This window comes from Schistocerca piceifrons, chromosome 4 (genome assembly GCF_021461385.2).
Source record: "Schistocerca piceifrons isolate TAMUIC-IGC-003096 chromosome 4, iqSchPice1.1, whole genome shotgun sequence".
Classification (NCBI taxonomy): Eukaryota; Metazoa; Arthropoda; class Insecta; order Orthoptera; family Acrididae; genus Schistocerca; species Schistocerca piceifrons.
The window spans coordinates 852,721,955-852,866,133 of NC_060141.1; positions in this window are offsets into that span (position 1 = coordinate 852,721,955).

Here is a 144,179-nt window from a genome sequence, read left to right on the forward strand (position 1 = left end):
AGTGGTTCAAAGAATAGACAGTAAGAAGAGGCATTCGTCTTGTACTTAAGTCGCCATTGTGCCTTTTGTATTTAAATAAGATTTAATTTCTGTGTTTCTTCGTCAATAAGAAGCTCAGAGGGATACAGTAAACCTGAGGTGAAGCATCGGAATCAATAACTAGTGTCACAGGTATGGTTCAAAACATAGACAGTAAGAGGAGTTAGTTTTCTTGTACTTAAGTCGGCATTGTGCCTTTTGTGTTTAATTCCGATGCAATTTTCTGTGTTTCATCGTCAATAAGAAGGTCAGAGGGATGCAGTAAAACTGAAGTGAAGCATGGGAACCTATAACTGGTGTCACAGGAATGGTTCAAATCATAGACAGTAAGAAGAGTCAGTCTTCTTGTACTTGAGTCGGCATTGTGCCTTTTGTATTTAATTTTCATGCAATTTCTGTGCTTCATCGTCAATAGGAAGGTCAGCTGGATACAGCGAACCTGAAGTGAAGCATCGAAATCTATAACTAGTGTCACAGGAATGGTTGAGAACATAGACAGTAAGAAGAGCCAGTCTTCTTGTACTTGAGTCGGAATTGAGCCCTTTTTGTATTTCATTCCGATGAATTTTCTGTGTTTGATCGTCAATACGAAGGTCAGAGGGATACAGTAAACCTGAAGTGAAGCAACGGAATCTATAACTAGTGTCACAGGAATGGCTCAAACATTGACAGTAAGAAGAGTCAGTCTCCTTCTACTTAAGTCGGCATTGTGCCTTTTGTATATAATTCCGATGCAATTTCTGTGTTTGATCGTCAATAAGAAGGTCCGAGGGATACGGCAAACCCGAAGTGAAGCAATGGAATCTATAACTAGTATCACAGGAATGGTTCAAACCATAGACAGTAAGAAGAGTCAGTGTTCTTGTACTGAAGTCGGCATTATGCCTTTTGTATTTAATTAAGGTGCAATTTATGTGTTTCATGGTCAATAATAAGGTCAGAGGGATACAGTAAACCTGAACTGATGCATCGGAATCTATATGTAGTGTCACAGGAATGGTTCAAAACATAGAGAGTAAGAAGAGTCAGTCTTCTTGTACTTAAGTCGGCATTGTGCCTTTCGTTTTTAATTCCGATGCAATTTCTGTGTTTCATCGTCAATAAGAAGGTCAGCTGGATACAGTTACCTGAAGTAAATCATCGGAATCTATAACTACTGTGACGGGAATGGTAGAAAACATTGAAAGTAAGAAGAGTCAGTCTTTTTGTACTTAAGTCGGCATTGTTCCTTTTGTATTTAATTCCGATGCAATATCTGTGTTTCTACGTCATTAAGAAGGTTAGAGGGATACAGTAAACCTGAAATGAAGCATCGGAATCTATAACTAGTGTCACAGGAATGGTTCAAAGCATAGACAGTTAGAAGACCCATTCTTCTTGTACTTAAGTCGACATTGTGCCTTTTGTATTTAATTCCGATGCAATTTACGTGTTTCATCGTGAATAAGAAGGTCAGAGGGATACAGTAAACCTGAAGTGAAGCATCGGAATCTATAACTAGTGTCACAGGAATGGTTCAAAACATAGACAGTAAGAAGAGTCAGTTTTCTTGTACATAAGTCGGCATTGTGCCTTTTGTATTCAAGTCCGATGCAATTTCTGTGTTTCATCGTCAATAAGGAGGTCACAGGTATACAGTAAACCTGAAGTGAAGCATCGGAATCTATAACTAGTGTCGCAGAAATGGTTCAAAACATAGACAGTAAGAAGGGTCAGTCTTCTTGTACTTAAGTCGACATTGTGCCTTTTGTATTTAATTACGATGCAATATCTGTGTTTCTTCGTCATTACGAATGTCAGAGGGATACAGTAAAACTGAAGTGAAGCATCGGAATCTATAACTAGTGTCACAGAAATGGTTCAAAACATAGACAGTAAGAAGAGCCAGTCTTCTTGTACTTGAGTCAGCATTGTGCCTTTTGTATTTAATTAGGATGCAATTTCTGTGTTTCATCGTTAATAGGAAGGTCAGAGGGATACAGTAAACCTGAAGTGAAACATCGGAATCAATAGGTAGTGTCACAGGTATGGTTCAAATCATAGCCAGTTCGAAGAGTTAGTTTTCTTGTACTTAAGTCGGCATTGTGCCTTATGTATTTAATTCCGATGCAATTCCTATGTTTCATCGTCAATACGAAGGTCAGAGGGATACAGTAAACCTGAAGTGAAGCATCGGAATCCATAACTAGTGTCACAGGAATGGTTCAAAACATAGACAGTAAGAAGAGTCAGTCTTTTTGTACTTAAGTCGGCATTGTGCCTTTTGTATTTAATTAAGATTTAATTTCTGTGTTTCATCGTCAATAATAAGGTCAGAAGGATACAGTAAACCTGAAGTGAAGCATCGGAATCTATAACTAGTGTCACAGGAATTGTTCAAAAATATAGACAGTAAGAAGAGTCTACCTTCTTGTACTTAAGTCGCCATTGTGCATTTTGTATTTAATTAAGATGCAATTTCTGTGTTTCAACGTCAATAAGAAGTTCAAAGGCATACAGTAAACCTGAAGTGAAGCATCGAAATCAATAACTAGTGTCACAGGTATGGTTCAAAACATAGACAGTAAAAAGAGTCAGTCTTTTTGTACTTAAGTCGGCATTGTGACATTTGTATTTAATTCCGATGCAATTTCTGTGTTTCATCGTCAATACGAAGGTCAGAGGGATACACTAAACCTGAAGTGAAGCATCGGAATCTATAACTAGTGTCACAGAAATGGTTCAAAACATAGACAGTAAGAAGGGTCAGTCTTCTTGTACTTAAGTCGACATTGTGCCTTTTGTATTTAATTACGATGCAATATCTGTGTTTCTTCGTCATTACGAATGTCAGAGGGATACAGTAAAACTGAAGTGAAGCATCGGAATCTATAACTAGTGTCACAGAAATGGTTCAAAATATAAACAGTAAGAAGAGCCAGTCTTCTTGTACTTGAGTCAGCATTGTGCGTTTTGTATTTAATTAGGATGCAATTTCTGTGTTTCATCGTTAATAGATAGGTCAGAGGGATACAGTAAACCTGAAGTGAAACATCGGAATCAATAGGTAGTGTCACAGGTATGGTTCAAATCATAGCCAGTTCGAAGAGTTAGTTTTCTTGTACTTAAGTCGGCATTGTGATTTTATGTATTTAATTCCGATGCAATTCCTATGTCTCATCGTCAATACGAAGGTCAGAGGGATACAGTAAACCTGAAGTGAAGCATCGGAATCCATAAGTAGTGTCACAGGAATGGTTCAAAACTTAGACAGTAAGAAGAGTCAGTCTTTTTGTACTTAAGTCGGCATTGTGCCTTTTGTATTTAATTAAGATGCAATTTCTGTGTTTCAACGTCAATAAGAAGCTCAAAGGCATACAGTAAACCTGAAGTGAAGCATCGAAATCAATAACTAGTGTCACAGGTATGGTTCAAAACATAGACAGTAAGAAGAGTTAGTTTTCTTGTACTTAAGCCGGCATTGTGCCTTTTGTATTTAATTCCGATGCAATTTCTGTGTTTCATCGTCAATAAGAAGGTCAGAGGGATACAGTAATCCTGAAGTGAAGCATCGGAATCTATAACTAGTGTCACAGGAATGGTTCAAGGCATTGACAGTAAGAAGAGTCAGTCTTCTCTACTTAAGTCGGCATTGTGCCTTTTGTATTTAATTCCGATGCAATTTCTGTGTTTCATCGTCAATAAGACGCTCACAGGGATACAGTAAAACTGAAGTGAAGCATCGGAATCTATAACTAGTGTCACAGGAATGGTTCAAAACATAGACAGTAAGAAGAGACACTCTTTTTGTACTTAAGTCGGCATTGTGCCTTTTGTATTTAATTCCGATGCAATTTCTGTTTTTCATCGTCAATACGAAGGTCAGAGGGATACAGTAAACCTGAAGTGAAGCATCGGAATCTATAACTAGTGTCACAGGAATGGTTCAAAACATAGACAGTAAGAAGAGTCAGTGTTTTTGTACTGACGTCGGCATTGCGCCTTTTGTATTTAATTCCGATGAATTTTCTGTTTTTGATCGTCAATAAGAAGGTCCGAGGGATACAGTAAACCTGAAGTGAAGAATTGGAATCTATAACTAGTGTCACAGGAATGGTTCAAACCATAGACTGTAAGAAGAGTTAGTGTTCTTGTACTGAAGTCGGCATTGTGCCTTTTGTATTTAATTAAGATGCAATTTATGAGTTTCATCGTCAATAATAAGGTCAGGGGGATACAGTAAACCTGAAGTGAAGCATCGGAATCTATAAATAGTATCACAGGAATGTTTCAAAACATAGACAGTAAGAAGAGTCAGTCTTCTTCTACTTAAGTCGGCATTGTGCCTTTCATATATGATTCCGAAGCAATTTCTGTGTTTCATCGTCAATAAGAAGGTCAGCTGGATACAGTTACCTGAGGTAAATCATCGGAATCTATAACTAATGTCACCGGAATGGTAGAAAACATTGACAGTAAGAAGAGTCAGTCTCCTTGTACTTAAGTCGGCATTGTGCCTTTTGTATTTGATTCCGATGCAATATCTGTGTTTCTTCGTCATTAAGAAGGTCAGAGGGATACCGTAAACCTGAAGTGAAGCATCGGAATCTATAACTCGTGTCACAGAAATGGTTCAAAACATAGACAGTAAGAGGAGCCAGTCGTCTTGTACTTGAGTCGGCATTGTGGCTTTTGTATTTAATTCCGATGCAATTTCTGTGTTTCATCGTCAATAAGAAGGTCAGAGGGATACAGTAAACCTGAAGTGAAGCTTCGGAATCTATAACAAATCTCACAGGAGTGGTTCAAAGCATAGACAGTAAGAAGAGGCATTTGTCTTGTACTTAAGTCGCCATTGTGCCTTTTGTATTTAAATAAGATTTAATTTCTGTGTTTCTTCGTCAATAAGAAGCTCAGAGGGATACAGTAAACCTGAGGTGAAGCATCGGAATCAATAACTAGTGTCACAGGTATGGTTCAAAACATAGACAGTAAGAGGAGTTAGTTTTCTTGTACTTAAGTCGGCATTGTGCCTTTTGTGTTTAATTCCGATGCAATTTTCTGTGTTTCATCGTCAATAAGAAGGTCAGAGGGATGCAGTAAAACTGAAGTGAAGCATGGGAACCTATAACTGGTGTCACAGGAATGGTTCAAATCATAGACAGTAAGAAGAGTCAGTCTTCTTGTACTTGAGTCGGCATTGTGCCTTTTGCATTTAATTTTCATGCAATTTCTGTGCTTCATCGTCAATAGGAAGGTCAGCTGGATACAGCGAACCTGAAGTGAAGCATCGGAATCTATAACTAGTGTCACAGGAATGGTTGAGAACATAGACAGTAAGAAGAGCCAGTCTTCTTGTACTTGAGTCGGAATTGAGCCTTTTGTATTTCATTCCGATGAATTTTCTGTGTTTGATCGTCAATACGAAGGTCAGAGGGATACAGTAAACCTGAAGTGAAGCAACGGAATCTATAACTAGTGTCACAGGAATGGCTCAAAACATTGACAGTAAGAAGAGTCAGTCTCCTTCTACTTAAGTCGGCATTGTGCCTTTTGTATATAATTCCGATGCAATTTCTGTGTTTGATCGTCAATAAGAAGGTCCGAGGGATACAGCAAACCCGAAGTGAAGCAATGGAATCTATAACTAGTATCACAGGAATGGTTCAAACCATAGACAGTAAGAAGAGTCAGTGTTCTTGTACTGAAGTCGGCATTATGCCTTTTGTATTTAATTAAGGTGCAATTTATGTGTTTCATGGTCAATAATAAGGTCAGAGGGATACAGTAAACCTGAACTGATGCATCGGAATCTATATGTAGTGTCACAGGAATGGTTCAAAACATAGAGAGTAAGAAGAGTCAGTCTTCTTGTACTTAAGTCGGCATTGTGCCTTTCGTTTTTAATTCCGATGCAATTTCTGTGTTTCATCGTCAATAAGAAGGTCAGCTGGATACAGTTACCTGAAGTGAATCATCAGAATCTATAACTACTGTGACGGGAATGGTAGAAAACATTGAAAGTAAGAAGAGTCAGTCTTTTTGTACTTAAGTCGGCATTGTTCCTTTTGTATTTAATTCCGATGCAATATCTGTGTTTCTACGTCATTAAGAAGGTTAGAGGGATACAGTAAACCTGAAGTGAAGCATCGGAATCTATAACTCGGGTCACAGGAATGGTTCAAACATAGACAGTAAGAAGAGTCAGTTTTCTTGTACTTAAGTCGGCATTGGGCCATTTGTATTTAATTCCGATGCAATTTCTGTGATTCATCGTCAATAAGAAGGTCACAGGGATACAGTAAACCTGAAGTGAAGCATCGGAATCTATAGCTAGTGTCACAGGAATGGTTCAAAGCATAAACAATAGGAAGAGTCAGTTATCTTGTACTTAGATCGGCATTGTGCCATTTGTATTTAATTCCGATGCAATTTCTGTGTTGCATCGTCAATACGAAGGTCAGAGGGATACAGTAAACCTGAAGTGAAGCATCGGTATCTATAACTAGTGTCACAGGAAAGGTTCAAATCTTAGACAGTAAGAAGGGTCAGTCTTCTTGAACTTAAGTCGGCATTGTGCCTTTTGTATTTAATTCCGATGCAATATCTGTGTTTCTTCGTCAATAAGAAGGTCAGAGGGATACAGTAAACCAGAAGTGAAGCATCGGAATCTATAACTAGTGTCACAGAAATGGTTCCCAACATAGACAGTAAGAAGAGCCAGTCTTCTTGTACTTGAGTCGGGATTGTGCCTTTTGTATTTAATTCCGATGCAATTTCTGTGTTTCATCGTCAATTAGAATGTCAGTTGGATACAGTAAACCTGAAGTGAAGCGTCGGAATCTATAACTAGTGTCACAGGAATGGTTCAAAACATAGACAGTAAGAAGGGTCTGTCTTCTTGTACTTAAGTCGGCATTGTGCCTCTTGTATTTAATTCCGTTGCAATATCTGTGTTTCATCGTCATTACGAAGGTCAGAGGGATACAGTAGAACGGTTCAAAACATAGACAGTAAGAAGAGCCAGTCTTCTTGTACTTGAGTCGGCATTGTGCCTTTTGTATTTAATTAGGCTGCAATTTCTGTGTTTCATCGTCAATAAGAAGGTCAGAGGGATACAGTAAACCTGAAGTGAAGCATCGGAATCTGTAACTAGTGTCACAGGAATGGTTCAAAACATAGACAGTAAGAAGACCCATTCTTCTAGTACTTTAGTCGGCATTGTGCCTTTTGTATTTAATTCCGATGCAATTTACGTGTTTCATCGTCAATAAGAAGGTCAGAGGGATACAGTAAACCTGAAGTGAAGCATCGGAATCTATAACTAGTGTCACAGGAATGGTTCAAAATATAGACAGTAAGAAGGGTCAGTCTTCTTGTACTTAAGTCGACATTGTGCCTTTTGTATTTAATTACGATGCAATATCTGTGTTTCTTCGTCATTACGAATGTCAGAGGGATACAGTAAAACTGAAGTGAAGCATCGGAATCTATAACTAGTGTCACAGAAATGGTTCAAAATATAAACAGTAAGAAGAGCCAGTCTTCTTGTACTTGAGTCAGCATTGTGCGTTTTGTATTTAATTAGGATGCAATTTCTGTGTTTCATCGTTAATAGATAGGTCAGAGGGATACAGTAAACCTGAAGTGAAACATCGGAATCAATAGGTAGTGTCACAGGTATGGTTCAAATCATAGCCAGTTCGAAGAGTTAGTTTTCTTGTACTTAAGTCGGCATTGTGATTTTATGTATTTAATTCCGATGCAATTCCTATGTCTCATCGTCAATACGAAGGTCAGAGGGATACAGTAAACCTGAAGTGAAGCATCGGAATCCATAAGTAGTGTCACAGGAATGGTTCAAAACTTAGACAGTAAGAAGAGTCAGTCTTTTTGTACTTAAGTCGGCATTGTGCCTTTTGTATTTAATTAAGATGCAATTTCTGTGTTTCAACGTCAATAAGAAGCTCAAAGGCATACAGTAAACCTGAAGTGAAGCATCGAAATCAATAACTAGTGTCACAGGTATGGTTCAAAACATAGACAGTAAGAAGAGTTAGTTTTCTTGTACTTAAGCCGGCATTGTGCCTTTTGTATTTAATTCCGATGCAATTTCTGTGTTTCATCGTCAATAAGAAGGTCAGAGGGATACAGTAATCCTGAAGTGAAGCATCGGAATCTATAACTAGTGTCACAGGAATGGTTCAAGGCATTGACAGTAAGAAGAGTCAGTCTTCTCTACTTAAGTCGGCATTGTGCCTTTTGTATTTAATTCCGATGCAATTTCTGTGTTTCATCGTCAATAAGACGCTCACAGGGATACAGTAAAACTGAAGTGAAGCATCGGAATCTATAACTAGTGTCACAGGAATGGTTCAAAACATAGACAGTAAGAAGAGACACTCTTTTTGTACTTAAGTCGGCATTGTGCCTTTTGTATTTAATTCCGATGCAATTTCTGTTTTTCATCGTCAATACGAAGGTCAGAGGGATACAGTAAACCTGAAGTGAAGCATCGGAATCTATAACTAGTGTCACAGGAATGGTTCAAAACATAGACAGTAAGAAGAGTCAGTGTTTTTGTACTGACGTCGGCATTGCGCCTTTTGTATTTAATTCCGATGAATTTTCTGTTTTTGATCGTCAATAAGAAGGTCCGAGGGATACAGTAAACCTGAAGTGAAGCATTGGAATCTATAACTAGTGTCACAGGAATGGTTCAAACCATAGACTGTAAGAAGAGTTAGTGTTCTTGTACTGAAGTCGGCATTGTGCCTTTTGTATTTAATTAAGATGCAATTTATGAGTTTCATCGTCAATAATAAGGTCAGGGGGATACAGTAAACCTGAAGTGAAGCATCGGAATCTATAAATAGTATCACAGGAATGTTTCAAAACATAGACAGTAAGAAGAGTCAGTCTTCTTGTACTTAAGTCGGCATTGTGCCTTTCATATATGATTCCGAAGCAATTTCTGTGTTTCATCGTCAATAAGAAGGTCAGCTGGATACAGTTACCTGAGGTAAATCATCGGAATCTATAACTAATGTCACCGGAATGGTAGAAAACATTGACAGTAAGAAGAGTCAGTCTCCTTGTACTTAAGTCGGCATTGTGCCTTTTGTATTTGATTCCGATGCAATATCTGTGTTTCTTCGTCATTAAGAAGGTCAGAGGGATACCGTAAACCTGAAGTGAAGCATCGGAATCTATAACTCGTGTCACAGAAACGGTTCAAAACATAGACAGTAAGAGGAGCCAGTCGTCTTGTACTTGAGTCGGCATTGTGGCTTTTGTATTTAATTCCGATGCAATTTCTGTGTTTCATCGTCAATAAGAAGGTCAGAGGGATACAGTAAACCTGAAGTGAAGCTTCGGAATCTATAACAAATCTCACAGGAGTGGTTCAAAGCATAGACAGTAAGAAGAGGCATTTGTCTTGTACTTAAGTCGCCATTGTGCCTTTTGTATTTAAATAAGATTTAATTTCTGTGTTTCTTCGTCAATAAGAAGCTCAGAGGGATACAGTAAACCTGAGGTGAAGCATCGGAATCAATAACTAGTGTCACAGGTATGGTTCAAAACATAGACAGTAAGAGGAGTTAGTTTTCTTGTACTTAAGTCGGCATTGTGCCTTTTGTGTTTAATTCCGATGCAATTTTCTGTGTTTCATCGTCAATAAGAAGGTCAGAGGGATGCAGTAAAACTGAAGTGAAGCATGGGAACCTATAACTGGTGTCACAGGAATGGTTCAAATCATAGACAGTAAGAAGAGTCAGTCTTCTTGTACTTGAGTCGGCATTGTGCCTTTTGCATTTAATTTTCATGCAATTTCTGTGCTTCATCGTCAATAGGAAGGTCAGCTGGATACAGCGAACCTGAAGTGAAGCATCGGAATCTATAACTAGTGTCACAGGAATGGTTGAGAACATAGACAGTAAGAAGAGCCAGTCTTCTTGTACTTGAGTCGGAATTGAGCCTTTTGTATTTCATTCCGATGAATTTTCTGTGTTTGATCGTCAATACGAAGGTCAGAGGGATACAGTAAACCTGAAGTGAAGCAACGGAATCTATAACTAGTGTCACAGGAATGGCTCAAAACATTGACAGTAAGAAGAGTCAGTCTCCTTCTACTTAAGTCGGCATTGTGCCTTTTGTATATAATTCCGATGCAATTTCTGTGTTTGATCGTCAATAAGAAGGTCCGAGGGATACAGCAAACCCGAAGTGAAGCAATGGAATCTATAACTAGTATCACAGGAATGGTTCAAACCATAGACAGTAAGAAGAGTCAGTGTTCTTGTACTGAAGTCGGCATTATGCCTTTTGTATTTAATTAAGGTGCAATTTATGTGTTTCATGGTCAATAATAAGGTCAGAGGGATACAGTAAACCTGAACTGATGCATCGGAATCTATATGTAGTGTCACAGGAATGGTTCAAAACATAGAGAGTAAGAAGAGTCAGTCTTCTTGTACTTAAGTCGGCATTGTGCCTTTCGTTTTTAATTCCGATGCAATTTCTGTGTTTCATCGTCAATAAGAAGGTCAGCTGGATACAGTTACCTGAAGTGAATCATCAGAATCTATAACTACTGTGACGGGAATGGTAGAAAACATTGAAAGTAAGAAGAGTCAGTCTTTTTGTACTTAAGTCGGCATTGTTCCTTTTGTATTTAATTCCGATGCAATATCTGTGTTTCTACGTCATTAAGAAGGTTAGAGGGATACAGTAAACCTGAAGTGAAGCATCGGAATCTATAACTCGGGTCACAGGAATGGTTCAAACATAGACAGTAAGAAGAGTCAGTTTTCTTGTACTTAAGTCGGCATTGGGCCATTTGTATTTAATTCCGATGCAATTTCTGTGATTCATCGTCAATAAGAAGGTCACAGGGATACAGTAAACCTGAAGTGAAGCATCGGAATCTATAGCTAGTGTCACAGGAATGGTTCAAAGCATAAACAATAGGAAGAGTCAGTTATCTTGTACTTAGATCGGCATTGTGCCATTTGTATTTAATTCCGATGCAATTTCTGTGTTGCATCGTCAATACGAAGGTCAGAGGGATACAGTAAACCTGAAGTGAAGCATCGGTATCTATAACTAGTGTCACAGGAAAGGTTCAAATCTTAGACAGTAAGAAGGGTCAGTCTTCTTGAACTTAAGTCGGCATTGTGCCTTTTGTATTTAATTCCGATGCAATATCTGTGTTTCTTCGTCAATAAGAAGGTCAGAGGGATACAGTAAACCAGAAGTGAAGCATCGGAATCTATAACTAGTGTCACAGAAATGGTTCCCAACATAGACAGTAAGAAGAGCCAGTCTTCTTGTACTTGAGTCGGGATTGTGCCTTTTGTATTTAATTCCGATGCAATTTCTGTGTTTCATCGTCAATTAGAATGTCAGTTGGATACAGTAAACCTGAAGTGAAGCGTCGGAATCTATAACTAGTGTCACAGGAATGGTTCAAAACATAGACAGTAAGAAGGGTCTGTCTTCTTGTACTTAAGTCGGCATTGTGCCTCTTGTATTTAATTCCGTTGCAATATCTGTGTTTCATCGTCATTACGAAGGTCAGAGGGATACAGTAGAACGGTTCAAAACATAGACAGTAAGAAGAGCCAGTCTTCTTGTACTTGAGTCGGCATTGTGCCTTTTGTATTTAATTAGGCTGCAATTTCTGTGTTTCATCGTCAATAAGAAGGTCAGAGGGATACAGTAAACCTGAAGTGAAGCATCGGAATCTGTAACTAGTGTCACAGGAATGGTTCAAAACATAGACAGTAAGAAGACCCATTCTTCTAGTACTTAAGTCGGCATTGTGGCTTTTGTATTTAATTCCGATGCAATTTCTGTGTTTCATCGTCAATAAGAAGGTCAGAGGGATACAGTAAACCTGAAGTGAAGCTTCGGAATCTATAACAAATCTCACAGGAGTGGTTCAAAGCATAGACAGTAAGAAGAGGCATTTGTCTTGTACTTAAGTCGCCATTGTGCCTTTTGTATTTAAATAAGATTTAATTTCTGTGTTTCTTCGTCAATAAGAAGCTCAGAGGGATACAGTAAACCTGAGGTGAAGCATCGGAATCAATAACTAGTGTCACAGGTATGGTTCAAAACATAGACAGTAAGAGGAGTTAGTTTTCTTGTACTTAAGTCGGCATTGTGCCTTTTGTGTTTAATTCCGATGCAATTTTCTGTGTTTCATCGTCAATAAGAAGGTCAGAGGGATGCAGTAAAACTGAAGTGAAGCATGGGAACCTATAACTGGTGTCACAGGAATGGTTCAAATCATAGACAGTAAGAAGAGTCAGTCTTCTTGTACTTGAGTCGGCATTGTGCCTTTTGCATTTAATTTTCATGCAATTTCTGTGCTTCATCGTCAATAGGAAGGTCAGCTGGATACAGCGAACCTGAAGTGAAGCATCGGAATCTATAACTAGTGTCACAGGAATGGTTGAGAACATAGACAGTAAGAAGAGCCAGTCTTCTTGTACTTGAGTCGGAATTGAGCCTTTTGTATTTCATTCCGATGAATTTTCTGTGTTTGATCGTCAATACGAAGGTCAGAGGGATACAGTAAACCTGAAGTGAAGCAACGGAATCTATAACTAGTGTCACAGGAATGGCTCAAAACATTGACAGTAAGAAGAGTCAGTCTCCTTCTACTTAAGTCGGCATTGTGCCTTTTGTATATAATTCCGATGCAATTTCTGTGTTTGATCGTCAATAAGAAGGTCCGAGGGATACAGCAAACCCGAAGTGAAGCAATGGAATCTATAACTAGTATCACAGGAATGGTTCAAACCATAGACAGTAAGAAGAGTCAGTGTTCTTGTACTGAAGTCGGCATTATGCCTTTTGTATTTAATTAAGGTGCAATTTATGTGTTTCATGGTCAATAATAAGGTCAGAGGGATACAGTAAACCTGAACTGATGCATCGGAATCTATATGTAGTGTCACAGGAATGGTTCAAAACATAGAGAGTAAGAAGAGTCAGTCTTCTTGTACTTAAGTCGGCATTGTGCCTTTCGTTTTTAATTCCGATGCAATTTCTGTGTTTCATCGTCAATAAGAAGGTCAGCTGGATACAGTTACCTGAAGTGAATCATCAGAATCTATAACTACTGTGACGGGAATGGTAGAAAACATTGAAAGTAAGAAGAGTCAGTCTTTTTGTACTTAAGTCGGCATTGTTCCTTTTGTATTTAATTCCGATGCAATATCTGTGTTTCTACGTCATTAAGAAGGTTAGAGGGATACAGTAAACCTGAAGTGAAGCATCGGAATCTATAACTCGGGTCACAGGAATGGTTCAAACATAGACAGTAAGAAGAGTCAGTTTTCTTGTACTTAAGTCGGCACTGGGCCATTTGTATTTAATTCCGATGCAATTTCTGTGATTCATCGTCAATAAGAAGGTCACAGGGATACAGTAAACCTGAAGTGAAGCATCGGAATCTATAGCTAGTGTCACAGGAATGGTTCAAAGCATAAACAATAGGAAGAGTCAGTTATCTTGTACTTAGATCGGCATTGTGCCATTTGTATTTAATTCCGATGCAATTTCTGTGTTGCATCGTCAATACGAAGGTCAGAGGGATACAGTAAACCTGAAGTGAAGCATCGGTATCTATAACTAGTGTCACAGGAAAGGTTCAAATCTTAGACAGTAAGAAGGGTCAGTCTTCTTGAACTTAAGTCGGCATTGTGCCTTTTGTATTTAATTCCGATGCAATATCTGTGTTTCTTCGTCAATAAGAAGGTCAGAGGGATACAGTAAACCAGAAGTGAAGCATCGGAATCTATAACTAGTGTCACAGAAATGGTTCCCAACATAGACAGTAAGAAGAGCCAGTCTTCTTGTACTTGAGTCGGGATTGTGCCTTTTGTATTTAATTCCGATGCAATTTCTGTGTTTCATCGTCAATTAGAATGTCAGTTGGATACAGTAAACCTGAAGTGAAGCGTCGGAATCTATAACTAGTGTCACAGGAATGGTTCAAAACATAGACAGTAAGAAGGGTCTGTCTTCTTGTACTTAAGTCGGCATTGTGCCTCTTGTATTTAATTCCGTTGCAATATCTGTGTTTCATCGTCATTACGAAGGTCAGAGGGATACAGTAGAACGGTTCAAAACATAGACAGTAAGAAGAGCCAGTCTTCTTGTACTTGAGTCGGCATTGTGCCTTTTGTATTTAATTAGGCTGCAATTTCTGTGTTTCATCGTCAATAAGAAGGTCAGAGGGATACAGTAAACCTGAAGTGAAGCATCGGAATCTGTAACTAGTGTCACAGGAATGGTTCAAAACATAGACAGTAAGAAGACCCATTCTTCTAGTACTTAAGTCGGCATTGTGCCTTTTGTATTTAATTCCGATGCAATTTACGTGTTTCATCGTCAATAAGAAGGTCAGAGGGATACAGTAAACCTGAAGTGAAGCATCGGAATCTATAACTAGTGTCACAGGAATGGTTCAAAATATAGACAGTAAGAAGAGTCAGTTTTCTTGTACTTGAGTCGGCATTGTGCATTTTGTATTTAATTCCGAGCAATTTTTGTGTTTCATCGTCAATAAGAAGGTCACAGGGATACAGTAAACCCGAAGTGAAGCATCGGAATCTATAACTAGTGTCACAGGAATGGTTCAAAACATAGACAGTAAGAAGAGTCAGTTTTCTTGTACTTAAGTCGGCATTGGGCCTTTTGGATATTATTACGATGCAATTTCTGTGTTTCCTCGTCCATAAGAAGGTCTGAGGGATACAGTAAACCTGAAGGGAAGCATCGGAATCTATAACTAGTGTCACAGAAATGGTTTAAATCATAGACAGTAAGAAGAGCCAGTCTTCTTGTACTTGAGTCCTCATTGTGCCTTTTGTATTTAATTCCGATGCAATTTATGTGTTTCTTTGTCAATAAGAAGGTCAGAGGGATTCAGTAAACCTAAAGTCAAGCATCGGAATCTATAACTAGTGTCACAGGAATGGTTCAAAACATAGACAGTGAGGAGAGTCAGTCTTTTTGTACTTAAGTCGGCATTGTGACTTTTGTATTTAATTCCGATGAAATTTCTGTGTTTCATCGTCAATACGAAGGTCAGAGGGATACAGTAAACCTGAAGTGAAGCATCGGTATCTATAACTAGTGTCACAGGAATGGTTCAAATCTTAGACAGTAAGAAGGGTCAGTCTTCTTGTTCTTAAGTCGGCATTGTGCCTTTTGTATTTAATTCCGATGCAATTTCTGTGTTTCATCGTCAATAAGATGGGCAGAGGTATACAGTAAACCTGAAGGGAAGCATCGGAATCTATAACTAGTGTCACAGAAATGGTTCAAAACATAGACAGCAAGAAGAGCCAGTCTTCTTGTACTTGAGTCGGCATATTGCCTTTTGTATTTAATTCCAAGGCAATTTCTGTGATTCATAGTCAATAAGAAGGTCAGAGGGATACAGTAAACCTGAAGTGAAGCATCGTAATCTATAAGTAGTGTCACAGGAATGGTTCAAAACATAGACACTAAGAAGGGTCAGTCTCCTTGTACTTAGGTCGGCATTGTGCCTTTTGTATTTATTTCCTATGCAATATCTGTGTTTCCTCGTCATTACGAAGGTCAGAGGGATACAGTAAAACTGAAGTGAAGCATCGGAATCTATAACTAGTGTCACAGAAATGGTTCAAAACGTAGACAGTAAGAAGAGCGAGTCTTCTTGTACTTGATTCGGCAATGTGCCTTTTGTATTTAATTAGGCTGCAATTTCTGTGTTTCATTGTCAACAAGGAGGTCAGAGGGATACAGTAAACCTGAAGTGAAGCATCATTATCTATAACTAGTGTCACAGGAATGGTTCAAATCTTAGGGAGTAAGAAGGGTCAGTCTTCTTGTACTTAAGTCGGCATTGTGCCTTTTGCATTTAATTCCGATGCAATTTCTGTGTTTCATCGTCAATAAGATGGGCAGAGGTATACAGTAAACCTGAAGTGAAGCATCGGAATCTATAACTAGTGTCACAGGAATGGTTCAAAACATAGACAGTAGGAAGAGTCAGTCTACATGTACTTAAGTCGGCATTGTACCGTTTGTATTTTATTCCGATGCAATTTCTGTGTGTCATCGTCAATATAAGGGTCACAGGGATACAGTAAACCTGAAGTGAAGCATCGGAATCTATAACTAGTGTCACAGGAATGGTTCAAAACATAGACAGTAGGAAGAGTTAGTCTCCTTGTACTTAAGTCGGCATTGTGCCTTTTCTATTTAATTCCGATGCAATTTCTGTGTTTCATCGTCAATAAGAAATACGAGGGATACAGCAAACCTGAAGTGAGGCATCGGAATCTATAACTAGTGTCACAGGAATGGTTCAAAACATAGACAGTAGGAGGAGTCAGTCTTCTTGTACTTAACTCGGCATTGTGCCTTTTCTATTTAATTCCGTTGCAGTTTCTGTGCTTCATCGTCAATAAGAAGGTCCAAGGGGTACAGTAATCCTGAAATGAAGCATCGGATTCCATAACTAGTGTCACAGGAATGGTTCAAAGCATACACAGTAGGAAGAATCAGTTTACATGTACTTAAGTCGGCATTGTGCCTTTTGTATTTAATTCCGATGCAATTTCTGTGTTTCATCGTCAATAAGAAGGTCAGAGGGATACAGTAAACCTGAAGTGAAGCTTCGGAATCTATAACAAATGTCACAGGAGTGGTTCAAAGCATAGACAGTAAGAAGAGGCATTCTTCTTGTACTTAAGTCGCCATTGTGCCTTTTGTATTTAAATAAGATTTAATTTCTGTGTTTCTTCGTCAATACGAAGCTCAGAGGGATACAGTAAACCTGAGGTGAAGCATCGGAATCAATAACTAGTGTCACAGGTATGGTTCAAAACATAGACAGTAAGAGGAGTTAGTTTTCTTGTACTTAAGTCGGCATTGTGCCTTTTGTGTTTAATTCCGATGTAAGTTTCTGTGTTTCATCGTCAATAAGAAGGTCAGAGGGATGCAGTAAAACTGAATTGAAGCATGGGAACCTATAACTGGCGTCACAGGAATGGTTCAAATCATAGACAGTAAGAAGAGTCAGTCTTCTTGTACTTGAGTCGGCATTGTGCCTTTTGTATTTAATTTTCATGCAATTTCTGTGCTTCATCGTCAATAGGAAGGTCAGCTGGATACAGCGAACCTGAAGTGAAGCATCGGAATCTATAACTAGTGTCACAGGAATGGTTGAGAACATAGACAGTAAGAAGAGCCAGTCTTCTTGTACTTGAGTCGGAATTGAGCCTTTTGTATTTAATTCCGATGAATTTTCTGTGTATGATCGTCAATACGAAGGTCAGAGGGATACAGTAAACCTGAAGTGAAGCAACTGAATCTATAACTAGTGTCACAGGAATGGCTCTAAACATTGACAGTAAGAAGAGTCAGTCTCCTTCTACTTAAGTCGGCATTGTGCCTTTTGTATATAATTCCGATGCTATTTCTGTGTTTCATCGTCAAAAAGAAGCTAACAGGGATACAGTAAACCGGAAGTGAAGCATCGGAATCTATAACTAGTGTCACAGGAATGGTTCAAAACATAGACAGTAAGAAGAGTCAGTGTTCTAGTACTGAAGTCGGCATTGTGCCTTTTTATTTAATTCCGATGAATTTTCTGTGTTTGATCGTCAATAAGAAGGTCCCAGGGATACAGCAAACCCGAAGTGAAGCAATGGAATCTATAACTAGTATCACAGGAATGGTTCAAACCATAGACAGTAAGAAGAGTCAGTGTTCTTGTGCTGAAGTCGGCATTATGCCTTTTGTATTTAATTAAGGTGCAATTTATGTGTTTCATGGTCAATAATAAGGTCAGAGGGATACAGTAAACCTGAACTGATGCATCGGAATCTATATGTAGTGTCACAGGAATGGTGAAAAACATAGAGAGTAAGAAGAGTCAGTCTTCTTGTACTTAAGTCGGCATTGTGCCTTTCGTTTTTAATTCCGATGCAATTTCTGTGTTTCATCGTCAATAAGAAGGTCAGCTGGATACAGTTACCTGAAGTGAATCATCGGAATCTATAACTACTGTGACCGGAATGGTAGAAAACATTGAAAGTAAGAAGAGTCAGTCTTTTTGTACTTAAGTCGGCATTGTTCCTTTTGTATTTAATTCCGATGCAATATCTGTGTTTCTACGTCATTAAGAAGGTTAGAGGGATACAGTAAACCTGAAGTGAAGCATCGGAATCTATAACTCGGGTCACAGGAATGGTTCAAACATAGACAGTAAGAAGAGTCAGTTTTCTTGTACTTAAGTCGGCATTGGGCCATTTGTATTTAATTCCGATGCAATTTCTCTGATTCATCGTCAATAAGAAGGTCACAGGGATACAGTAAACCTGAAGTGAAGCATCGGAATCTATAGCTAGTGTCACAGGAATGGTTCAAAGCATAAACAATAGGAAGAGTCAGTTATCTTGTACTTAGATCGGCATTGTGCCATTTGTATTTAATTCCGATGCAATTTCTGTGTTGCATCGTCAATACGAAGGTCAGAGGGATACAGTAAACCTGAAGTGAAGCTTCGGAATCTATAACTAGTGTCACAAGAATGGTTCAAAACATAGAGAGTAAGAAGAGTCAGTCTTCTTGTACTTGAGTCGGCATTGTGCCTTTTGTATTTAATTCCGATGCAATTTTTGTGTTTCATCGTCAATACGAAGGTCAGAGGGATACAGTAAACCTGAAGTGAAGCATCGGTATCTATAACTAGTGTCACAGGAAAGGTTCAAATCTTAGACAGTAAGAAGGGTCAGTCTTCTTGAACTTAAGTCGGCATTGTGCCTTTTGTATTTAATTCCGATGCAATATCTGTGTTTCTTCGTCAATAAGAAGGTCAGAGGGATACAGTAAACCAGAAGTGAAGCATCGGAATCTATAACTAGTGTCACAGAAATGGTTCCCAACATAGACAGTAAGAGGAGCCAGTCTTCTTGTACTTGAGTCGGGATTGTGCCTTTTGTATTTAATTCCGATGCAATTTCTGTGTTTCATCGTCAATTAGAATGTCAGTTGGATACAGTAAACCTGAAGTGAAGCGTCGGAATCTATAACTAGTGTCACAGGAATGGTTCAAAACATAGACAGTAAGAAGGGTCTGTCTTCTTGTACTTAAGTCGGCATTGTGCCTCTTGTATTTAATTCCGTTGCAATATCTGTGTTTCATCGTCATTACGAAGGTCAGAGGGATACAGTAAAACTGAAGTGAAGCATCGGAATCTATAACTAGTGTCACAGAAACGGTTCAAAACATAGACAGTAAGAAGAGCCAGTCTTCTTGTACTTGAGTCGGCATTGTGCCTTTTGTATTTAATTAGGCTGCAATTTCTGTGTTTCATCGTCAATAAGAAGGTCAGAGGGATACAGTAAACCTGAAGTGAAGCATCGGAATCTGTAACTAGTGTCACAGGAATGGTTCAAAACATAGACAGTAAGAAGACCCATTCTTCTAGTACTTAAGTCGGCATTGTGCCTTTTGTATTTAATTCCGATGCAATTTACGTGTTTCATCGTCAATAAGAAGGTCAGAGGGATACAGTAAACCTGAAGTGAAGCATCGGAATCTATAACTAGTGTCACAGGAATGGTTCAAAACATAGACAGTAAGAAGAGTCAGTTTTCTTGTACTTGAGTCGGCATTGTGCATTTTGTATTTAATTCCGAGCAATTTTTGTGTTTCATCGACAATAAGAAGGTCACAGGGATACAGTAAACCCGAAGTGAAGCATCGGAATCTATAACTAGTGTCACAGGAATGGTTCAAAACATAGACAGTAAGAAGAGTCAGTTATCTTGTACTTAAGTCGGCATTGGGCCTTTTGGATATTATTACGATGCAATTTCTGTGTTTCCTCGTCCATAAGAAGGTCTGAGGGATACAGTAAACCTGAAGGGAAGCATCGGAATCTATAACTAGTGTCACAGAAATGGTTTAAATCATAGACAGTAAGAAGAGCCAGTCTTCTTGTACTTGAGTCCTCATTGTGCCTTTTGTATTTAATTCCGATGCAATTTATGTGTTTCTTTGTCAATAAGAAGGTCAGAGGGATTCAGTAAACCTAAAGTCAAGCATCGGAATCTATAACTAGTGTCACAGGAATGGTTCAAAACATAGACAGTGAGGAGAGTCAGTCTTTTTGTACTTAAGTCGGCATTGTGACTTTTGTATTTAATTCCGATGAAATTTCTGTGTTTCATCGTCAATACGTAGGTCAGAGGGATACAGTAAACCTGAAGTGAAGCATCGGAATCTATAAGTAGTGTCACAGGAATGGTTCAAAACATAGACACTAAGAAGGGTCAGTCTCCTTGTACTTAGGTCGGCATTGTGCCTTTTGTATTTATTTCCTATGCAATATCTGTGTTTCCTCGTCATTACGAAGGTCAGAGGGATACAGTAAAACTGAAGTGAAGCATCGGAATCTATAACTAGTGTCACAGAAATGGTTCAAAACGTAGACAGTAAGAAGAGCGAGTCTTCTTGTACTTAAGTCGGCATTGTGCCTTTTCTATTTAATTCCGATGCAATTTCTGTGTTTCATCGTCAATAAGAAATACGAGGGATACAGCAAACCTGAAGTAAGGCATCGGAATCTATAACTAGTGTTACAGGAATGGTTCAAAACATAGAAAGTAGGAAGAGTCAGTCTTCTTGTACTTAACTCGGCATTGTGCCTTTTCTATTTAATTCCGTTGCACTTTCTGTCTTTCATCGACAACAATAAGGTCAGATCGATACAGTAAACCTGAAGTGAAGCATCGGAATCTATAACTAGTGTCACAGGAAGGGTTCAAAACATAGTCAGTAATAAGAGTCAGTCTTCTTGTACTTAAGTCGATATTGTGCCTTTTCTATTTAATTCCGATGCAATTTCTGTGTTTCATCGTCAATAAGAAGGTCAGAGGGATGCAGTAAACCTGAAGTGAAGCATCGGAATCTGTAACTAGCGTCACAGGAATGGTTCAAAGCACAGTCAATAAGAAGAGTCAGTCTTCTTGTACTTAAGTCGACATTGTGCCTTTTGTATTTAATTCCGATGCAATTTCTGTCTTTCATCGACAACAATAAGGTCAGATCGATACAGTAAACCTGAAGTGAAGCATCGGAATCTATAACTTTTGTCACAGGAATGGTTCAAAGCATAGACAGTAGTAAGAGTCAATCTTCTTGTACTTAAGTCGGTATTGTGCCTTTTCTATTTAATTCCGATGCAATTTCTGTGTTTCAACGTCATTAAGATGGTCAGAGGGATACAGTAAACCTGAAGTTAAGCAGCGGAATCTATAACTAATGTCACAGGAATGGTTCAAAACATAGACAGTAGGAAGAGTCAGTCCTCTTGTACTTGAGTCGGCATTGTGCCTATTATATTTAATTTCCATGTAATTTCTGTGTTTCATCGTCAATAAGAAGATCAGAGGTATACAGCAAACCTGAAGTGAAGCATCGTAATCTATAACTAGTGTCATAGGAATTGTTCAAAACACAGACAGGAGGAGGAGTCAGGCTTCTTGTACTTAAGTGGGCATTGTGCCTTTTCTGTGCAATTTCTGTGTTTAATCGTCAATAAGAAGGTCAGAGGGATACAGTAAACCTGAAGTGAGGCATCGGAATCTATAACTAGTGTCACAGGAACGGTTCAAAACATAGACAGTAAGTAGAGTCAGTCTTCTTGTACTTGAGTCAGCATTGTGCATTTTGTATTTAATTCCGATGCAATTTCTGTGTTTCATCGTCAATAAGATGGTCAGAGGGATACAGTAAACCTGAAGTGAAGAATTGGATTCTATAACTAGGGTCACAGGAATGGTTTAAAAGCATAGAACGTAGGAAGAGGCAGTCTTCTTGTACTTAACTCGGCATTGTGCCTTTTTTATTTTATTTCGATGCAATTTCTGTGTTTCATCGCCAATAAGAAAGTCAGAGGGATACAGTAAACCTGATGTAAGGCATCGGAATCTATAACTAGTGTCACAGGAATGGTTCAAAACATAGACAGTAGGAAGAGTCAGTCTTCTTGTACTTAACTCGGCATTGTGCCTTTTCTATTTAATTCCGTTGCACTTTCTGTTTTTCATCGTCAATAAGAAGGTCCAAGGGATAGAGTAATCCTGAAATTAAGCATCGGATTCTATAACTAGTGTCACAGGAATGGTTCAAAGCATAGACAGTAGGAAGAGTCAGTCTACATGTACTTAGGTCGGCTCTGTGCCTTTTGTATTTAATTCAGATGCAATTTCTGTGTTTGATCGTCAATATGAAGGTTTAAGGGATACAGTAAACCTGAAGTGAATCATCGGAATCTATAACTAGTGTCACAGGAATTGTTCAAAACATAGTCAGTAATAAGAGTCAGTCTTCTTGTACTTAAGTCGATATTGTGCCTTTTGTATTTAATTCCGATGCAATTTCTGTTTTTCATCGTCAATAAGAACGTCCAAGGGATACAGTAAACCTGAAGTGAAGCATCCGAATCTATAACTAGTGTCACAGGAATGGTTCAAAACATTGACAGGAGGAAGAGTCAGCCTTCTTTTACTTAAGTCCTCATCGTGCCATTTCTATATAATTCCGATGTAATTTCTGTGTTTCATCGTCAATAAGAAGGTCAGAGGGATACAGAAAACCTGAAGTGAAGCATGGGAATCTGTAACTAGCGTCACAGGAACGGTTCAAAACATAGACAGTAAGAAGAGTCAGTTTTCTTGTACTTAAGTCGGCATTGTGCTTCTTCTATTTAATTCCGATGCAATATCTGTGTTTCATCGTCTATAAGAACGTCAGAGGGATACAGTAAACCTGAAGTGAAGCATCGGAATCCATAACCAGCGTCACCGGAATGGTTTAAACATAGACAGTAAGAAGGGTCAGTCTTCTTGTACTTAACACGGCATTGTGCCTTTTCTATTTAATTCCGATGCAATATCTGTGTTTCATCGTCATTATGATGGTCAGAGGGATACAGTAAACCTGAAGTGAAGCATCTGAATCTGTAAATAGCGTCACAGGAATGGTTCAAAATATAGACAGTAAGAAGGGTCAGTCTTCTTGTACTTGAGTCAGCATTGTGCCTTTTGTATTTAATTCCGATGCAATTTCTGTGTTTCATCGTCAATAAGAAGGTCAGAGGGATACAGTAAACCTGAAGTGAAGAATTGGATTCTATAACTAGTGTCACAGGAATGGTTCAAAAGCATAGAAAGTAGGAAGAGTGACTCTTCTTGTACTTAAGTCGGCATTGTGCCTTTTGTATTTAATTCCGATGCAATTTCTGTGTTTCGTCGTCAATAAGAAGGTTTAAGGGATACAGTAAACCTGAAGTGAATCATCGGAATCTATAACTAGTGTCACAGGAAGGGTTCAAAACATAGTCAGTAATAAGAGTCAGTCTTCTTGTACTTAAGTCGATATTGTGCCTTTTCTATTTAATTCCGATGCAATTTCTGTGTTTCATCGTCAATAAGAAGGTCAGAGGGATGCAGTAAACCTGAAGTGAAGCATCGGAATCTGTAACTAGCGTCACAGGAATGGTTCAAAGCACAGACAATAAGAAGAGTCAGTCTTCTTGTACTTAAGTCGGCATTGTGCCTTTTGTATTTAATTCCGATGCAATTTCTGTCTATCATCGACAACAAGAAGGTCAGATCGATACAGTAATCCTGAAATGTAGCATCGTATTCTATAACTAGTGTCACAGGAGTGTTTCAAAGCATAGACAGTAGGAAGAGTCAGTCTACATGTACTTAAGTCGGCACTGTGCTTTTTCTATTTAATTCCGATACAATTTCAGTGTTTCATCGTCAATAAGAACGTCCAGGGATACAGTAAACCTGAAGTGAGGCATCGGAATTTATAACTAGTGTCACAGGAATGGTTCAAAACATAGACAGTAAGTAGAGTCAGTCTTCTTGTACTTGAGTCAGCATTGTGCCTTTTGTATTTAATTCCGATGCAATTTCTGTGTTTCATCGTCAATAAGAAGGTCAGAGGGATACAGTTAAACTGAAGTGAAGAATTGGATTCTATAACTAGTGTCACAGGAATGGTTCAAAAGCATAGAAAGTAGGAAGAGTGAGTCTTCTTGTACTTAAGTCGGTATTGTGCCTTTTTTATATTATTCCGATGCAATTTCTGTCTTTCATCGTCAATAAGAAGGTCAGAGGGATACAGTAAACCTGAAGTGAAGAATTGGATTCTATAACTAGTGTCACAGGAATGGTTCAAATCATAGACAGTAGTAAGAGTCAGTCTTCTTGTACTTAAGTCGGCACTGTGCCTTTTCTATTTATTTCCGATGCAATTTCTGTGTTTCATCGTCATTAAGATGGTTACAGGGATACAGTAAATCTGAAGTGAAGCATCGGAATTTGTAAATAGCGTCACAGGCATGGGTCAAAACATAGACAGCAAGAAGAGTCAGTCTTCTTGTACGTAAGTCGGCATTGTGCCTTTTCTACTTAATTCCGATGCAATTTCTGTGTTTCATCATCAATAAGAAGGTCCAAATCATACAGTAAACCTGAAGTGAAGCATCGGAATCTATAACTAGTGTCACTGGAATGGTTCAAACCATAGACAGTAAGAAGAGTCAGTCTTCTTGTACTTAAGTCGGCATTGTGCCTTTTGTATTCAATTCCGATGATATTTCTGTGTTTTATCGTCAATAAGAAGATCAGAGGGATACAGTAAACCTGAAGTAAAGCATCGGAATCTATAACTTGTGTCACAGGAATGGTTCAAAACAGTTAGTAAGAAGAGTCAGTCTTCTTGTACTTCAGTCGGCATTGTGCCTTTTGTATTTAATTCCGATGCAATTTCTGTGTTTCATCGTCAATAAGAAGGTCAAAGGGATACAGTAAACCTGAAGTGAAGCATCGGAATCTATAACTAGTGTCACAGGAGTGGTTCAAACCGTAGTAAGTAAGAAGAGTCAGTCTGCTTGTACTTAAGTCGGCATTGTGCCATTTGTATTAAATTCTGATACAATTTCCGTGTTTCATTGTCAATAAGAAGGTCCAAGGGATACAGTAAACCTGAAGTGAATCATCGGAATCTGTAACTAGCGCCACAGGAATGGTTCAAAGCATAGACAGTAAGAAGAGGCAGTCTTCTTGTACTTAAGTCGGCATTGTGCCTTTTGTATTTAATTCCGATGATATTTCTGTGTTTTCTCGTCAATAAGATGATCAGAGGGATACAGTAAACCTGAAGTCAAGCATCGGAATCTATAACTAGTGTCACAGGAATGGTTCAAAACATAGACAGTAAGACGGGTCAGTCTTCTTGTACTTAAATCGGCATTGTGCCTTTTGTATTTTATACCGATGCAATTTCTGTGTTTCATCGTCAATAAGAAGGTCAGAGGGATACAGTAAACCTGAAGTGAAGCATCGGAATCTATAACTAGTGTCACAGGAATGGTTAAAAACATAGACAGTAAGGAGAGTCAGTCTTCTTGTACTTAATTCGGCATTGTGCCATTTGTATATAATTCCGATGCAATTTCTGTGTTTCATCGTCAATAAGAAGGTCAGAGGGATACAGTAAACCTGAAGTAAAGCATCGGAATCTATAACTAGTGTCACAGGAATGGTTCAAGACAGTTAGTAAGAAGAGTCAGTCTGCTTGTACTTAAGTCGGCATTGTGCCATTTGTATTAAATTCTGATACAATTTCCGTGTTTCATTGTCAATAAGAAGGTCCAAGGGATACAGTAAACCTGAAGTGAATCATCGGAATCTGTAACTAGCGCCACAGGAATGGTTCAAAGCATAGACAGTAAGAAGAGGCAGTCTTCTTGTACTTAGGTCGGCATTATGCCTTTTCTATTTAATTCCGATGCAATTTCTGCGTTTCAACGTCAATAGGAAAGTCGGAGGGATACAGTAAACCTGAAGTGATGCATCGGAATCTATAACTAGTGTCACAGGAAGGGTTCAAACATAGTCAGAAAGAAGAGTCAGTCAACTTGTACTTAAGTCGGCATAGTGTCTTTTCAATTTAATTCCGATGCAATTCCTGTTTTTCATCGTCAATAAGAAGGTCAGAGGGATACAGTAAACCTGAAGTGAAGCTTCGGAATCTATAAGTGGTGTCACAGGAATGGTTCAACTCATAGTCAGTAAGAAGAGTCAGTCTTCATGTACTTGAGTCGGCACTGTGCTTTTTCTATTTAATTCCGATACAATTTCAGTGTTTCATCGTCAATAAGAACGTCCAAGGGATACAGTAAACCTGAAGTGAAGCATCCGAATCTATAACTAGTGTCACAGGAATGTTTCAAAACATAGACAGGAGGAAGAGTCAGTCTTCTTTTACTTAAGTCCTCATCGTGCCATTTCTATATAATTCCGATGTAATTTCTGTGTTTCATCGTCAATAAGAAGGTCAGAGGGATACAGAAAACCTGAAGTGAAGCATGGGAATCTGTAACTAGCGTCACAGGAACGGTTCAAAACATAGATAGTAAGAAGAGTCAGTTTTCTTGTACTTAAGTCGGCATTGTGCTTCTTCTATTTAATTCCGATGCAATATCTGTGTTTCATCGTCTATAAGAACGTCAGAGGGATACAGTAAACCTGAAGTGAAGCATCGGAATCCATAACCAGAGTCACCGGAATGGTTTAAACATAGACAGTAAGAAGGGTCAGTCTTCTTGTACTTAACACGGCATTGTGCCTTTTCTATTTAATTCCGATACAATTTCTGTGTTTCATCGTCATTATGATGGTCAGAGGGATACGGTAAACCTGAAGTGAAGCATCTGAATCTGTAAATAGCGTCACAGGAATGGTTCAAAATATAGACTGTAAGAAGGGTCAGTCTTCTTGTACTTAAGTCGGCATTGTGCCTTTTCTACTTAATTCCGATGCAATTTCTGTGTTTCATCGTCAATAAGAAGGTCCAAGGGATACAGTAAACCTGAAGTGAAGCATCGGAATCTATAACTAGTGTCACTGGAATGGTTCAAACCATAGACAGTAAGAAGAGTCAGTCTTCTTGTACTTAAGTCCGCATTGTGCTCTTCTCTTTGATTCCGATGCAGTTTCTGTGTTTCATCGTCAGTAAGAAGGTCAGAGGGATACAGTAAACCTGAAGTGAAGCATCGAAATCCATAACTAGTGTCACAGGAATGGTTCAAAACATAAACAGTAAGTAGAGTCAGTCTTCTTGTACTTGAGTCAGCATTGTGCCTTTTGTATTTAATTCCGATGCAATTTCTGTGTTTCATCGTCAATAAGAAGGTCCGAGGGATACAGTAAACCTTAAGTGAAGCATCGGTATCTATAACTAGTGTCACAGGAATGGTTCAAAACTTATTCAGTAAGAAGGGTCAGTCTTCTTGTACTTAAGTCGGCATTGTGCCTTTTGTATTTAATTCCGATGCAATATCTGTGTTTCTTCGTCAATAAGAAAGTCAGAGGGATCCAGTAAACCTGAAGTAAGGCATCGGAATCTATAACTAGTGTCACAGGAATGGTTCAAAACATAGACAGTAGGAAGAGTCAGTCTTCTTGTACTTAACTCGGCATTGTGCCTTTTCTATTTAATTCCGTTTCACTTTCTGTGTTTCATCGTCAATAAGAATAGTTAAGGGATACAGTAAACCTGAAGTGAAACATCGGAATATATAACTAGTGTCACAGGAATGGTTCAAAACATAGTCAGTAATAAGAGTCAGTCTTCTTGTACTTAAGTCGATATTCTGCCTTTTCTATTTAATTCCGATGCAATTTCTGTGTATCATCGTCAATAAGAAGGTCAGAGGGATACAGTAAACCTGAAGTGAAGCATCGAAATCCATAACTAGTGTCACAGGAATGGTTCAAAACATAAACAGTAAGTAGAGTCAGTCTTCTTGTACTTGAGTCAGCATTGTGCCTTTTGTATATAATTCCGATGCAATTTCTGTGTTTCATCGTCAATAAGAAGGTCAGAGGGATACAGTAAACCTGAAGTGAAGAATTGGATTCTATAACTAGGGTCACAGGAATGGTTCAAAAGCATAGAACGTAGGAAGAGTGAGTCTTCTTGTACTTAAGTCGGCATTCTGCCTTTTTTATTTTATTTCGATGCAATTTCTGTGTTTCATCGACAATAAGAAAGTCAGAGGGATACAGTAAACCTGATGTAAGGCATCGGAATCTATAACTAGTGTCACAGGAATGGTTCAAAACATAGACAGTAGGAAGAGTCAGTCTTCTTGTACTTAACTCGGCATTGTGCCTTTTCTATTTAATTCCGTTGCACTTTCTGTTTTTCATCGTCAATAAGAAGGTCCAAGGGATACAGTAATCCTGAAATTAAGCATCGGATTCTATAACTAGTGTCACAGGAATGGTTCAAAGCATAGACAGTAGGAAGAGTCAGTCTACATGTACTTAGGTCGGCTTTGTGCCTTTTGTATTTAATTCAGATGCAATTTCTGTGTTTGATCGTCAATATGATGGTTTAAGGGATACAGTAAACCTGAAGTGAATCATCGGAATCTATAACTAGTGTCACAGGAATTGTTCAAAACATAGTCAGTAATAAGAGTCAGTCTTCTTGTACTTAAATCGATATTGTGCCTTTTGTATTTAATTCCGATGCAATTTCTGTGTTTCATCGTCAATAAGAAGGTCAAAGGGATACAGTAAACCTGAAGTAAAGCATCGGAATCTATAACTAGTGTCACAGGAATGGTTCAAGACAGTTAGTAAGAAGAGTCAGTCTGCTTGTACTTAAGTCGGCATTGTGCCATTTGTATTAAATTCTGATACAATTTCCGTGTTTCATTGTCAATAAGAAGGTCCAAGGGATACAGTAAACCTGAAGTGAATCATCGGAATCTGTAACTAGCGCCACAGGAATGGTTCAAAGCATAGACAGTAAGAAGAGGCAGTCTTCTTGTACTTAGGTCGGCATTATGCCTTTTCTATTTAATTCCGATGCAATTTCTGCGTTTCAACGTCAATAGGAAAGTCGGAGGGATACAGTAAACCTGAAGTGATGCATCGGAATCTATAACTAGTGTCACAGGAAGGGTTCAAACATAGTCAGAAAGAAGAGTCAGTCAACTTGTACTTAAGTCGGCATAGTGTCTTTTCAATTTAATTCCGATGCAATTCCTGTTTTTCATCGTCAATAAGAAGGTCAGAGGGATACAGTAAACCTGAAGTGAAGCTTCGGAATCTATAAGTGGTGTCACAGGAATGGTTCAACTCATAGTCAGTAAGAAGAGTCAGTCTTCATGTACTTGAGTCGGCACTGTGCTTTTTCTATTTAATTCCGATACAATTTCAGTGTTTCATCGTCAATAAGAACGTCCAAGGGATACAGTAAACCTGAAGTGAAGCATCCGAATCTATAACTAGTGTCACAGGAATGTTTCAAAACATAGACAGGAGGAAGAGTCAGTCTTCTTTTACTTAAGTCCTCATCGTGCCATTTCTATATAATTCCGATGTAATTTCTGTGTTTCATCGTCAATAAGAAGGTCAGAGGGATACAGAAAACCTGAAGTGAAGCATGGGAATCTGTAACTAGCGTCACAGGAACGGTTCAAAACATAGACAGTAAGAAGAGTCAGTTTTCTTGTACTTAAGTCGGCATTGTGCTTCTTCTATTTAATTCCGATGCAATATCTGTGTTTCATCGTCTATAAGAACGTCAGAGGGATACAGTAAACCTGAAGTGAAGCATCGGAATCCATAACCAGAGTCACCGGAATGGTTTAAACATAGACAGTAAGAAGGGTCAGTCTTCTTGTACTTAACACGGCATTGTGCCTTTTCTATTTAATTCCGATGCAATTTCTGTGTTTCATCGTCATTATGATGGTCAGAGGGATACGGTAAACCTGAAGTGAAGCATCTGAATCTGTAAATAGCGTCACAGGAATGGTTCAAAATATAGACTGTAAGAAGGGTCAGTCTTCTTGTACTTAAGTCGGCATTGTGCCTTTTCTACTTAATTCCGATGCAATTTCTGTGTTTCATCGTCAATAAGAAGGTCCAAGGGATACAGTAAACCTGAAGTGAAGCATCGGAATCTATAACTAGTGTCACTGGAATGGTTCAAACCATAGACAGTAAGAAGAGTCAGTCTTCTTGTACTTAAGTCCGCATTGTGCTCTTCTCTTTGATTCCGATGCAGTTTCTGTGTTTCATCGTCAGTAAGAATAGTTAAGGGATACAGTAAACCTGAAGTGAAACATCGGAATATATAACTAGTGTCACAGGAATGGTTCAAAACATAGTCAGTAATAAGAGTCAGTCTTCTTGTACTTAAGTCGATATTCTGCCTTTTCTATTTAATTCCGATGCAATTTCTGTGTATCATCGTCAATAAGAAGGTCAGAGGGATACAGTAAACCTGAAGTGAAGCATCGAAATCCATAACTAGTGTCACAGGAATGGTTCAAAACATAAACAGTAAGTAGAGTCAGTCTTCTTGTACTTGAGTCAGCATTGTGCCTTTTGTATTTAATTCCGATGCAATTTCTGTGTTTCATCGTCAATAAGAAGGTCAGAGGGATACAGTAAACCTGAAGTGAAGAATTGGATTCTATAACTAGTGTCACAGGAATGGTTCAAAAGCATAGAAAGTAGGAAGAGTGACTCTTCTTGTACTTAACTCGGCATTGTGCCTTTTCTATTTAATTCCGTTTCACTTTCTGTGTTTCATCGTCAATAAGAATAGTTAAGGGATACAGTAAACCTGAAGTGAAACATCGGAATATATAACTAGTGTCACAGGAATGGTTCAAAACATAGTCAGTAATAAGAGTCAGTCTTCTTGTACTTAAGTCGATATTCTGCCTTTTCTATTTAATTCCGATGCAATTTCTGTGTATCATCGTCAATAAGAAGGTCAGAGGGATACAGTAAACCTGAAGTGAAGCATCGAAATCCATAACTAGTGTCACAGGAATGGTTCAAAACATAAACAGTAAGTAGAGTCAGTCTTCTTGTACTTGAGTCAGCATTGTGCCTTTTGTATATAATTCCGATGCGATTTCTGTGTTTCATCGTCAATAAGAAGGTCAGAGGGATACAGTAAACCTGAAGTGAAGAATTGGATTCTATAACTAGTGTCACAGGAATGGTTCAAAAGCATAGAAAGTAGGAAGAGTGAGTCTTCTTGTACTTAAGTCGGTATTGTGACTTTTTTATTTTATTCCGATGCAATTTCTGTGTTTCATCGTCAATAAGAAAGTCAGAGGGATCCAGTAAACCTGAAGTAAGGCATCGGAATCTATAACTAGTGTCACAGGAATGGTTCAAAACATAGACAGTAGGAAGAGTCAGCCTTCTTGTACTTAACTCGGCATTGTGCCTTTTCTATTTAATTCCGTTTCACTTTCTGTGTTTCATCGTCAATAAGAATAGTTAAGGGATACAGTAAACCTGAAGTGAAACATCGGAATATATAACTAGTGTCACAGGAATGGTTCAAAACATAGTCAGTAATAAGAGTCAGTCTTCTTGTACTTAAGTCGATATTCTGCCTTTTCTATTTAATTCCGATGCAATTTCTGTGTTTCATCGTCAATAAGAAGGTTTAAGGGATACAGTAAACCTGAAGTGAATCATCGGAATCTATAACTAGTGTCACAGGAATGGTTCAAAACATAGTCAGTAATAAGAGACAGTCTTCTTGTACTTAAGTCGATATTCTGCCTTTTCTATTTAATTCCGATGCAATTTCTGTGTTTCATCGTCAATAAGAAGGTCAGAGGGATACAGTTACCCTGAAGTGAAGCATCGGAATCTATAACTAGTGTCACTGGAATAGTTCAAACCATAGACAGTAAGAAGAGTCAGTCTTCTTGTACTTAAGTCCGCATTGTGCTCTTCTCTTTGATTCCGATGCAGTTTCTGTGTTTCATCGTCAGTAAGAAGGTCAGAGGTATAAAGTAAACCTGAAGTGAAGCATCGGAATCTATAACTAGTGTCACAGGAATGCTTCAAAACATAGAAAGTAAGACGGGTCAGTCTTCTTGTACTTAAGTCGGCATTGTGCCTTTTGTATTTAATACCGATGCAATTTCTGTGTTTCATCGTCAATACGAAGGTCCAAGGGATACAGTAAACCTGAAGTGAACCATCGGAATCTATAACTAGTGTCACAGGAATGGTTCAAAACACAGACAGTAAGTAGAGTCAGTCTTCTTGTACTTAAGTCGGCATTGTGCCATTTCTATATAATTCCGATGCAATTTCTGTTTTTCATCGTCAATAAGAAGGTCAGAGGGATACAGTAAACCTGAAGTGCAGCATCGGATTCTATAACTAGTGTCACAGGAATGCTTCAAAGCATAGACAGTAAGAAAGGTCAGTCTTCTTGTACTTAAGTCGGCATTGTGCCTTTTGTATTTCATTCCTTCGCAATTTCTGTGTTTCATCGTCAATAAGAAGGTCCGAGGGATACAGTAAACCTGAAGTGAAGCATCGGAATCTATAACTAGTGTCACAGGAATGATTCAAAACATGGACAGTCTCCTTGTACTTAAGTCGGCATTGTGCCTTTTCTATTTAATTCCGATGCACTTTCTCTGTTTCATCGTCAATAAGAATCTCCATGGGATACAGTAAACCTGAAGTGAAGCATCGGAATCTATAACTAGTGTCACAGGAATGCTTCAAAACACAGACAGTACGAAGAGTCAGTCTTCTTGTACTTAAGTCGGCATTGTGCTTCTTCTATTTAAATCTGATGCATTACTGTGTTTCATCGTCAATAAGAAGGTCAGAGGGATACAGTATACCTGAAGTGAATCATCGGAATCTATAACTAGTGTCACAGGAATGGTTCAAAACATAGTCAGTAATAAGAGTCAGTCTTCTTGTACTTAAGTCGATATTCTGACTTTTCTATTTAATTCCGATGCAATTTCTGTGTTTCATCGTCAATAAGAAGGTCAGAGGGATACAGTAAACCTGAAGTGAAGCATCGGAATCTATAACTAGTGTCACTGGAATGGTTCAAACCATAGACAGTAAGAAGAGTCAGTCTTCTTGTACTCCGCATTGTGCTCTTCTCTTTGATTCCGATGCAGTTTCTGTGTTTCATCGTCAGTAAGAAGGTCAGAGGGATACAGTAAACCTGAAGTGAAGCATCGAAATCCTTAACTAGTGTCACAGGAATGGTTCAAAACATAAACAGTAAGTAGAGTCAGTCTTCTTGTACTTGAGTCAGCATTGTGCCTTTTGTATTTAATTCCGATGCAATTTCTGTGTTTCATCGTCAATAAGAAGGTCAGAGGGATACAGTAAACCTGAAGTGAAGAATTGGATTCTATAACTAGTGTCACAGGAATGGTTCAAAAGCATAGAAAGTAGGAAGAGTGAGTCTTCTTGTACTTAAGTCGGCATTGTGCCTTTTCTATTTTATTCCGATGCAATTTCTGTGTTTCATCGTCAATAAGAAAGTCAGAGGGATCCAGTAAACCTGAAGTAAGGCATCGGAATCTATAACTAGTGTCACAGGAATGGTTCAAAATATAGACAGTAGGAAGAGTCAGTCTTCTTGTACTTAAGTCGGCATTGTGCCTTTTCTATTTAATTCCGTTGCACTTTCTGTGTTTCATCGTCAACAAGAAGATCCAAGGGATACAGTAATCCTGAAATGAAGCATCGTATTCTATAACTAGTGTCACAGGAGTGTTTCAAAGCATAGACAGTAGGAAGAGTCAGTCTACATGTACTTAAGTCGGCATTGTGCCTTTTGTATTTAATTCCGATGCAATTTCTGTGTTTCGTCGTCAATAAGAAGGTTTAAGGCATACAGTAAACCTGAAGTGAATCATCGGAATCTATAACTAGTGTCACATGAAGGGTTCAAAACATTGTCAGTAATAAGAGTCAGTCTTCTTGTACTTAAGTCGATATTGTGCCTTTTCAATTTAATTCCGATGCAATTTCTGTGTTTCATCGTCAATAAGAAGGTCAGAGGGATGCAGTAAACCTGAAGTGAAGCATCGGAATCTGTAACTAGCGTCACAGGAATGTTTCAAAACACAGACAATAAGATGAGTCAGTTTTCTTGTACTTAAGTCGGCATTGTGCCTTTTGTATTTAATTCCGATGCAATTTCTGTCTATCATCGACAACAAGAAGGTCAGATCGATACAGTAAACCTGAAGTGAAGCATCGGAATCTATAACTAGTGTCACAGGAATGGTTCAAAGCATAGACAGTAGTAAGAGTCAGTCTTCTTGTAGTGAAGTCGGCACTGTGCTTTTTCTATTTAATTCCGATACAATTTTAGTGTTTCATCGTCAATAAGAACGTCCAAGGGATACAGTAAACCTGAAGTGAGGCATCGGAATCTATAACTAGTGTCACAGAAATGGTTCGAAACATAGACAGTAAGTAGAGTCAGTCTTCTTGTACTTGAGTCAGCATTGTGCCTTTTGTATTTAATTCCGATGCAATTTCTGTGTTTCATCGTCAATAAGAAGGTCAGAGGGATACAGTAAACCTGAAGTGAAGAATTGGCTTCTATAACTAGTGTCACAGGAATGGTTCAAAAGCATAGAAAGTAGGAAGAGTGAGTCTTTTTGTACTTAAGGCGGCATTGTGCCTTTGCTATTTTATTCCGATGCAATTTCTGTGTTTCATCGTCAATAAGAAAGTCAGAAGGATACAGTAAACCTGAAGTAAGGTATCTGAATCTATAACTAGTGTCACAGGAATGGTTCAAAACATAGACAGTAGGAAGAGTCAGTCTTCTTGTACTTAAGTCGGCATTGTGCCTTTTCTATTTTATTCCGATGCAATATCTGTGTTTCATCGTCAATAAGAAGGTCAGAGGGATACAGTAAACCTGAAGTGAAGCATCGGAATCTATAACTAGTGTCACAGGAATGCTTCAAAACATAGACAGTAAGACGGGTCAGTCTTCTTGTACTTAAGTCGGCATTGTGCCTTTTGTATTTAATACCGATGCAATTTCTGTGTTTCATCGTCAATACGAAGGTCCAAGGGATACAGTAAACCTGAAGTGAAGCATCGGAATCTATAACTAGTGTCACAGGAATGGTTCAAAACACAGACAGTAAGTAGAGTCAGTCTTCTTGTACTTAAGTCGGCATTGTGCCATTTCTATATAATTCCGATGCAATTTCAGTTTTTCATCGTCAATAAGAAGGTCAGAGGGATACAGTAAACCTGAAGTGCAGCATCGGATTCTATAACTAGTGTCACAGGAATGCTTCAAAGCATAGACAGTAAGAAAGGTCAGTCTTCTTGTACTTAAGTCGGCATTGTGCCTTTTGTATTTCATTCCTTCGCAATTTCTGTGTTTCATCGTCAATAAGAAGGTCCGAGGGATACAGTAAACCTGAAGTGAAGCATCGGAATCTATAACTAGTGTCACAGGAATGATTCAAAACATAGACAGTCTCCTTGTACTTAAGTCGGCATTGTGCCTTTTCTATTTAATTCCGATGCACTTTCTCTGTTTCATCGTCAATAAGAATCTCCATGGGATACAGTAAACCTGAAGTGAAGCATCGGAATCTATAACTAGTGTCACAGGAATGCTTCAAAACACAGACAGTACGAAGAGTCAGTCTTCTTGTACTTAAGTCGGCATTGTGCTTCTTCTATTTAAATCCGATGCATTATCTGTGTTTCATCGTCAATAAGAAGGTCAGAGGGATACAGTAAACCTGAAGTGAATCATCGGAATCTATAACTAGTGTCACAGGAATGGTTCAAAACATAGTCAGTAATAAGAGTCAGTCTTCTTGTACTTAAGTCGATATTCTGCCTTTTCTATTTAATTCCGATGCAATTTCTGTGTTTCATCGTCAATAAGAAGGTCAGAGGGATACAGTAAACCTGAAGTGAAGCATCGGAATCTATAACTAGTGTCACTGGAATGGTTCAAACCATAGACAGTAAGAAGAGTCAGACTTCTTGTACTCCGCATTGTGCTCTTCTCTTTGATTCCGATGCAGTTTCTGTGTTTCATCGTCAGTAAGAAGGTCAGAGGGATACAGTAAACCTGAAGTGAAGCATCGAAATCCTTAACTAGTGTCACAGGAATGGTTCAAAACATAAACAGTAAGTAGAGTCAGTCTTCTTGTACTTGAGTCAGCATTGTGCCTTTTGTATTTAATTCAGATGCAATTTCTGTGTTTCATCGTCAATAAGAAGGTCAGAGGGATACAGTAAACCCGAAGTGAAGAATTGGATTCTATAACTAGTGTCACAGGAATGGTTCAAAAGCATAGAAAGTAGGAAGAGTGAGTCTTCTTGTACTTAAGTCGGCATTGTGCCTTTTCTATTTTATTCCGATCCAATTTCTGTGTTACACCGTCAATAAGAAAGTCAGAAGGATACAGTGAACCTGAAGTAAGGCATCGGAATCTATAACTAGTGTCACAGGAATGGTTCAAAACATAGACAGTAGGAAGAGTCAGTCATCTTGTACTTAAGTCGGCATTGTGCCTTTTTTATTTAATTCCGTTGCACTTTCTGTGTTTCATCGTCAATAAGAAGGTCCAAAGGATACAGTAAACCTGAAGTGAAGCATCGGAATCTATAACTAGTGTCACTGGAATGGTTCAAACCATAGACTGTAAGAAGAGTCAGTCTACATGTACTTAAGTCGGCATTGTGCCTTTTTTATTTAATTCCGATGCAATTTCTGTGTTTCATCGTCAATAAGAAGGTCAGAGGGATACAGTAAACCTGAAGTGAAGCATCGGAATCTATAACTAGTGTCACAGGAATGCTTCAAAGCATAGACAGTAAGAAAGGTCAGTCTTCTTGTACTTAAGTCGGCATTGTGCATTTTGTATTTCATTCCTTCGCAATTTCTGTGTTTCATCGTCAATAAGAAGGTCCGATGGATACAGTAAACCTGAAGTGAAGCATCGGAATCTATAAATAGTGTCACAGGAATGATTCAAAACATAGACAGTCTTCTTGTACTTAAGTCGGCATTGTGCCTTTTCTATTTAATTCCGATGCACTTTCTGTGTTTCATCGTCAATAAGAATCTCCATGGGATACAGTAAACCTGAAGTGAAGCATCGGAATCTATAACTAGTGTCACAGGAATGCTTCAAAACATAGACAGTAAGAAGAGTCAGTCTTCTTGTACTTAAGACGGCATTGTGCAGTATCAATTTAATTCCGATGCAATTACTGTGTTTCATCGTCAATGAGAAGGTCAGAGAGATACAGTAAACCTGAAGTGAAGCATCGGAATCTGTAACTAGCGTCACAGGAATGGTTCAAAACATAGACAGTACGAAGAGTCAGTCTTCTTGTACTTAAGTCGGCATTGTGCTTCTTCTATTTAATTCGGATACAATTTTAGTGTTTCATCGTCAATAAGAACGTCCAAGGGATACAGTAAACCTGAAGTGAGGCATCGGAATCTATAACTAGTGTCACAGGAATGCTTCAAAACATAGACAGTAAGTAGAGTCAGTCTTCTTGTACTTGAATCAGCATTGTGCCTTTTGTATTTAATTCCGATGCAATTTCTGTGTTTCATCGCCAATAAGAAAGTCAGAGGGATACAGTAAACCTGAAGTAAGGCATCGGAATCTATAACTAGTGTAACAGGAATGGTTCAAAACATAGACAGTAGGAAGAGCCAGTCTTCTTGTACTTAACTCGGCATTGTGCCTTTTCTATTTAATTCCGTTGCACTTTCTGTGTTTCATCGTCAATAAGAAGGTTTAAGGGATACAGTAAACCTGAAGTGAATCATCGGAATCTATAACTAGTGTCACAGGAATGGTTCAAAACATAGTCAGTAATAAGAGTCAGTCTTCTTGTACTTGAGTCAGCATTGTGCCTTCTGTATTTAATTCCGATGCAACTTCTGTGTTTCATCGTCAATAAGAAGGTTTAAGGGATACAGTAAACCTGAAGTGAATCATCGGAATCTATAACTAGTGTCACAGGAATGCTTCAAAGCATAGACAGTAAGAAAGGTCAGTCTTCTTGTACTTAAGTCGGCATTGTGCCTTTTCTATTTTATTCCGATGCAATTTCTGTGTTTCATCGTCAATAAGAAAGTCAGAAGGATACAGTATACCCGAAGTAAGGCATCGGAATCTATAACTAGTGTCACAGGAATGGTTCAAAACATAGTTAGTAGGAAGAGTCAGTCTTCTTGTACTTAAGTCGGCATTGTGCCTTTTTTATTTAATTCCGTTGCACTTTCTGTGTTTCATCGTCAATAAGAAGGTCCAAGGGATACAGTAATCCTGAAATGAAGCATCGTATTCTATAACTAGTGTCACAGGAGTGTTTCAAAGCATAGACAGTCGGAAGAGTCAGTCTACATGTACTTAAGTCGGCATTGTGCCTTTTGTATATAATTCCGATGCAATTTCTGTGTTTCGTCGTCAATAAGAAGGTTTAAGGGATACAGTAAACCTGAAGTGAAGCATCGGAATCTATAACTAGTGTCACAGGAATGCTTCAAAACATAGACAGTAAGACGGGTCAGTCTTCTTGTACTTAAGTCGGCATTGTGCCTTTTGTATTTAATACCGATGCAATTTCTGTGTTTCATCGTCAATACGAAGGTCCAAGGGATACAGTAAACCTGAAGTGAAGCATCGGAATCTATAACTAGTGTCACAGGAATGGTTCAAAACACAGACAGTAAGTAGAGTCAGTCTTCTTGTACTTAAGTCGGCATTGTGCCATTTCTATATAATTCCGATGCAATTTCTGTTTTTCATCGTCAATAAGAAGGTCAGAGGGATACAGTAAACCTGAAGTGCAGCATCGGATTCTATAACTAGTGTCACAGGAATGCTTCAAAGCATAGACAGTAAGAAAGGTCAGTCTTCTTGTACTTAAGTCGGCATTGTGCCTTTTGTATTTCATTCCTTCGCAATTTCTGTGTTTCATCGTCAATAAGAAGGTCCGAGGGATACAGTAAACCTGAAGTGAAGCATCGGAATCTATAACTAGTGTCACAGGAATGATTCAAAACATAGACAGTCTCCTTGTACTTAAGTCGGCATTGTGCCTTTTCTATTTAATTCCGATGCACTTTCTCTGTTTCATCGTCAATAAGAATCTCCATGGGATACAGTAAACCTGAAGTGAAGCATCGGAATCTATAACTAGTGTCACAGGAATGCTTCAAAACACAGACAGTACGAAGAGTCAGTCTTCTTGTACTTAAGTCGGCATTGTGCTTCTTCTATTTAAATCCGATGCATTACTGTGTTTCATCGTCAATAAGAAGGTCAGAGGGATACAGTAAACCTGAAGTGAATCATCGGAATCTATAACTAGTGTCACAGGAATGCTTCAAAACACAGACAGTACGAAGAGTGTCACAGGAATGGTTCAAAACATAGTCAGTAATAAGAGTCAGTCTTCTTGTACTTAAGTCGATATTCTGCCTTTTCTATTTAATTCCGATGCAATTTCTGTGTTTCATCGTCAATAAGAAGGTCAGAGGGATACAGTAAACCTGAAGTGAAGCATCGGAATCTATAACTAGTGTCACTGGAATGGTTCAAACCATAGACAGTAAGAAGAGTCAGTCTTCTTGTACTCCGCATTGTGCTCTTCTCTTTGATTCCGATGCAGTTTCTGTGTTTCATCGTCAGTAAGAAGGTCAGAGGGATACAGTAAACCTGAAGTGAAGCATCGAAAACCTTAACTAGTGTCACAGGAATGGTTCAAAACATAAACAGTAAGTAGAGTCAGTCTTCTTGTACTTGAGTCAGCATTGTGCCTTTTGTATTTAATTCCGATGCAATTTCTGTGTTTCATCGTCAATAAGAAGGTCAGAGGGATACAGTATACCTGAAGTGAAGAATTGGATTCTATAACTAGTGTCACAGGAATGGTTCAAAAGCATAGAAAGTAGGAAGAGTGAGTCTTCTTGTACTTAAGTCGGCATTGTGCCTTTTCTATTTTATTCCGATGCAATTTCTGTGTTTCATCGTCAATAAGAAAGTCAGAAGGATACAGTAAACCTGAAGTAAGGCATCGGAATCTATAACTAGTGTCACAGGAATGGTTCAAAACATAGACAGTAGGAAGAGTCAGTCTTCTTGTACTTAAGTCGGCATTGTGCCTTTTCTATTTAATTCCGTTGCACTTTCTGTGTTTCATCGTCAACAAGAAGGTCCAAGGGATACAGTAATCCTGAAATGAAGCATCGTATTCTATAACTAGTGTCACAGGAGTGTTTCAAAGCATAGACAGTAGGAAGAGTCAGTCTACATGTACTTAAGTCGGCATTGTGCCTTTTGTATTTAATTCCGATGCAATTTCTGTGTTTCGTCGTCAATAAGAAGGTTTAAGGGATACAGTAAACCTGAAGTGAATCATCGGAATCTATAACTAGTGTCACATGAAGGGTTCAAAACATTGTCAGTAATAAGAGTCAGTCTTCTTGTACTTAAGTCGATATTGTGCCTTTTCTATTTAATTCCGATGCAATTTCTGTGTTTCATCGTCAATAAGAAGGTCAGAGGGATGCAGTAAACCTGAAGTGAAGCATCGGAATCTATAACTAGTGTCACAGGAATGGTTCAAAGCATAGACAGTAGTAAGAGTCAGTCTTCTTGTAGTGAAGTCGGCACTGTGCTTTTTCTATTTAATTCCGATACAATTTTAGTGTTTCATCGTCAATAAGAACGTCCAAGGGATACAGTAAACCTGAAGTGAGGCATCGGAATCTATAACTAGTGTCACAGAAATGGTTCAAAACGTAGACAGTAAGTAGAGTCAGTCTTCTTGTACTTGAGTCAGCATTGTGCCTTTTGTATTTAATTGCGATGCAATTTCTGTGTTTCATCGTCAATAAGAAGCTTCGGAATCTATAAGTGGTGTCACAGGAATGGTTCAAATCATAGTCAGTAAGAAGTGTCAGTCATCTTGTACTTAAGTCGGCACTGTGCTTTTTCTATTTAATTCCGATACAATTTCAGTGTTCCATCGTCAATAAGAACGTCCAAGGGATACAGTAAACCTGAAGTGAAGCATCGGAATCTATAACTAGTGTCACAGGAATGGTTCAAAACATAGACAGGAGGAAGAGTCAGTTTTCTTGTACTGTAGTCGGCATTGTGCTTCTTCTATTTAATTCCGATGCAATATCTGTGTTTCATCGTCTATAAGAAGGTCAGAGGGATACAGTAAACCTGAAGTGAAGCATCGGAATCTATAACTAGCGTCACCGGAATGGTTCAAACATAGACAGTAGGAAGGGTCAGTCTTCTTGTACTTAAAACGGCATTGTGCCTTTTCAATTTAATTCCGATGCAATTTCTGTGTTTCATCGTCATTATGATGGTCAGAGGGATACAGTAAACCTGAAGTGAAGCATCTGAATCTGTAAATAGCGTCACAGGAATGGTTCAAAATATAGACAGCAAGAAGGGTCAGCCTTCTTGTACTTAAGTCGGCATTGTGCCTTTTCTACTTAATACCGATGCAATTTCTGTGTTTCATCGTCAATAACAAGGTCCAAAGGATACAGTAAACCTGAAGTGAAGCATCGGAATCTATAACTAGTGTCACTGGAATGGTTCAAACCATAGACAGTAAGAAGAGTCAGTCTTCTTGTACTTAAGTCCGCATTGTGCTCTTCCCTTTGATTCCAATGCAGTTTCTGTGTTTCATCGTCAGTAAGAAGGTCAGAGGGATACAGTAAACCTGAAGTGAAGCATCGAAATCCATAACTAGTGTCACAGGAATGGTTCAAAACATATTCAGTAGCAGGAGTTAGTCTTCATGTACTTAAGTCGGCATTGTGCCTTTTCTATTTTATTCCGATGCAATATCTGTGTTTCATCGTCAATAAGAAGGTCAGAGGGATACAGTAAACCTGAAATGAAGCATCGGAATCTATAACTAGTGTCACAGGATTGGTTCAAAACACAGACAGTAAGGAGAGTCAGTCTTCTTGTACTTAAGTCGGCATTGTGCCATTTCTATATAATTCCGATGCAATTTCTGTGTTTCATCGTCAATAAGAAGGTCAGAGGGATACAGTAAACCTGAAGTGAAGCATCGGAATCTATAACTAGTGTCACAGGAATGCTTCAAAACATAGACAGTAAGAAGAGTCAGTCTTCTTGTACTTAAGACGGCATTGTGCAGTATCAATTTAATTCCGATGCAATTACTGTGTTTCATCGTCAATGAGAAGGTCAGAGAGATACAGTAAACCTGAAGTGAAGCATCGGAATCTGTAACTAGCGTCACAGGAATGGTTCAAAACATAGACAGTACGAAGAGTCAGTCTTCTTGTACTTAACTCGGCATTGTGCCTTTTCTATTTAATTCCGTTGCACTTTCTGTGTTTCATCGTCAATAAGAAGGTTTAAGGGATACAGTAAACCTGAAGTGAATCATCGGAATCTATAACTAGTGTCACAGGAATGGTTCAAAACATAGTCAGTAATAAGAGTCAGTCTTCTTGTACTTGAGTCAGCATTGTGCCTTCTGTATTTAATTCCGATGCAATTTCTGTGTTTCATCGCCAATAAGAAGGTCAGAGGGATACAGTAAACCTGAAGTGAAGCATCGAAATCCTTAACTAGTGTCACAGGAATGGTTCAAAACATAAACAGTAAGTAGAGTCAGTCTTCTTGTACTTGAGTCAGCATTGTGCCTTTTGTATATAATTCCGATGCAATTTCTGTGTTTCATCGTCAATAAGAAGGTCAGAGGGATACAGTAAACCTGAAGTGAAGAATTGGATTCTATAACTAGTGTCACAGGAATGGTTCAAAAGCATAGAAAGTAGGAAGAGTGAGTCTTCTTGTACTTAAGTCGGCATTGTGCCCTTTCTATTTTATTCCGATGCAATTTCTGTGTTTCATCGTCAATAAGAAAGTCAGAGGGATCCAGTAAACCTGAAGTAACGCATCGGAATCTATAACTAGTGTCACAGGAATGGTTCAAAACATAGACAGTAGGAAGAGTCAGTCTTCTTGTACTTAACTCGGCATTGTGCCTTTTCTATTTAATTCCGTTTCACTTTCTGTGTTTCATCGTCAATAAGAATAGTTAAGGGATACAGAAAACCTGAAGTGAAACATCGGAATATATAACTAGTGTCACAGGAATGGTTCAAAACATAGTCAGTAATAAGAGTCAGTCTTCTTGTACTTAAGTCGATATTCTGCCTTTTCTATTTAATTCCGATGCAATTTCTGTGTATCATCGTCAATAAGAAGGTCAGAGGGATACAGTAAACCTGAAGTGAAGCATCGAAATCCATAACTAGTGTCACAGGAATGGTTCAAAACATAAACAGTAAGTAGAGTCAGTCTTCTTGTACTTGAGTCAGCATTGTGCCTTTTGTATATAATTCCGATGCAATTTCTGTGTTTCATCGCCAATAAGAAGGTCAGAGGGATACAGTAAACCTGAAGTGAAGAATAGGATTCTATAACTAGTGTCACAGGAATGGTTCAAAAGCATAGAAAGTAGGAAGAGTGAGTCTTCTTGTACTTAAGTCGGCATTGTGCCTTTTCTATTTTATTCCGATGCAATTGCTGTGTTTCATCGTCAATAAGAAAGTCAGAAGGATACACTAAACCTGAAGTAAGGCATCGGAATCTATAACTAGTGTCACAGGAATGGTTCAAAACATAGACAGTAGGAAGAGTCAGTCTTCTTTTACTTAAGTCGGCATTGTGCCTTTTCTATTCAATTCCGTTGCACTTTCTGTGTTTCATCGTCAACAAGAAGGTCCAAGGGATACAGTAATCCTGAAATGAAGCATCGTATTCTATAACTAGTGTCACAGGAGTGTTTCAAAGCATAGACAGTAGGAAGAGTCAGTCTACATGTACTTAAGTCGGCATTGTGCCTTTTGTATTTAATTCCGATGCAATTTCTGTGTTTCGTCGTCAATAAGAAGGTTTAAGGGATACAGTAAACCTGAAGTGAATCATCGGAATCTATAACTAGTGTCACATGAAGGGTTCAAAACATTGTCAGTAATAAGAGTCAGTCTTCTTGTACTTAAGTCGATATTGTGCCTTTTCTATTTAATTCCGATGCAATTTCTGTGTTTCATCGTCAATAAGAAGGTCAGAGGGATGCAGTAAACCTGAAGTGAAGCATCGGAATCTATAACTAGTGTCACAGGAATGGTTCAAAGCATAGACAGTAGTAAGAGTCAGTCTTCTTGTAGTGAAGTCGGCACTGTGCTTTTTCTATTTAATTCCGATACAATTTTAGTGTTTCATCGTGAATAAGAACGTCCAAGGGATACAGTAAACCTGAAGTGAGGCATCGGAATCTATAACTAGTGTCACAGAAATGGTTCAAAACATAGACAGTAAGTAGAGTCAGTCTTCTTGTACTTGAGTCAGCATTGTGCCTTTTGTATTTAATTGCGATGCAATTTCTGTGTTTCATCGTCAATAAGAAGCTTCGGAATCTATAAGTGGTGTCACAGGAATGGTTCAAATCATAGTCAGTAAGAAGTGTCAGTCATCTTGTACTTAAGTCGGCACTGTGCTTTTTCTATTTCATTCCGATACAATTTCAGTGTTCCATCGTCAGTAAGAACGTCCAAGGGATACAGTAAACCTGAAGTGAAGCATCGGAATCTATAACTAGTGTCACAGGAATGGTTCAAAACATAGACAGGAGGAAGAGTCAGTTTTCTTGTACTGTAGTCGGCATTGTGCTTCTTCTATTTAATTCCGATGCAATATCTGTGTTTCATCGTCTATAAGAAGGTCAGAGGGATACAGTAAACCTGAAGTGAAGCATCGGAATCTATAACTAGCGTCACCGGAATGGTTCAAACATAGACAGTAGGAAGGGTCAGTCTTCTTGTACTTAAAACGGCATTGTGCCTTTTCAATTTAATTCCGATGCAATTTCTGTGTTTCATCGTCATTATGATGGTCAGAGGGATACAGTAAACCTGAAGTGAAGCATCTGAATCTGTAAATAGCGTCACAGGAATGGTTCAAAATATAGACAGCAAGAAGGGTCAGCCTTCTTGTACTTAAGTCGGCATTGTGCCTTTTCTACTTAATACCGATGCAATTTCTGTGTTTCATCGTCAATAACAAGGTCCAAAGGATACAGTAAACCTGAAGTGAAGCATCGGAATCTATAACTAGTGTCACTGGAATGGTTCAAACCATAGACAGTAAGAAGAGTCAGTCTTCTTGTACTTAAGTCCGCATTGTGCTCTTCCCTTTGATTCCGATGCAGTTTCTGTGTTTCATCGTCAGTAAGAAGGTCAGAGGGATACAGTAAACCTGAAGTGAAGCATCGAAATCCATAACTAGTGTCACAGGAATGGTTCAAAACATATTCAGTAGCAGGAGTTAGTCTTCATGTACTTAAGTCGGCATTGTGCCTTTTCTATTTTATTCCGATGCAATATCTGTGTTTCATCGTCAATAAGAAGGTCAGAGGGATACAGTAAACCTGAAATGAAGCATCGGAATCTATAACTAGTGTCACAGGATTGGTTCAAAACACAGACAGTAAGGAGAGTCAGTCTTCTTGTACTTAAGTCGGCATTGTGCCATTTCTATATAATTCCGATGCAATTTCTGTGTTTCATCGTCAATAAGAAGGTCAGAGGGATACAGTAAACCTGAAGTGAAGCATCGGAATCTATAACTAGTGTCACAGGAATGCTTCAAAACATAGACAGTAAGAAGAGTCAGTCTTCTTGTACTTAAGACGGCATTGTGCAGTATCAATTTAATTCCGATGCAATTACTGTGTTTCATCGTCAATGAGAAGGTCAGAGAGATACAGTAAACCTGAAGTGAAGCATCGGAATCTGTAACTAGCGTCACAGGAATGGTTCAAAACATAGACAGTACGAAGAGTCAGTCTTCTTGTACTTAAGTCGGCATTGTGCTTCTTCTATTTAATTCCGATACAATTTTAGTGTTTCATCGTCAATAAGAACGTCCAAGGGATACAGTAAACCTGAAGTAAGGCATCGGAATCTATAACTAGTGTCACAGGAATGCTTCAAAACACAGACAGTAAGTAGAGTCAGTCTTCTTGTACTTGAGTCAGCATTGTGCCTTTTGTATTTAATTCCGATGCAATTTCTGTGTTTCATCGCCAATAAGAAAGTCAGAGGGATACAGTAAACCTGAAGTAAGGCATCGGAATCTATAACTAGTGTCACAGGAATGGTTCAAAACATAGACAGTAGGAAGAGTCAGTCTTCTTGTACTTAACTCGGCATTGTGCCTTTTCTATTTAATTCCGTTGCACTTTCTGTGTTTCATCGTCAATAAGAAGGTTTAAGGGATACAGTAAACCTGAAGTGAATCATCGGAATCTATAACTAGTGTCACAGGAATGGTTCAAAACATAGTCAGTAATAAGAGTCAGTCTTCTTGTACTTGAGTCAGCATTGTGCCTTCTGTATTTAATTCCGATGCAATTTCTGTGTTTCATCGCCAATAAGAAGGTCAGAGGGATACAGTAAACCTGAAGTGAAGAATTGGATTCTATAACTAGTGTCACAGGAATGGTTCAAAAGCATAGAAAGTAGGAAGAGTGAGTCTTCTTGTACTTAAGTCGGCATTGTGCCTTTTCTATTTTATTCCGATGCAATTTCTGTGTTTCATCGTCAATAAGAAAGTCAGAAGGATACAGTATACCCGAAGTAAGGCATCGGAATCTATAACTAGTGTCACAGGAATGGTTCAAAACATAGACAGTAGGAAGAGTCAGTCTTCTTGTACTTAAGTCGGCATTGTGCCTTTTGTATATAATTCCGATGCAATTTCTGTGTTTCGTCGTCAATAAGAAGGTTTAAGGGATACAGTAAACCTGAAGTGAATCTTCGGAATCTATAACTAGTGTCACAGGAAGGGTTCAAAACATAGTCAGTAAAAAGAGTCAGTCTTCTTGTACTTAAGGGGATACGGAATCACCTATCCCCGCAATGTTAATATATGCCTACTATAGGGAACATTTTCTCACAAACTACTGGAGACAGAGAGGTAAAAATTTTACTGTATGTGCATTCATATGTTACAACAATACTGAAACAACAGTTTATTGTCAAAGTTTTTTCTTACAGAGATATTGTACATTTATTTTTAAGTAAATTTTTTCCATCGCTTTTTACTAGACTATCACCCCTAAGTCTTTTGTAAATCAAGTAATTAAAAAATCGTTGTTTCAGTACGTAATAGGGACCTATGTCACTACGTCATAAAAATTTCAGACTTCTAGGTTGACCAGTACCTGAGATAATGTTCCTAGATGAAGTAAAAAGTAAACTTACGGGAAACGGAGAAAGAAGATTAAAACATTCCTGATCCGTAGCTTATACCCCCTTCACAGTCTTCATAATCATCTTCAAGTCTTCTTTTGGCACCCCTCTACACCTGTCTTGCTTTTTTCACTAATGTCTTGATTATATTATCAGCATGCCTTAGTCTGTGCTGATCTAAAAAGAACATAGCACGTACCGTACGGGAACCAACACACATACCCAACTTTTGAAGGACCTGGCATTTAGTTATATTTCCAAGATTGAAGGTGGCCACAGCATCATACACACCAAAATGTAGTGTATTAATTCCGACAAACACTGTTTTTGGGAGACGATGCCATATCACACTATTCAAGCACTCGTTGGGGTTCTGCATTTTTCCGTGAAGACATTTCATCAGAAGACTTCTGTCAGCCAGATCCTTGAAAATGGGCTTTATTTCTGCCATGATGGCTGATGGTAGACTGTGGTGGTGAATGTATTTCTCTCCTGTTGTTAGTCCCCTATTGTATTTACACCAGCTGTTTTCACCTTTTTGGCACAAACCATGTTGTGGATGCTCATCCGTGGATGCGGTGTGGAAATATAAAGCCCATATAGCTCTCCTCATTTCTTCAAGATTGCCTGTATTTTGCCTGATTGCAAGGCCATAGCAGTTCTGAATGTGGTCTATTATGGAATCAGTCAATCTTCCTCTGCCATCCAAGGTTTTCCCATCATCTAGTTTTTTCCCTTTCATAACTGATTTTAACCTTCTCAGCCTGGCACCCATTCTCTTCTGCACATGTCCTATACATTCAAGTTTGCTTATATTTACACTGTTCCCATATGGTTTGCTTTACAAAACTTCTTTGAATGCTTTAGAGTCACCATCTCCCAGATATTTGACATAGCGAACATTATACCACTGTGAAGAGCGATGAAAAATTTTCTTCACCCCAGCAACCTCCATGCCACCACTACTACCATAACAATTAGCAATACAGTCATCACTGTGTTCATTTTTCAGCCTGCCTGTGCACCTACAGTATTTAGACATTATTGCAACATCAATAACCTTGCCAGTATCAACACTAGTTGCTGTTACAACACCATTGTTGGAGGTGTGGCCCCTTTTCTGCCACGTGCCATCAAACGCCACTGTGAGGTCACGACTGCCGTCATTTTCTTCCACTGCTTCTTCCACAGCAACCTGCATTGACTTCTGTGCTACATCTTCAACTGCAGATCCTAGTACATAATTGTAAGCTTCAAACTTTGAAGGTGCACTTGGAAGATTTAGAACACCACATAGCATATCACCAGCTGCTTTGCCCTTACCAATTGCTCGCAATCCATAAACTAACCTAATATTTACACTATAAAGTTCAGTTTTCTTGTATCCATTATTTACAGTTACTGAAACCGATCTTGGAAACTTACAGCTGTATTTACAAACACTGCATATTAAATTAAACTGGGCAGCCAGGCCAACATGGGATTCTACTTTCAGAGAAACGTTTCCATGACATTTTTTGCAGCACAAACTGTTTTCAAGAGCTTCACACAATATATTCGTATCAATGAGTTCAAAAACTTCATTCCCTCTATCAAGTAAATTATATTTCTCTTCCAAATCTCTTAGTTTTTTATGAGAAGCACTGTTTTCATTTGGTGTAAGTTCGTTCGGCAAATCAGTAATAAGTGGATTCACATTTTCCAACAGTGATGATGATGAACTGCTTTGCTAATGAATCATTATTTCTTTTCTTTTGCCAGTTCACACGCTTTTTAAATACTTTTGCTTTAGCTCTAGGCATTTTCACTGCGAAAAATGAAGCACTAAATACGAAATAACTCAACAACAACTACTTTCTTATATCACACTGTTTACAAAACAGTCCCGCCACAAAGTCAAAGAGTAACTTGAGGAAACCAGAGAGAAACATTTTCGAGCAACTAGTGTATAAATACTCGCTGGAACCCGGGATATTTGAATTCATGTCACTTTAAAGGTACTGCCAAAAAGTTCATGGTCAGCCACGAGAGACGTGTATAACTAAAGCGCAATACCCGATCTCACAAATATATAAAAATAAAATAGTTATAATTGTAGTAGAGCTATGTATGATACGTCATTTTAAAGAGGAAACATGGCAGAATATAATACGCCAATAAAAAAAAATTCGATTTTTTAACCCAAAATCCGATTCCGTATCCCCTTAAGTCGATATTGTGCCTTTTCTATTTAATTCCGATGCAATTACTGTGTTTCATCGTCAATGAGGTCAGAGGGATACAGTAAACCTGAAGTGAAGCATCGGAATCTGTAACTAGCGTCACAGGAATGGTTCAAAACATAGACAGTACGAAGAGTCAGTCTTCTTGTACTTAAGTCTGGATTGTGCTTCTTCTATTTAAATCCGATGCAATATCTGTGTTTCATCGTCAATAAGAAGGTTTAAGGGATACAGTAAACCTGAAGTGAATCATCGGAATCTATAACTAGTGTCACAGGAATGGTTCAAAACATAGTCAGTAATAAGAGACAGTCTTCTTGTACTTAAGTCGATATTCTGCCTTTTCTATTTAATTCCGATGCAATTTCTGTGTTTCATCGTCAATAAGAAGCTCAGAGGGATACAGTTACCCTGAAGTGAAGCATCGGAATCTATAACTAGTGTCACTGGAATGGTTCAAACCATAGACAGTAAGAAGAGTCAGTCTTCTTGTACTTAAGTCCGCATTGTGCTCTTCTCTTTGATTCCGATGCAGTTTCTGTGTTTCATCGTCAGTAAGAAGGTCAGAGGTATAAAGTAAACCTGAAGTGAAGCATCGAAATCCTTAACTAGTGTCTCAGGAATGGTTCAAAACATAAACAGTAAGTAGAGTCAGTCTTCTTGTACTTGAGTCAGCATTGTGCCTTTTCTATTTTATTCCGATGCAATTTCTGTGTTTCATCGTCAATAAGAAAGTCAGAAGGATACAGTAAACCTGAAGTAAGGTATCGGAGTCTATAACTAGTGTCACAGGAATGGTTCAAAACGTAGACAGTAGGAAGAGTCAGTCTTCTTGTACTTAAGTCGGCATTGTGCCTTTCCTATTTTATTCCGATGCAATATCTGTGTTTCATCGTCAATAAGAAGGTCAGAGGGATACAGTAAACCTGAAGTGAAGCATCGGAATCTATAACTAGTGTCACAGGAATGCTTCAAAACATAGACAGTAAGACGGGTCAGTCTTCTTGTACTTAAGTCGGCATTGTGCCTTTTGTATTTAATACCGATGCAATTTCTGTGTTTCATCGTCAATACGAAGGTCCAAGGGATACAGTAAACCTGAAGTGAAGCATCGGAATCTATAACTAGTGTCACAGGAATGGTTCAAAACACAGACAGTAAGTAGAGTCAGTCTTCTTGTACTTAAGTCGGCATTGTGCCATTTCTATATAATTCCGATGCAATTTCTGTTTTTCATCGTCAATAAGAAGGTCAGAGGGATACAGTAAACCTGAAGTGCAGCATCGGATTCTATAACCAGTGTCACAGGAATGCTTCAAAGCATAGACAGTAAGAAAGGTCAGTCTTCTTGTACTTAAGTCAGCATTGTGCCTTTTGTATTTCATTCCTTCGCAATTTCTGTGTTTCATCGTCAATAAGAAGGTCCGAGGGAAACAGTAAACCTGAAGTGAAGCATCGGAATCTATAACTAGTGTCACAGGAATGATTCAAAACATAGACAGTCTCCTTGTACTTAAGTCGGCATTGTGCCTTTTCTATTTAATTCCGATGCACTTTCTCTGTTTCATCGTCAATAAGAATCTCCATGGGATACAGTAAACCTGAAGTGAAGCATCGGAATCTATAACTAGTGTCACAGGAATGCTTCAAAACATAGTCAGTAATAAGAGTCAGTCTTCTTGTACTTAAGTCGATATTCTGCATTTTCTATTTAATTCCGATGCAATTTCTGTGTTTCATCGTCAATACGAAGGTCAGAGGGATACAGTAAACCTGAAGTGAAGCATCGGAATCTATAACTAGGGTCACTGGAATGGTTCAAACCATAGACAGTAAGAAGAGTCAGACTTCTTGTACTCCGCATTGTGCTCTTCTCTTTGATTCCGATGCAGTTTCTGTGTTTCATCGTCAGTAAGAAGGTCAGAGGGATACAGTAAACCTGAAGTGAAGCATCGAAATCCTTAACTAGTGTCACAGGAATGGTTCAAAACATAAACAGTAAGTAGAGTCAGTCTTCTTGTACTTGAGTCAGCATTGTGCCTTTTGTATTTAATTCCGATGCAATTTCTGTGTTTCATCGTCAATAAGAAGGTCAGAGGGATACAGTAAACCTGAAGTGAAGAATTGGATTCTATAACTAGTGTCACAGGAATGGTTCAAAAGCATAGAAAGTAGGAAGAGTGAGTCTTCTTGTACTTAAGTCGGCATTGTGCCTTTTCTATTTTATTCCGATCCAATTTCTGTGTTACATCGTCAATAAGAAACTCAGAAGGATACAGTGAACCTGAAGTAAGGCATCGGAATCTATAACTAGTGTCACAGGAATGGTTCAAAACATAGACAGTAGGAAGAGTCAGTCATCTTGTACTTAAGTCGGCATTGTGCCTTTTTTATTTAATTCCGTTGCACTTTCTGTGTTTCATCGTCAATAAGAAGGTCCAAGGGATACAGTAATCCTGAAATGAAGCATCGTATTCTATAACTAGTGTCACAGGAGTGTTTCAAAGCATAGACAGTCGGAAGAGTCAGTCTACATGTACTTAAGTCGGCATTGTGCCTTTTGTATTTAATTCCGATGCAATTTCTGTGTTTCGTCGTCAATAAGAAGTTTTAAGGGATACAGTAAACCTGAAGTGAATCATCGGAATCTATAACTAGTGTCACATGAAGGGTTCAAAACATAGTCAGTAGTAAGAGTCAGTCTTCTTGTACTTAAGTCGATATTGTGCCTTTTCTATTTAATTCCGATGCAATTTCTGTCTATCATCGACAACAAGAAGGTCAGATCGATACAGTAATCCTTAAATGTAGCATCGTATTCTATAACTAGTGTCACAGGAGTGTTTCAAAGCATAGACAGTAGGAAGAGTCAGTCTACATGCACTTAAGTCGGCACTGTGCTTTTTCTATTTAATTCCGATACAATTTTAGTGTTTCATCGTCAATAAGAACGTCCAAGGGATACAGTAAACCTGAAGTGAGGCATCGGAATTTATAACTAGTGTCACAGGAATGGTTCAAAACATAGACAGTAAGTAGAGTCAGTCTTCTTGTACTTGAGTCAGCATTGTGCCTTTTGTATTTAATTCCGATGCAATTTCTGTGTTTCATCGTCAATAAGAAGGTCAGAGGGATACAGTAAAACTGAAGTGAAGAATTGGATTCTATAACTAGTGTCACAGGAATGGTTCAAAAGCATAGAAAGTAGGAAGAGTGAGTCTTCTTGTACTTAAGTCGGTATTGTGCCTTTTTTATTTTATTCCGATGCAATTTCTGTGTTTCATCGTCAATAAGAAAGTCAGAGGGATACAGTAAACCTGAAGTAAGGCATCGGAATCTATAACTAGTGTCACTGGAATGGTTCAAACCATAGACAGTAAGAAGAGTCAGTCTTCTTGTACTCCGCATTGTGCTCTTCTCTTTGATTCCGATGCAGTTTCTGTGTTTCATCGTCAGTAAGAAGGTCAGAGGGATACAGTAAACCTGAAGTGAAGCATCGAAATCCTTAACTAGTGTCACAGGAATGGTTCAAAACATAAACAGTAAGTAGAGTCAGTCTTCCTGTACTTGAGTCAGCATTGTGCCTTTTGTATTTAATTCCGATGCAATTTCTGTGTTTCATCGTCAATAAGAAGGTCAGAGGGATACAGTAAACCTGAAGTGAAGAATTGGATTCTATAACTAGTGTCACAGGAATGGTTCAAAAGCATAGAAAGTAGGAAGAGTGAGTCTTCTTGTACTTAAGTCGGCATTGTGCCTTTTCTATTTTATTCCGATCCAATTTCTGTGTTACATCGTCAATAAGAAAGTCAGAAGGATACAGTGAACCTGAAGTAAGGCATCGGAATCTATAACTAGTGTCACAGGAATGGTTCCAAACATAGACAGTAGGAAGAGTCAGTCATCTTGTGCTTAAGTCGGCATTGTGCCTTTTTTATTTAATTCGGTTGCACTTTCTGTGTTTCATCGTCAATAAGAAGGTCCAAGGGATACAGTAATCCTGAAATGAAGCATCGTATTCTATAACTAGTGTCACAGGAGTGTTTCAAAGCATAGACAGTCGGAAGAGTCAATCTACATGTACTTAAGTCGGCATTGTGCCTTTTGTATTTAATTCCGATGCAATTTCTGTGTTTCGTCGTCAATAAGAAGGTTTAAGGGATACAGTATACCTGAAGTGAATCATCGGAATCTATAACTAGTGTCACATGAAGGGTTCAAAACGTAGTCAGTAATAAGAGTCAGTCTTCTTGTACTTAAGTCGATATTGTGCCTTTTCTATTTAATTCCGATGCAATTTCTGTGTTTCATCGTCAATAAGAAGGTCAGAGGGATGCAGTAAACCTGAAGTGAAGCATCGGAATCTGTAACTAGCGTCACAGGAATGGTTCAAAACACAGACAATAAGAAGAGTCAGTCTTCTTGTACTTAAGTCGGCATTGTGCCTTTTGTATTTAATTCCGATGCAATTTCTGTCTATCATCGACAACAAGAAGGTCAGATCGATACAGTAATCCTGAAATGTAGCATCGTATTCTATAACTAGTGTCACAGGAGTGTTTCAAAGCATAGACAGTAGGAAGAGTCAGTCTACATGCACTTAAGTCGGCACTGTGCTTTTTCTATTTAATTCCGATACAATTTTAGTGTTTCATCGTCAATAAGAACGTCCAAGGGATACAGTAAACCTGAAGTGAGGCATCGGAATTTATAACTAGTGTCACAGGAATGGTTCAAAACATAGACAGTAAGTAGAGTCAGTCTTCTTGTACTTGAGTTAGCATTGTGCCTTTTGTATTTAATTCCGATGCAATTTCTGTGTTTCATCGTCAATAAGAAGGTCAGAGGGATACAGTAAAACTGAAGTGAAGAATTGGATTCTATAACTAGTGTCACAGGAATGGTTCAAAAGCATAGAAAGTAGGAAGAGTGAGTCTTCTTGTACTTAAGTCGGTATTGTGCCTTTTTTATTTTATTCCGATGCAATTTCTGTGTTTCATCGTTAATAAGAAAGTCAGAGGGATACAGTAAACCTGAAGTAAGGCATCGGAATCTATAACTAGTGTCACAGGAATGGGTCAAAACATAGACAGTAGGAAGAGTCAGTCTTCTTGTACTTAACTTGGCATTGTGCCTTTTCTATTTAATTCCGTTTCACTTTCTGTGTTTCATCGTCAATAAGAATAGTTAAGGGATACAGTAAACCTGAAGTGAAACATCGGAATGTATAACTAGTGTCACAGGAATGGTTCAAAACATAGTCAGTAATAAGAGTCAGTCTTCTTGTACTTAAGTCGATATTCTGCCTTTTCTATTTAATTCCGATGCAATTTCTGTGTATCATCGTCAATAAGAAGGTCAGAGGGATACAGTAAACCTGAAGTGAAGCATCGAAATCCATAACTAGTGTCACAGGAATGGTTCAAAACATAAACAGTAAGTAGAGTCAGTCTTCTTGTACTTGAGTCAGCATTGTGCCTTTTGTATATAATTCCGATGCAATTTCTGTGTTTCATCGTCAATAAGAAGGTCAGAGGGATACAGTAAACCTGAAGTGAAGAATTGGATTCTATAACTAGTGTCACAGGAATGGTTCAAAAGCATAGAAAGTAGGAAGAGTGAGTCTTCTTGTACTTAAGTCGGCATTGTGCCTTTTCTATTTTATTCCGATGCAATTTCTGTGTTTCATCGTCAATAAGAAAGTCAGAAGGATACAGTAAACCTGAAGTAAGGCATCGGAATCTATAACTAGTGTCACAGGAATGGTTCAAAACATAGACAGTAGGAAGAGTCAGTCTTCTTGTACTTAAGTCGGCATTGTGCCTTTTCTATTTAATTCCGTTGCACTTTCTGTGTTTCATCGTCAACAAGAAGGTCCAAGGGATACAGTAATCCTGAAATGAAGCATCGTATTCTATAACTAGTGTCACAGGAGTGTTTCAAAGCATAGACAGTAGGAAGAGTCAGTCTACATGTACTTAAGTCGGCATTGTGCCTTTTGTATTTAATTCCGATGCAATTTCTGTGTTTCGTCGTCAATAAGAAGGTTTAAGGGATACAGTAAACCTGAAGTGAATCATCGGAATCTACAACTAGTGTCACAGGAAGGGTTCAAAACATAGTCAGTAATAAGAGTCAGTCTTCTTGTACTTAAGTCGATATTGTGCCTTTTCTATTTAATTCCGATGCAATTTCTGTGTTTCATCGTCAATAAGAAGGTCAGAGGGATGCAGTAAACCTGAAGTGAAGCATCGGAATCTGTAACTAGCGTCACAGGAATGTTTCAAAACACAGACAATAAGAAGAGTCAGTTTTCTTGTACTTAAGTCGGCATTGTGCCTTTTGTATTTAATTCCGATGCAATTTCTGTCTATCATCGACAACAAGAAGGTCAGTTCGATACAGTAAACCTGAAGTTAAGCATCGGAATCTATAACTAGTGTCACAGGAATGGTTCAAAGCATAGACAGTAGTAAGAGTCAGTCTTCTTGTAGTGAAGTCGGCACTGTGCTTTTTCTATTTAATTCCGATACAATTTTAGTGTTTCATCGTCAATAAGAACGTCCAAGGGATACAGTAAACCTGAAGTGAGGCATCGGAATCTATAACTAGTGTCACAGAAATGGTTCAAAACATAGACAGTAAGTAGAGTCAGTCTTCTTGTACTTGAGTCAGCATTGTGCCTTTTGTATTTAATTGCGATGCAATTTCTGTGTTTCATCGTCAATAAGAAGCTTCGGAATCTATAAGTGGTGTCACAGGAATGGTTCAAATCATAGTCAGTAAGAAGTGTCAGTCATCTTGTACTTAAGACGGCACTGTGCTTTCTCTATTTAATTCCGATACAATTTCAGTGTTCCATCGTCAATAAGAACGTCCAAGGGATACAGTAAACCTGAAGTTAAGCATCGGAATCTATAACTAGTGTCACAGGAATGGTTCAAAACATAGACAGGAGGAAGAATCAGTTTTCTTGTACTGTAGTCGGCATTGTGCTTCTTCTATTTAATTCCGATGCAATATCTGTGCTTCATCGTCTATAAGAAGGTCAGAGGGATACAGTAAACCTGAAGTGAAGCATCGGAATCTATAACTAGCGTCACCGGAATGGTTCAAACATAGACAGTAGGAAGGGTCAGTCTTCTTGTACTTAAAACGGCATTGTGCCTTTTCTATTTAATTCCGATGCAATTTCTGTTTTTCATCGTCATTATGATGGTCAGAGGGATACAGTAAACCTGAAGTGAAGCATCTGAATCTGTAAATAGCGTCACAGGAATGGTTCAAAATATAGACAGTAAGAAGGGTCAGCCTTCTTGTACTTAAGTCGGCATTGTGCCTTTTCTACTTAATTCCGATGCAATTTCTGTGTTTCATCGTCAATAAGAAGGTCCAAAGGATACAGTAAACCTGAAGTGAAGCATCGGAATCTATAACTAGTGTCACTGGAATGGTTCAAACCATAGACAGTAAGAAGAGTCAGTCTTCTTGTACTTAAGTCCGCATTGTGCTCTTCTCGTTGATTCCGATGCAGTTTCTGTGTTTCATCATCAGTAAGAAGGTCAGAGGGATACAGTAAACCTGAAGTGAAGCATCGAAATCCATAACTAGTGTCACAGGAATGGTTCAAAACATATTCAGTAGCAGGAGTTAGTCTTCATGTACTTAAGTCGGCATTGTGCCTTTTCTATTTTATTCCGATGCAATATCTGTGTTTCATCGTCAATAAGAAGGTCAGAGGGGTACAGTAAACCTGAAATGAAGCATCGGAATCTATAACTAGTGTCACAGGATTGGTTCAAAGCACAGACAGTAAGGAGAGTCAGTCTTCTTGTACTTAAGTCGGCATTGTGCCATTTCTATATAATTCCGATGCAATTTCTGTGTTTCATCGTCAATAAGGAGGTCAGAGGGATACAGTTAACCTGAAGTGAAGCATCGGAATCTATAACTAGTGTCACAGGAATGCTTCAAAACATAGACAGTAAGAAGAGTCAGTCTTTTTGTACTTAAGTTGGCATTGTGCAGTATCAATTTAATTCCGATGCAATTACTGTGTTTCATCGTCAATGAGAAGGTCAGAGAGATACAGTAAACCTGAAGTGAAGCATCGGAATGTGTAACTAGCGTCACAGGAATGGTTCAAAACATAGACAGTACGAAGAGTCAGTCTTCTTGTACTTAAGTCGGCATTGTGCTTCTTCTATTTAATTCCGATACAATTTTAGTGTTTCATCGTCAATAAGAACGTCCAAGGGATACAGTAAACCTGAAGTGAGGCATCGGAATCTATAAATAGTGTCACAGGAATGCTTCAAATCATAGACAGTAAGTAGAGTCAGTCTTCTTGTACTTGAGTCAGCATTGTGCCTTTTGTATTTAATTCCGATGCAATTTCTGTGTTTCATCGCCAATAAGAAAGTCAGAGGGATACAGTAAACCTGAAGTAAGGCATCGGAATCTATAACTAGTGTCACAGGAATGGTTCAAAACATAGACAGTAGGAAGAGTCAGTCTTCTTGTACTTAACTCGGCATTGTGCCTTTTCTATTTAATTCCGTTGCACTTTCTGTGTTTCATCGTCAATAAGAAGGTTTAAGGGATACAGTAAACCTGAAGTGAATCATCGGAATCTATAACTAGTGTCACAGGAATGGTTCAAAACATTGTCAGTAATAAGAGTCAGTCTTCTTGTACTTGAGTCAGCATTGTGCCTTCTGTATTTAATTCCGATTCAATTTCTGTGTTTCATCGTCAATAAGAAGGTCAGAGGGATACAGTAAACCTGAAGTGAAGAATTGGATTCTATAACTAGTGTCACAGGAATGGTTCAAAAGCATAGAAAGTAGGAAGAGTGAGTCTTCTTGTACTTAAGTCGGCATTGTGCCTTTTCTATTTTATTCCGATGCAATTTCTGTGTTTCATCGTCAATAAGAAAGTCAGAAGGATACAGTATACCTGAAGTAAGGCATCGGAATCTATAACTAGTGTCACAGGAATGGTTCAAAACATAGACAGTAGGAAGAGTCAGTCTTCTTGTACTTAAGTCGGCATTGTGCCTTTTTTATTTAATTACGTTGCACTTTCTGTGTTTCATCGTCAATAATAAGGTCCAAGGGATACAGTAATCCTGAAATGAAGCATCGTATTCTATAACTAGTGTCACAGGAGTGTTTCAAAGCATAGACAGTCGGAAGAGTCAGTCTACATGTACTTAAGTCGGCATTGTGCCTTTTGTATTTAATTCCGATGCAATTTCTGTGTTTCGTCGTCAATAAGAAGGTTTAAGGGATACAGTAAACCTGAAGTGAATCATCGGAATCTATAACTAGTGTCACAGGAAGGGTTCAAAACATAGTCAGTAAAAAGAGTCAGTCTTTATGTACTTAAGTCGATATTGTGCCTTTTCTATTTAATTCCGATGCAATTACTGTGTTTCATCGTCAATGAGGTCAGAGGGATACAGTAAACCTGAAGTGAAGCATCGGAATCTGTAACTAGCGTCACAGGAATGGTTCAAAACATAGACAGTACGAAGAGTCAGTCTTCTTGTACTTAAGTCGGCATTGTGCTTCTTCTATTTAAATCCGATGCAATATCTGTGTTTCATCGTCAATAAGAAGGTTTAAGGGATACAGTAAACCTGAAGTGAATCATCGGAATCTATAACTAGTGTCACAGGAATGGTTCAAAACATAGTCAGTAATAAGAGACAGTCTTCTTGTACTTAAGTCGATATTCTGCCTTTTCTATTTAATTCCGATGCAATTTCTGTGTTTCATCGTCAATAAGAAGCTCAGAGGGATACAGTTACCCTGAAGTGAAGCATCGGAATCTATAACTAGTGTCACTGGAATGGTTCAAACCATAGACAGTAAGAAGAGTCAGTCTTCTTGTACTTAAGTCCGCATTGTGCTCTTCTCTTAGATTCCGATGCAGTTTCTGTGTTTCATCGTCAGTAAGAAGGTCAGAGGTATAAAGTAAACCTGAAGTGAAGCATCGAAATCCTTAACTAGTGTCTCAGGAGTGGTTCGAAACATAAACAGTAAGTAGAGTCAGGCTTCTTGTACTTGAGTCAGCATTGTGCCTTTTGTATTTAATTCCGATGCAATTTCTGTGTTTCATCGTCAATCAGAAGGTCAGAGGGATACAGTAAACCTGAAGTGAAGAATTGGATTCTATAACTAGTGTCACAGGAATGGTTCAAAAGCATAGAAAGTAGGAAGAGTGAGTCTTCTTGTACTTAAGTCGGCATTGTGCCTTTTCTATTTTATTCCGATGCAATTTCTGTGTTTCATCGTCAATAAGAAAGTCAGAAGGATACAGTAAACCTGAAGTAAGGCATCGGAATCTATAACTAGTGTCACAGGAATGGTTCAAAACATAGACAGTAGGAAGAGTCAGTCTTCTTGTACTTAAGTCGGCATCTTGCCTTTTCTATTTTATTCCGATGCAATATCTGTGTTTCATCGTCACTAAGAAGGTCAGAGGGATACAGTAAACCTGAAGTGAAGCATCGGAATCTATAACTAGTGTCACAGGAATGCTTCAAAACATAGACAGTAAGACGGGTCAGTCTTCTTGTACTTAAGTCGGCATTGTGCCTTTTGTATTTAATACCGATGCAATTTCTGTGTTTCATCGTCAATACGAAGGTCCAAGGGATACAGTAAACCTGAAGTGAAGCATCGGAATCTATAACTAGTGTCACAGGAATGGTTCAAAACACAGACAGTAAGTAGAGTCAGTCTTCTTGTACTTAAGTCGGCATTGTGCCATTTCTATATAATTCCGATGCAATTTCCGTTTTTCATCGTCAATAAGAAGGTCAGAGGGATACAGTAAACCTGAAGTGCAGCATCGGATTCTATAACTAGTGTCACAGGAATGCTTCAAAGCATAGACAGTAAGAAAGGTCAGTCTTCTTGTACTTAAGTCGGCATTGTGCCTTTTGTATTTCATTCCTTCGCAATTTCTGTGTTTCATCGTCAATAAGAAGGTCCGAGGGATACAGTAAACCTGAAGTGAAGCATCGGAATCTATAACTAGTGTCACAGGAATGATTCAAAACATAGACAGTCTCCTTGTACTTAAGTCGGCATTGTGCCTTTTCTATTTAATTCCGATGCACTTTCTCTGTTTCATCGTCAATAAGAATCTCCATGGGATACAGTAAACCTGAAGTGAATCATCGGAATCTATAACTAGTGTCACAGGAATGGTTCAAAACATAGTCAGTAATAAGAGTCAGTCTTCTTGTACTTAAGTCGATATTCTGCCTTTTCTATTTAATTCCGATGCAATTTCTGTGTTTCATCGTCAATAAGAAGGTCAGAGGGATACAGTAAACCTGAAGTGAAGCATCGGAATCTATAACTAGTGCCACTGGAATGGTTCAAACCATAGACAGTAAGAAGAGTCAGTCTTCTTGTACTCCGCATTGTGCTCTTCTCTTTGATTCCGATGCAGTTTCTGTGTTTCATCGTCAGTAAGAAGGTCAGAGGGATACAGTAAACCTGAAGTGAAGCATCGAAATCCTTAACTAGTGTCACAGGAATGGTTCAAAACATAAACAGTAAGTAGAGTCAGTCTTCTTGTACTTGAGTCAGCATTGTGCCTTTTGTATTTAATTTCGATGCAATTTCTGTGTTTCATCGTCAATAAGAAGGTCAGAGGGATACAGTAAACCTGAAGTGAAGAATTGGATTCTATAACTAGTGTCACAGGAATGGTTCAAAAGCATAGAAAGTAGGAAGAGTGAGTCTTCTTGTACTTAAGTCGGCATTGTGCCTTTTTTATTTTATTCCGATCCAATTTCTGTGTTACATCGTCAATAAGAAAGTCAGAAGGATACAGTGAACCTGAAGTAAGGCATCGGAATCTATAACTAGTGTCACAGGAATGGTTCAAAACATAGACAGTAGGAAGAGTCAGTCTTCTTGTACTTAAGTCGGCATTGTGCCTTTTTTATTTAATTCCGTTGCACTTTCTGTGTTTCATCGTCAATAAGAAGGTCCAAGAAATACAGTAATCCTGAAATGAAGCATCGTATTCTATAACTAGTGTCACAGGAGTGTTTCAAAGCATAGACAGTCGGAAGAGTCAGTCTACATGTACTTAAGTCGGCATTGTGCCTTTTGTATTTAATTCCGATGCAATTTCTGTGTTTCGTCGACAATGAGAAGGTTTAAGGGATACAGTAAACCAGAAGTAAATCATCGGAATCTATAACTAGTGTCACAGGAAGGGTTCAAAACATAGTCAGTAATAAGAGTCAGTCTTCTTGTACTTAAGTCGATATTGTGCCTTTTCTATTTAATTCCGATGCAATTTCTGTGTTTCATCGTCAATAAGAAGGTCAGAGGGAAGCAGTAAACCTGAAGTGAAGCATCGGAATCTGTAACTAGCGTCACGGGAATGGTTCAAAACACAGACAATAAGAAGAGTCAGTCTTCTTGTACTTAAGTCGGCATTGTGCCTTTTGTATTTAATTCCGATGCAATTTCTGTCTATCATCGACAACAAGAAGGTCAGATCGATACTGTAAACCTGAAGTGAAGCATCGGAATCTATAACTAGTGTCACAGGAATGGTTCAAAGCATAGACAGTAGTAAGAGTCAGTCTTCTTGTACTGAAGTCTTCACTGTGCTTTTTCTATTTAATTCCGATACAATTTTAGTGTTTCATCGTCAATAAGAACGTCCAAGGGATACAGTAAACCTGAAGTGAGGCATCGGAACCTATAACTAGTGTCACAGGAATGGTTCAAAACATAGACAGGAGGAAGAGTCAGTCTTCTTGTACTTTAGTCCTCATCGTGCCATTTCTCTTTCATTCTGATGAATTTCTGTGTTTCATCGCCATTAAGAAGGTCAGAGGGATACTGAAAACATGAAGTGAAGCATGGGAATCTGTAACTAGCGTCACAGGAATGGTTCAAAACATAGACAGTAAGAAGAGTCAGTTTTCTTGTACTGTAGTCGGCATTGTGATTCTTCTATTTAATTCCGAAGCAATATCTGTGTTTCATCGTCTATAAGAAGGTCAGAGGGATACAGTAAACCTGAAGTGAAGCATCGGAATCTATAACTAGCGTCACCGGAATGGTTCAAACATAGACAGTAGGAAGGGTCAGTCTTCTTGTACTTAAAACGGCATGGTGCCTTTTCTATTTAATTCCGATGCAAGTTCTGTGTTTCATCGTCATTATGATGGTCAGAGGGATACAGTAAACCTGAAGTGAAGCATCTGAATCTGTAAATAGCGTCACAGGAATGGTTCAAAATATAGACAGTAAGAAGGGTCAGCCTTCTTGTACTTAAGTCGGCTTTGTGCCTTTTCTACTTAATTCCGATGCAATTTCTGTGTTTCATCGTCAATAAAAAGGTCCAAGGGATACAGTAAACCTGATGTGAAGCATCGGAATCTATAACTAGTGTCACTGGAATGGTTCAAACCATCGACAGTAAGAAGAGTCAGTCTTCTTGTACTTAAGTCCGCGTTGTGCTCTTCTCTTTGATTCCGATGCAGTTTCTGTGTTTCATCGTCAGTAAGAAGGTCAGAGGGATACAGTAAACCTGAAGTGAAGCATCGAAATCCATAACTAGTGTCACAGGAATTGTTCAAAACATATTCAGTAGCAAGAGTTAGTCTTCATGTACTTAAGTCGGCATTGTGCCTTTTCTATTTTATTCCGATGCAATATCTGTGTTTGATCGTCAATAAGAAGGTCAGTGGGATACAGTAAACCTGAAGTGAAGCATCGGAATCTATAACTAGTGTCACAGGAATGGTTCAAAACATAGACAGTAAGACGGGTCAGTCTTCTTGTACTTAAGTCGGCATTGTACCTTTTGTATTTAATACCGATGCAATTTCTGTGTTTCATCGTCAATACGAAGGTCCAAGGGATACAGTAAACCTGAAGTGAAGCATCGGAATCTATAACTAGTGTCACAGGAATGGTTCAAAACACAGACAATAAGTAGAGTCAGTCTTCTTGTACTTAAGTCGGCATTGTGCCATTTCTATATAATTCCGATGCAATTTCTGTGTTTCATCGTCAATAAGAAGGTCAGAGGGATACAGTAAACCTGAAGTGAAGCATCGGAATCTATAACTAGTGTCACAGGAATGCTTCAAAGCATAGACAGGAAGAAAGGTCAGTCTCCTTGTACTTATGTCGCCATTGTGCCTTTTCTATTTCATTCCGATGCACTATCTGTGTTTCATCGTCAATAAGAATCTCCATGGGATACAGTAAAACTGAAGTGAAGCATCGGAATCTATAACTGGTGTCACAGGAAAGGTTCAAATCATAGACAGTAAGAAGGGTCAGTCTGCTTGTACTTAAGTCGGCATTGTGCCTTTTGTAATTAATTCCGAGTCAATTTCTGTGTTTCATCGTCAATAAGAAGGTCCAAGGATACAGTAAACCTGAGGTGAAGCACCGGAATCTTTTACTAGTGTCACAGGAATGGTTCAAAACATAGACTAAAACAAGAGTCAGTCCTCTTGTACTTAAGTCGGCATTGTGCCTTTTGTATTTAATTCCGATGCAATTTCTGTGTTTCATCGTCAATAAGAAGGTCAGAGGGATACTGCATACCTGAAGTGAAGCATCGAAATGTATAACTAGTGTCACAGGAATGGTTCAAAACAGTCAGTAAGAAGAGTCTGTCTTCTTGTACTTACGTCGTCATTGTGCATTTTGTATTTAAATCCGATGCAATATCTGTGACTCATCGTCAATAAGAAGATCCAAGGGATACAGTAAACCTGAAATGAAGCATCGGAATCTATAACAAGTGTCACAGGAATGGTTCAAAGCATAGACAGTTGGAAGATTCAGTCTACATGTACTTTAGTCGGCATCGTGCTTTTTGTATTTATTTCCGATGCAATTTCTGTGTTTCATCATCAATAAGAAGGTCAGAGGGATACAGTAAACCTTAAGTGAAGCATAAGAATCTATAACTAGTGGCACAGGAATGGTTCAAATCATAGTCTGTAAGAAGAGTCAGTCTTCTTGTACTTAAGTCGGCATTGTGCCTTTTGTATTTAATTCCGATGCAATTTCTGTGTTTCATTGTCATTAAGAAGGGCCAAGGGTTACAGTAAACCTGAAGTGAAGCATCGGAGTCTATAACTAGTGTTACAGGAATCGTTCAAAGCATAGACAGTAGGAAGAGGCAGTCTTCTTGTACTTAAGTCAGCATTGTGCCTTTTGTATTTAACTCCGAAGCACTATCTGTGTTTCATCGTCAATACGAAGATCCAAGGGATACAGCAAACCTGAAAAGAAGCATTGGAATCTGTAACAAGTGCCACAGGAATGGTTCAAAGCATAGACAGTAGGAAGATTCAGCCTACATGTACTTAAGTCGGCATCGTGCCTTTTGTGTTTACTTCCGATGCAATTTCTGTGTTTAATCGTCAATAAGATGGTCAGAGGGATACAGTAAACCTGAAGTGAAGCATGAGAATCTATAATTAGTGTCACAGGAATGGTTCAAAGCATTGTAAGTAAAAAGAGTCAGGCTTCTTGTACTTAAGTCGTCATTGTGCCTTTTGTATTTAATTCCGATGCAATATCTATGACTCATCTTCAATAAGAACGACCAAGGGATACAGTAAACCTGAAGTGAAGCATCGGAATCTGTAACTAGCGCCACAGGAATGGTTCAAAACATAGACAGTAAGAAGAGTCAGTCTCTTCTTGTACTTAAGTCGGCATTGTGCCTTTTCTATTTAATTCCGATGCAATTTCTGTGTTTCATCGTCAATAAGAAGGTCAGAGGGATACAGTAAACCTGAAGTGAGGCATCGGAATCTATAACTAGTGTCACACGAATGGTTCAAAAAAGTCAGTAAGTAGAGTCAGTCATCTTGTACTTAAGTCGGCATTGTGCCTTTTGTATTTAATTCCGATGAAATTTCTGTATTTCACCGTCAATAAGAAGGTCCAAGGTATACAGTAAATCTGAAGTGAAGCATCGGAATCTGTAACTAGCGCCACAGGAATGGTTCAAAACATAGACAGTAAGAAGAGTCAGTCTTCTTGTACTTAAGTCGCCATTGTGCTTTTTCTATTTAATTCCGATGCAATATCTGTGTTTCATCGTCAAAAAGAAGGTCAGAGGGATACAGTAAACCTGAAGTGAAGCATCAGAACCTACAACTAGTGTCACAGGAATGGTTCAAAGCATAGACAGTGACAAGGGTCAGTCTTCTTGTACTTAAGTCGGCATTGTGCCTTTTGTATTTAATTTCGAGTCAATTTCTGTGTTTCATCGTCAATAAGAAGGTCCATGGGATACAGTAAACCTGAGGTGAAGCATCGGAATCTATAACTAGTGTCACAGGAATGGTTCAAAACATAGACAAAAAGAAGAATCAGTCTTCTTGTACTTAAGTCGGCATTGCCTTTTGTTTTTAACTCCGAAGCACTATCTGTATTTCATCGTCAATAAGAAGATCCAAGGGATACAGCAAACCTGAAAAGAAGCATCGGAATCTATAACAAGTGCCACAGGAATGGTTCAAAACATAGACAGTAGGAAGATTCAGCCTACATGTACTTAAGTCGGCATCGTGCCTTTTGTATTTATTTCCTATGCAATTTCTGTCTTTAATCGTTAATAAGATGGTCAGAGGGATACAGTAAACCTGAAGTGAAGCATAATACTCTATAATTAGTGTCACAGGAATGGTTCAAAGCATTGTAAGTAAAAAGAGTCAGTCTACTTGTACTTAAGTCGTCATTGTGCCTTTTGTATTTAATTCCGATTCAATATCTATGACTCATCGTCAATAAGAACGACCAAGGGATACTGTAAACCTGAAGTGAAGCATCGGAATCTGTAACTAGCGCCACAGGAATGGTTCAAAACGTAGACAGTAAGAAGAGTCAGTCTTCTTGTACTTAAGTCGGCATTGTGCGTTTTCCATTTAATTCCGATGCAATTTCTGTGTTTCATCGTCAATAAGAAGGCCAGAGGGATACAGTAAATCTGAAGTGAAGCATCGGAATGTATAACTAGTGTCACAGGAATGGTTCAAAACATAGTCAGAAAGAAGAGTCAGTCTTCTTGTACTTAAGTCGGCATTGTGTCTTTTCTATTTAATTCCGAAGCAATTTCTGTGTTTCATCGTCCATAAGAAGGTTAGAGGGATACAGTAAACCTGAAGTGAAGCTTCGGAATCTATAAGTACTGTCACAGGAATGGTTCAAAGCATTGTAAGTAAAAAGAGTCAGTCTACTTGTACTTAAGTCGTCATTGTGCCTTTTGTATTTAATTCCGATACAATTTCTGTGTTTCATCGTCAATAAGAAGGTCCAAGGGATACAGTAAACCTGAAGTGAAGCATAGGAATCTATACCTAGTGCCATAGGAATCGTTCTAAACATAGACAGTAGTAGGAGTCAGTCTTCTTGAACTTAAGTCGGCATTGTGCCTTTTGTATTTAACTCCGAAGCACTATCTGTGTTTCATCGTCAATAAGAAGATCCAGAGGATACAGTAAACCTGAAATGAAGCATCGGAATCTATAACAAGTGTCACAGGAATGGTTCAAAACATAGACAGTAGGAAGAGTCAGTCTTCTTGTACTTAAGTCGGCATTGTGCCTTTTGTATTTAGTTCCGATGCAATTTCTGTGTTTCATCGTCAATAAGAGTGTCCTAGTGATAGAGTAAACCTGAAGTGAAGCATCGGAATCTATAGCTAGTGTGACAGGAATGGTTCAAAGCATAGACAGTAGTAAGAGTCAGACTTCTTGTACTAAAGTCGGCATTGTGCCTTTTCTATTTAATTCCGATGCAATTTCTGTGTTTCATCGTCAATAAGAAGGTCCAAGGGATACAGTAAACCTGAAGTGAAGCATCGGAATCTGTAACTAGTGTCACAGGAATGGTTCAAAACATACTCAGTAAGATGAGTCAGCCTTCTTGTACTTAAGTCGCCATTGTGCCTTTTGTATTTAATTCCGATGCAATTTCTGTGTTTCATCGTAAATAAGAAGGTCCAAAGGATACAGTAAACCTGAAGTGAATCGTTGGAATCTATAACTAGTGTCACAGGAATGGTTCAAAACATAGTCAGTACGAAGAATCAATCTTCTTGTACTTAAGACGGCATTGTGCCTTTTGCATGTAATTCCGATGAAATTACTGTGTTTCATAGTCAATAAGAAGGTCCAAGGGATACAGTAAACGTGAAGTGAAGCATCGCAATCTATAACTAGTGTCACAGGAATGGTTCAAAAGAGTCAGTAAGAAGATTCAGTCTACATGTACATAAGTCGGCATCGTGCCTTTTGTATTTATTTCCGATCCATTTTCTGTGTTTCATCGTCAATAAGAAGGTCAAAGGGATACAGTAAACCTGAAGTGAGGCAACGGAATCTATAAATAGTGTCACAGGAATGGTTCAAAAGAGTCAGTAAGAAGAGTCAGCCTTCTTGTACTTAAGTCGGCATTGTGCATTTTGTATTTAATTCCGATGCAATTTCTGTGTTTTTTCGTCAATAAGAAGGTCCAAGGAATACTGTAAACCTGAAGTGAAACATCGGAATCTTTAACTAGTGTCACAGGAATGGATCAAATCATAGACAGTAAGAAGAGTCAGTCTTCTTGTACTTAAGTCGGCATTGTGCCTTTTCTATTTAATTCCGATGTAATTTCTGTTTTCATCGTCAAAAAGAAGGTCAGAGGGATACAGTAAACCTGAAGTGAAGCATCGGAATCTATAATTAGTGTCACAGGAATGGTTCAAAACATAGACAGTAGGAAGATTCAGCCTACATGTACTTAAGTCGGCATCGTGCCTTTTGTATTTATTTCCGATGCAATTTCTGTCTTTAATCGTTAATAAGATGGTCAGAGGGATACAGTAAACCTGAAGTGAAGCATAAGAATCTTTAATTAGTGGCACAGGAATGGTTCAAAGCATTGTAAGTAAAAAGAGTCAGTCTTCTTGTACTTAAGTCGTCATTGTGCCTTTTGTATTTAATTCCGATTCAATATCTATGACTCATCGTAAATAAGAACGACCAAGGGATACTGTAAACCTGAAGTGAACCTTCGGAATCTTTAACTAGTGTCACACGAATGGATCAAATCATAGACTGTAAGAAGAGTCAGTCTTCTTGTACTTAAGTCGGCATTGTGCCTTTTCTATTTAATTCCGATGCAATTTCTGTGTTTCATCGTCAAAAAAAAGGTCAGAGGGATACAGTAAACCTGAAGTGAAGCATCGGACTCTATAACTAGTGTCACAGGAATGGTTCAAAACAAAGACAGTAGGAAGAGTTAGTCCTCTTGTACTTAAGTCGGCATTGTGTCTTTTGTATCTAACTCCGATGCACTATCTGTGTTTCATCGTCAATAAGGAAATCCAAGGGATACAGTAAACCTGAAATGAAGCATCGGAATCTATAACTAGTGGCACAGGAATGGTTCAAAACATAGACAATAGGAAGATTCAGTCTACATGTACATATGTCGGCATCGTGCCTTTTGTATTTATTTCCGATGCATTATCTGTGTTTCATCGTCAATAAGAAGGTCAAAGGGATACAGTAAACCTGAAGTGAAGCATATGAATCTATAACTAGTGTCACAGGAATGGTTCAAAGCACAGTCAGTAATAAGAGTCAGTCTTCTTGTACTTAAGTCGGCATTGTGCCTTTTGTATTTAATTCCGATGCAATTTCTGTGATTCATCGTCAATCAGAAGGTCCAAGGGATACAGTAAACCTGAGGTGAAGCATCGGAATCTATAACTAACGTCACAGGAATCGTTCAAAACATAGACAGTAGGAAGAGTCAGTCTTCTTGTATTTAAGTCGGCATTGTGCCTTTTGTATTTAGTTCCGATGCAATTTCTGTGTTTCATCGTCAATAAGAATGTCCTAGTGATAGAGTAAACCTGAAGTGAAACATCGGAATCTATAACTAGTGTCACAGGAATAGTTCAAAAAATACTCAGTAAGAAGAGTCAGTCTTCATGTACTTAAGTCGGCATTGTGCCTTTTATATTTAATTCCGATGAAATTTCTGTGTTTCATCGTCAATAAGAAGGTCCTACGGATACAGTAAACCTGAAGTGAGGCATCGGAATCTATAATTAGTGTCACAGGAATGGTTCAAAGCATAGTCAGTAGTAAGAGTCAGACTTCTTGTACTAAATTCGGCATTGTGCCTTTTGCATTTAATTCCGATGAAATTTCTGTGTTTCATCGTCAATAAGAAGGCCAAGGGATACAGTAAACGTGAAGTGAAGCATCGCAATCTATAACTAGTGTCACAGGAATGGTTCAAAAGAGTCGGTAAGAAGATTTAGTCTACATGTACATAAGTCGGCATCGTGCCTTTTGTATTTATTTCCGATGCATTTTCTGTTTTTCATCGTCAATAAGAAGGTCAAAGGGATAGAGTAAACCTGAAGTGAGGCAACGGAATCTATAACTAGTGTCACAGGAATGGTTCAAAAGAGTCAGTAAGAAGAGTCAGCCTTCTTGTACTTAAGTCGGCATTGTGCATTTTGTATTTAATTCCGATGCAATTTCTGTGTTTTTTCGTCAATAAGGAAATCCAAGGGATACAGTAAACCTGAAATGAAGCATCGGAATCTATAAGTAGTGGCACAGGAATGGTTCAAAACATAGACAGTAGGAAGATTCAGTCTACATGTACATAAGTCGGCATCGTGCCTGTTGTATTTATTTCCGATGCAATTTCTGTTTTTCATCGTCAATAAGAAGGCCAAGGGATACAGTAAACGTGAAGTGAAGCATCGCAATCTATAACTAGTGTCACAGGAATGGTTCAAAAGAGTCGGTAAGAAGATTTAGTCTACATGTACATAAGTCGGCATCGTGCCTTTTGTATTTGTTTCCGATGCATTTTCTGTTTTTCATCGTCAATAAGAAGGTCAAAGGGATAGAGTAAACCTGAAGTGAGGCAACGGAATCTATAACTAGTGTCACAGGAATGGTTCAAAAGAGTCAGTAAGAAGAGTCAGCCTTCTTGTACTTAAGTCGGCATCGTGCCTTTTGTATTTATTTCCGATGCATTTTCTGTTTTTCATCGTCAATAAGAAGGTCAAAGGGATAGAGTAAACCTGAAGTGAGGCAACGGAATCTATAACTAGTGTCACAGGAATGGTTCAAAAGAGTCAGTAAGAAGAGTCAGCCTTCTTGTACTTAAGTCGGCATTGTGCATTTTGTATTTAATTCCGATGCAATTTCTGTGTTTTTTCGTCAATAAGAAGGTCCAAGGAATACTGTAAACCTGAAGTGAAACATCGGAATCTTTAACTAGTGTCACAGGAATGGATCAAATCATAGACAGTAAGAAGAGTCAGTCTTCTTGTACTTAAGTCGGCATTGTGCCTTTTCTATTTAATTCCGATGTAATTTCTGTTTTCATCGTCAAAAAGAAGGTCAGAGGGATACAGTAAACCTGAAGTGAAGCATCGGAATCTATAACTAGTGTCACAGGAATGGTTCAAAACATAGACAGTAGCAAGAGTCAGTCTTCTTGTACTTAAGTCGGCATTGTGCCTTCTCTATTTAATTCAGATGCAATTTCTGTGTTTCATCGTCAATAAGAAGGTCCAAGGGATACAGTAAACGAGAAGTGAAGCATCGCAATCTATAACTAGTGTCACAGGAATGGTTCAAAACATAGTCAGTAGTAAGAGTCAGTCTTCTTGTACTTAAGTCGGCAATGTGCCTTATCTATTTAATTCCGACGCGATTTCTTTGTTTCATCGTCAATTAGAAAGTCCAAGGGATACAGTAAACCTGAAGTGAAGCATCGGAATCTGTAACTAGTGTCACAGGAATGGTTCAAAACATAGACAGTAGGAAGAGTCAGTCTTCTTGTACTTAAGTCGGCATTGTGCTTTTTCTATTTAATTCCGTTGCAATTTCAGTGTTTCATCGTCAATAAGAAGGTCAGAGGGATACAGTAACCCTGAAATGAAGCATCGGAATCTGCAACTAGCGTCACAGGAATGGTTCAAAACATAGACAGTCAGAAGAGTCAGTCTTCTTGTACTTAGGTCGGCATTGTGCCTTTTCTATTTAATTGCGATGCAATTTCTGTGTTTCATCGTCAATAAGAAGGTCGGAGGGATACAGTAAACCTGACGTGTAGCATTGGTATCTATAACTACAGGAATGGTTCAAAACATAGACAATAAGAAGAGTCAGTCTTCTTGTACTTAAGTCGGCATTCTGCTTTATCTATTTAATTCCGATGCAATTTCTGTGTCTCGTCGTCAATAAGAAGGTCAGAGGGATACAGTAAACCAGAAGTGAAGCATCGGAATCTATAACTAGTGTCACAGGAATGGTTCAAAACATAGTCAGTAAGAAGAGTCAGTCTTTTTGTACTTAAGACGGCATTTTGCCTTTTCTATTTAATTCCGTTGCAATTTCAATGTTTCATCGTCAATAAGAAGGTCAGAGGGATACAGTTACCCTGAAGTGAAGCATCGGAATCTGTAACTAGCGTCACAGGAATGGTTCAAAACATAGACAGTAAGAAGAGTCAGTCTTCTTGTACTTAAGTCGGCATAGTGCCTTTTCCATTTAATTCCGATGCAATTTCTGTGTTTCATCGTCAATAAGAAGGTCAGAGGGATACAGTAAACCTGAAGTGAAGCATCGGAATCTATAACTAGTTTCACTGGAATGATTCAAAACATAGACAACAAGAAGAGTCACTCTTCTTGTACTTAAGTCGGCATTGTGCCCTATCTATTTAATTCCGATGCAATTTCTGTGTTTCATCGCCACTAAGAAGGTCAGAGGGATACAGTAAACCTGAAGTGAAGCATCGGAATACATAACTAGTGTCACAGGAATGGTTCAAAACATAGACAGTAAGAAGAGTCAGTCTTCTTGTTCTTAAGTCGGCATTGTGCCTTTTCTATTTAATTCCGATGTAATTTCTGTTTTCATCGTCAAAAAGAAGGTCAGAGGGATACAGTAAACCTGAAGTGAAGCATCGGAATCTATAACTAGTGTCACAGGAATGGTTCAAAACAGTCAGTAAGAAGAGTCTGTCTGCTTGTACTTAAGTCGGCATTGTGCCCTTTGTATTTAATTCCGATGGTTTTGCTGTGTTTCATCGTCAATGAGAAGGTCCAAGGGATACAGTAAACCTGAAGTGAAGCATCGGAATCAATAACTAGTGTCACAGGAATGGTTGAAAACATAGTAAGAAGAGTCAGTCTTCTTGTACTTAAGTCGGCATTGTGCCTTTTCTAATTAATTCCGATGCAATTTCTGTATTTCGTCGCCAATAAGATGGTCCAAAGGATACAGTATACCTGAAGTGAAGCATCGGAATCTATAACTAATGTCACAGGAATCGTTCAAAACATAGACAGTGGGAAGAGTCAGTCTTCATGTACTTAAGTCGGCATTGTGCATTTTGTATATAATTCCGATCCAATTTCTGTATTTCATCGTCAATAAGAAGGTCAGAGGGATACAGTAAACCTGAAGTGAAGCATCGGAATCTATAACTAGTGTCACAGGAATGGTTCAAAACATAGACAGTAAGAAGGGTCAGTCTTCTTGTACTTAAGTCGGCATTGTGCCTTTTGTATTTAATTCCGATGTAATTTCTGTACTTCATCGTCAATAAGAAGGTGCAGGGGATACAGTAAACCTGAAGTGAAGCATTGGAATCTATAACTAGTGACACAGGAATGGTTCAAAACATAGTCAGTAAGAAAAGTCAGTCTTCTTGTACTTAAGGTGGGATTGTGCCTTTTGTATTTAATTCTGATGCAATTTCTGTGTTTCATCGTCAATAAGAAGGTCAGAAAGATACAGTAAACCTGAAGTGAAGCATCGGAATCTATAACTAGTGTCACAGGAATGGTTCAAAACAGTCGGTAAGAAGAGTCAGTCTTCTTGTACTTAAGTCGGCATTGTGCATTTTGTATTTAATTCCGATGCAATTTCAGTGTTTCATCGTCAAAAAGAAGATCCAAGGGATACAGTAAAGCTGAAGTGAAACATCGGAATCTATAACTAGTGTCACAGGAAAGGTTCAAATTATAGACAGTAAGAAGAGTCAGTCTTCTTGTTTTAAGGCAGCATTGGGCCATTTCTATTTAATTCCGATGCAATTTCTGCGTTTCATCGTCAAAAAGAAGGTCAGAGGGATACAGTAAACCTGAAGTGAAGCTTCGGAATCTATAACTAGTGTCACAGGAATGGTTCAAAACATAGACTGTAGGAAGAGTCAGTCTTCTTGTACGTAAGTCGGCATTGTGCCTTTTCTATTTAATTCCGATGCAATTTCTGTGTTTCATCGTCAATAAGAAGGTCAGAGAGATACAGTAAACCTGAAGTGGAGCATCGGAATCTATAATTAGTGTCACAGGAATGGTTCAAACAGTTAGTAAGAAGAGTCAGTCTTCTTGTACTTAAGTCGGCATTGTGCCTTTTGTATTTAATTCCGATGCTATATCTGTGTTTCATCGTCAATACGAAGGTCCAAGGTATACAGTAAACCTGAAGTGAAGCATCGGAATCTATAACTAGTGTCACAGGAATGGTTCAAAACGTAGTCAGTAAGAAGAGTCAGTCTTCTTGCACTTAAGTTGGCACTGTGCCTTTTGTATAGAATTCCGATGCAAATTCTGTGTTTCATCGTCAATAAGAAGGTCAGAGGGATACAGTAAACCGGAAGTGAAGCATCGGAATTTATAAGTAGTGTTACAGGAATGGTTCAAAGCAGTCAGTAAGAAGAGTCAGTCTTCTGGTACTTAAGTCGGCATTGTGCCTTTTCTATTTAATTCCGATGCAATTTCTGTGTTTCATCGTCAATAAGAAGGTCCAAGGGATGCAGTAAACCTGAAGTGAAGCTTCGGAATCTATAACTAGTGTCACAGGAATGGTTCAAACATAGACACTAAGAAGAGTCAGTCTTCTTGTACTTAAGGCAGCATTGTTCCTTTTCTTTTTAATTCCGATGCAATTTCTGTGTTTCATCGTCAAAAATATGGTCAGAGGGATACAGTAAACCTGAAGTGAAGGATCGGAATCTATAACTAGTTTCACAGGAATGGTTCAAATCAGTCAGTAAGAAGAGTCAGTCTTCTTGTACGTAAGTCGGCATTGTGCCTTTTCTATTTAATTCCGATGCAATTTCTGTGTTTCATCGCCATTAAGAAGGCCAGACTAATACAGTTACCCTGAAGTGAAGCATCGGAATCTGTAACTAGCGTCACAGGGATGGTTCGAAACATAGACAGTAAGAAGAAACAGCCTTCTTGTACTTAAGTCGGCATTGTGCCTTTTCTATTTAATTCCGATGCATTTTCTGTGTTTCATCGTCGATAAGAAGGTCCAACGGATACAGTAAACCTGAAGGGAAGCATCGGAATCTATAACTAGTGTCACAGGAATGGTTCAAAACATAGACAGTAAGAAGAGTCAGACTTCTTGTACTTAAGTCGGCATTGTGCCTTTTCTATTTAATTCCGATGCAATTTCTGAGTTTCATCGTCAATAAGAGGGTCAGAGGGATACAGTAAACCAGAAGTGAAGCATCGGAATCTATAACTTGTGTCACAGGAATGGTTCAAAGCATAGTAAGTAAGAAGGGTCAGTCTTCTTGTACTTAATTCGGCATTCTGCCTTTTCTATTTAATTCCGATGCAATATCTGTTTTTCATCGTCAATAAGAAGGTCAGTGGGATAAAGTAAACCTGAAGTGAAGCATCGTAATCTAAAACTAGTGTCACAGGAATGGTTCAAAACATAGTCAGTACGTAGAGTCACTCTTCTTGTCCTTAAGTCGCCATTGTGCCTTTTGTATTTAACTCCGATGCAATATCTGAGTTTCATCGTCAATACGAAAGTCAGACGGATACAGTAGACCTGAAGTGAAGCATCGGAATCTATAACTAGTGTCACAGGCATGGTTCAAAACATAGACAGCAAGAAGAGTCAGTCTTCTTGTACTTAAGTCGGCATTGTGCCTTTTGTATTTAGTTCCGTTGCTATTTCTGTGTTTCATCGTCAAAAGAAGGTCCTAGGGATAGAGCAAACCTGAAGTGAAGCATCGAAATCTATAAGTAGTGTCACAGGAATGGTTCAAACATAGTCAGTAAGAAGAGTCAGTCTTCTTGTACTTAAGTCGGCATTGTGCCGTTTGTATTTAATTCCGATGCAATTTCAGTGTTTCATCGTCAATTGGAGGGTCCAAGGGATACAGTAAAGCTGAAGTGAAGCATCGGAATCTATAACTAGTGTCACAGGAATGGTTCAAAGCAAAGTCAGTAACTAAAGTCAGTCTTCTTGTACTTAAGTCGGCATTGTGCCTTTTGTATTTAATTCCGATGTAGTTTCTGTTTTCATCGTCAATATGAAGGTCAAAGGGATAAATTAAACCTGTAGTGAAGCATCGGAATCTGTAACTAGTGTCATAGGAATGGTTCAAAACATAGTCAGTAAGAAGAGTCAATCTTCTTGTATTTAAGTCGGCATTGTGACCCTTGTATTCAATTCCGATTCAATTTCTGTGTTTCATCGTCAATAAGATGGTCAGAGGGATACAGTAAACCTGAAGTGAAGCATCGGAATCTATAACTAGTGTCACAGGATTGGTTCAAACCTTAGACACTAAGAAGGGACCATCTTCTTGTGCTTAAGTATTCATTGTGCCTTTTGTATTTAATTCCGATTCAATTTCTGTGTTTCATCGTCAATAAGAAGGACCAAGGTCTACAGTAAACCTGCAGTAAAACATCGGAATCTATAACTAGTGTCACAGGAATGGTTCAAACATAGACAGTAAGAAGAGTCAATATTCATGTACTTAACTCGGCATTGTGCCTTTTGTATTTAATTCCGATGTAGTTTCTGTGTTTCATCGTCAATAGGACGGTCCAAGTGGATACAGTAAACCTGAAGTGAAGCATCGGAATCTATAACTAGTGTCACAGGAATGGATCAAGATATGGTCAGTAAGAAGAGGCAGTCTTCTTGTACTTAAGTCGACATTGTGCCTTTTCTATTTATTTCCGATGCAATTTCTGCGTTTCATCGTCAAAAAGAAGGTCGGAGGGACACAGTAAACCTGAAGTGAAGCATCGGAATCTATAACTAATGTCACAGGATTCGATCAAATCATAGACAGTAGGAAGAGTCAGTCTTCTTGTACTTAAGTTGGCATTGTGCCTTTTGTATTTAATTCCGATGCACTATCTGTGTGTCATCGTCAATAAGAAGTTCCAAGGGATACAGTAAACCTGAAATGAAGCATCGGAATCTCTAACTAATGTAACAGGAAAGGTTCATCACATTGTCAGTAAGAAGAGTCTTTCTGCTTGTACTTAAGACGGCATTGTGCCTTTTCTATTTAATTCCGATGCAATTTCTGTGTTTCGTCGTCAATAAGAAGGTCCAAGGGATACAGTAAACATGAAGTGGAGCATCGGAATCCATAACTAGTGTCACAGGAATGGTTCCAAACATAGACAGTAGGAAGAGTCAGTCTTCTTGTACTTAAGTCGGCATTGATCCATTTTCGATTGAATTCCGATGCAATTTTGTGTTTCATCGTCAATAAACAAGTCAGAGGGATACAGTAAACCTGAAGTGAAGCATCGGAATCTCTAACTAGTGTAACTGGAATGGTTCAACACATAGTCAGTAAGAAGAGTCAGTCTGCTTGTACTTAAGTCGGCATTGTACCTTTGTATTTAATTCCGATGCACTATCTGTGTTTCATCGTCGATATGAAGGTCAGAGGGATACAGTAAACCTGAAGTGAAACACCGGAATCTATAACTTTTGTCACAGGAATGGTTCAAAACTTAGACAGTAATAAGGGTGCGTCTTCTTGTACTTAAGTATTCATTGTGCCTTTTGTATTTAATTCCGATGCAATTTCTGTGTTTCATCGTCAATGAGAAGGACCAAGGGATACAGAAAACCTGAAGTGAAGCATCGGAATCTATAACTAGTGTCACAGGAATGGTTCGTGCAAAGTCAGTAAGAAGAGTCACTCTTCTAGTACTTATATCGGCAATGTGCCTTTTGTATTTAATTCAGATGCTATTTCAGTGTTTCTTCGTCAATACGAGGGTCCAAGGGATACAGTACAGCTGAAGTGAAGCATCGGAATCTGTAACTAGTGTCACAGGAATGGTACAAAACATAGTCAGTAAGAAGAGTGAATCTTCTTGTATTTAAGTCGGCATTGTGCCTTTTGTATTCAATTCCGATTCTATTTCTGTGTTTCATCGTCAATAAGATTGTCAGAGGGATACAGTAAACCTGAAGTGAAGCATCGGAATCTAGAACTTTTGTCACAGGAATGGTTCAAAACATAGACAGTAAGAAGAGTCGATCTTCTTGTATTTAAGTCGGCATTGTGTCTTTTGTATTCAATTCCGATGCAATTTCTGTGTTTCATCGTCATTAAGAAGGACCAAGGGATACAGTAAACCTGAAGTGAAGCATCGGAATCTATAACTAGTGTCACAGGAATGGTTGATACAAAGTCAGTAAGAACAGTCAGTCTTCTAGTACTTAAGTCGGCAATGTGCCTTTTGCATTTAATTCAGATGCTATTTCTGAGTTTCATCGTCAATAAGAAGGTCAGAGGGACACAGTAAATGAAGCATCGGAATCTATAACTAGTGTCACAGGAATTGCTCCAAGTCAGTAAGAAGAGTCAATCTTCTTGTACTTAAGTCGGCATTGTGCCGTTTGTATTTAATTCCGATGCAATTTCAGTGTTTCATCGTCAATAGGAGGGTCCAAGGGATACAGTAAAGCTGAAGTGAAGCATCGGAATCTATAACTAGTGTCACAGGAATGGTTCAAAACAAAGTCAGTAACTAAAGTCAGTCTTCTTGTACTTAAGTCGGCATTGTGCCTTTTGTATTTAATTCCGATGTAGTTTCTGTTTTCATCGTCAATATGAAGGTCAAAGGGATAAATTAAACCTGTAGTGAAGCATCGGAATCTGTAACTAGTGTCATAGGAATGGTTCAAAACATAGTCAGTAAGAAGAGTCAATCTTCTTGTATTTAAGTCGGCATTGTGCCTCTTGTATTCAATTCCGATTCAATTTCTGTGTTTCATCGTCAATAAGATGCTCAGAGGAATACAGTAAACCTGAAGTGAAGCATCGGAATCTATAACTAGTGTCACAGGATTGGTTCAAACCTTAGACACTAAGAAGGGACCATCTTCTTGTGCTTAAGTATTCATTGTGCCTTTTGTATTTAATTCCGATTCAATTTCTGTGTTTCATCGTCAATAAGAAGGACCAAGGTCTACAGTAAACCTGCAGTAAAACATCGGAATCTATAACTAATGTCACAGGAATGGTTCAAACATAGACAGTAAGAAGAGTCAATATTCATGTACTTAACTCGGCATTGTGCCTTTTGTATTTAATTCCGATGTAGTTTCTGTGTTTCATCGTCAATAGGACGGTCCAAGTGGATACAGTAAACCTGAAGTGAAGCATCGGAATCTATAACTAGTGTCACAGGAATGGATCAAGATATGGTCAGTAAGAAGAGGCAGTCTTCTTGTACTTAAGTCGACATTGTGCCTTTTCTATTTAATTCCGATGCAATTTCTGCGTTTCATCGTCAAAAAGAAGATCGGAGGGATACAGTAAACCTGAAGTGAAGCATCGGAATCTATAAGTAGTGTCACAGTAATGGTTCAAAACATAGACAGTAGGAAGAGTCAGTCTTCTTGTACTTAAGTCGGCATTGTGCCTTATCTATTTAATTCCGATGCAATTTCTGTGTTTCGTCGCCAATAAGAAGGTCCAAGGGATACAGTAAACCTGACGTGAAGCATCGGAATCTATAACTAATGTAACAGGATTCGATCAAATCATAGACAGTAGGAAGAGTCAGTCTTCTTGTACTTAAGTTGGCATTGTGCCTTTTGTATTTAATTCCGATGCACTATCTGTGTGTCATCGTCAATAAGAAGTTCCAAGGGATACAGTAAACCTGAAATGAAGCATCGGAATCTCTAACTAATGTAACAGGAAAGGTTCATCACATTGTCAGTAAGAAGAGTCTTTCTGCTTGTACTTAAGACGGCATTGTGCCTTTTCTATTTAATTCCGATGCAATTTCTGTGTTTCGTCGTCAATAAGAAGGTCCAAGGGATACAGTAAACATGAAGTGGAGCATCGGAATCCATAACTAGTGTCACAGGAATGGTTCGAAACATAGACAGTAGGAAGAGTCAGTCTTCTTGTACTTAAGTCGGCATTGATCCATTTTCGATTGAATTCCGATGCAATTTTGTGTTTCATCGTCAATAAACAAGTCAGAGGGATACAGTAAACCTGAAGTGAAGCATCGGAATCTCTAACTAGTGTAACTGGAATGGTTCAACACATAGTCAGTAAGAAGAGTCAGTCTGCTTGTACTTAAGTCGGCATTGTGCCTTTGTATTTAATTCCGATGCACTATCTGTGTTTCATCGTTGATATGAAGGTCAGAGGGATACAGTAAACCTGAAGTGAAACATCGGAATCTATAACTTTTGTCACAGGAATGGTTCAAAACATAGACAGTAATAAGGGTGCGTCTTCTTGTACTTAAGTATTCATTGTGCCTTTTGTATTTAATTCCGATTCAATTTCTGTGTTTCATCGTCAATAAGAAGGACCAAGGTCTACAGTAAACCTGCAGTAAAACATCGGAATCTATAACTAGTGTCACAGGAATGGTTCAAACATAGACAGTAAGAAGAGTCGATCTTCTTGTATTTAAGTCGGCATTGTGTCTTTTGTATTCAATTCCGATGCAATTTTTGTGTTTCATCGTCAATAAGAAGGACCAAGGGATACAGTAAACCTGAAGTGAAGCATCGGAATCTATAACTAGTGTCACAGGAATGGTTCAAAACATAGTCAATAAGAAGAGTCAATCTTCTTGTACTTAAGTCGGCATTGTGCCTTTTGTACTCAATTCCGATTCAATTTCTGTGTCTCATCGTCAATACGATGTTCAGAGGGATACAGTAAAATTGAAGTGAAGCATCGGAATCTAGAACTTTTGTCATAGGAATGGTTCAAAACATAGACAGTAAGAAAGGTCCGTCTTCTTGTACTTAAGTATTCATTGTGCCTTTTGTATTTAATTCCGATGCAATTTCTGTGTTTCATCGTCAAAAAGAAGGTCAGAGGGATACAGTAAACCTGAAGTGAAGCATCGGAATCTATACGTAGTGTCACAGGAATTGTTCAAACATAGACAGTAGGAAGAGTCAGACTTCTTGTACTTAATTCGCCATTTTGCCTTTTGTATTTAATTCCGATGCAATATCTGTGTTTCATCGTTAGTAAGAAGGTGAGAGGGATACAGTAAACCTGAAGTATATCATCGGAATCTACAACTAGTGTCGCAGGAATGGTTCAAATCATAGACAGTAAGAAGAAACAGTCTTCTTGAACTTAAGTTGGCATTGTGCCATTTGAATTTAGTTCCGATGCAATTTCAGTGTTTCATCGTCAATAGGAGGGTCCAAGGGATACAGTAAAGCTGAAGTGAAGCATCCGAATCTATAACTAGTGTCACAGGAATGGTTCAAAACAAAGTCAGTAACTAGAGTCAGTCTTCTTGTACTTAAGTCGACATTGTGCCCTTTCTTTTTAATTCCGATGCAATTTCTGTGTGTCATCGTCAATAAGAAGGTCCAAGGGATACAGTAAATCTGAAATGAAGCATCGGAATCTCTAACTAGTGTCACAGGAATGGTTCAAAACATAGACAGTAGGAAGAGTCAGTCTTCTTGTACATAAGTCGGCATTGTGCCTTTTCTATTTAATTCCGATGCAATTTCTGTGTTTTGTCACCAATAAGAAGGTCCAAGGGATACAGTAAACCTGACGTGAAGCATCGGAATCTATAACTAATGTCACAGGATTCGTTCAAAACATAGACTTAAGTCGGCATTGTGCCTTTTGTACTTCATTCCGATGCAATATCTGTGTTTCATCGTTGATATGAAGGTCAGAGGGATACAGTAAACCTGAAGTGAAGCATCGGAATTTATAACTTTTGTCACAGGAATGGTTCAAAACATAGACAGTTAGAAGGGTCCGTCTTCTTGTACTTAAGTATTCATTGTGCCTTTTGTATTTAATTCCGATGCAATTTCTGTGTTTCATCGTCAATTATAAGGACCAAGGGATACAGTAAACCTGAAGTGAAGCATCGGAATCTATAACTAGTGTCACTGGAATGGTTCATACAACGTCAGTAAGAAGAGTCAATCTTCTAGTACTGAAGTCGGCAATGTGCCTTTTGTATTTAATTCTGATGCTATTTCTGAGTTTCATCGTCAATATGAAGGTCAGAGGGACACAGTAAACCTGAAGTGAAGCATCGGAATCTATAACTAGTGTCACAGGAATTGCTCCAAGTCAGTAAGAAGAGTCAGTCTTCTTGTACTTAAGTCGGCATTGTGCCGTTTGTACTTAATTCCGATGCAATTTCAGTGTTTCATCGTCAATAGGAGGGTCCAAGGGATACAGTAAAGCTGAAGTAAAGCATCGGAATCTATAACTAGTGTCACAGGAATGGTTCAAAGCAAAGTCAGTAACTAAAGTCAGTCTTCTTGGACTTAAGTCGGCATTGTGCCTTTTGTATTTAATTCCGATGTAGTTTCTGTTTTCATCGTCAATATGAAGGTCAAAGGGATAAATTAAACCTGTAGTGAAGCATCGGAATCTGTAACTAGTGTCATAGGAATGGTTCAAAACATAGTCAGTAAGAAGAGTCAATCTTCTTGTATTTAAGTCGGCATTGTGCCTCTTGTATTCAATTCCGATTCAATTTCTGTGTTTCATCGTCAATAAGATGGTCAGAGGGATACAGTAAACCTGAAGTGAAGCATCGGAATCTATAACTAGTGTCACAGGATTGGTTCAAACCTTAGACACTAAGAAGGGACCATCTTCTTGTGCTTAAGTATTCATTGTGCCTTTTGTATTTAATTCCGATTCAATTTCTGTGTTTCATCGTCAATAAGAAGGACCAAGGTCTACAGTAAACCTGCAGTAAAACATCGGCATCTATAACTAGTGTCACAGGAATGGTTCAAACATAGACAGTAAGAAGAGTCAATATTCATGTACTTAACTCGGCATTGTGCCTTTTGTATTTAATTCCGATGTAGTTTCTGTGTTTCATCATCAATAGGACGGTCCAAGTGGATACAGTAAACCTGAAGTGAAGCATCGGAATCTATAACTAGTGTCACAGGAATGGATCAAGATATGGTCAGTAAGAAGAGGCAATCTTCTTGTACTTAAGTCGACATTGTGCCTTTCCTATTTAATTCCGATGCAATTTCAGCGTTTCATCGTCAAAAAGAAGGTCGGAGGGATACAGTAAACCTGAAGTGAAGCATCGGAATCTATAAGTAGTGTCACAGTAATGGTTCAAAACATAGACAGTAGGAAGAGTCAGTCTTCTTGTACTTAAGTCGGCATTGTGCCTTATCTATTTAATTCCGATGCAATTTCTGTGTTTCGTCGCCAGTAAGAAGGTCCAAGGGATACAGTAAACCTGACGTGAAGCATCGGAATCTATAACTAATGTCACAGGATTCGATCAAATCATAGACAGTAGGAAGAGTCAGTCTTCTTGTACTTAAGTTGGCATTGTGCCTTTTGTATTTAATTCCGATGCACTATCTGTCTGTCATCGTCAATAAGAAGTTCCAAGGGATACAGTAAACCTGAAATGAAGCATCGGAATCTCTAACTAATGTAACAGGAAAGGTTCATCACATTGTCAGTAAGAAGAGTCTTTCTGCTTGTACTTAAGACGGCATTGTGCCTTTTCTATTTAATTCCGATGCAATTTCCGTGTTTCGTCGTCAATAAGAAGGTCCAAGGGATACAGTAAACATGAAGTGGAGCATCGGAATCCATAACTAGTGTCACAGGAATGGTTCCAAACATAGACAGTAGGAAGAGTCAGTCTTCTTGTACTTAAGTCGGCATTGATCCATTTTCGATTGAATTCCGATGCAATTTTGTGTTTCATCGTCAATAAACAAGTCAGAGGGATACAGTAAACCTGAAGTGAAGCATCGGAATCTCTAACTAGTGTAACTGGAATGGTTCAACACATAGTCAGTAAGAAGAGTCAGTCTGCTTGTACTTAAGTCGGCATTGTGCCTTTGTATTTAATTCCGATGCACTATCTGTGTTTCATCGTTGATATGAAGGTCAGAGGGATACAGTAAACCTGAAGTGAAACATCGGAATCTATAACTTTTGTCACAGGAATGGTTCAAAACATAGACAGTAATAAAAGTGCGTCTTCTTGTACTTAAGTATTCATTGTGCCTTTTGTATTTAATTCCGATGCAATTTCTGTGTTTCATCGTCAATGAGAAGGACCAAGGGATACAGAAAACCTGAAGTGAAGCATCGGAATCTATAACTAGTGTCACAGGAATGGTTCGTGCAAAGTCAGTAAGAAGAGTCACTCTTCTAGTACTTATATCGGCAATGTGCCTTTTGTATTTAATTCAGATGCTATTTCAGTGTTTCTTCGTCAATACGAGGGTCCAAGGGATACAGTACAGCTGAAGTGAAGCATCGGAATCTGTAACTAGTGTCACAGGAATGGTACAAAACATAGTCAGTAAGAAGAGTGAATCTTCTTGTATTTAAGTCGGCATTGTGCCTTTTGTATTCAATTCCGATTCAATTTCTGTGTTTCATCGTCAATAAGATTGTCAGAGGGATACAGGAAACCTGAAGTGAAGCATCGGAATCTATAACTTTTGTCACAGGAATGGTTCAAAACATAGACAGTAAGAAGGGTCCGCCTTCTTGTACTTAAGTATTCACTGTACCTTTTGTATTTAATTCCGATGCAATTTCTGTGTTTCATCGTTAATAAGAAGGACCATGGTATACAGTAAACCTGAAGTATAGCATCGGAATCTATAACTAGTGTCACAGGAATGGTTCAAAACATAGACACTAAGAAGAGTCAGTCTACTTGCACTTAAGTCGGCATTGTGCGCTTTTCAATTTAATTACGATGCAATTACTGTGTTTCTTCGTCAATACGAAGGTCAGAGGGATACAGTAAACCTGAAATGAGGCATCGGAATCTATAACTAGTGTCACAGGAATGGCTCCAAACATAGTCAGTAAGAAGAGTCAGTCTTCTTGTACTTAAGTCGGCATTGTGCCTTTTGTACTCAATTCCGATTCAATTTCTGTGTCTCATCGTCAATACGATGTTCAGAGGGATACAGTAAAATTGAAGTGAAGCATCGGAATCTAGAACTTTTGTCATAGGAATGGTTCAAAACATAGACAGTAAGAAAGGTCCGTCTTCTTGTACTTAAGTATTCATTGTGCCTTTTGTATTTAATTCCGATGCAATTTCTGTGTTTCATCGTCAAAAAGAAGGTCAGAGGGATACAGTAAACCTGAAGTGAAGCATCGGAATCTATACGTAGTGTCACAGGAATTGTTCAAACATAGAAGGTAGGAAGAGTCAGACTTCTTGTACTTAATTCGGCATTTTGCCTTTTGTATTTAATTCCGATGCAATATCTGTGTTTCATCGTTAGTAAGAAGGTGAGAGGGATACAGTAAACCTGAAGTGAATCATCGGAATCTACAACTAGTGTCGCAGGAATGGTTCAAATCATAGACAGTAAGAAGAAACAGTCTTCTTGAACTTAAGTTGGCATTGTGCCATTTGAATTTAGTTCCGATGCAATTTCAGTGTTTCATCGTCAATAGGAGGGTCCAAGGGATACAGTAAAGCTGAAGTGAAGCATCCGAATCTATAACTAGTGTCACAGGAATGGTTCAAAACAAAGTCAGTAACTAGAGTCAGTCTTCTTGTACTTAAGTCGACATTGTGCCCTTTCTTTTTAATTCCGATGCAATTTCTGTGTGTCATCGTCAATAAGAAGGTCCAAGGGATACAGTAAATCTGAAATGAAGCATCGGAATCTCTAACTAGTGTCACAGGAATGGTTCAAAACATAGACAGTAGGAAGAGTCAGTCTTCTTGTACATAAGTCGGCATTGTGCCTTTTCTATTTAATTCCGATGCAATTTCTGTGTTTTGTCACCAATAAGAAGGTCCAAGGGATACAGTAAACCTGACGTGAAGCATCGGAATCTATAACTAATGTCACAGGATTCGTTCAAAACATAGACAGAAGGAAGAGACAGTCTTCTTGTACTTAAGTCGGCATTGTGCCTTTTGTACTTCATTCCGATGCAATATCTGTGTTTCATCGTTGATATGAAGGTCAGAGGGATACAGTAAACCTGAAGTGAAGCATCGGAATTTATAACTTTTATCACAGGAATGGTTCAAAACATAGACAGTTAGAAGGGTCCGTCTTCTTGTACTTAAGTATTCATTGTGCCTTTTGTATTTAATTCCGATGCAATTTCTGTGTTTCATCGTCAATTATAAGGACCAAGGGAAACAGTAAACCTGAAGTGAAGCATCGGAATCTATAACTAGTGTCACTGGAATGGTTCATACAACGTCAGTAAGAAGAGTCAATCTTCTAGTACTGAAGTCGGCAATGTGCCTTTTGTATTTAATTCTGATGCTATTTCTGTGTTTCATCGTCAATATGAAGGTCAGAGGGACACAGTAAACCTGAAGTGAAGCATCGGAATCTATAACTAGTGTCACAGGAATTGCTCCAAGTCAGTAAGAAGAGTCAGTCTTCTTGTACTTAAGTCGGCATTGTGACATTTCTATTTAATTCCGATACAATTTCAATGTTTCATCGTCAACAAGAGGGTGCAGGGGATACAGTAAAGCTGAAGTGAAGCATCGGAATCTGTAACTAGTGTCACAGGAATGGTTCAAAACATAGTCAGTAACAAGAGTCAATCTTCTTGTATTTAAGTCGGCATTGTGCCTTTTGTATTCAATTCCGATTCAATTTCTGTGTTTCATCGTCAATAAGATGGTCAGAGGGATACAGTAAACCTGCAGTAAAACATCGGAATCTATAACTAGTGTCACAGGAATGGTTCAAACATAGACAGTAAGAAGAGTCAATATTCTTGTACTTAACTCGGCATTGTGCTTTTTGTATTTAATTCCGATGTAGTTTCTGTGTTTCATCGTCAATAGGTCGGTCCAAGGGATACATTAAACCTGAAGTGAAGCATCGGAATCTATAACTAGTGTCACAGGAGTGGATCAAGATATGGTCAGTAAGAAGAGGCAGTCTTCTTGTACTTAAGTCGACATTGTGCCTTTTCTATTTAATTCCGATGCAATTTCTGCGTTTCATCGTCAAAAAGAAGGTCGGAGGGATACAGTAAACCTGAAGTGAAGCATCGGAATCTATAAGTAGTGTCACAGTAATGGTTCAAAACATAGACAGTAGGAAGAGTCAGTCCTCTTGTACTTAAGTCGGCATTGTGCCTTATCTATTTAATTCCGATGCAATTTCTGTGTTTCGTCGCCAATAAGAAGGTCCAAGGGATACAGTAAACCTGACGTGAAGCATCGGAATCTACAACTAATGTCACAGGATTCGATCAAATCATAGACAGTAGGAAGAGTCAGTCTTCTTGTACTTAAGTTGGCATTGTGCCTTTTGTATTTAATTCCGATGCACTATCTGTGTGTCATCGTCAATAAGAAGGTCCAAGGGATACAGTAAACATGAAGTGGAGCATCGGAATCCATAACTAGTGTCACAGGAATGGTTCCAAACATAGACAGTAGGAAGAGTCAGTCTTCTTGTACTTAAGTCGGCATTGATCGCTTTTCAATTGAATTCCGATGCAATTTTGTGTTTCATCGTCAATAAACAAGTCAGAGGGATACAGTAAACCTGAAGTGAAGCATCGGAATCTCTAACTAGTGTAAAAGGAATGGTTCAACACATAGTCAGTAAGAAGAGTCAGTCTGCTTGTACTTAAGTAGGCATTGTGCCTTTGTATTTAATTCCGATGCACTATCTGTGTTTCATCGTTGATTTGAAGGTCAGAGGGATACAGTAAACCTGAAGTGAAACATCGGAATCTATAACTTTTGTCACAGGAATGGTTCAAAACATAGACAGTAATAAGGGTGCGTCTTCTTGTACTTAAGTATTCATGGTGCCTCTTGTATTTAATTCCGATGCAATTTCTGTGTTTCATCGTCAATAAGATTGTCAGAGGTATACAGTAAACCTGAAGTGAAGCATCGGAATCTAGAACTTTTGTCACAGGAATGGTTCAAAACATAGACTGCAAGAAGAGTCAATCTTCTTGTATTTAAGTCGGCATTGTGTCTTTTGTATTCAATTCCGATGCAATTTCTGTGTTTCATCGTCAATAAGAAGGACCAAGGGATACAGTAAACCTGAAGTGAAGCATCGGAATCTATAACTAGTGTCACAGGAATGGTTGATACAAAGTCAGTAAGAAGAGTCAGTCTTCTAGTACTTAAGTCGGCAATGTGCCTTTTGCATTAAATTCAGATGCTATTTCTGAGTTTCATCGTCAATAAAAAGGTCAGAGGGTCACAGTAAACCTGAAATGAAGCATCGGAATCTATAACTAGTGTCACAGGAATGGATCCAAACATAGTCAGTAAGAAGAGTCAGTCTTCTTGTACTTAAGTCGGCATTGTGCATTTTCTATTTAATTCCGATGCAATTTCAGTGTTTCATCGTCAGTAAGATGGTCCAAGGGATACAGTAAAGCTGAAGTGAAGCATCGGAATCTATAACTAGTGTCACAGGAATGGTTCAAAACAAAGTCAGTAAGAAGAGTCAATCTTCTTGTATTTAAGTCGGCATTGTGCCATTTGTACTCAATTCCGATTCAATTTCTGTGTCTCATCGTCAATACGATGGTCAGAGGGATACAGTAAAATTGAAGTGAAGCATCGGAATCTAGAACTTTTGTCACAGGAATGGTTCAAAACATAGACAGTAAGAAAGGTCCGTCTTCTTGTACTTAAGTATTCATTGTGCCTTTTGTTTTTAATTCCGATGCAATTTCTGTGTTTCATCGTCAAAAAGAAGGTCAGAGGGATACAGTAAACCTGAAGTGAAGCAACGGAATCTATAAGTAGTGTCACAGGAATGGTTCAAAACATAGACAGTAGGAAGAGTCAGTATTCTTGTACTTGAGTTGGCATTGTGCCTTTTGTATTTAATTCCGATGCACTATCTGTGTGTCATCGTCAATAAGAAGGTCTAAGGGGTACAGTAAATCTGAAATGAAGCATCGGAATCTATAACTAGTGTCACAGGAATGGTTCAAATATAGACAGTAAGACGATTCAGTCTACATGTACTTAATTCGGCATTGTGCCTTTTGTATTTATATCCAAAGCAATTTCTGTGTTTCATCGTCAATAAGAAGGTCAGAGGGATACAGTAAACCTGAAGTGAAGCATCGGAATCTCTAACTAGTGTCACAGGAATGGTTCAAAACATAGACAGTAGGAAGAGTCAGTCTTCTTGTACATAAGTCGGCATTGTGCCTTTTCTATTTAATTCCGATGCAATTTCTGTGTTTTGTCACCAATAAGAAGGTCCAAGGGATACAGTAAACCTGACGTGAAGCATCGGAATCTATAACTAATGTCACAGGATTCGTTCAAAACATAGACTTAAGTCGGCATTGTGCCTTTTGTACTTAATTCCGATGCAATATCTGTGTTTCATCGTTGATATGAAGGTCAGAGGGATACAGCAAACCTGAAGTGAAGCATCGGAATCTCTAACTTTTGTCACAGGAATGGATCAAAACGTAGACAGTAAGAAGGGTCCGTCTTCTTGTACTTAAGTATTCATTGTGCCCTTTGTATTTAATTCCGATGCAATCTCTGTGTTTCATCGTCAATAAGAAGGACCAAGGGATACAGTAAACCTGAAGTGAAGCATCGGAATCTATAACTAGTGTCACAGGAATGGTTCATACAACGTCAGTAAGAAGAGACAATCTTCTAGTACTGAAGTCGGCAATGTGCCTTTTGTATTTAATTCCGATGCACTATCTGTGTGTCATCGTCAATAAGAAGTTCCAAGGGATACAGTAAACCTGAAATGAAGCATCGGAATCTCTAACTAATGTAACAGGAAAGGTTCATCACATAGTCAGTAAGAAGAGTCTGTCTGCTTGTTCTTAAGACGGCATTGTGCCTTTTCTATTTAATTCCGATGCAATTTCTGTGTTTCATCGTCAATAAGAAGGTCCAAGGGTTACAGTAAACATGAAGTGGAGCATCGGAATCCATAACTAGTGTCACAGGAATGGTTCCAAACATAGACAGCAGGAAGCGTCAGTCTTCTTGTACTTAAGTCGGCATTGATCCCTTTTCAATTGAATTCCGATGCAATTTTGTGTTTCATCGTCAATAAACAAGTCAGAGGGATACAGTAAACCTGAAGTGATGATTCGGAATCTCTAACTAGTGTAACAGGAATGGTTCAACACATAGTCAGTAAGAAGAGTCAGTCTGCTTGTACTTAAGTCGGCATTGTGCCTTTGTATTTAATTCCGATGCACTATCTGTGTTTCATCGTTGATATGAAGGTCAGAGGGATACAGTAAACCTGAAGTGAAACATCGGAATCTATAACTTTTGTCACAGGAATGGTTCAAAACATAGACAGTGATAAGGGTGCGTCTTCTTGTACTTAAGTATTCATTGTGCCTTTTGTATTTAATTCCGATGCAATTTCTGTGTTTCATCGTCAATGAGAAGGACCAAGGGATACAGAAAACCTGAAGTGAAGCATCGGAATCTATAACTAGTGTCACTGGAATGGTTCATACAAAGTCAGTAAGAAGAGTCAGTCTTCTAGTACTTAAGTCGGCAATGTGCCTTTTGTATTTAATGCAGATGCTATTTCAGTGTTTCTTCGTCGATACGAGGGTCCAAGGGATACAGTACAGCTGAAGTGAAGCATCGGAATCTGTAACTAGTGTCACAGGAATGGTACAAAACATAGTCAGTAAGAAGAGTGAATCTTCTTGTATTTAAGTCGGCATTGTGCCTTTTGTATTCAATTCCGATTCAATTTCTGTGTTTCATCGTCAATAAGATTGTCAGAGGGATACAGTAAACCTGAAGTGAAACATCGGAATCTATAACTTTTGTCACAGGAATGGTTCAAAACATAGACAGTAAGAAGAGTCAATCTTCTTGTATTTAAGTCGGCATTGTGTCTTTTGTATTCAATTCCGATGCAATTTCTGTGTTTCATCGTCAATAAGAAGGACCAAGTGATACAGTAAACCTGAAGTGAAGCATCGGAAACTATAACTAGTGTCACAGGAATGGTTGATACAAAGTCAGTAAGAAGAGTCAGTCTTCTAGTACTTAAGTCGGCAATGTGCCTTTTGCATTTAATTCAGATGCTATTTCTGAGTTTCATCGTCAATAAGAAGGTCAGAGGGACACAGTAACCCTGAAATCAAGCATCGGAATCTATAACTAGTGTCACAGGAATGGTTCAAAACATAGTCAGTAAGAAGAGTCAATCTTCTTGTATTTAAGTCGGCATTGTGCCTTTTGTACTCAATTCCGATTCAATTTCTGTGTCTCATCGTCAATGCGATGGTCAGAGGGATACACTAAAATTGAAGTGAAGCATCGGAATCTAGAACTTTTGTCACAGGAATGGTTCAAATCATAGACAGTAAGAAAGGTCCGTCTTCTTGTACTTAAGTATTCATTGTGCCTTTTGTATTTAATTCCGATGCAATTTCTGTGTTTCATCGTCAAAAAGAAGGTCAGAGGGATACAGTAACCCTGAAGTGAAGCATCGGAATCTATACGTAGTGTCACAGGAATTGTTCAAACATAGACAGTAGGAAGAGTCAGACTTCTTCTACTTAATTCGGCATTGTGCCTTTTGTATTTAATTCCGATGGAATATCTGTGTTTCATCGTTAATAAGAAGGTGAGAGGGATACAGTAAACCTGAAGTGAATCATCGGAACCTACAACTAGTGTCGCAGGAATGGTTCAAATCATAGTCAGTGAGAAGAAACAGTCTTCTTGAACTTAAGTTCGCATTGTGCCATTTGAATTTAGTTCCGATGCAATTTCTGTTTTTCATCGTCAATAAGAAGGACCAAGGTATACAGTAAACCTGACGTAAAGCATCGGAATCTATAACTAGTGTCACAGGAATGGTTCAAGACATAGACAGTAAGAAGAGTCAGTCTTATTGTACTTAAGTCCGCATTGTGCCTTTTCTATTTAATTCCGATGCGATTTCAGTGTTTCATCGTCAATAAGAGGGCCCAAGGGATACTGTAAAGCTGAAGTGAAGCATCGGAATCTATAACTAGTGTCACAGGAATGGTTCAAAACAAAGTCAGTAACTAGAGTCAGTTTTCTTGTACTTAAGTCGGCATTGTGCCTTTTGTATTTAATTCCGATGTAGTTTCTGTGTTTCATCGTCAATATGAAGGTCCAAGGGATACAGTAAACCTGTAGTGAAGCATCGGAATGTATAACTAGAGCCACAGGAATGGATTAAGGTATAGTCAGTAAGAAGAGTCAGTCTTCTTGTACTTAAGTCGACATTGTGCCCTTTCTTTTTAATTCCGATGCAATTTCTGTGTTTCATCGTCAAAAAGAAGGTCAGAGGGATACAGTAAACCTGAAGTGAAGCATCGGAACCTATAAGTAGTGTCACAGGAATGGTTCAAAACATAGACAGTAGGAAGAGTCAGTATTCTTGTACTTAAGTTGGCATTGTGCCTTTTGTATTTAATTCCGATGCATTATCTGTGTGTCATCGTCAATAAGAAGGTCCAAGGGATACAGTAAATCTGAAATGAAGCATCGGAATTTATAACTAGTGTCACAGGAATGGTTCAAATATAGACAGTAGGAAGATTCAGTCTACATGTACTTAATTCGGCATTGTGCCTTTTGTATTTATATCCAAAGCAATTTCTGTGTTTCATCGTCAATTAGAAGGTCAGAGGGATACAGTAAACCTGAAGTGAAGCATCGGAATCTCAACTAGTGTCACAGGAATGGTTCAAAACATAGACAGTAGGAAGAGTCAGTCTTCTTGTACATAAGTCGGCATTGTGCCTTTTCTATTTAATTTCGATGCAATTTCTGTGTTTTGTCACCATTAAGAAAGTCCAAGGGATACAGTAAACCTGACGTGAAGCATCCGAATCTAAAACTAATGTCACAGGATTCGTTCAAAACATAGACAGAAGGAAGAGACAGCCTTCTTGTACTTAAGTCGGCATTGTGCCTTTTGTACTTAATTCCGATGCAATATCTGTGTTTCATCGTTGATATGAAGGTCAGAGGGATACAGTAAACCTGAAGTGAAGCATCGGAATCTATAACTTTTGTCACAGGAATGGATCAAAACATTGACAGTAAGAAGGGTACGTCTTCTTGTATTTAAGTATTCATTGTGCCTTTTGTATTTAATTCCGATGCCATTTCTGTATTTCATCGTCAATAAGAAGGACCAAGGTCTACAGTAAACCTGCAGTAAAACATCGGAATCTATAACTAGGGTCACAGGAATGGTTCAAAACATGGACAGTAAGAACAGTCAATCTTCTTGTACGTAAGTCGGCATTGTGCCCTTTTCAATTTAATTCCGATGCGATTACTGTGTTTCATCGTCAATACGAAGGTCAGAGGGTTACAGTAAACCTGAAATGAAGCATCGGAATCTATAACTAGTGTCACAGGAATGGCTCCAAACATAGTCAGTAAGAAGAGTCAGTGTTCTTGGACTTAAGTCGGCATTGTGCGTTTTCTATTTAATTCCGATGCAATTTCAGTGTTTCATCGTCAATAAGAGGGTCCAAGGGATACAGTAAAGCTGAAGTGAAGCATCGGAATCTATAACTAGTATCACAGGAATGGTTCAAACATAGTCAGTAAGAAGAGTCAATCTTCTTGTATTTAAGTCGGCATTGTGCCTCTTGTACTCAATTCCGATTCAATTTCTGTGTTTCATTGTCAATACGATGGTCAGAGGGATACAGTAAACCTGAAGTGAAGCATCGGAATCTGGAACTTTTGTCACAGGAATGGTTCAAAACATAGACAGTAGAAAGAGTCAGACTTCTAGTACTTAAGTCGGCATTGTGCCATTTCTATTTAGTTCCGATGCAATTTCTGAGTTTCATCGTCAATAAGAAGGTCCAAGGGATACAGTATACCTGAAGTGAAGCATCGGAATCTATATCTAGTGTCACAGGAATGGTTCAAAACAAAGTCAGTAAGAAGAGTCAATCTTCTTGTACTTAACTCGGCATTGTGCCTTTTGTATTTAATTCCGATGTAGTTTCTGTGTTTCATCGTCAGTAGGACGGTCCAAGGGATACAGTAAACCTGAAGTGAAGCATCGGAATCTATAACTAGTGTCACAGGAATGGATCAAGATATGGTCAGTAAGAAGAGGCAGTCTTCTTGTACTTAAGTCGACATTGTGCCTTTTCTATTTAATTCCGATGCAATTTCTGCGTTTCATCGTCAAAAAGAAGGTCAGAGGGATACAGTAAACCTGAAGTGAAGCATCGGAACCTATAAGTAGTGTCACAGGAATGGTTCAAAACATAGACAGTAGGAAGAGTCAGTATTCTTGTACTTAAGTTGGCATTGTGCCTTTTGTATTTAATTCCGATGCTATATCTGTGTTTCATCGTCAATAAGAGGGTCCAAGGGATACAGTAAAGCTGAAGTGAAGCATCGGAATCTATAACTAGTATCACAGGAATGGTTCAAACATAGTCAGTAAGAAGATTCAATCTTCTTGTATTTAAGTCGGCATTGTGCCTCTTGTACTCAATTCCGATTCAATTTCTGTGTTTCATTGTCAATACGATGGTCAGAGGGATACAGTAAACCTGAAGTGAAGCATCGGAATCTGGAACTTTTGTCACAGGAATGGTTCAAAACATAGACAGTAGAAAGAGTCAGTCTTCTAGTACTTAAGTCGGCACTGTGCCATTTCTATTTAGTTCCGATGCAATTTCTGAGTTTCATCGTCAATAAGAAGGTCCAAGGGATACAGTATACCTGAAGTGAAGCATCGGAATCTATATCTAGAGTCACAGGAATGGTTCAAAACAAAGTCAGTAAGAAGAGTCAGTCTTCTTGTACTTAACTCGGCATTGTGCCTTTTGTATTTAATTCCGATGTAGTTTCTGTGTTTCATCGTCAGTAAGAAGGTCAGAGGGATACAGTAAACCTGAAGTGAAGCATCGGAATCTATAACTAGTGTCACAGGAATGGATCAAGATATGGTCAGTAAGAAGAGGCAGTCTTCTTGTACTTAAGTCGACATTGTGCCTTTTCTATTTAATTCCGATGCAATTTCTGCGTTTCATCGTCAAAAAGAAGGTCAGAGGGATACAGTAAACCTGAAGTGAAGCATCGGAATCTATAAGTAGTGTCACAGTAATGGTTCAAAACATAGACAGTACGAAGAGTCAGTCTTCTTGTACTTAGGTCGACATTGTGCCTTTTCTATTTAATTCCGATGCAATTTCTGCGTTTCATCGTCAAAAAGAAGGTCAGAGGGATACAGTAAACCTGACGTGAAGCATCGGAATCTATAACTAATGTCACAGGATTCGATCAAATCATAGACAGTAGGAAGAGTCAGTCTTCTTGTACTTAAGTTGGCATTGTGCCTTTTGTATTTAATTCCGATGCACTATCTGTGTGTCATCGTCAATAAGAAGTTCCAAGGGATACAGTAAACCTGAAATGAAGCATCGGAATCTCTAACTAGTGTAACAGGAATGGTTCAACACATAGTCAGTAAGAAGAGTCAGTCTGCCTCTACTTAAGTCGGCATTGTGCCTTTGTATTTAATTCCGATGCACTATCTGTGTTTCATCGTTGATATGAAGGTCAGAGGGATACAGTAAACCTGAAGTGAAACATCGGAATCTATAACTTTTGTCACAGGAATGGTTCAAAACATAGACAGTAATAAGGGACCGTTTTCTTGTACTTAAGTATTCATTGTGCCTTTTGTATTTAATTCCGATGCAATTTCTGTGTTTCATCGTCAATGAGAAGGACCAAGGGATACACAAAATCTGAAGTGAAGCATCGGAATCTGTAACTAGTGTCACAGGAATGGTTCATATAAAGTCAGTAAGAAGAGTCAGTCTTCTAGTACTTAAGTCGGCAATGTGCCTTTTGTATTTAATTCAGATGCTATTTCAGTGTTTCTTCGTCAATACGAGGGTCCAAGGGATACAGTACAGCTGAAGTGAAGCATCGGAATCTGTAACTAGTGTCACAGGAATGGTACAAAACATAGTCAGTAAGAAGAGTGAATCTTCTTGTATTTAAGTCGGCATTGTGCCTTTTGTATTCAATTCCGATTCAATTTCAGTGTTTCATCGTCAATAAGATTGTCAGAGGGATACAGTAAACCTGAAGTGAAGCATCGAAATCTATAACTAGTGTCACAGGAATGGTTCAAAACATATACACTAAGAAGAGTCAGTCTTCTTGTACTTAAGTCGGCATTGTGCCCTTTTCAATTTAATTCCGATGCAATTAATGTGTTTCTTCGTCAATACGAAGGTCAGAGAGATACAGTAAACCTGAAATGAGACATCGGAATCTATAACTAGTGTCACAGGAATGGTTCCAAACATAGACAGTAGGAAGAGTCAGTCTTCTTGTACTTAAGTCGGCATTGATCCCTTTTCAATTGAATTCCGATGCAATTTTGTGTTTCATCGTCAATAAACAAGTCAGAGGGATACAGTAAACCTGAAGTGAAGCATCGGAATCTATAACTTTTGTCACAGGAATGGTTCAAAACATAGACAGTAATAAGGGACCGTCTTCTTGTACTTAAGTATTCATTGTGCCTTTTGTATTTAATTCCGATGCAATTTCTGTGTTTCATCGTCAATGAGAAGGACCAAGGGATACACAAAACCTGAAGTGAAGCATCGGAATCTATAACTAGTGTCACAGGAATGGTTCATATAAAGTCAGTAAGAAGAGTCAGTCTTCTAGTACTTAAGTCGGCAATGTGCCTTTTGTATTTAATTCAGATGCTATTTCAGTGTTTCTTCGTCAATACGAGGGTCCAAGGGATACAGTACAGCTGAAGTGAAGCATCGGAATCTGTAACTAGTGTCACAGGAATGGTACAAAACATAGTCAGTAAGAAGAGTGAATCTTCTTGTATTTAAGTCGGCATTGTGCCTTTTGTATTCAATTCCGATTCAATTTCTGTGTTTCATCGTCAATAAGATTGTCAGAGGGATACAGTAAACCTGAAGTGAAGCATCGGAATTGAGACCTTTTGTCACAGGAATGGTTCAAAACATAGACAGTAAGAAGAGTCAATCTTCTTGTAATTAAGTCGGCATTGTGTCTTTTGTATTCAATTCCGATGCAATTTCTGTGTTTCATCGTCAATAAGAAGGACCAAGGGATACAGTAAACCTGAAGTGAAGCATCGAAATCTATAACTAGTGTCACAGGAATGGTTCAAAACATATACACTAAGAAGAGTCAGTCTTCTTGTACTTAAGTCGGCATTGTGCCCTTTTCAATTTAATTCCGATGCAATTAATGTGTTTCTTCGTCAATACGAAGGTCAGAGGGATACAGTAAACCTGAAATGAGGCATCGGAATCTATAACTAGTGTCACAGGAATGGCTCCAAACATAGTCAGTAAGAAGAGTCAGTCTTCTTGTACTTAAGTCGGCATTGTGCCTTTTCTATTTAATTCCGACGCAATTTCTGTGTTTCATCCTCAAAAAGATGGTCAGAGGGGTACAGTAAACCTGAAGTGAAGCATCGGAATCTATAAGTAGTGTCAAAGGAATGGTTCAAAACATAGACAGAAGGAAGAGTCAATCTTCCTGTACTTAAGTTGGCATTGTGCCTTTTGTATTTAATTCCGATGCACTATCTGTGTGTCATCGTCAATAAGAAGGTCCAAGGGATACAGTAGATCTGAAATGAAGCATCGGAATCTATAACTAGTGTCACAGGAATGGTTCAAAACATAGACAGTAGGAAGAGTCAGTCTTCTTGTACTTAAATCGGCATTGTGCCTTTTGTATTTAATTCCGATGCAACATCTGTGTTTCATCGTTGATATGAAGGTCAGAGGGATACAGTAGACCTGAAGTGAAGCATCGGAATCTAGAACTTTTGTCACAGGAATGGTTCAAAACATAGACAGTAAGAAGAGTCAATCTTCTTGTATTTAAGTCGGCATTGTGTCTTTTGTATTCAATTCCGATGCAATTTCTGTGTTTCATCGACAATAAGAAGGACCAAGGGATACAGTAAACCTGAAGTGAAGCATCGGAATCTATAACTAGTGTCACAGGAATGGTTGATACAAAGTCAGTAAGAAGAGTCAGTCTTCTAGTACTTAAGTCGGCAATGTGCCTTTTGCATTTAATTCAGATGCTATTTCTGAGTTTCATCGTCAATAAGAAGGTCGGAGGGACACAGTAAACCTGAAATGAAGCATCGGAATCTATAACTAGTGTCACAGGAATGGTTCAAAACAAAGTCAGTAACTAGAGTCAGTTTTCTTGTACTTAAGTCGGCATTGTGCCTTTTGTATTTAATTCCGATGTAGTTTCTGTGTTTCATCGTCAATATGAAGGTCCAAGGGATACAGTAAACCTGTAGTGAAGCATCGGAATGTATAACTAGTGCCACAGGAATGGATTAAGGTATAGTCAGTAAGAAGAGTCAGTCTTCTTGTACTTAAGTCGACATTGTGCCCTTTCTTTTTAATTCCGATGCAATTTCTGTGTTTCATCGTCAAAAAGAAGGTCAGAGGGATACAGTAAACCTGAAGTGAAGCATCGGAACCTATAAGTAGTGTCACAGGAATGGTTCAAAACATAGACAGTTGGAAGAGTCAGTATTCTTGTACTTTTGTTGGCATTGTGCCTTTTGTATTTAATTCCGATGCACTATCTGTGTGTCATCGTCAATAAGAAGGTCCAAGGGATACAGTAAATCTGAAATGAAGCATCGGAATTTATAACTAGTGTCACAGGAATGGTTCAAATATAGACAGTAGGAAGATTCAGTCTACATGTACTTAATTCGGCATTGTGCCTTTTGTATTTATATCCAAAGCAATTTCTGTGTTTCATCGTCAACAAGAATGTCAGAGGGATACAGTAAAGCTGAAGTGAAGCATCGGAATCTATAACTAGTGTCACAGGAATGGTTCAAACATAGTCAGTAAGAAGAGTCAATCTTCTTGTATTTAAGTCGGCATTGTGCCTCTTGTACTCAATTCCGATTCAATTTCTGTGTTTCATTGTCAATACGATGGTCAGAGGGATACAGTAAACCTGAAGTGAAGCATCGGAATCTGGAACTTTTGTCACAGGAATGGTTCAAAACATAGACAGTAGAAAGAGTCAGTCTTCTAGTACTTAAGTCGGCATTGTGCCATTTCTATTTAGTTCCGATTCAAATTCTGAGTTTCATCGTCAATAAGAAGGTCCAAGGGATACAGTAAACCTGAAGTGAAGCATCGGAATCTATATCTAGTGTCACAGGAATGGTTCAAAACAAAGTCAGTAAGAAGAGTCAGTCTTCTTGTACTTAACTCGGCATTGTGCCTTTTGTATTTAATTCCGATGTAGTTTCTGTGTTTCATCGTCAGTAGGACGGTCCAAGGGATACAGTAAACCTGAAGTGAGGCATCGGAATCTATAACTAGTGTCACAGGAATGGATCAAGATATGGTCAGTAAGAAGAGGCAGTCTTCTTGTACTTAAGTCGACATTGTGCCTTTTCTATTTAATTCCGATGCAATTTCTGCGTTTCATCGTCAAAAAGAAGGTCAGAGGGATACAGTAAACCTGAACTGAAGCATCGGAATCTATAAGTAGTGTCACAGTAATGGTTCAAAACATAGACAGTAGGAAGAGTCAGTCTTCTTGTACTTAAGTTGGCATTGTGCCTTTTGTATTTAATTCCGATGCACTATCTGTGTGTCATCGTCAATAAGAAGTTTCAAGGGATACAGTAAACATGAAATGAAGCATCGGAATCTCTAACTAATGTAACAGGATAGGTTCATCACATAGTCAGTAAGAAGAGTCTGTCTGCTTGTACTTAAGACGGCATTGTGCCTTTTCTATTTAATTCCGATGCAATTTCTGTGTTTCATCGTCAATAAGAAGGTCCAAGGGATACAGTAAACATGAAGTGGAGCATCGGAATCCATAACTAGTGTCACAGGAATGGTTCCAAACATAGACAGTAGGAAGAGTCAGTCTTCTTGTACTTAAGTCGGCATTGATCCCTTTTCAATTGAATTCCGATGCAATTTTGTGTTTCATCGTCAATAAACAAGTCACAGGGATACAGTAAACCTGAAGTGAAGCATCGGAATCTCTAACTAGTGTAACAGGAATGGTTCAACACATAGTCGGTAAGAAGAGTCAGTCTGCCTGTACTTAAGTTGACATTGTGCCTTTTGTATTTAATTCCGATGCACTATCTGTGTCATCGTCAATAAGAAGGTCCAAGGGATACAGTAGATCTGAAATGAAGCATCGGAATCTATAACTAGTGTCACAGGAATGGTTCAAAACATAGACAGTAGGAAGAGTCAGTCTTCTTGTACTTAAATCGGCATTGTGCCTTTTGTATTTAATTCCGATGCAACATCTGTGTTTCATCGTTGATATGAAGGTCAGAGGGATACAGTAAACCTGTAGTGAAGCATCGGAATGTATAACTAGTGCCACAGGAATGGATTAAGGTATAGTCAGTAAGAAGATTCAGTCTTCTTGTACTTAAGTCGACATTGTGCCCTTTCTTTTTAATTCCGATGCAATTTCTGTGTTTCATCGTCAAAAAGAAGGTCAGAGGGATACAGTAAACCTGAAGTGAAGCATCGGAACCTATATGTAGTGACACAGGAATGGTTCAAAACATAGACTGTAGGAAGAGTCAGTATTCTTGTACTTTTGTTGGCATTGTGCCTTTTGTATTTAATTCCGATGCACTATCTGTGTGTCATCGTCAATAAGAAGGTCCAAGGGATACAGTAAATCTGAAATGAAGCATCGGAATTTATAACTAGTGTCACAGGAATGGTTCAAATATAGACAGTAGGAAGATTCAGTCTACATGTACTTAATTCGGCATTGTGCCTTTTGTATTTATATCCAAAGCAATTTCTGTGTTTCATCGTCAATAAGAATGTCAGAGGGATACAGTAAACCTGAAGTGAAGCATCGGAATCTCTAACTAGTGTCACAGGAATGGTTCAAACATAGACAGTAGGAAGAGTCAGTCTTCTTGTACATAAGTCGGCTTTGTGCCTTGTCTATTTAATTCCGATGCAATTTCTGTGTTTTGTCACCAATAAGAAGGACCAAGGGATACAGTAAACCTGAAGTGAAGCATCGGAATATATAACTAGTTTCACAGGAATGGTTCATACAACGTCAGTAAGAAGAGTCAATCTTGTAGTACTGAAATCGGCAATGTGCCTTTTGTATTTAATTCAGATGTTATTTCTGTGTTTCATCGTCAATAAGAAGGTCAGAGGGACACAGTAAACCTGAAGTGAAGCATCGGGATCTATAACTTTTGTCACAGGATTGGTTCAAACCATAGACACTAAGAAGGGTCCATCTTCTTGTGCTTAAGTATTCATTGTGCCTTTTGTATTTAATTCCGATTCAATTTCTGTGTTTCATCGTCAATAAGAAGGACCAAGGTCTACAGTAAACCTTCAGTAAAACATCGGAATCTATAACTAGTGTCACAGGAATGGTTCAAAACATAGACAGTAAGAAGAGTCAATCTTCTTGTACTTAAGTCGGCATTGTGCCCTTTTCAATTTAATTCCGATGCGATTACTGTGTTTCATCGTCAATACGAAGGTCTGAGGGATACAGTAAACCTGAAATGAAGCATCGGAATCTATAACTAGTGTCACAGGAATGGCCCCAAACATCGTCAGTAAGAAGAGTCAGTGTTCTTGGACTTAAGTCGGCATTGTGCCTTTTCTATTTAATTCCGATGCAATTTCAGTGTTTCGTCGTCAATAAGAGGGTCCAAGGGATACAGTAAAGCTGAAGTGAAGCATCGGAATCTATAACTAGTGTCACAGGAATGGTTCAAACATAGTCAGTAAGAAGAGTCAATCTTCTTGTATTTAAGTCGGGATTGTGCCTCTTGTACTCAATTCCGATTCAATTTCTGTGTTTCATTGTCAATACGATGGTCAGAGGGATACAGTAAACCTGAAGTGAAGCATCGGAATCTGGAACTTTTGTCACAGGAATGGTTCAAAACATAGACAGTAGAAAGAGTCAGTCTTCTTGTACTTAAGTCGGCATTGTGCCATTTGTATTTAGTTCCGATGCAATTTCTGAGTTTCATCGTCAATAAGAAGGTCCAAGGGATACAGTAAACCTGAAGTGAAGCATCGGAATCTATATCTAGTGTCACAGGAATGGTTCAAAACAAAGTCAGTAAGAAGAGTCAGTCTTCTTGTACTTAACTCGGCATTGTGCCTTTTGTATTTAATTCCGATGTAGTTTCTGTGTTTCATCGGCAATAGGACGGTCCAAGGGATACAGTAAACCTGAAGTGAAGCATCGGAATCTATAACTAGTGTCACAGGAATGGAACAAGATATGGTCAGTAAGAAGAGGCAGTCTTCTTGTACTTAAGTCGACATTGTGCCTTTTCTATATAATTCCGATGGAATTTCTGCGTTTCATCGTCAAAAAGAAGGTCAGAGGGATACAGTAAACCTGAAGTGAAGCATCGGAATCTATAAGTAGTATCACAGTAATGGTTCAAAACATAGACAGTAGGAAGAGTCAGTCTTCTTGTACTTAAGTCGGCATTGTTACTTTTCTATTTAATTCCGATGCAATTTCTGTGTTTCGTCGCCAATAAGAAGGTCCAAGGGATACAGTAAACCTGACGTGAAGCATCGGAATCTATAACTAATGTCACAGGATTCGATCAAATCATAGACAGTAGGAAGAGTCAGTCTTCTTGTACTTAAGAAGGCATTGTGCCTTTTGTATTTAATTCCGATGCACTATCTGTGTGTCATCGTCAATAAGAAGTTCCAAGGGATACAGTAAACCTGAAATGAAGCATCGGAATCTCTAACTAATGTAACAGGAAAGGTTCATCACATAGTCAGTAAGAAGGGTCTGTCTGCTTGTACTTAAGACGGCATTGTGCCTTTTCTATTTAATTCCGATGCAATTTCTGTGTTTCATCGTCAATAAGAAGGTCCAAGGGATACAGTTAACATGAAGTGGATCATCGGAATCCATATCTAGTGTAACAGGAATGGTTCAACACATAGTCAGTAAGAAGAGTCAGTCTGCTTGTACTTAAGTCGGCATTATGCCTTTGTATTTAATTCCGATGCACTATCTGTGTTTCATCGTTGATATCAAGGTCAGAGGGTTACAGTAAACCTGAAGTGAAACAACGGAATCTATAACTTTTGTCACAGGAATGGTTCAAAACATAGACGGTAATAAGGGTCCGTCTTCTTGTACTTAAGTATTCATTGTGCCTTTTGTATTTAATTCCGATGCAATTTCTGTGTTTCATCGCCAATGAGAACGACCAAGGGATACAGAAAACCTGAAGTGAATCATCGGAATCTATAACTAGTGTCACAGGAATGGTTCATACAAAGTCAGTAAGAAGAGTCAGTCTTCTAGTACTTAAGTCGGCAATGTGCCTTTTGTATTTAATTCAGATGCTATTTCAGGGTTTCTTCGTCAATACGAGGGACCAAGGGATACAGTACAGCTGAAGTGAAGCATCGGAATCTGTAACTAGTGTCACAGGAATGGTACAAAACATAGTCAGTAAGAAGAGTGAATCTTCTTGTATTTAAGTCGGCATTGTGCCTTTTGTATTCAATTCCGATTCAATTTCTGTGTTTCATCGTCAATAAGATTGTCAGAGGGATACAGTAAACCTGAAGTGAAGCATCGGAATCTAGAACTTTTGTCACAGGAATTGTTCAAAACATAGACAGTAAGAAGGGTCCGTCTTCTTGTACTTAAGTCGGCATTGTGCCCTTTTCAATTTAATTCCGATGCAAATACTGTGTTTCTTCGTCAATACGAAGGTCAGAGGGATACAGTAAACCTGAAATGAGGCATCGGAATCTATTACTAGTGTCACAGGAATGGCTCCAAACAAAGTCAGTAAGAAGAGTCAGTCTTCTTGTACTTAAGTCGGCATTGTGCTTTTTGTATCTAATTCCGATGCAATATCTGTGTATCATCGTTAATAAGAAGGTCAGAGGGATACAGTAAACCTGAAGTAAAGCATCGGAATCTGCAACTAGTGTCGCAGGAATGGTTCAAATCATAGTCAGTAAGAAGAAACAGTCTTCTTGTACTTAAGTCGGCATTGTTCCATTTGTATTTATTTCCGATGCTAATTCTGTGTTTCATCGTCAATAAGAAGGTCCTAGGGATACAGTAAACCTGAAGTGAAGCATCGGAATCTTTAACTAGTGTCACAGCAATGGATAAAGATATAGTCAGTAAGAAGAGTCAGTCTTCTTGTACTTAAGTCGGCATTTACACTTTTCTATTTAATTCCGATGCAATTTCTGTGTTTCATCGTCAATGAGAAGCACCAAGGGATACAGAAAACCTGAAGTGAAGCATCGGAATCTATAACTAGTGTCACAGGAATGGTTCATACAAAGTCAGTAAGAAGAGTCAGTCTTCTAGTACTTAAGTCGGCAATGTGCCTTTTGTATTTAATTCAGATGCTATTTCAGTGTTTCTTCGTCAATAAGAGGGTCCAAGCGATACAGTAAAGCTGAAGTGAAGCATCGGAATCTGTAACTAGTGTCACAGGAATGGTACAAAACATAGTCAGTAAATAGAGTGAATCTTCTTGTATTTAAGTCGGCATTGTGCCTTTTGTATTCAATTCCGAATCAATTTCTGTGTTTCATCGTCAATAAGATGGTCAGAGGGATACAGTAAACCTGAAGTGAAGCATCGGAATCTAGAACTTTTGTCACAGGAATGGTTCAAAACATAGACAGTAAGAAGGGTCCGTCTTCTTGTACTTAAGTATTCATTGTGCCTTTTGTATTTAATCCCGATGCAATTTTTGTGTTCCATCGTCAATAAGAAGGACCAAGGTATACAGTAAACCTGAAGTAAAGCATCGGAATCTATAACTAGTGTCACAGGAATGGTTCAAAACAGAGACAGTAGGAAGAGTCAGTATTCTTGTACTTAAGTCGGCATCGTGCCTTTTCTATTTAATTCCGATGCAATTTCTGTGTTTCGTTGCCAATAAGAAGGTCCAAGTGATACAGTAAACCTGAAGTGAAGCATCGGAATCTATAACTAGTGTCATTTGAATGGTTCATACAAAGTCAGTAGGAAGAGTCAGTCTTCTAGTTCTTAAGTCGGCAATGTGCCTTTTCTATTTAATTCCGATACAATTTCAGTGTTTCATCGTCAATAACAGGATCCAGGGGATACAATAAAGCTGAAGTGAAGCATCGGAATCTCTAACTAGTGTCACAGGAATGGTTCAAAACATAGACAGTAGGAAGAGTCAGTCTTCTTGTACATAAGTCGGCATTGTGCCTTTTCTATTTAATTCCGATGCAATTTCTGTGTTTTGTCACCAATAAGAAAGTCCAAGGGATACAGTAAACCTGACGTGAAGCATCCGAATCTAAAACTAATGTCACAGGATTCGTTCAAAACATAGACAGAAGGAAGAGACAGCCTTCTTGTACTTAAGTCGGCATTGTGCCTTTTGTACTTAATTCCGATGCAATATCTGTGTTTCATCGTTGATATGTAGGTCAGAGGGATACAGTAAACCTGAAGTGAAGCATCGGAATCTATAACTTTTGTCACAGGAATGGATCAAAACATTGACAGTAAGAAGAGTCAGTGTTCTTGGACTTAAGTCGGCATTGTGCCTTTTCTATTTAATTCCGATGCAATTTCTGCGTTTCATCGTCAAAAAGAAGGTCAGAGGGATACAGTAAACCTGAAGTGAAGCATCGGAATCTATAAGTAGTGTCACAGTAATGGTTCAAAACATAGACAGTAGGAAGAGTCAGTCTTCTTGTACTTAGGTCGACATTGTGCCTTTTCTATTTAATTCCGATGCAATTTCTGCGTTTCATCGTCAAAAAGAAGGTCAGAGGGATACAGTAAACCTGACGTGAAGCATCGGAATCTATAACTAATGTCACAGGATTCGATCAAATCATAGACAGTAGGAAGAGTCAGTCTTCTTGTACTTAAGTTGGCATTGTGCCTTTTGTATTTAATTCCGATGCACTATCTGTGTGTCATCGTCAATAAGAAGTTCCAAGGGATACAGTAAACCTGAAATGAAGCATCGGAATCTCTAACTAATGTAACAGGAAAGGTTCATCGCATAGTCAGTAAGAAGAGTCTGTCTGCTTGTACTTAAGACGGCATTGTGCCTTTTCTATTTAATTCCGATGCAATTTCTGTGTTTCATCGTCAATAAGAGGGTCCAAGGGATACTGTAAAGCTGAAGTGAAGCATCGGAATCTATAACTAGTGTCACAGGAATGGTTCAAGACATAGACAGTAAGAAGAGTCAGTCTTATTGTACTTAAGTCGGCATTGTGCCTTTTCTATTTAATTCCGATGCGATTTCAGTGTTTCATCGTCAATAAGAGGGTCCAAGGGATACTGTAAAGCTGAAGTGAAGCATCGGAATCTATAACTAGTGTCACAGGAATGGTTCAAAACAAAGTCAGTAACTAGAGTCAGTTTTCTTGTACTTAAGTCGGCATTGTGCCTTTTGTATTTAATTCCGATGTAGTTTCTGCGTTTCATCGTCAATATGAAGGTCCAAGGGATACAGTAAACCTGTAGTGAAGCATCGGAATGTATAACTAGAGCCACAGGAATGGATTAAGGTATAGTCAGTAAGAAGAGTCAGTCTTCTTGTACTTAAGTCGACATTGTGCCCTTTCTTTTTAATTCCGATGCAATTTCTGTGTTTCATCGTCAAAAAGAAGGTCAGAGGGATAGAGTAAACCTGAAGTGAAGCATCGGAATCTATAACTAGTGTCACAGGAATGGATCAAGATATGGTCAGTAAGAAGAGGCAGTCTTCTTGTACTTAAGTCGACATTGTGCCTTTTCTATTTAATTCCGATGCAATTTCTGCGTTTCATCGTCAAAAAGAAGGTCAGAGGGATACAGTAAACCTGAAGTGAAGCATCGGAATCTATAAGTAGTGTCACAGTAATGGTTCAAAACATAGACAGTACGAAGAGTCAGTCTTCTTGTACTTAGGTCGACATTGTGCCTTTTCTATTTAATTCCGATGCAATTTCTGCGTTTCATCGTCAAAAAGAAGGTCAGAGGGATACAGTAAACCTGACGTGAAGCATCGGAATCTATAACTAATGTCACAGGATTCGATCAAATCATAGACAGTAGGAAGAGTCAGTCTTCTTGTACTTAAGTTGGCATTGTGCCTTTTGTATTTAATTCCGATGCACTATCTGTGTGTCATCGTCAATAAGAAGTTCCAAGGGATACAGTAAACCTGAAATGAAGCATCGGAATCTCTAACTAGTGTAACAGGAATGGTTCAACACATAGTCAGTAAGAAGAGTCAGTCTGCCTGTACTTAAGTCGGCATTGTGCCTTTGTATTTAATTCCGATGCACAATCTGTGTTTCATCGTTGATATGAAGGTCAGAGGGATACAGTAAACCTGAAGTGAAACATCGGAATCTATAACTTTTGTCACAGGAATGGTTCAAAACATAGACAGTAATAAGGGACCGTCTTCTTGTACTTAAGTATTCATTGTGCCTTTTGTATTTAATTCCGATGCAATTTCTGTGTTTCATCGTCAATGAGAAGGACCAAGGGATACACAAAATCTGAAGTGAAGCATCGGAATCTGTAACTAGTGTCACAGGAATGGTTCATATAAAGTCAGTAAGAAGAGTCAGTCTTCTAGTACTTAAGTCGGCAATGTGCCTTTTGTATTTAATTCAGATGCTATTTCAGTGTTTCTTCGTCAATACGAGGGTCCAAGGGATACAGTACAGCTGAAGTGAAGCATCGGAATCTGTAACTAGTGTCACAGGAATGGTACAAAACATAGTCAGTAAGAAGAGTGAATCTTCTTGTATTTAAGTCGGCATTGTGCCTTTTGTATTCAATTCCGATTCAATTTCAGTGTTTCATCGTCAATAAGATTGTCAGAGGGATACAGTAAACCTGAAGTGAAGCATCGAAATCTATAACTAGTGTCACAGGAATGGTTCAAAACATATACACTAAGAAGAGTCAGTCTTCTTGTACTTAAGTCGGCATTGTGCCCTTTTCAATTTAATTCCGATGCAAATACTGTGTTTCTTCGTCAATACGAAGGTCAGAGGGATACAGTAAACCTGAAATGAGGCATCGGAATCTATTACTAGTGTCACAGGAATGGTTCAAAACATAGACAGTAGGAAGAGTCAGTCTTCTTGTACTTAAGTCGGCATTGATCCCTTTTCAATTGAATTCCGATGCAATTTTGTGTTTCATCGTCAATAAACAAGTCAGAGGGATACAGTAAACCTGAAGTGAAGCATCGGAATCTATAACTTTTGTCACAGGAATGGTTCAAAACATAGACAGTAATAAGGGACCGTCTTCTTGTACTTAAGTATTCATTGTGCCTTTTGTATTTAATTCCGATGCAATTTCTGTGTTTCATCGTCAATGAGAAGGACCAAGGGATACACAAAACCTGAAGTGAAGCATCGGAATCTATAACTAGTGTCACAGGAATGGTTCATATAAAGTCAGTAAGAAGAGTCAGTCTTCTAGTACCTAAGTCGGCAATGTGCCTTTTGTATTTAATTCAGATGCTATTTCAGTGTTTCTTCGTCAATACGAGGGTCCAAGGGATACAGTACAGCTGAAGTGAAGCATCGGAATCTGTAACTAGTGTCACAGGAATGGTACAAAACATAGTCAGTAAGAAGAGTGAATCTTCTTGTATTTAAGTCGGCATTGTGCCTTTTGTATTCAATTCCGATTCAATTTCTGTGTTTCATCGTCAATAAGATTGTCAGAGGGATACAGTAAACCTGAAGTGAAGCATCGGAATTGAGACCTTTTGTCACAGGAATGGTTCAAAACATAGACAGTAAGAAGAGTCAATCTTCTTGTAATTAAGTCGGCATTGTGTCTTTTGTATTCAATTCCGATGCAATTTCTGTGTTTCATCGTCAATAAGAAGGACCAAGGGATACAGTAAACCTGAAGTGAAGCATCGAAATCTATAACTAGTGTCACAGGAATGGTTCAAAACATATACACTAAGAAGAGTCAGTCTTCTTGTACTTAAGTCGGCATTGTGCCCTTTTCAATTTAATTCCGATGCAATTAATGTGTTTCTTCGTCAATACGAAGGTCAGAGGGATACAGTAAACCTGAAATGAGGCATCGGAATCTATAACTAGTGTCACAGGAATGGCTCCAAACATAGTCAGTAAGAAGAGTCAGTCTTCTTGTACTTAAGTCGGCATTGTGCCTTTTCTATTTAATTCCGACGCAATTTCTGTGTTTCATCCTCAAAAAGATGGTCAGAGGGGTACAGTAAACCTGAAGTGAAGCATCGGAATCTATAAGTAGTGTCAAAGGAATGGTTCAAAACATAGACAGAAGGAAGTGTCAATCTTCCTGTACTTAAGTTGGCATTGTGCCTTTTGTATTTAATTCCGATGCACTATCTGTGTGTCATCGTCAATAAGAAGGTCCAAGGGATACAGTAGATCTGAAATGAAGCATCGGAATCTATAACTAGTGTCACAGGAATGGTTCAAAACATAGACAGTAGGAAGAGTCAGTCTTCTTGTACTTAAAACGGCATTGTGCCTTTTGTATTTAATTCCGATGCAACATCTGTGTTTCATCGTTGATATGAAGGTCAGAGGGATACAGTAGACCTGAAGTGAAGCATCGGAATCTAGAACTTTTGTCACAGGAATGGTTCAAAACATAGACAGTAAGAAGAGTCAATCTTCTTGTATTTAAGTCGGCATTGTGTCTTTTGTATTCAATTCCGATGCAATTTCTGTGTTTCATCGACAATAAGAAGGACCAAGGGATACAGTAAACCTGAAGTGAAGCATCGGAATCTATAACTAGTGTCACAGGAATGGTTGATACAAAGTCAGTAAGAAGAGTCAGTCTTCTAGTACTTAAGTCGGCAATGTGCCTTTTGCATTTAATTCAGATGCTATTTCTGAGTTTCATCGTCAATAAGAAGGTCGGAGGGACACAGTAAACCTGAAATGAAGCATCGGAATCTATAACTAGTGTCACAGGAATGGTTCAAAACAAAGTCAGTAACTAGAGTCAGTTTTCTTGTACTTAAGTCGGCATTGTGCCTTTTGTATTTAATTCCGATGTAGTTTCTGTGTTTCATCGTCAATATGAAGGTCCAAGGGATACAGTAAACCTGTAGTGAAGCATCGGAATGTATAACTAGTGCCACAGGAATGGATTAAGGTATAGTCAGTAAGAAGAGTCAGTCTTCTTGTACTTAAGTCGACATTGTGCCCTTTCTTTTTAATTCCGATGCAATTTCTGTGTTTCATCGTCAAAAAGAAGGTCAGAGGGATACAGTAAACCTGAAGTGAAGCATCGGAACCTATAAGTAGTGTCACAGGAATGGTTCAAAACATAGACAGTTGGAAGAGTCAGTATTCTTGTACTTTTGTTGGCATTGTGCCTTTTGTATTTAATTCCGATGCACTATCTGTGTGTCATCGTCAATAAGAAGGTCCAAGGGATACAGTAAATCTGAAATGAAGCATCGGAATTTATAACTAGTGTCACAGGAATGGTTCAAATATAGACAGTAGGAAGATTCAGTCTACATGTACTTAATTCGGCATTGTGCCTTTTGTATTTATATCCAAAGCAATTTCTGTGTTTCATCGTCAACAAGAATGTCAGAGGGATACAGTAAAGCTGAAGTGAAGCATCGGAATCTATAACTAGTGTCACAGGAATGGTTCAAACATAGTCAGTAAGAAGAGTCAATCTTCTTGTATTTAAGTCGGCATTGTGCCTCTTGTACTCAATTCCGATTCAATTTCTGTGTTTCATTGTCAATACGATGGTCAGAGGGATACAGTAAACCTGAAGTGAAGCATCGGAATCTGGAACTTTTGTCACAGGAATGGTTCAAAACATAGACAGTAGAAAGAGTCAGTCTTCTAGTACTTAAGTCGGCATTGTGCCATTTCTATTTAGTTCCGATTCAAATTCTGTGTTTCATCGTCAATAAGAAGGTCCAAGGGATACAGTAAACCTGAAGTGAAGCATCGGAATCTATATCTAGTGTCACAGGAATGGTTCAAAACAAAGTCAGTAAGAAGAGTCAGTCTTCTTGTACTTAACTCGGCATTGTGCCTTTTGTATTTAATTCCGATGTAGTTTCTGTGTTTCATCGTCAGTAGGACGGTCCAAGGGATACAGTAAACCTGAAGTGAGGCATCGGAATCTATAACTAGTGTCACAGGAATGGATCAAGATATGGTCAGTAAGAAGAGGCAGTCTTCTTGTACTTAAGTCGACATTGTGCCTTTTCTATTTAATTCCGATGCAATTTCTGCGTTTCATCGTCAAAAAGAAGGTCAGAGGGATACAGTAAACCTGAACTGAAGCATCGGAATCTATAAGTAGTGTCACAGTAATGGTTCAAAACATAGACAGTAGGAAGAGTCAGTCTTCTTGTACTTAAGTTGGCATTGTGCCTTTTGTATTTAATTCCGATGCACTATCTGTGTGTCATCGTCAATAAGAAGTTTCAAGGGATACAGTAAACATGAAATGAAGCATCGGAATCTCTAACTAATGTAACAGGATAGGTTCATCACATAGTCAGTAAGAAGAGTCTGTCTGCTTGTACTTAAGACGGCATTGTGCCTTTTCTATTTAATTCCGATGCAATTTCTGTGTTTCATCGTCAATAAGAAGGTCCAAGGGATACAGTAAACATGAAGTGGAGCATCGGAATCCATAACTAGTGTCACAGGAATGGTTCCAAACATAGACAGTAGGAAGAGTCAGTCTTCTTGTACTTAAGTCGGCATTGATCCCTTTTCAATTGAATTCCGATGCAACTTTGTGTTTCATCGTCAATAAACAAGTCACAGGGATACAGTAAACCTGAAGTGAAGCATCGGAATCTCTAACTAGTGTAACAGGAATGGTTCAACACATAGTCAGTAAGAAGAGTCAGTCTGCCTGTACTTAAGTTGACATTGTGCCTTTTGTATTTAATTCCGATGCACTATCTGTGTCATCGTCAATAAGAAGGTCCAAGGGATACAGTAGATCTGAAATGAAGCATCGGAATCTATAACTAGTGTCACAGGAATGGTTCAAAACATAGACAGTAGGAAGAGTCAGTCTTCTTGTACTTAAATCGGCATTGTGCCTTTTGTATTTAATTCCGATGCAACATCTGTGTTTCATCGTTGATATGAAGGTCAGAGGGATACAGTAAACCTGTAGTGAAGCATCGGAATGTATAACTAGTGCCACAGGAATGGATTAAGGTATAATCAGTAAGAAGATTCAGTCTTCTTGTACTTAAGTCGACATTGTGCCCTTTCTTTTTAATTCCGATGCAATTTCTGTGTTTCATCGTCAAAAAGAAGGTCAGAGGGATACAGTAAACCTGAAGTGAAGCATCGGAACCTATATGTAGTGACACAGGAATGGTTCAAAACATAGACTGTAGGAAGAGTCAGTATTCTTGTACTTTTGTTGGCATTGTGCCTTTTGTATTTAATTCCGATGCACTATCTGTGTGTCATCGTCAATAAGAAGGTCCAAGGGATACAGTAAATCTGAAATGAAGCATCGGAATTTATAACTAGTGTCACAGGAATGGTTCAAATATAGACAGTAGGAAGATTCAGTCTACATGTACTTAATTCGGCATTGTGCCTTTTGTATTTATATCCAAAGCAATTTCTGTGTTTCATCGTCAATAAGAATGTCAGAGGGATACAGTAAACCTGAAGTGAAGCATCGGAATCTCTAACTAGTGTCACAGGAATGGTTCAAACATAGACAGTAGGAAGAGTCAGTCTTCTTGTACATAAGTCGGCTTTGTGCCTTGTCTATTTAATTCCGATGCAATTTCTGTGTTTTGTCACCAATAAGAAGGACCAAGGGATACAGTAAACCTGAAGTGAAGCATCGGAATATATAACTAGTTTCACAGGAATGGTTCATACAACGTCAGTAAGAAGAGTCAATCTTCTAGTACTGAAATCGGCAATGTGCCTTTTGTATTTAATTCAGATGTTATTTCTGTGTTTCATCGTCAATAAGAAGGTCAGAGGGACACAGTAAACCTGAAGTGAAGCATCGGGATCTATAACTTTTGTCACAGGATTGGTTCAAACCATAGACACTAAGAAGGGTCCATCTTCTTGTGCTTAAGTATTCATTGTGCCTTTTGTATTTAATTCCGATTCAATTTCTGTGTTTCATCGTCAATAAGAAGGACCAAGGTCTACAGTAAACCTTCAGTAAAACATCGGAATCTATAACTAGTGTCACAGGAATGGTTCAAAACATAGACAGTAAGAAGAGTCAATCTTCTTGTACTTAAGTCGGCATTGTGCCCTTTTCAATTTAATTCCGATGCGATTACTGTGTTTCATCGTCAATACGAAGGTCTGAGGGATACAGTAAACCTGAAATGAAGCATCGGAATCTATAACTAGTGTCACAGGAATGGCCCCAAACATCGTCAGTAAGAAGAGTCAGTGTTCTTGGACTTAAGTCGGCATTGTGCCTTTTCTATTTAATTCCGATGCAATTTCAGTGTTTCGTCGTCAATAAGAGGGTCCAAGGGATACAGTAAAGCTGAAGTGAAGCATCGGAATCTATAACTAGTGTCACAGGAATGGTTCAAACATAGTCAGTAAGAAGAGTCAATCTTCTTGTATTTAAGTCGGGATTGTGCCTCTTGTACTCAATTCCGATTCAATTTCTGTGTTTCATTGTCAATACGATGGTCAGAGGGATACAGTAAACCTGAAGTGAAGCATCGGAATCTGGAACTTTTGTCACAGGAATGGTTCAAAACATAGACAGTAGAAAGAGTCAGTCTTCTTGTACTTAAGTCGGCATTGTGCCATTTGTATTTAGTTCCGATGCACTTTCTGAGTTTCATCGTCAATAAGAAGGTCCAAGGGATACAGTAAACCTGAAGTGAAGCATCGGAATCTATATCTAGTGTCACAGGAATGGTTCAAAACAAAGTCAGTAAGAAGAGTCAGTCTTCTTGTACTTAACTCGGCATTGTGCCTTTTGTATTTAATTCCGATGTAGTTTCTGTGTTTCATCGGCAATAGGACGGTCCAAGGGATATAGTAAACCTGAAGTGAAGCATCGGAATCTATAACTAGTGTCACAGGAATGGAACAAGATATGGTCAGTAAGAAGAGGCAGTCTTCTTGTACTTAAGTCGACATTGTGCCTTTTCTATTTAATTCCGATGGAATTTCTGCGTTTCATCGTCAAAAAGAAGGTCAGAGGGATACAGTAAACCTGAAGTGAAGCATCGGAATCTATAAGTAGTATCACAGTAATGGTTCAAAACATAGACAGTAGGAAGAGTCAGTCTTCTTGTACTTAAGTCGGCATTGTTACTTTTCTATTTAATTCCGATGCAATTTCTGTGTTTCGTCGCCAATAAGAAGGTCCAAGGGATACAGTAAACCTGACGTGAAGCATCGGAATCTATAACTAATGTCACAGGATTCGATCAAATCATAGACAGTAGGAAGAGTCAGTCTTCTTGTACTTAAGAAGGCATTGTGCCTTTTGTATTTAATTCCGATGCACTATCTGTGTGTCATCGTCAATAAGAAGTTCCAAGGGATACAGTAAACCTGAAATGAAGCATCGGAATCTCTAACTAATGTAACAGGAAAGGTTCATCACATAGTCAGTAAGAAGGGTCTGTCTGCTTGTACTTAAGACGGCATTGTGCCTTTTCTATTTAATTCCGATGCAATTTCTGTGTTTCATCGTCAATAAGAAGGTCCAAGGGATACAGTTAACATGAAGTGGATCATCGGAATCCATATCTAGTGTAACAGGAATGGTTCAACACATAGTCAGTAAGAAGAGTCAGTCTGCTTGTACTTAAGTCGGCATTATGCCTTTGTATTTAATTCCGATGCACTATCTGTGTTTCATCGTTGATATCAAGGTCAGAGGGTTACAGTAAACCTGAAGTGAAACAACGGAATCTATAACTTTTGTCACAGGAATGGTTCAAAACATAGACGGTAATAAGGGTCCGTCTTCTTGTACTTAAGTATTCATTGTGCCTTTTGTATTTAATTCCGATGCAATTTCTGTGTTTCATCGCCAATGAGAACGACCAAGGGATACAGAAAACCTGAAGTGAATCATCGGAATCTATAACTAGTGTCACAGGAATGGTTCATACAAAGTCAGTAAGAAGAGTCAGTCTTCTAGTACTTAAGTCGGCAATGTGCCTTTTGTATTTAATTCAGATGCTATTTCAGGGTTTCTTCGTCAATACGAGGGACCAAGGGATACAGTACAGCTGAAGTGAAGCATCGGAATCTGTAACTAGTGTCACAGGAATGGTACAAAACATAGTCAGTAAGAAGAGTGAATCTTCTTGTATTTAAGTCGGCATTGTGCCTTTTGTATTCAATTCCGATTCAATTTCTGTGTTTCATCGTCAATAAGATTGTCAGAGGGATACAGTAAACCTGAAGTGAAGCATCGGAATCTAGAACTTTTGTCACAGGAATTGTTCAAAACATAGACAGTAAGAAGGGTCCGTCTTCTTGTACTTAAGTCGGCATTGTGCCCTTTTCAATTTAATTCCGATGCAAATACTGTGTTTCTTCGTCAATACGAAGGTCAGAGGGATACAGTAAACCTGAAATGAGGCATCGGAATCTATTACTAGTGTCACAGGAATGGCTCCAAACAAAGTCAGTAAGAAGAGTCAGTCTTCTTGTACTTAAGTCGGCATTGTGCTTTTTGTATCTAATTCCGATGCAATATCTGTGTATCATCGTTAATAAGAAGGTCAGAGGGATACAGTAAACCTGAAGTAAAGCATCGGAATCTGCAACTAGTGTCGCAGGAATGGTTCAAATCATAGTCAGTAAGAAGAAACAGTCTTCTTGTACTTAAGTCGGCATTGTTCCATTTGTATTTATTTCCGATGCTAATTCTGTGTTTCATCGTCAATAAGAAGGTCCTAGGGATACAGTAAACCTGAAGTGAAGCATCGGAATCTTTAACTAGTGTCACAGCAATGGATAAAGATATAGTCAGTAAGAAGAGTCAGTCTTCTTGTACTTAAGTCGGCATTTACACTTTTCTATTTAATTCCGATGCAATTTCTGTGTTTCATCGTCAATGAGAAGCACCAAGGGATACAGAAAACCTGAAGTGAAGCATCGGAATCTATAACTAGTGTCACAGGAATGGTTCATACAAATTCAGTAAGAAGAGTCAGTCTTCTAGTACTTAAGTCGGCAATGTGCCTTTTGTATTTAATTCAGATGCTATTTCAGTGTTTCTTCGTCAATAAGAGGGTCCAAGCGATACAGTAAAGCTGAAGTGAAGCATCGGAATCTGTAACTAGTGTCACAGGAATGGTACAAAACATAGTCAGTAAAAAGAGTGAATCTTCTTGTATTTAAGTCGGCATTGTGCCTTTTGTATTCAATTCCGAATCAATTTCTGTGTTTCATCGTCAATAAGATGGTCAGAGGGATACAGTAAACCTGAAGTGAAGCATCGGAATCTAGAACTTTTGTCACAGGAATGGTTCAAAACATAGACAGTAAGAAGGGTCCGTCTTCTTGTACTTAAGTATTCATTGTGCCTTTTGTATTTAATCCCGATGCAATTTTTGTGTTCCATCGTCAATAAGAAGGACCAAGGTATACAGTAAACCTGAAGTAAAGCATCGGAATCTATAACTAGTGTCACAGGAATGGTTCAAAACAGAGACAGTAGGAAGAGTCAGTATTCTTGTACTTAAGTCGGCATCGTGCCTTTTCTATTTAATTCCGATGCAATTTCTGTGTTTCGTTGCCAATAAGAAGGTCCAAGTGATACAGTAAACCTGAAGTGAAGCATCGGAATCTATAACTAGTGTCATAGGAATGGTTCATACAAAGTCAGTAGGAAGAGTCAGTCTTCTAGTACTTAAGTCGGCAATGTGCCTTTTCTATTTAATTCCGATACAATTTCAGTGTTTCATCGTCAATAACAGGATCCAGGGGATACAATAAAGCTGAAGTGAAGCATCGGAATCTGTAACTAGTGTCGCAGGAATGGTTCAAAACATAGTCAGTACGAAGAGTCAATCTTATTGTATTTAAGTCGGCATTGTGCCTTTTGTATTCAATTCCGATTCAATTTCTGTGTTTCATCGTCAATAGGATGGTCAGAGGGATACAGTAAACATGAAGTGAAGCATCGGAATCTATAACTAGTGTCACAGGAATGGTTCAAACCATAGACAGTAAGAAGGGTCCGTCTTCATGTACTTAAGTCGGCAATTGTGCCTTTTCTATTTAATTCCGATAGAATTTCAGTGGTTCATCGTCAATAACAGGGTCCAGGGGATACAGTAAAGCTGAAGTGAAGCATCGGAATCTGTAACTAGTGTCAAGGAATGGTTCAAAACATAGTCAGTACGGAGAGTCAATCTTCTTGTATTTAAGTCGGCATTGTGCCTTTTGTATTCAATTCCGATTCAATTTCTGTGTTTCATCGTCAATAGGATGGTCAGAGGGATACAGTAAACACGAAGTGAAGCATCGGAATCTATATCTAGTGTCACAGGAAAGGTTCAAACCATAGACAGTAAGAAGGGTCCGTCTTCTTGTACTTAAGTATTCATTGTGCCTTTTGTATTTAATTCCGATTCAATTTCTGTGTTTCATCGTCAATAAGAAGTACCAAGGTCTACAGGAAACCTGAAGTAAAACATCGGAATCTATAACTAGTGTCACAGGAATGGTTGAAAACGTAGACAGTAAGAAGACTCAATCTTCTTGTACTTAAGTCGGCATTGTGCCCTTTTCAATTTAATTCCGATGCAATTACTGTGTTTCATCGTCAATACGAAGGTCAGAGGGATACAGTAAACATGAAATAAAGCATCGGAATCTATAACTAGTGTCACAGGAATGGCTCCAACCATAGTCAGTAAGAAGAGTCAGTCTTCTTGTACTTAAGTGGGCTTTGTGCCTTTTCTATTTAATTCCGATGCAAATTCGGTGTTTCATCGTCAATAAGAGGGTCCAAAGGATACAGTAAAGCTAAAGTGAAGTATCGGAATCTATAACTAGTGTCACAGGAATGGTTCAAAACACAGTCAGTAAGAAGAGTCAATCTTCTGGTATTTAAGTCGACATTATGCTTCTTGTACTCAATTCCGATTCAATTTCTGTGTTTCATCGTCAATACGGTGGTCAGAGGGATACAGTAAACCTGAAGTGAAGCATCGGAATCTAGAACGTTTGTCACAGGAATGGTTCAAAACGTAGACAGTAAGAAGGATCTGTCTTCTTGTACTTAAGTATTCATTGTGCCTTTTGTATTTAATTCCGATGCAATTTCTATGTTTCATCGTCAAAAAGAAGGTCAGAGGGATACAGTAAACCTGAAGTGAAGCATCGGAATCTATAAGTAGTGTCACAGGAATGGTTCAAAACATAGACAGTGGGAAGAGTCAGTATTCTTGTACTTAATTCGGCATTGTGCCTTTTGTATTTAATACCGATGCAATATCTGTGTTTCATCGTTAATAAGAAGGTGAGAGGGATACAGTAAACCTGAAGTGAATCATCGGAATCTACAACTAGTGTCGCAGGATTGGTTCAAATCATAGTCAGTAAGAAGAAACAGTCTTCTTGTACTTAAGTCGGCATTGTGCCATTTGTATTTAGTTCCGATGCAATTTCTGTGTTTCATCGTCAATAAGAAGGTCCTAGGGATACAGCAAACCTGAAGTGAAGCATCGGAATCTTTAACTAGTGTCACAGCAATGGATCAAGATATAGTCAGTAAGAAGAGCCAGTCAACTTGTACTTAAGTTGGCATGTAGTCTTTTGTATTTAGTTCCGATGCAATTTCTGTGTTTCATCGTCAATAAGAAGGTCGAAGGGATACAGTAAACCTGAAGTGAAGCATCGGAATCTATATCTAGTGTCACAGGAATGGCTCAAAACACAGTCAGTAAGAAGAGTCAGTCTTCTTGTACTTAACTCGGCATTGTGCCTTTTGTATTTAATTCCGATGTAGTTTCTGTGTTTCATCGTCAATAAGAAGGTCCAAGGGATACAGTAAACCTGAAGTGAAGCATCGGAATCTATAACTAGTGTCACAGGAATGGATCAAGATATGGTCAGTAAGAAGAGTCAGTCTTCTTGTACTTAAGTCGGCATTGTGCCTTTTGTATTTTTATCCGATGCAATTTCTGTGTTTCATCGTCAATATGAAGGTCAGAGGGATACAGTAAACCTGAAGTGAAGCATCGGAATCTCTTACTAGTGTCACAGGAATGGTTGAAAACATAGACAGTAGGAAGAGTCAGTCTTCTTGTACTTAAGTCGGCTTTGCGCTTTTTCTATTTAATTCCGATGCAATTTCTGTGTTTCGTCGCCAATAAGAGGGTCCAAGGGATACAGTAAACCTGACGTGTAGCATCGGAATCTATAACTATTGTCACAGGATTCGTTCAAAACATAGACAGTAGGAAGAGTCAGTCTTCTTGTACTTAAGTTGGCATTGTGCCTTTTGTATTTAATTCCGAAGCAATATCTGTGTTTCATCGTTGATGTGAAAGTCAGAGGGATACAGTAAACCTGAAGTAAAGCATCGGAATCTAGAAATTTTGTCACAGGAATGGTTCAAAACATAGACAGTAAGAAGGGTCCGCTATCTTGTACTTAAGTATTCATTGTGCCTTTTGTATTTAATTCCGATGCAATTTCTGTCTTTCATCGTCAATAAGAAGGTCCAAGGTATACAGTAAACCTGAAGTGAAGCATCGGAATCTATAACTAGTGTCACAGGAATTGCTCCAAACATAGTCAGTAAGAAGAGTCAGACTTCTTGTACTTAAGTCGCCATTGTGCCTTTTCTATTTAATTCCGATACAATTTCAGTGTTTCATCGTCAATACGAGGGTCCAGGGGATACATTAAAGCTGATGTGAAGCATCGGAATCTGTAACTAGTGTCACAGGAATGGTTCAAAACTTAGTCAGTAAGAAGAGTCAATCTTCTTGTATTTAAGTCGGCATTGTGCCTTTTGTATCCAATTCCGATTCAATTTCTGTGTTTCATCGTCAATAAATGGTCAGAGGGATACAGTAAACCTGAAGTGAAGCATCCGAATCTATAACTAGTGTCACAGTAATTGTTCGAACCATAGACAGTAAGAAGGGTCCGTCTTCTTGTACTTAAGTATTCATTGTGCCTTTTGTATTTAATTCCGATTCAATTTCTGTGCTTCATCGTCAATGAGAAGGTCAGGGGGATACAGTAAACCTGAAATAAAACATCGGAATCTATAACTGGTGTCACAGGAATGGTTCAAAACATAGTCAGTAAGAAGAGTCAATCGTCTTGTATTTAAGTCGGCATTGTGCTTTTTGTACTCAATTTCGATTCAATTTCTGTGTTTCATCGTCAATACCATGGTCAGAGGGATACAGTAAACCTGAAGTGAAGCATCGGAATCTAGAACTTTTGTCACAGGAATGGTTCAAAACATAGACAGTAAGAAGGGTCCGTCTTCTTGTACTTAAGTATTCATTGTGCCTTTTGTATTTAATTCCGATGCAATTTCTGTGTTTCATCGTCAAAAAGGTCAGAGGGATACAGTAAACCTGAAGTGAAGCATCGGAATCTATAAGTTGTGTCACAGGAATGGTTCAAAACATAGACAGTAGGAGGAGTCAGTCTTCTTGTACTTAATTCGGCATTGTGCCATTTGTATTTAATTCCGATTCAATATCTGTGTTTCATCGCTAATAAGAAGGTGAGAGGGATACAGTAAACCTGAAGTGAATCATCGGAATCTACAACTAGTGTCGCAGGAATGGTTCAAATCATAGTCAGTAAGAAGAAACAGTCTTCTTGTACCTAACTCGGCATTGTGCCTTTTGTATTTAATTCCGATGTAGTTTCTGTGTTTCATCGTCAATAAGAAGGTCCAAGGGATACAGTAAACCTGAAGTGAAGCATCGGAATCTATATCTAGTGTCACAGGAATGGCTCAAAACACAGTCAGTAAGAAGAGTCAGTCTTCTTGTACTTAAGTCGGCATTGTGCTTTTTCTATTTAATTCCGATGCAATTTCTGGGTTTCGTCGCCAATAAGAGGGTCCAAGGGATACAGTAAACCTGACGTGTAGCATCGGAATCTATTACTATTGTCACAGGATTCGTTCAAAACATAGACAGTAAGAAGGGTCCGTCATCTTGTACTTAAGTATTCATTGTGCCTTTTGTATTTAATTCCGATGCAATTTCTGTCTTTCATCGTCAATAAGAAGGACCAAGGGATACAGTAAACCTGAAGTGAAGCATCGGAATCTATAACTAGTGACACAGGAATGGTTCATACATAGTCAGTAAGAAGAGTCAGTCTTCTTGTACTTAAGTCGGCATTGTGCCTCTTCTATTTAATTCCGATGCAATTTCAGTGTTTCATCGACTATAAGAGGGTCCAAGGGATACAGTAAAGCTGAAGTGAAGCATCGGAATCTATAACTAGTGTCACAGGAATGGTTCAAAACATAGTCAGTAAGAAGAGTCAATCGTCTTGTATTTAAGTCGGCATTGTGCTTTTTGTACTCAATTCCGATTCAATTTCTGTGTTTCATCGTCAATACGATGGTCAGAGGGATACAGTAAACCTGAAGTGAAGCATCGGAATCTATAAGTAGTGTCACAGGAATGGTTCAAAACATAGACAGTAGGAGGAGTCAGTCTTCTTGTACTTAATTCGGCATTGTGCCATTTGTATTTAATTCCGATTCAATATCTGTGTTTCATCGCTAATAAGAAGGTGAGAGGGATACAGTAAACCTGAAGTGAATCATCGGAATCTACAACTAGTGTCGCAGGAATGGTTCAAATCATAGTCAGTAAGAAGAAACAGTCTTCTTGTACCTAACTCGGCATTGTGCCTTTTGTATTTAATTCCGATGTAGTCTCTGTGTTTCATCGTCAATAAGAAGGTCCAAGGGATACAGTAAACCTGAAGTGAAGCATCGGAATCTATATCTAGTGTCACAGGAATGGCTCAAAACACAGTCAGTAAGAAGAGTCAGTCTTCTTGTACTTAAGTCGGCATTGTGCTTTTTCTATTTAATTCCGATGCAATTTCTGTGTTTCATCTTCAAAAAGGTCAGAGGGATACAGTAAACCTGAGGTGAAGCATCGGAATCTATAGGTAGTGTCACAGGAATGGTTCAAAACATAGACAGTAGGAGAAGTCAGTCTTCTTGTACTTAAGTCGGCATTGTGCTTTATCTATTTAATTCCGATGCAATTTCTGTGTTTCGTCGCCAATAAGAGGGTCCAAGGGATACAGTAAACCTGACGTGTAGCATCGGAATCTATAACTATTGTCACAGGATTCGTTCAAAACATAGACAGTAGGAAGAGTCAGTCTTCTTGTACTTAAGTTGGCATTGTGCCTTTTGTATTTAATTCCGAAGCAATATCTGTGTTTCATCGTTGATGTGAAAGTCAGAGGGATACAGTAAACCTGAAGTAAAGCATCGGAATCTAGAAATTTTGTCACAGGAATGGTTCAAAACATAGACAGTAAGAAGGGTTCGCTATCTTGTACTTAAGTATTCATTGTGCCTTTTGTATTTAATTCCGATGCAATTTCTGTCTTTCATCGTCAATAAGAAGGTCCAAGGTATACAGTAAACCTGAAGTGAAGCATCGGAATCTATAACTAGTGTCACAGGAATTGCTCCAAACATAGTCAGTAAGAAGAGTCAGACTTCTTGTACTTAAGTCGCCATTGTGCCTTTTCTATTTAATTCCGATACAATTTCAGTGTTTCATCGTCAATACGAGGGTCCAGGGGATACATTAAAGCTGAAGTGAAGCATCGGAATCTGTAACTAGTGTCACAGGATGGGTTCAAAACTTAGTCAGTAAGAAGAGTCAATCTTCTTGTATTTAAGTCGGCATTGTGCCTTTTGTATCCAATTCCGATTCAATTTCTGTGTTTCATCGTCAATAAATGGTCAGAGGGATACAGTAAACCTGAAGTGAAGCATCCGAATCTATAACTAGTGTCACAGTAATTGTTCGAACCATAGACAGTAAGAAGGGTCCGTCTTCTTGTACTTAAGTATTCATTGTGCCTTTTGTATTTAATTCCGATTCAATTTCTGTGCTTCATCGTCAATGAGAAGGTCAGGGGGATACAGTAAACCTGAAATAAAACATCGGAATCTATAACTAGTGTCACAGGAATGGTTCAAAACATAGTCAGTAAGAAGAGTCAATCGTCTTGTATTTAAGTCGGCATTGTGCTTTTTGTACTCAATTCCGATTCAATTTCTGTGTTTCATCGTCAATACCATGGTCAGAGGGATACAGTAAACCTGAAGTGAAGCATCGGAATCTAGAACTTTTGTCACAGGAATGGTTCAAAACATAGACAGTAAGAAGGGTCCGTCTTCTTGTACTTAAGTATTCATTGTGCCTTTTGTATTTAATTCCGATGCAATTTCTGTGTTTCATCGTCAAAAAGGTCAGAGGGATACAGTAAACCTGAAGTGAAGCATCGGAATCTATAAGTAGTGTCACAGGAATGGTTCAAAACATAGACAGTAGGAGGAGTCAGTCTTCTTGTACTTAATTCGGCATTGTGCCATTTGTATTTAATTCCGATTCAATATCTGTGTTTCATCGCTAATAAGAAGGTGAGAGGGATACAGTAAACCTGAAGTGAATCATCGGAATCTACAACTAGTGTCGCAGGAATGGTTCAAATCATAGTCAGTAAGAAGAAACAGTCTTCTTGTACCTAACTCGGCATTGTGCCTTTTGTATTTAATTCCGATGTAGTTTCTGTGTTTCATCGTCAATAAGAAGGTCCAAGGGATACAGTAAACCTGAAGTGAAGCATCGGAATCTATATCTAGTGTCACAGGAATGGCTCAAAACACAGTCAGTAAGAAGAGTCAGTCTTCTTGTACTTAAGTCGGCATTGTGCTTTTTCTATTTAATTCCGATGCAATTTCTGGGTTTCGTCGCCAATAAGAGGGTCCAAGGGATACAGTAAACCTGACGTGTATCATCGGAATCTATTACTATTGTCACAGGATTCGTTCAAAACATGGACAGTAAGAAGGGTCCGTCATCTTGTACTTAAGTATTCATTGTGCCTTTTGTATTTAATTCCGATGCAATTTCTGTCTTTCATCGTCAATAAGAAGGACCAAGGGATACAGTAAACCTGAAGTGAAGCATCGGAATCTATAACTAGTGACACAGGAATGGTTCATACATAGTCAGTAAGAAGAGTCAGTCTTCTTGTACTTAAGTCGGCATTGTGCCTCTTCTATTTAATTCCGATGCAATTTCAGTGTTTCATCGACTATAAGAGGGTCCAAGGGATACAGTAAAGCTGAAGTGAAGCATCGGAATCTATAACTAGTGTCACAGGCATGGTTCAAAACATAGTCAGTAAGAAGAGTCAATCGTCTTGTATTTAAGTCGGCATTGTGCTTTTTGTACTCAATTCCGATTCAATTTCTGTGTTTCATCGTCAATACGATGGTCAGAGGGATACAGTAAACCTGAAGTGAAGCATCGGAATCTAGAACTTTTGTCACAGGAATGGTTCAAAACATAGACAGTAAGAAGGGTCCGTCTTCTTGTACTTAAGTATTCATTGTGCCTTTTGTATTTAATTCCGATGCAATTTCTGTGTTTCATCTTCAAAAAGGTCAGAGGGATACAGTAAACCTGAGGTGAAGCATCGGAATCTATAAGTAGTGTCACAGGAATGGTTCAAAACATAGACAGTAGGAGGAGTCAGTCTTCTTGTACTTAAGTCGGCATTGTGCTTTATCTATTTAATTCCGATGCAATTTCTGTGTTTCGTCGCCAATAAGAGGGTCCAAGGGATACAGTAAACCTGACGTGTAGCATCGGAATCTATAACTATTGTCACAGGATTCGTTCAAAACATAGACAGTAGGAAGAGTCAGTCTTCTTGTACTTAAGTTGGCATTGTGCCTTTTGTATTTAATTCCGAAGCAATATCTGTGTTTCATCGTTGATGTGAAAGTCAGAGGGATACAGTAAACCTGAAGTAAAGCATCGGAATCTAGAACTTTTGTCACAGGAATGGTTCAAAACATAGACTGTAAGAAGGGTCCGTCATCTTGTACTTAAGTATTCATTGTGCCTTTTGTATTTAATTCCGATGCAATTTCTGTCTTTCATCGTCAATAAGAAGGACCAAGGGATACAGTAAACCTGAAGTGAAGCATCGGAATCTATAACTAGTGACACAGGAATGGTTCATACAAAGTCAGCAAGAAGAGTCATTCTTCTAGTACTTAAGGGGATACGGAACCGGATTTTGGGTTAAAAAATCGAATTTTTTTTTATTGGCGTATTATTTTCTGCCATGTTTCCTCTTTAAAATGACGTATCATACATAGCTCTACTACAATTATAACTATTTTATTTTTATATATTTGTGAGATCGGGTATTGCGCTTTAGTTATACACGTCTCTCGTGGCTGACCATGAACTTTTTGGCAGTACCTTTAAAGTGACATGAATTCAAATATCCCGGTTTCCAGCGACTATTTATACACTAGTTGCCCGAAAATGTTTCTCTCTGGTTTCCTCAAGTTACTCTTTGACTTTGTGGCGGGACTGTTTTGTAAACAGTGTGATATAAGAAAGTAGTTGTTGTTGAGTTATTTCGTATTTAGTGCTTCATTTTTCGCAGTGAAAATGCCTAGAGCTAAAGCAAAAGTATTTAAAAAGCGTGTGAACTGGCAAAAGAAAAGAAATAATGATTCATTAGCAAAGCAAAGCAGTTCATCATCATCACTGTTGGAAAATGTGAATCCACTTATTACTGATTTGCCGAACGAACTTACACCAAATGAAAACAGTGCTTCTCATAAAAAACTAAGAGATTTGGAAGAGAAATATAATTTACTTGATAGAGGGAATGAAGTTTTTGAACTCATTGATACGAATATATTGTGTGAAGCTCTTGAAAACAGTTTGTGCTGCAAAAAATGTCATGGAAACGTTTCTCTGAAAGTAGAATCCCATGTTGGCCTGGCTGCCCAGTTTAATTTAATATGCAGTGTTTGTAAATACAGCTGTAAGTTTCCAAGTTCGGTTTCAGCAACTGTAAATAATGGATACAAGAAAACTGAACTTTATAGTGTAAATATTAGGTTAGTTTATGGATTGCGAGCAATTGGTAAGGGCAAAGCAGCTGGTGATATGCTATGTGGTGTTCTAAATCTTCCAAGTGCACCTTCAAAGTTTGAAGCTTACAATTATGTACTAGGATCTGCAGTTGAAGATGTAGCACAGAAGTCAATGCAGGTTGCTGTGGAAGAAGCAGTGGAAGAAAATGACGGCAGTCGTGACCTCACAGTGGCGTTTGATGGCACGTGGCAGAAAAGGGGCCACACCTCCAACAATGGTGTTGTAACAGCAACTAGTGTTGATACTGGCAAGGTTATTGATGTTGCAATAATGTCTAAATACTGTAGGTGCACAGGCAGGCTGAAAAATGAACACCGTGATGACTGTATTGCTAATTATTATGGTAGTAGTGGTGGCATGGAGGTTGCTGGGGTGAAGAAAATTTTTCATCGCTCTTCACAGTGGTATAATGTTCGCTATGTCAAATATCTGGGAGATGGTGACTCTAAAGCATTCAAAGAAGTTTTGGAAAGCAAACCATATGGGAACAGTGTAAATATAAGCAAACTTGAATGTATAGGACATGTGCAGAAGAGAATGGGTGCCAGGCTGAGAAGGTTAAAATCAGTTATGAAAGGGAAAAAACTAGATGATGGGAAAACCTTGGATGGCAGAGGAAGATTGACTGATTCCATAATAGACCACATTCAGAACTGCTATGGCCTTGCAATCAGGCAAAATACAGGCAATCTTGAAGAAATGAGGAGAGCTATATGGGCTTTATACTTCCACACCGCATCCACGGATGAGCATCCACAACATGGTTTGTGCCCCAAAGGTGACAACAGCTGGTGTAAATACAATAGGGGACTAACAACAGGAGAGAAATACATTCACCACCACAGTCTACCATCAGCCATCATGGCAGAAATAAAGCCCATTTTCAGAGATCTGGCTGACAGAAGTCTTCTGATGAAATGTCTTCACGGAAAAACGCAGAACCCCAACGAGTGCTTGAATAGTGTGATATGGCATCGTCTCCCAAAAACAGTGTTTGTCGGAATTAATACACTACATTTTGGTGTGTATGATGCTGTGGCAGCCTTCAATCTTGGAAATATAAGGTCCTTCAAAAGTTGGGTATGTGTGTTGGTTCCCGTACGGTACGTGCTATGTTCTTTTTAGATCAGCACAGACTAAGGCATGCTGATAATATAATCAAGACATTAGTGAAAAAAGCAAGACAGGTGCAGAGGGGTGCCAAAAGAAGACTTGAAGATGATTATGAAGACTGTGAAGGGGGTATTAGCTACGGATCAGGAATGTTTTAATCTTCTTTCTCCGTTTCCCGTAAGTTTACTTTTTACTTCATCTAGGAACATTATCTCAGGTACTGGTCAACCTAGAAGTCTGAAATTTTTATGACGTAGTGACATAGGTCCCTATTACATACTGAAACAACGATTTTTTAATTACTTGATTTACAAAAGACTTAGGGGTGATAGTCTAGTAAAAAGCGATGGAAAAAATTTACTTAAAAATAAATGTACAATATCTCTGTAAGAAAATACTTTGACAATAAACTGTTGTTTCAGTATTGTTGTAACATATGAATGCACATACAGTAAAATTTTTACCTCTCTGTCTCCAGTAGTTTGTGAGAAAATGTTCCCTATAGTAGGCATATATTAACATTGCAGGGATAGGTGATTCCGTATCCCCTTAAGTCGGCAATGTGCCTTTTGTATTTAATTCAGGTGCTATTTCTGTGTTTCATCGTCAATAAGAAGGTCAGAGGACACAGTAAACCTGAAGTGAAGCATCGGAATCTATAACTAGTGTCACAGGAATTGCTCCAAACATAGTCAGTAAGAAGAGTCAGTCTTCTTGTACTTTAGTCGGGATTGTGCCCTTTCTATCTAATTCCGATACAATTTCAGTGTTTCATCGTCAATACGAGGGTCCAGGGGATACATTAAAGCTGAAGTGAAGCATCGGAATCTGTAACCAGTGTCACAGGAATGGTTCAAAACTTAGTCAGTAAGAAGAGTCAATCTTCTTGTATTTAAGTCGGCATTGTGCCTTTTGTATCCAATTCCGATTCAATTTCTGTGTTTCATCGTCAATAAATGGTCAGACGGATACAGTAAACCTGAAGTGAAGCATCGGAATCTGTAACTAGTGTCAATGTAATTGTTCAAACCATAGACAGTAAGAAGGGTCCGTCTTCTTGTACTTAAGTATTCATTGTGCCTTTTGTATTTAATTCCGATTCAATTTCTGTGCTTCATCGTCAATAAGAAGGTCAGAGGGATACAGTAAACCTGAAATAAAACATCGGAATCTATAACTAGTGTCACAGGAATGGTTCAAAACATAGACAGTAAGAAGAGTCAATCTTCTTGTACTTAAGTCGGCATTGTGCCCTTTTCAATTTAATTCCAATGCAATTACTGGGTTTTATCGTCAATACGAAGGTCAGAGGGATACAGTAGACCTGAAATGAAGCATCGGAATCTATAACTAGTGTCACAGGAAAGGCTCCAAACATAGTCAGTAAGAAGAGTCAGTCTTCTTGTACTTAAGTCGGCATTGTGCCTTTTGTATTTTTGTTCGATGCAATTTCTGTGTTTCATCGTCAGTAAGAAGGTCAGAGGGATACAGTAAACCTGAAGTGAAGCATCGGAATCTCTTACTAGCGTCACAGGAATGGTTGAAAACATTGACAGTAGGAAGAGTCAGTCTTCTTGTACTTAAGTCGGCATTGTGCTTTTTCTATTTAATTCCGATGCAATTTCTGTGTTTCGTCGCCAATAAGAGGGTCCAAGGGATACAGTAAACCTGACGTGTAGCATCGGAATCTATAACTATTGTCACAGGATTCGTTCAAAACATAGACAGTAGGAAGAGTCAGTCTTCTTGTACTTAAGTTGGCATTGTGCCTTTTGTATTTAATTCCGAAGCAATATCTGTGTTTCATCGTTGATGTGAAAGTCAGAGGGATGCAGTAAACCTGAAGTGAAGCATCAGAATCTAGAACTTTTGTCACAGGAATGGTTCAAAACATAGACAGTAAGAAGGGTCCGTCTTCTTGTACTTAAGTATTCATTGTGCCTTTTGTATTTTATTCCGATGCAATTTCTGTGTTTCATCGTCAAAAAGGTCAGAGGGATACAGTAAACCTGAAGTGAAGCATCGGAATCTATAAGTAGTGTCACAGGAATGGTTCAAAACATAGACAGTAGGAGGAGTCAGTCTTCTTGTATTTAATTCGGCATTGTGCCTTTTGTATTTAATTCCGATGCAATATCTGTGTTTCATCGCTAATAAGAAGGTGAGAGGGATACAGTAAACCTGAAGTGAATCATCGGAATCTACAACTAGTGTCGCAGGAATGGTTCAAATCATAGTCAGTAAGAAGAAACAGTCTTCTTGTACCTAACTTGGCATTGTGCCTTTTGTATTTAATTCCGATGTAGTTTCTGTGTTTCATCGTCAATAAGAAGGTCTAAGGGATACAGTAAACCTGAAGTGAAGCATCGGAATCTATAACTAGTGTCACAAGAATGGCTAAAAACACAGTGAGTAAGAAGAGTCAGTCTTCTTGTACTTAGCTCGGCATTGTGCCTTTTGTATTTTTGTCCGATGCAATTTCTGTGTTTCATCGTCAGTAAGAAGGTCAGAGGGATACAGAAAACCTGAAGTGAAGCATCGGGAATCTCTTACTAGTGTCACAGGAATGGTTGAAAACATTGACAGTATGAAGAGTCAGTCTTCTTGTACTTAAGTCGGCATTGTGCCTTTTCTATTTAATTCCGATGCAATTTCAGTGTTTCATCGACTATAAGAGGGTCCAAGGGATACAGTAAAGCTGAAGTGAAGCATCGGAATCTATAACTAGTGTCACAGGAATGGTTCAAAACATAATCAGTAAGAAGAGTCAATCGTCTTGTATTTAAGTCGGCATTGTGGTTTTTGTACTCAATTCCGATTCAATTTTTGTGTTTCATCGTCAATACGATGGTCAGAGGGATACAGTAAACCTGAAGTGAAGCATCGGAATCTAGAACTTTTGTCACAGGAATGGTTCAAAACATAGACAGTAAGAAGGGTCCGTCTTCTTGTACTTAAGTATTCATTGTGCCTTTTGTATTTAATTCCGATGCAATTTCTGTGGTTCATCTTCAAAGAGGTCAGAGGGATACAGTAAACATGAGGTGAAGCATCGGAATCTATAAGTAGTGTCACAGGAATGGTTCAAAACATAGACAGTAGGAGGAGTCAGTCTTCTTGTACTTAATTCGGCATTGTGCCTTTTGTATTTAATTCCGATGCAATATCTGTGTTTCATCGCTAATAAGAAGGTGAGAGGGATACAGTAAACCTGAAGTGAATCACCGGAATCTACAACTAGTGTCGCAGGAATGGTTCAAATCATAGTCAGTAAGAAGAAACAGTCTTCTTGTACCTAACTCGGCATTGTGCCTTTTGTATTTAATTCCGATGTAGTTTCTGTGTTTCATCGTCAATAAGAAGGTCCAAGGGATACAGTAAACCTGAAGTGAAGCATCGGAATCTGTAACTAGTGTCACAAGAATGGCTCAAAACACAGTCAGTAAGAAGAGTCAGTCTTCTTGTACTTAACTCGGCATTGTGCCTTTTGTATTTAATTCCGATGTAGTTTCTGTGTTTCATCGTCAATAAGAAGGTCCAAGGGATACAGTAAACCTGAAGTGAAGCATCGGAATCTATAACTAGTGTCACAGGAATGGTTGAAAACATTGACAGTAGGAAGAGTCAGTCTTCTTGTACTTAAGTTGGCATTGTGCCTTTTGTATTTAATTCCGAAGCAATATCTGTGTTTCATCGTTGATGTGAAAGTCAGAGGGATACAGTAAACCTGAAGTAAAGCATCGGAATCTAGAACTTTTGTCACAGGAATGGTTCAAAACATAGACTGTAAGAAGGGTCCGTCATCTTGTACTTAAGTATTCATTGTGCCTTTTGTATTTAATTCCGATGCAATTTCTGTCTTTCATCGTCAATAAGAAGGACCAAGGGATACAGTAAACCTGAAGTGAAGCATCGGAATCTATAACTAGTGACACAGGAATGGTTCATACAAAGTCAGCAAGAAGAGTCATTCTTCTAGTACTTAAGTCGGCAATGTGCTTTTTTTTTAATTCAGGTGCTATTTCTGTGTTTCATCGTCAATAAGAAGGTCAGAGGACACAGTAAACCTGAAGTGAAGCATCGGAATCTATAACTAGTGTCACAGGAATTGCTCCAAACATAGTCAGTAAGAAGAGTTAGTCTTCTTGTACTTTAGTCAAGATTGTGCCCTTTCTATTTAATTCCGATACAATTTCAGTGTTTCATCGTCAATACGAGGGTCCAGGGGATACATTAAAGCTGAAGTGAAGCATCGGAATCTGTAACCAGTGTCACAGGAATGGTTCAAAACTTAGTCAGTAAGAAGAGTCAATCTTCTTGTATTTAAGTCGGCATTGTGCCTTTTGTATCCAATTCCGATTCAATTTCTGTGTTTCATCGTCAATAAATGGTCAGAGGGATACAGTAAACCTGAAGTTAAGCATCGGAATCTTCTTGTCACAGTAATTGTTCAAACCATAGACAGTAAGAAGGGTCCGTCTTCTTGTACTTAAGTATTCATTGTGCCTTTTGTATTTAATTCCGATTCAATTTCTGTGCTTCATCGTCAATACGAAGGTCAGAGGGATACAGTAAACGGGAAATAAAACATCGGAATCTATAACTAGTGTCACAGGAATGGTTCAAAACATAGACAGTAAGAAGAGTCAATCTTCTTGTACTTAAGTCGGCATTGTGCCCTTTTCAATTTAATTCCAATGCAATTACTGGGTTTTATCGTCAATACGAAGGTCAGAGGGATACAGTAAACCTGAAATGAAGCATCGGAACCCATAACTAGTGTCACAGGAAAGGCTCCAAACATAGTCAGTAAGATGAGTCAGTCTTCTTGTACTTAAGTCGGCATTGTGCCTTTTCTATTTAATTCCGATGCAATTTCAGTGTTTCATCGACTATAAGAGGGTCCAAGGGATACAGTAAAGCTGAAGTGAAGCATCGGAATCTATAACTAGTGTCACAGGAATGGTTCAAAACATAGTCAGTAAGAAGAGTCAATCGTCTTGTATTTGAGTCGGCATTGTGCTTTTTGTACTCAATTCCGATTCAATTTCTGTGTTTCATCGTCAATACGATGGTCAGAGGGATACAGTAAACCTGAAGTGAAGCATCGGAATCTAGAACTTTTGTCACAGGAATGGTTCAAAACATAGACAGTAAGAAGGGTCCGTCTTCTTGTACTTAAGTATTCATTGTGCCTTTTGTATTTAATTCCGATGCAATTTCTGTGTTTCATCTTCAAAAAGGTCAGAGGGATACAGTAAACCTGAGGTGAAGCATCGGAATCTATAAGTAGTGTCATAGGAATGGTTCAAAACATAGACAGTAGGAGGAGTCAGTCTTCTTGTACTTAATTCGGCATTGTGCCTTTTGTATTTAATTCCGATGCAATATCTGTGTTTCATCGCTAATAAGAAGGTGAGAGGGATACAGTAAACCTGAAGTGAATCATCGGAATCTACAACTAGTATCGCAGGAATGGTTCAAATCATAGTCAGTCAGAAGAAACAGTCTTCTTGTACCTAACTCGGCATTGTGCCTTTTGTATTTAATTCCGATGTAGTTTCTGTGTTTCATCGTCAATAAGAAGGTCCAAGGGATACAGTAAACCTGAAGTGAAGCATCGGAATCTATAACTAGTGTCACAAGAATGGCTCAAACACAGTCAGTAAGAAGAGTCAGTCTTCTTGTACTTAACTCGGCATTGTGCCTTTTGTATTTAATTCCGATGTAGTTTCTGTGTTTCATCGTCAGTAAGAAGGTCAGAGGGATACAGTAAACCTGAAGTGAAGCATCGGAATCTCTTACTAGCGTCACAGGAATGGTTGAAAACATTGACAGTAGGAAGAGTCAGTCTTCTTGTACTTAAGTCGGCATTGTGCTTTTTCTATTTAATTCCGATGCAATTTCTGTGTTTCGTAGCCAATAAGAGGGTCCAAGGGATACAGTAAACCTGACGTGTAGCATCGGAATCTATAACTATTGTCACAGGATTCGTTCAAAACATAGACAGTAGGAAGAGTCAGTCTTCTTGTACTTAAGTTGGCATTGTGCCTTTTGTATTTAATTCCGAAGCAATATCTGTGTTTTATCGTTGATGTGAAAGTCAGAGGAATGCAGTAAACCTGAAGTGAAGCATCAGAATCTAGAACTTTTGTCACAGGAATGGTTCAAAACATAGACAGTAAGAAGGATCCGTCTTCTTGTACTTAAGTATTCATTGTGCCTTTTGTATTTTATTCCGATGCAATTTCTGTGTTTCATCGTCAAAAAGGTCAGAGGGATACAGTAAACCTGAAGTGAAACATCGGAATCTATAAGTAGTGTCACAGGAATGGTTCAAAACATAGACAGTAGGAGGAGCCAGTCTTCTTGTATTTAATTCGGCATTGTGCCTTTTGTATTTAATTCCGATGCAATATCTGTGTTTCATCGCTAATAAGAAGGTGAGAGGGATACAGTAAACCTGAAGTGAATCATCGGAATCTACAACTAGTGTCGCAGGAATGGTTCAAATCATAGTCAGTAAGAAGAAACAGTCTTCTTGTACCTAACTTGGCATTGTGCCTTTTGTATTTAATTCCGATGTAGTTTCTGTGTTTCATCGTCAATAAGAAGGTCTAAGGGATACAGTAAAACTGAAGTGAAGCATCGGAATCTATAACTAGTGTCACAAGAATGGCTAAAAACACAGTCAGTAAGAAGAGTCAGTCTTCTTGTACTTAGCTCGGCGTTGTGCCTTTTGTATTTTTGTCCGATGCAATTTCTGTGTTTCATCGTCAGTAAGAAGGTCAGAGGGATACAGAAAACCTGAAGTGAAGCATCGGAATCTCTTACTAGTGTCACAGGAATGGTTGAAAACATTGACAGTAGGAAGAGTCAGTCTTCTTGTACTTAAGTCGGCATTGTGCCTTTTCTATTTAATTCCGATGCAATTTCAGTGTTTCATCGACTATAAGAGGGTCCAAGGGATACAGTAAAGCTGAAGTGAAGCATCGGAATCTATAACTAGTGTCACAGGAATGGTTCAAAACATAGTCAGTAAGAAGAGTCAATCGTCTTGTATTTAAGTCGGCATTGTGGTTTTTGTACTCAATTCCGATTCAATTTTTGTGTTTCATCGTCAATACGATGGTCAGAGGGATACAGTAAACCTGAAGTGAAGCATCGGAATCTAGAACTTTTGTCACAGGAATGGTTCAAAACATAGACAGTAAGAAGGGTCCGTCTTCTTGACTTAAGTATTCATTGTGCCTTTTGTATTTAATTCCGATGCAATTTTTGTGGTTCATCTTCAAAAAGGTCAGAGGGATACAGTAAACCTGAGGTGAAGCATCGGAATCTATAAGTAGTGTCACAGGAATGGTTCAAAACATAGACAGTAGGAGGAGTCAGTCTTCTTGTACTTAATTCGGCATTGTGCCTTTTGTATTTAATTCCGATGCAATATCTGTGTTTCATCGCTAATAAGAAGGTGAGAGGGATACAGTAAACCTGAAGTGAATCACCGGAATCTACAACTAGTGTCGCAGGAATGGTTCAAATCATAGTCAGTAAGAAGAAACAGTCTTCTTGTACCTAACTCGGCATTGTGCCTTTTGTATTTAATTCCGATGTAGTTTCTGTGTTTCATCGTCAATAAGAAGGTCCAAGGGATACAGTAAACCTGAAGTGAAGCATCGGAATCTATAACTAGTGTCACAAGAATGGCTCAAAACACAGTCAGTAAGAAGAGTCAGTCTTCTTGTACTTAACTCGGCATTGTGGCTTTTGTATTTAATTCCGATGTAGTTTCTGTGTTTCATCGTCAATAAGAAGGTCCAAGGTATACAGTAAACCTGAAGTGAAGCATCGGAATCTATAACTAGTGTCACAGGAATGGTTGAAAACATTGACAGTAGGAAGAGTCAGTCTTCTTGTACTTAAGTTGGCATTGTGCCTTTTGTATTTAATTCCGAAGCAATATCTGTGTTTCATCGTTGATGTGAAAGTCAGAGGGATACAGTAAACCTGAAGTAAAGCATCGGAATCTAGAACTTTTGTCACAGGAATGGTTCAAAACATAGACTGTAAGAAGGGTCCGTCATCTTGTACTTAAGTATTCATTGTGCCTTTCGTATTTAATTCCGATGCAATCTCTGTCTTTCATCGTCAATAAGAAGGACCAAGGGATACAGTAAACCTGAAGTGAAGCATCGGAATCTATAACTAGTGATACAGGAATGGTTCATACAAAGTCAGCAAGAAGAGTCATTCTTCTAGTACTTAAGTCGGCAATGTCCTTTTTTTTTTAATTCAGGTGCTATTTCTGTGTTTCATCGTCAATAAGAAGGTCAGAGGACACAGTAAACCTGAAGTGAAGCATCGGAATCTATAACTAGTGTCACAGGAATTGCTCCAAACATAGTCAGTAAGAAGAGTTAGTCTTCTTGTACTTTAGTCAAGATTGTGCCCTTTCTATTTAATTCCGATACAATTTCAGTGTTTCATCGTCAATACGAGGGTCCAGGGGATACATTAAAGCTGAAGTGAAGCATCGGAATCTGTAACCAGTGTCACAGGAATGGTTCAAAACTTAGTCAGTAAGAAGAGTCAATCTTCTTGTATTTAAGTCGGCATTGTGCCTTTTGTATCCAATTCCGATTCAATTTCTGTGTTTCATCGTCAATAAATGGTCAGAGGGATACAGTAAACCTGAAGTTAAGCATCGGAATCTTCTTGTCACAGTAATTGTTCAAACCATAGACAGTAAGAAGGGTCCGTCTTCTTGTACTTAAGTATTCATTGTGCCTTTTGTATTTAATTCCGATTCAATTTCTGTGCTTCATCGTCAATACGAAGGTCAGAGGGATACAGTAAACGGGAAATAAAACATCGGAATCTATAACTAGTGTCACAGGAATGGTTCAAAACATAGACAGTAAGAAGAGTCAATCTTCTTGTACTTAAGTCGGCATTGTGCCCTTTTCAATTTAATTCCAATGCAATTACTGGGTTTTATCGTCAATACGAAGGTCAGAGGGATACAGTAAACCCGAAATGAAGCATCGGAACCCATAACTAGTGTCACAGGAAAGGCTCCAAACATAGTCAGTAAGATGAGTCAGTCTTCTTGTACTTAAGTCGGCATTGTGCCTTTTCTATTTAATTCCGATGCAATTTCAGTGTTTCATCGACTATAAGAGGGTCCAAGGGATACAGTAAAGCTGAAGTGAAGCATCGGAATCTATAACTAGTGTCACAGGAATGGTTCAAAACATAGTCAGTAAGAAGAGTCAATCGTCTTGTATTTGAGTCGGCATTGTGCTTTTTGTACTCAATTCCGATTCAATTTCTGTGTTTCATCGTCAATACGATGGTCAGAGGGATACAGTAAACCTGAAGTGAAGCATCGGAATCAAGAACTTTTGTCACAGGAATGGTTCAAAACATAGACAGTAAGAAGGGTCCGTCTTCTTGTACTTAAGTATTCATTGTGCCTTTTGTATTTAATTCCGATGCAATTTCTGTGTTTCATCTTCAAAAAGGTCAGAGGGATACAGTAAACCTGAGGTGAAGCATCGGAATCCATAAGTAGTGTCACAGGAATGGTTCAAAACATAGACAGTAGGAGGAGTCAGTCTTCTTGTACTTAATTCGGCATTGTGCCTTTTGTATTTAATTCCGATGCAATATCTGTGTTTCATCGCTAATAAGAAGGTGAGAGGGATACAGTAAACCTGAAGTGAATCATCGGAATCTACAACTAGTGTCGCAGGAATGGTTCAAATCATAGTCAGTAAGAAGAAACAGTCTTCTTGTACCTAACTCGGCATTGTGCCTTTTGTATTTAATTCCGATGTAGTTTCTGTGTTTCATCGTCAATAAGAAGGTCCAAGGGATACAGTAAACCTGAAGTGAAGCATCGGAATCTATAACTAGTGTCACAAGAATGGCTCAAAACACAGTCAGTAAGAAGAGTCAGTCTTCTTGTACTTAACTCGGCATTGTGCCTTTTGTATTTAATTCCGATGTAGTTTCTGTGTTTCATCGTCAATAAGAAGGTCCAAGGGATACAGTAAACCTGAAGTGAAGCATGGGAATCTATAACTAGTGTCACAGGAATGGTTGAAAACATTGACAGTAGGAAGAGTCAGTCTTCTTGTACTTAAGTCGGCATTGTGCTTTATCTATTTAATTCCGATGCAATTTCTGTGTTTGATCGCCAATAAGAGGGTCCAAGGGATACAGTAAACCTGACGTGTAGCATCGGAATCTATAACTATTGTCACAGGATTCGTTCAAAACATAGACAGTAGGAAGAGTCAGTCTTCTAGTACTTAAGTTGGCATTGTGCCCTTTTCAATTTAATTCCAATGCAATTACTGGGTTTTATCGTCAATACGAAGATCAGAGGGATACAGTAAACCTGAAATGAAGCATCGGAACCCATAACTAGTGTCACAGGAAAGGCTCCAAACATAGTCAGTAAGATGAGTCAGTCTTCTTGTACTTAAGTCGGCATTGTGCCTTTTCTATTTAATTCCGATGCAATTTCAGTGTTTCATCGACTATAAGAGGGTCCAAGGGATACAGTAAAGCTGAAGTGGAGCATCGGAATCTATAACTAGTGTCACAGGAATGGTTCAAACATAGTCAGTAAGAAGAGTCAATCGTCTTGTATTTGAGTCGGCATTGTGCTTTTTGTACTCAATTCCGATTCAATTTCTGTGTTTCATCGTCAATACGATGGTCAGAGGGATACAGTAAACCTGAAGTGAAGCATCGGAATCTAGAACTTTTGTCACAGGAATGGTTCAAAACATAGACAGTAAGAAGGGTCCGTCTTCTTGTACTTAAGTATTCATTGTGCCTTTTGTATTTAATTCCGATGCAATTTCTGTGTTTCATCTTCAAAAAATTCAGAGGGATACAGTAAACCTGAGGTGAAGCATCGGAATCTATAAGTAGTGTCACAGGAATGGTTCAAAACATAGACAGTAGGAGGAGTCAGTCTTCTTGTACTTAATTCGGCATTGTGCCTTTTGTATTTAATTCCGATGCAATATCTGTGTTTCATCGCTAATAAGAAGGTGAGAGGGATACAGTAAACCTGAAGTGAATCATCGGAATCTACAACTAGTGTCGCAGGAATGGTTCAAATCATAGTCAGTAAGAAGAAACAGTCTTCTTGTACCTAACTCGGCATTGTGCCTTTTGTATTTAATTCCGATGTAGTTTCTGTGTTTCATCGTCAATAAGAAGGTCCAAGGGATACAGTAAACCTGAAGTGAAGCATCGGAATCTATAACTAGTGTCACAAGAATGGCTCAAAACACAGTCAGTAAGAAGAGTCAGTCTTCTTGTACTTAACTCGGCATTGTGCCTTTTGTATTTAATTCCGATGTAGTTTCTGTGTTTCATCGTCAATAAGAAGGTCCAAGGGATACAGTAAACCTGAAGTGAAGCATCGGAATCTATAACTAGTGTCACAGGAATGGTTGAAAACATTGACAGTAGGAAGAGCCAGTCTTCTTGTACTTAAGTTGGCATTGTGCCTTTTGTATTTAATTCCGAAGCAATATCTGTGTTTCATCGTTGATGTGAAAGTCAGAGGGATACAGTAAACCTGAAGTAAAGCATCGGAATCTAGAACTTTTGTCACAGGAATGGTTCAAAAGATAGACTGTAAGAAGGGTCCGTCATCTTGTACTTAAGTATTCATTGTGCCTTTTGTATTTAATTCCGATGCAATTTCTGTCTTTCGTCGTCAATAAGAAGGACCAGGGGATACAGTAAACCTGAAGTGAAGCATCGGAATCTATAACTAGTGACACAGGAATGGTTCATACAAAGTCAGCAAGAAGAGTCATTCTTCTAGTACTTAAGTCGGCAATGTGCTTTTTTTTTTTAATTCAGGTGCTATTTCTGTGTTTCATCGTCAATAAGAAGGTCAGAGGACACAGTAAACCTGAAGTGAAGCATCGGAATCTATAACTAGTGTCACAGGAATTGCTCCAAACATAGTCAGTAAGAAGAGTTAGTCTTCTTGTACTTTAGTCGAGATTGTGCCCTTTCTATTTAATTCCGATACAATTTCAGTGTTTCATCGTCAATACGAGGGTCCAGGGGATACATTAAAGCTGAAGTGAAGCATCGGAATCTGTAACCAGTGTCACAGGAATGGTTCAAAACTTAGTCAGTAAGAAGAGTCAATCTTCTTGTATTTAAGTCGGCATTGTGCCTTTTGTATCCAATTCCGATTCAATTTCTGTGTTTCATCGTCAATAAATGGTCAGAGGCATACAGTAAACCTGAAGTGAAGCATCGGAATCTTCTTGTCACAGTAATTGTTCAAACCATAGACAGTAAGAAGGGTCCGTCTTCTTGTACTTAAGTATTCATTGTGTCTTTTGTATTTAATTCCGATTCAATTTCTGTGCTTCATCGTCAATACGAAGGTCAGAGGGATACAGTGAACCTGAAATAAAACATCGGATTCTATAACTAGTGTCACAGGAATGGTTCAAAACATAGACAGTAAGAAGAGTCAATCTTCTTGTACTTAAGTCGGCATTGTGCCCTTTTCAATTTAATTCCAATGCAATTACTGGGTTTTATCGTCAATACGAAGATCAGAGGGATACAGTAAACCTGAAATGAAGCATCGGAACCCATAACTAGTGTCACAGGAAAGGCTCCAAACATAGTCAGTAAGATGAGTCAGTCTTCTTGTACTTAAGTCGGCATTGTGCCTTTTCTATTTAATTCCGATGCAATTTCAGTGTTTCATCGACTATAAGAGGGTCCAAGGGATACAGTAAAGCTGAAGTGGAGCATCGGAATCTATAACTAGTGTCACAGGAATGGTTCAAAACATAGTCAGTAAGAAGAGTCAATCGTCTTGTATTTGAGTCGGCATTGTGCTTTTTGTACTCAATTCCGATTCAATTTCTGTGTTTCATCGTCAATACGATGGTCAGAGGGATACAGTAAACCTGAAGTGAAGCATCGGAATCTAGAACTTTTGTCACAGGAATGGTTCAAAACATAGACAGTAAGAAGGGTCCGTCTTCTTGTACTTAAGTATTCATTGTGCCTTTTGTATTTAATTCCGATGCAATTTCTGTGTTTCATCTTCAAAAAATTCAGAGGGATACAGTAAACCTGAGGTGAAGCATCGGAATCTATAAGTAGTGTCACAGGAATGGTTCAAAACATAGACAGTAGGAGGAGTCAGTCTTCTTGTACTTAATTCGGCATTGTGCCTTTTGTATTTAATTCCGATGCAATATCTGTGTTTCATCGCTAATAAGAAGGTGAGAGGGATACAGTAAACCTGAAGTGAATCATCGGAATCTACAACTAGTGTCGCAGGAATGGTTCAAATCATAGTCAGTAAGAAGAAACAGTCTTCTTGTACCTAACTCGGCATTGTGCCTTTTGTATTTAATTCCGATGTAGTTTCTGTGTTTCATCGTCAATAAGAAGGTCCAAGGGATACAGTAGACCTGAAGTGAAGCATCGGAATCTATAACTAGTGTCACAAGAATGGCTCAAAACACAGTCAGTAAGAAGAGTCAGTCTTCTTGTACTTAACTCGGCATTGTGCCTTTTGTATTTAATTCCGATGTAGTTTCTGTGTTTCATCGTCAATAAGAAGGTCCAAGGGATACAGTAAACCTGAAGTGAAGCATGGGAATCTATAACTAGTGTCACAGGAATGGTTGAAAACATTGACAGTAGGAAGAGTCAGTCTTCTTGTACTTAAGTCGGCATTGTGCTTTATCTATTTAATTCCGATGCAATTTCTGTGTTTCGTCGCCAATAAGAGGGTCCAAGGGATACAGTAAACCTGACGTGTAGCATCGGAATCTATAACTATTGTCACAGGATTCGTTCAAAACATAGACAGTAGGAAGAGTCAGTCTTCTTGTACTTAAGTTGGCATTGTGCCTTTTGTATTTAATTCCGAAGCAATATCTGTGTTTCATCGTTGATGTGAAAGTCAGAGGGATACAGTAAACCTGAAGTAAAGCATCGGAATCTAGAACTTTTGTCACAGGAATGGTTCAAAACATAGACTGTAAGAAGGATCCGTCTTCTTGTACTTAAGTATTCATTGTGCCTTTTGTATTTAATTCCGATGCAATTTCTGTCTTTCATCGTCAATAAGAAGGACCAAGGGATACAGTAAACCTGAAGTGAAGCATCGGAATCTATAACTAGTGACACAGGAATGGTTCATACAAAGTCAGCAAGAAGAGTCATTCTTCTAGTACTTAAGTCGGCAACGTGCCTTTTGTATTTAATTCAGGTGCTATTTCTGTGTTTCATCGTCAATAAGAAGGTCAGAGGACACAGTAAACCTGAAGTGAAGCATCGGAATCTATAACTAGTGTCACAGGAATTGCTCCATACATAGTCAGTAAGAAGAGTCAGTCTTCTTGTACTTTAGTCGGGATTGTGCCCTTTCTATTTAATTCCGATACAATTTCAGTGTTTCATCGTCAATACGAGGGTCCAGGGGATACATTAAAGCTGAAGTGAAGCATCGGAATCTGTAACCAGTGTCACAGGAATGGTTCAAAACTTAGTCAGTAAGAAGAGTCAATCTTCTTGTATTTAAGTCGGCATTGTGCCTTTTGTATCCAATTCCGATTCAATTTCTGTGTTTCATCGTCAATAAATGGTCAGAGGGATACAGTAAACCTGAAGTGAAGCATCGGAATCTTCTTGTCACAGTAATTGTTCAAACCATAGACAGTAAGAAGGGTCCGTCTTCTTGTACTTAAGTATTCATTGTGCCTTTTGTATTTAATTCCGATTCAATGTCTGTGCTTCATCGTCAATAAGAAGGTCAGAGGGATACAGTAAACCTGAAATAAAACATCGGAATCTATAACTAGTGTCACAGGAATAATTCAAAACATAGACAGTAAGAAGAGTCAATCTTCTTGTACTTAAGTCGGCATTGTGCCCTTTTCAATTTAATTCCAATGCAATTACTGGGTTTTATCGTCAATACGAAGGTCAGAGGGATACAGTAAACCTGAAATGAAGCATCGGAATCTATAACTAGTGTCACAGGAAAGGCTCCAAACATAGTCAGTAAGAAGAGTCAGACTTCTTGTACTTAAGTCGGCATTGTGCCTTTTCTATTTAATTCCGATGCAATTTCAGTAATTCATCGACTATAAGAGGGTCCAAGGGATACAGTAAAGCTGAAGCGAAGCATCGGAATCTATAACTAGTGTCACAGGAATGGTTCAAAACATAGTCAGTAAGAAGAGTCAATCGTCTTGTATTTAAGTCGGCATTGTGCTTTTTGTACTCAATTCCGATTCAATTTCTGTGTTTCATCGTCAATACGATGGTCAGAGGGATACAGTAAACCTGAAGTGAAGCATCGGAATCTAGAACTTTTGTCACAGGAATGGTTCAAAACATAGACTGTAAGAAGGGTCCGTCTTTTTGTACTTAAGTATTCATTGTGTCTTTTGTATTTTATTCCGATGCAATTTCTGTGTTTCATCGTCAAAAATGTCAGAGGGATACAGTAAACCTGAAGTGAAGCATCGGAATCTATAAGTAGTGTCACAGGAATGGTTCAAAACATAGACAGTAGGAGGAGTCAGTCTTCTTGTACTTAATTCGGCATTGTGCCTTTTGTATTTAATTCCGATGCAATATCTGTGTTTCATCGCTAATAAGAAGGTGAGAGGGATACAGTAAACCTGAAGTGAATCATCGGAATCTACAACTAGTGTCGCAGGAATGGTTCAAATCATAGTCAGTAAGAAGAAACAGTCTTCTTGTACCTAACTCGGCATTGTGCCTTTTGTATTTAATTCCGAAGTAGTTTCTGTGTTTCATCGTCAATAAGAAGGTCCAAGGGATACAGTAAACCTGAAGTGAAGCATCGGAATCTATAATTAGTGTCACAAGAATGGCTCAAAACACAGTCAGTAAGAAGAGTCAGTCTTCTTGTACTTAACTCGGCATTGTGCCTTTTGTATTTAATTCCGATGTAGTTTCTGTGTTTCATCGTCAATAAGAAGGTGCAAGGGATACAGTAAACCTGAAGTGAAGCATCGGAATCTATAACTAGTGTCACAGGAATGGATCAAGATATGGTCAGTAAGAAGAGTCAGTCTCCTTGTACTTAAGTCGGCACTGTGCTTTTTCTATTTAATTCCGATGCAATTTCTGTGTTTCGTCGCCAATAAGAGGGTCCAAGGGATACAGTAAACCTGACGTGTAGCATCGGAATCTATAACTATTGTCACAGGATTCGTTCAAAACATAGACAGTAGGAAGAGTCAGTCTTCTTGTACTTAAGTTGGCATTGTGCCTTTTGTATTTAATTCCGAAGCAATATCTGTGTTTCATCGTTGATGTGAAAGTCAGAGGGATACAGTAAACCTGAAGTAAAGCATCGGAATCTAGAACTTTTGTCACAGGAATGGTTCAAAACATAGACAGTAAGAAGGGTCCGTCATCTTGTACTTAAGTATTCATTGTGCCTTTTGTATTTAATTCCGATGCAATTTCTGTCTTTCATCGTCAATAAGAAGGACCAAGGGATACAGTAAACCTGAAGTGAAGCATCGGAATCTATAACTAGTGACACAGCAATGCTTCATACAAAGTCAGCAAGAAGAGCCATTCTTCTAGCACTTAAGTCGGCAATGTGCCTTTTGTATTTAATTCAGGTGCTATTTCTGTGTTTCATCGTCATTAAGAAGGTCAGAGGACACAGTAAACCTGAAGTGAAGCATCGGAGTCTATAACTAGTGTCACAGGCATTGCTCCAAAGATAGTCAGCATTGTGCCCTTTCTATTTAATTCCGATACAATTTCAGTGTTTCATCGTCAAAACGAGGGTCCAGGGGATACATTAAAGCTGAAGTGAAGCATCGGAATCTGTTACTAG